The sequence below is a fragment of the Beta vulgaris genome, chromosome 5 (assembly GCF_026745355.1).
Source record: "Beta vulgaris subsp. vulgaris cultivar EL10 chromosome 5, EL10.2, whole genome shotgun sequence".
In the NCBI taxonomy this organism is placed as follows: Eukaryota; Viridiplantae; Streptophyta; class Magnoliopsida; order Caryophyllales; family Amaranthaceae; genus Beta; species Beta vulgaris.
In genome coordinates, this window is record NC_079206.1 from 39160482 (window position 1) to 39304660 (window position 144179).

At 36.2% G+C, this 144179-nt stretch overlaps 3 protein-coding genes and 3 long non-coding RNA genes across 12 annotated transcripts; 2 read left to right on the forward strand and 4 right to left on the reverse strand.

Annotated features, from left to right (window-relative positions):
- The first annotated feature begins 13982 nt into the window (after positions 1-13982).
- Positions 13983-15130, forward strand: LOC130591404 (uncharacterized). The gene is made up of 4 exons (XM_057394716.1): positions 13983-14018; positions 14106-14495; positions 14575-14733; positions 15113-15130. The coding sequence occupies exons 2-4, from the start codon at positions 14322-14324 to the stop codon at positions 15128-15130; spliced, it is 351 nt and encodes a 116-aa protein (XP_057250699.1). The 5' UTR covers positions 13983-14018; positions 14106-14321.
- Positions 15131-15650: 520 nt separating this feature from the next.
- Positions 15651-16082, forward strand: LOC130591636 (uncharacterized). The gene is made up of 3 exons (XR_008969588.1): positions 15651-15723; positions 15810-15876; positions 15963-16082. It is a non-coding gene; the product is annotated as an uncharacterized LOC130591636 (long non-coding RNA).
- Positions 16083-20543: 4461 nt separating this feature from the next.
- LOC125493965 (uncharacterized) lies at positions 20544-23793 on the reverse strand. Its single transcript, XR_007270324.2, has 4 exons — positions 23778-23793; positions 23639-23681; positions 22916-23532; positions 20544-20847 (listed from the first exon to the last, which is right to left on the reverse strand). It is a non-coding gene; the product is annotated as an uncharacterized LOC125493965 (long non-coding RNA).
- Positions 23794-30573: 6780 nt separating this feature from the next.
- Positions 30574-69103, reverse strand: LOC104893661 (ATP-dependent DNA helicase SRS2-like protein At4g25120). 6 transcript variants are annotated; one of them, XM_048637460.2, is made up of 31 exons: positions 68812-69099; positions 67992-68194; positions 67510-67841; positions 66360-66401; positions 66076-66239; positions 65570-65759; positions 63769-63825; positions 63548-63653; positions 63334-63467; positions 63045-63119; positions 62789-62914; positions 62554-62685; positions 62375-62458; positions 61558-61671; positions 61305-61405; positions 61147-61213; positions 60828-60878; positions 57953-58030; positions 57631-57840; positions 57386-57424; positions 54989-55060; positions 54796-54882; positions 54660-54716; positions 50391-50563; positions 50179-50272; positions 42831-42881; positions 34901-34963; positions 34689-34748; positions 31848-31910; positions 31103-31227; positions 30574-30847 (listed from the first exon to the last, which is right to left on the reverse strand). In XM_048637460.2, the coding sequence occupies exons 1-30, from the start codon at positions 68970-68972 to the stop codon at positions 31138-31140; spliced, it is 3276 nt and encodes a 1091-aa protein (XP_048493417.1). In that variant the 5' UTR covers positions 68973-69099; the 3' UTR covers positions 30574-30847; positions 31103-31137. The 6 variants fall into 6 exon arrangements, 4 of the variants coding, with proteins under 4 accessions (XP_048493417.1, XP_010678094.1, XP_048493419.1 ...); XM_010679792.4 differs by having other exon boundaries at positions 67510-68194; positions 68812-69100; XM_048637462.2 differs by lacking the exons at positions 67510-67841; positions 67992-68194; positions 68812-69099 and having other exon boundaries at positions 66076-66250.
- An 11269-nt stretch (positions 69104-80372) lies between these two features.
- LOC104893662 (uncharacterized) lies at positions 80373-82339 on the reverse strand. Of its 2 annotated transcripts, XR_790123.3 has the most exons (3): positions 82078-82291; positions 81019-81250; positions 80373-80896 (listed from the first exon to the last, which is right to left on the reverse strand). It is a non-coding gene; the product is annotated as an uncharacterized LOC104893662 (long non-coding RNA). The 2 variants fall into 2 exon arrangements; XR_002039983.2 differs by having other exon boundaries at positions 81019-82339.
- A 39146-nt stretch (positions 82340-121485) lies between these two features.
- Positions 121486-123680, reverse strand: LOC130591405 (uncharacterized). Its single transcript, XM_057394717.1, has 2 exons — positions 122352-123680; positions 121486-122184 (listed from the first exon to the last, which is right to left on the reverse strand). The coding sequence occupies exons 1-2, from the start codon at positions 123678-123680 to the stop codon at positions 121486-121488; spliced, it is 2028 nt and encodes a 675-aa protein (XP_057250700.1).
- Between the last annotated feature and the right edge of the window lie 20499 nt (positions 123681-144179).

Consider the following 144179-nt stretch of genomic DNA (forward strand, 5'->3'; position numbering starts at 1 on the left):
GGACTAAAAATCACAAATACACTATATCAAAAACCCATACACTATACCATAAATTGATACACTATATAATATATACATACACTATAATAAAAGTGACTAAAATATCTTCATTCTTTTATAACAGGTTCAACTGAACAATCACTAAATAAACATAAAATTGGAGGAGTTTTACTTGGTCAAGTAAGATCAACATTGGATGATATACATGAGCTATATTGTCAGCATGCTGCTATAGTAGGGTGCAGTGCTAGAAAATCCAAAACATAAAAAAAAAAGGGACGTCAGTTGTGCATCAAAAGTACTATGTCTGCTCTGCTCAAGGGAAAAGAAATACCAAAATCAAAGAAAAACAGGGAGAGAATAATACAGATATAATGATACAAGACAGCAATTCAAAGAAACAAAGGACAAGAAAAGTTATGATCACAAGAACAGAATGTCCTGCTCTGATGAGAGCAAGGATGAACCCTGAAGGACACTATGAAATTGTGCAGCGTGTTATAAAACACAATCATCCACTTACAAGAGAACCACTAAATTACCTTCATAGATCTGAGCATCAGATGAGTGATCCAAAGAAACAAACCATACAAGCTATGCAAGGGTGTACGCTGAGACCGATAGATTCATTCAAATATATGAGTACAGAAGCAGGTGGTGAAGATGTATTGCACTAGTGGAAAAATGCTATTTTGGTGCATTACAAATGCTTTGGTTTTCTTAAAAATGGAGCATTTGAAATTATAAAATTGAGAAATAAAAAAAAAAGAACGCCAAATTTAGCATTTTAGTCAAATGCTTCGTTCAAACGGAGCATTTGAGTCATTTAACCGGTTCAAGTTATACTCTCTCCACTTATTATCTCCTTGTTGGTTTAAAAAAAAACCCCTAATTTCTCACCTCCCTTCTCTCCAACGCCTCCCTCACATTCACTATCATCAATTCGACTCTCAATTATACCTCTCTCGCAGCTTCCTTCGCGAACTGAAAAACCTAGAAATCCGATAATCAGCGACGACAAGGGTGATGATAACGACGTTGATGATGAAGAAGATAATATTTGAAGGTCGTGGAAAGAAGTTACTCATATTGTGTATAAGGTTGTCGGGTCGTTTCTGCCTGGTGATCGGATTTTTAAACCATATGAGTCCTCTTATGCAATTGTCAAGGTTTTTCGCTATTTTTCTTTGTTATTTCGCTGATTACTTCACTTTTCTTATTGATTTTGTTGTTCTTGTTGTTGATTTTGTTTGGCTTTTGTTGTTGGTTCAAATATTAAGGGACGAAAATCAAAGGTTGATACTAATTGAACAGAGAATCGTTGGTTTCTTAGACTCATTTGCTTTGCCAAGCCCGATCCGGCGACATTGCTCTCGGATGAAGAAAGGTACAGACAAATCGACACTTTTATTTTCCGCCGCTTCGACGCAAGGGTCGATTCCACTCGAAGAAATCCTAGGGCATTAACCTTTCTGGGAAGCCGGTCCCTCCCCATTGTTGCCGCCCTCGAGTAGCCGTTGCTCCTCCTCGAACACCGGCGACATTCTCATTAAATTTCCAGGTTTTTTCTGCAACCACTTGTACATATTTTTTTGCCCTAATCTTGCTGTAAATATTGTAAACATGAGAAAAATTAGAATATTTAGTGTTTGTGTAACTGATACATGTCTTGCATTTGCACTATTTTCACGTCCTTCTACTTTTAAATTACAAATTTTGATTTCCTCTAGTTTTGAATTTTGTCAGATTACTTGCAAATTGCAACATTTCTAGAATTTTACTTGATTTGCAACTGATTAACGAGGGTATTCGAGTGATGGAAAAAACTGAGAATTCAGAAGAAGCTTGGAACAATTGGGGCTTTGAGTCTCTCAGTTGTTTCTTCTGTTTCTATTGTTATATGCAATAAAGCCCTTATGAGTTCTTTAGGTTTTCATTTCGGTAAGTAAATTCTTCTAAATTTTACATTTGGGTGTTTTTTTTTCTCATTAGTTTCATTGTGTGGTTGATGAGTTCTGATTTTTTTTTTCATAATTTATGATTTTTTTTGGGTTTTTTTATGTTCATGATGGAAAGTTATGTTTTGTTTATGTTATTTTAATGCATAAATGTGGCATGCTTTGAATTGTTGTTGATTTGGTGTCTGCTGAGAAAGTCTATTACTTGGGAATTGATGATCTTATCTAGTGAAATGAAAAGAAGCGGGAGTTGTTTCGGAATGAAAGGGGTTTATGGTTTACTTTAGAAAGGGCTCTGGCATTTATGAGATGTGGGAATCGGGGAAAATGTCAAGTGGGATTATATTTCCATGCTTTATATGGTGATTTCTCCATCAGGATGGCATAACTTGAATCCTTGTTAGTGAGGCTTGTAGACAAGGAGAGCACATACGTGCGGTGAGAGACTACATAGGATGAAGATTTGGTGCTTGTATATATGTATATATGCTTGGTGAGAAGTTATATAGGATGAAGAGTTGGTGCTTATATATATGTTAGCCAACCTTAACTTAGACAGTAACAAGATCACCATGACTGATTCTATCAGACACCCTAATGTGCTGCAGTGGACACGAAGCATTAGATTGGGAAGCAACATTATCATAAAGAAGTAATAGGAGCATAAGTTCCACGAGAATGTAGTGCACCTACACAACTAAATAGAGGATAAAGTCTCAAGGTATAATGTTGATATTGATTAATTTTAATTTTTTCCAGTCTTTGCAGAACTACAATGTTGTTCAATTGATGAAAAGGTACTGTAAAGGAATTTGGTAGTTGTTTTTAGCCTTTTTTTATATGTTTGAGTCGGGCATGGATTTTGGCTCTTTAATTAAGGTCGATGTGTGTTGCATGGGGTGTTTTCTTTTGAATTTGTGCATCATTCTTTGGTGAAGGATGCTTCATGGTATATGAGTTCTTTGCTTGCTGTGAGATCTGTTTGCCATTTTTGCTTGATGGGGCATCTTGTTGAAGTACTTAACAAATTAGTATCCCTATAGTTAGGGTTATTTATGCTTAAATTTTGTGCTTTCTTGTGAAAAGGGTGTTAATTAGAGGTAAATTAGTATCCCCGTTGGCTTCTTCTCAGGTAGTTCGTTCTTCGCTCCTAAAATTTGTACTGGAACTTGTTATTGTAATTCTTTGATGAGTGTTGATCTGTTACTGTCAGCAAGGGTTCTCTCTTCTCATCTCTGCTGACTCTTTGAGGCATTTTATATGTATATTTAATTAAGGCACGAGATACTCGCTCAAATCTAATTAAAAGTGTATAATATATCTATTTTGATGCAGGGATGTAACTCATCTGATATGCAAGCATCTGGATCTTTTTCATATATGTCAAGCAAATATTACAAAGATCTTGACATCACTTTCTTTTGATCAATGTGACATGGTTGTTAAAAACAAATTACATCCACTGGAACATAAGGTACTTATCGGTACCGTAAGTTTCTTGAATCTGGATACTCCTTAGGTTTCAACTATTAACTTTGTGGAATGAGAAATGGCTTCTTGTTGTATCAACTATGTAAAAATATTAACTTTGTGGAGTTGGAAATGGTTGTATTAAGTATATATGTTTCAAGGTTGTGTGTAGTGGGTACTCGTTAGTTTCTTGGCTTGAAGACCTGTTACTTATGCTGCTGGCCAGCAGGGGTAGCAGGTCTGAATTTTTTTTTATAAGAAAAGCTCAAATGCTCCAGTTGTTAAGGAAAAACCGGAGGATTTAAAAACAAATGCTCGTATGACGTTTGCTACGCGTTAAATACGGAGCATTTGGGGCCTAAAAAACTGGAGCATTTGAGGTTTTTTCTACTAGTGTTGGGTCATTCCATGAAGGACCACTTCAACTGCTGTTATAAACTCAAAATAAAACCAATTGAGGGAAAGGATTCACAAAATGTTGTTGATAACCTGTATGAGCAGATGCAAATAGATAGTAACTTCTTCTTTAGAGTAAGATTGAATGATGAAGAAAAGGTTTGATGCTTGTTTTGGAGAGACTCTATGATGCTTGAGGGCTATACAATCTTTGGAGATGTTATGGTTTTTGATACTACATATAGGACAAACAAGTATAATCTTATTTGTGCACCATATGTAGGAATTAATATCCATTGGAAAAACACAATGTTTGCATGTGCATTTCTTACGGATGAGATAATACCATCATTTGAATGGGTTTTTGAAACATTCGAAAAGTCAATGAAAGGTAAATGTCCAATAACTATATTCAGCGACCAAGATGCTGCAATTGCAGGAGCAATAAAAAAGGTACTCATGTTTATGTGACATTTGCACAACTTCTGTTATGTACTATTGAAAGAGCAATATATATTACTTGAAAAACTAACTAAATGAACTCATTAACAGCCTTTCCCAATTCCTCAAGACCCAGGCTATGTTTATGGCATTTGAGTCAAAATACAAATCAACAATTTAGATTGATGAAAGCAGATAAAGAATTCAAGAACATTTTTCACAAGTGTCTGAGTGGTTGCATTACAATAACAGAATTTGAGCAAACTTGGAGCACAATGACAGAAAAATACAAACTAGAAGATGATCGTTGGTTCAAGAAATTGTATAGTTTGAAAGAAAAATGATGTACAGCATTTAGCAAAGACTTCTTCTCTGCCGGAATACTATCTTCACAGAGAAGTGAAATCACAAATCATGCTATTGGGTTTAAGGCAAGCAAAACCACTAGCTTAACCGACTTCTTTTCAATATTCCAACAGGCAGTAATAAGGTGGAGAAGACAGGAAGAAAGGGATGATTTTGACTGTACAAAGGGAATACCAAAATCAGATCTCTGCATGAGTCCACTATTAAAACATGCTGCTTCACCGTACACACATACTCTTTTCATAGATTTCGAGGACGAATTCAAACATGCAATGGCAAGTGCAATTGAATTAGTTGGTACACAAGGGAACATTCTGACATACAGAGTTTTCCTCAATGGCATTGATGGTTCTTCTCAACAAGTCTCCTTCAATTACCCAGAGAAGACAATTGAGTGTGGATGTTGAAATTTTGAAGAATCAGGTTGGTTGTGCTTTCATGCCATAAGAGTTCTACACTTACATTCTATCCAAAAAATTCCAGAGAAATACATATCATCAAGGTGGACAAGATTTGAAAAAAAAGAAGTTTGGGAGAAATTTGATAATGAAAAGAGAGAAAAAGGAGAAATAAACAACTTCACACCATGGAGGCTGCACATGATAATGAGGTATGTAAACACACTATACAGCAGAACAACATTACACTATATCACACACAAATACACTATATGATCTATAAACACACTATATCACATAGAAATACACTATATGTTTGTCTAATACTATATCTACACTATATGATCTATAAACACACTATATCACACACAAATACACTATATGATTTGTAAACACACTATATCAAATAGAAATCCACTCTGTGTTTGTCTAATACTATATCTACACTATATCACACAAAAATACACTATATGATCTATAAACATACTATATCACATACATCTATACTATATGTTTGTCTAATACTATATCTACACTATATCACATAAAAATACAATATATGATCTATAAACACATTATATCACATACAAATACACTATATGATTTGTAAACACGCTATATCACATAGAAATCCACTCTATATATTATCTACACTATATCACACACAAATACACTATATGACTTGTAACACACTATATCACATAGAAATCCACTATATGTTCGTCTATATACTAACACATTAATGCCATAAGGTACTACAACCTCATATTAAAGAGCCACAGAATAGAACCAGTTAGAGCAGTGACAGAGGAAAGTTTCAAGAAAACAAATTCAAAAGTTGAAGAATTAATAAAGATTGAAGAAGCAAAAGCATCAGCAAAAAAATCTAAAGCTCATGAGAAAGCATTACAAGAAGCAGTTGCAGCATTACAAGCTAATGACAGTCAAGAAAACAACGCACAAGAATCAGCACCAATACCAACAGTGTTGGACCCAGATAGAGCAGTCACAAAAGGAAGAGACAACAAGCGAATAAAAGGACACTATGATTTATACAAGAACGTCTCAAAAAAAGGGGAAAAAAGACACAAGGAGTTTAGAAGTATAACTCCAAAAGAACGTCTGTTCTAAATAACTTTACCAAGAGAAGTATGCAATGTTTTTAATCATTTGATATAGTTGTAAACCCATTATATTTACACAAACCTATTTTGTTCCCCATTATATTTACACAAATTACTAATTTGTTATACTCTATATGTCAACAAGTAAAAGTATACTATATCATATAGAATAACACTATATCATTGAAAACTACACTATATCATTGAAAACTACTGTTAGAATACTAACACTGTAAAATCATTCAAGACTACATAAGTACATAAAGAAACATTGTTTGTAAACTTATTATATAAACACCAACCTAGTACTAGATTAGTAACATTATTTGTAAAATGAATGAAATACATCAATATAGTTTTACTTTCCAAATTTGAAAGTTAACTTTTTCTTTCCTGTCTTCTTCTTCTTTCCATCCTCAACTTGTTTCTTCTTCTTCTCCTGCTGCATTTTCTGTCTCAACTCCTCTTCAATCCTCTTACTCTCTTCAGCTTTCTTCCTTTTATTTTCTTCCACTAGGGGAAAAAAGCAGAAGGGCTGCGCAAGTAGGGCTGCGCATTTTAAAAAAGCGCAGCCCTATTTTTGAAGGGCTGCGCTTTTTAAAAAAAGCGCAGCCCTTCAAACAAAAGGGATGCGCTTTTTTTAAAAAGCGCAACCCTTCTTTAGGTAGGGCTGCGCTTTTTTGAAACTACGCAGCCCTACTTGCTGGGTTTTTTTTTTCGATATGTTCTATGCATGCGCGCCTTATTACTTCATTCTTTCCATCTTCACTTCTTTCTACCCCAAGTTGTGCGAAAATATTCCCCCCTTCTCTTCGAGTGTTGCACCACACCACCACTACTTTGCTGCCCTAATTCGAGCACCACCACTACTTTGCTCGGCACACACTTTTCGCACCACATATTTCGCGCACCACTTTTGGCACACCACCACAATTCGCACACCACCTTGCGCAGCACCCCCACATTGTGCCCCACCCCTTGCGCACCACAATTCATCACTTCTTAGTTTCTTCTCTTCTCTTCTCTTCTTTTCTTCTCTTCTCCACATTTGAGTGGTTAATTAGGTATGGAATTAATTTTGTTTTTAAGTTACTTTTTTTTTTGTTAATTGAATTAAATGGTTAATGTGCAATGTGGGTTTTGTCAATTGTAGGAAGAAGAGGCTAAGGAAGGCAAGTAAAGTTCCAAGTATCTTTTTTCTCTTCATTGCTCGTCGTTGGTGTTAAGAGGTAACTATTTTTAACATGTAGACAAAGTTGATAATTTATTGATGTATATATGTATTTTTTTTAATGAATATATATTATTTGTTGATATGAGATTGTATGAAAACGCAATGTGATTTAGCTATATATATGAAAATATATAATGTTGTTTGAATCATCATCATATATGCCTAGATACCCGTTCAAGACTTACTCATTAGGGTAAGTCTTGAATAGTCCCCGGTTTGGGACTGTTCTTGGACGTTTGATCTCACTTAGGTGGTGAATGTGTGTCTTCTTTTCAATTCTGAGGAAAATCTTGGCTTATCGTTTCGCTACATTGTTCTCTGGGTACATATGTAGATAAGCAATTATCTACATTGTGTACTTGGAGAACTGTAGGGAAATGCTGCCGGATTTTCCTTAGAATTGAAAAGTTGGCATATATTCACTAGTGAGATTAGACGTCCAAGGATGGGTTAGGTTGGAGTGATAAGGACCTTTGACTGCATGCATACAATTGAACATGTGACTATCTTAGCTTGTTGTATACGTGTGTGATTTGAATATGTGAGTGTGTGTACTTTAATAATGATTGATGCATTATAATGAATGTTGTGTTTAATTATTAGAGGTGGTCTTCTTGAATGAGATGGATCGTACTTGGATGTATGGTAGTCGTGAATCGATTGAGTTTGTGAATGGGGTCTCGGAATTCTGTAGAAGTGCATTGAATATCAAACATCCTCTGGAGAGTCGACTTTTATTGTCCTTGTTTGGATTGTAGAAATGTGAGCAAGGTTAGTAGTATACATGTGGTTAGGGAGCATGTCTTTCGCCGTGGGTTTAGGCCTCAATACCAGTATGGATTTGGCATGGTGAGCAGGGGAGGTATATGGGAAGCTCTGGATAAAGAATGATGTATGTGAAGAAAAAAGAAGGATGATGATGAGTTAGGGGATGAGAATTTGGATGATGAATTTGGAGATGATGATAGGGATCGGGTAGACGAGATGATACACGAGGTTGAAGATCAGTCGTGTAGACGACCTCGTATTTTTGAGTCTATGTCTTAGGCTGCTGAAAAGCCGTTGTATCCAGGTTGTACAAAGTACACCAAACTTTCCGCGGTGGTAACACTGTTCAACATTAAGTCGAACGCTGGTTGGACGGACTCTAGTTTCACATCGTTGTTGGAAGTTTTAGCTGAGATGCTCCCTGATGGAAATGAACTGCCAAAGTCGTACTATTATGCGAAGAAGTGATGTGTCCTTTGGGTTTAGAGTACGAGCGGATACATGCTTGTCCTAAGATTGTGTGCTTTATCGTAATGAGTATGAGCATTTACATGAGTGTCCACGTTGTGGATTGTCGAGGTACAAGCGTGAAGGAGCTGGAGGTAGTGAAGGACCACCAGCCAAGGTGTTGTGGTATCTACCCATAATACCTAGATTTAAGCGCATGTTCTCAATTAAAGGAGATGCGAAGAATTTGAGGTGGCATGCAGATCGTAGGAAGAAAGACGGTCTGCTCAAGCATCCGGCTGATTCGCCTGAGTGGAAAACTATCGACAGGGTGCATAAGTCATTTGGTAATGAGGATAGGAATCTGAGGCTTGGATTATCGGATGGCATGAACCCTTTTGGCAATCTCAGCTCGCAGCATAGACATGGCCAGTAGTTTTAGTGGTTTATAACTTGCCTCCTTGGTTGTGCATGAAACGCAAGTACATGATGTTGTCGCTTCTTATATCGGGGCCCAAACAACCTGGAAATGACATAGATGTATACCTTCAGCCGCTTGTTGAAGATTTACAGAAGATGTGGAACGAAGGAGTGTTAGTATTTGATGCGTATGCTAATGAGATGTTCACTCTGCGTGCCATGCTTTTTTGTACTATGAACGATTATCCAGCTTATGGGAACTTATCTGGGTATAAGACTAAAGGAAAACAACCTTGCCCGATTTGTTTAGATGACATGAAATCTACACACCTTAAGGGCTGCAAACATGTGTATATGCGCACACGAAGGCTCCTCAGCCGCGACATCCTATCGGTTTAAGAAGAAGGCATTCGATGGGACGGTTGAAGAAGAAGTTGCTCATAGACCATTAACTGGTACTGAAGTTTATAATCAGGTGAAGGGCATTGAAACAGTCTTTGGTAAACCTGCTAGTGAGGTTGATAGACCTACAGGATTATGGAAAAAACAGTCCATTTTTTGGAAACTCCCATATTGGAAAGATATTTAAAGGTCAGACATTGTTTGGATGTCATGCACATAGAGAAGAATGTTTGTGAAGCTATTATCGCGACACTTATGAATATTCCGGGCAAGACAAAAGATGTTAAGGCGTCACGACTTTACTTGGAAAAAGAGGGATTCGACCAGAGTTGTGGGCTCAGAAAAGGGACGGAAGGAAGAAGAAAAGAGGGGAGGAAAGGGTTGATGATGAAACTCAGAAAAGTAAAAAGGTGGAGGATTCGGAGAAGAATTATTTGCCACCAGCTTGCTACACGATGTCGCGTGCAGAGAAAGAGGAGTCATTGTATGGCATTAAGGTCCTACTGGCTACTCATCGAATATGAAGCGCTTTGTTACTTAAATGGTGAGTTGAAGTTATCGAGTATGAAATCGCACGATTGTCATGTCATGATGCAAGTATTCTTACCGATTGCAATTCGTGGGATACTTCCAAAGCATGTGAGGCACACCATTACAGAACTGTGTTCATTTTTTCATTCAATCTGCAGCAAAGTCCTAGACCCGTCGACCCTCGATTCCTTGCAGGCTAGAGTAGTTGAAACTCTATGCAAATTTGAGATGTATTTCCCCCCGCATTCTTTGACATTATGGTCCATCTCATTGTCCATCTAGTTCGAGAAATTAAGCTGTGTGGTCCAGTGTTTTTGAGGTGGTGCTATCCTTTTGAGAGATATATGGGAACTTTGAAGATAAAGTTCGAATCCTGCACAACCAGAAGGTAGTATAATTCAAGGGATTGTGGGTGAAGAGATCAGTAATTTTGTGGCTGAGTATTTTGCTAGTGTTGATCCTGTTGGACTTCCGACATCCCGACAGAGGGCAGACTTGAGGGCAAGGGTACAATTGGTTCAAAATTGATCACACCTTCCGTAGAAAAGCGTAAACAAGCTCACTTATTTGTATTGCATCACGTACCAGATGTCCATCCTTATTTAAGTGAACATATGGAGGAATTACGTGTTAGCAATCCTGGAAAAGGAGTGAGGGATTGACGCAAATGCATAACAAGACTTTCATTGATTGGTTTCATAAACGAGTACTCAATGATTTGGATGAAAGTGTTCCTGAAACAGTCAAGTGGTTAGCATTTGGTCCTCGTGAAGCTGTACGCTCTTATGAGGGTTATGATATTAATGGGTATACTTTTTGGACTGAACGTCAAGATCTCAAGTCAAGATCGCAACAAAATAGTGGTGTTTCACTTGTGGCGTCGTCTACACAATATGCAAGCTCGAAAGATAAGTCGCCTGTACATGCTGAAAGCAACTATTATGGGCGAATACAAGAAATTGGGAGCTGGACTACTGTACTTTTAATATTTGCCTCTTGTGTTGCACGTGGGTTGACAATAATCGACGTTGTGTAAGAAACGATGATCCTTGCGGTTTCACCTTGTTGACCTTAGTCGTCTACGTGAAACTGAGGAGCCATTTGTAATTGCATCACAAGTCAAGCAAGTATTTTTTGTAACTGATCCTGCTGATCATAAGTGGTCAATTGTTGTACCTGGTAAAAGGAGTATCCTCGGTATTGGTGATGTTGATAATGAGGAAGAATATGATGCATTTGAGGACCTCCCCCCTTTACCTATCCTAAATTGTGTGGAAGATGATGTAAATATGTCGGAGAATATATGCGTGTAGATACACGGAAGGGATACATGTACTTGAGGATCCTAAGAAAGGCGGAAGCTCAATAAATCATGAGACATAAATCAGGTGTGTGTAATTTCTCCAATTTGGCCTATTTTGGCCTTTTCGCTCCAAAATGTACTTATGAAGTGATTTAACCCAATTTCTTTGAACATGATTATATGATGTATAATGTAACTAGTATGTAGATTTTAGGCTTTAATTTTTGTTGGTTGCATTTCGGGAACGAAAAGGCCATTTCCGGCCTATTTTGGCCTATTTTGGCCTTTTCGCTCCAAAATGTACTTATGAAGTGATTTAACCCAAATTTCTTTGAACATGATTATATGAGTATAATGTAACTAGTATGTAGATTTTAGGCTTTAATTTTTGTTGGTTGCATTTCGGGAACGAAAAGGCCATTTCCGGCCTATTTTGGCCTATTTTGGCCTTTTCGCTCCCAAAATGTACTTATGAAGTGATTTAACCCCAAATTTTCTTTGAACATGATTATATGATGTATAATGTAACTAGTATGTAGATTTTTTAGGCTTTAATTTCTTGTTGGTTGCATTTCGGGAACGAAAAGGCCAATTTTGGCCTATTTTGGCCTTTTCGCTCCCAAAATGTACTTATGAAGTGATTTAACCCCAATTTTCTTTGAACATGATTATATGATGTATAATGTAACTAGTATGTAGATTTTTAGGCTTTAATTTTTGTTGGTTGCATTTCGGGAACGAAAAGGCCATTTCCGCTATTTTGGCCTATTTTGGCCTTTTGCTCCCAAAATGTACTTATGAATGATTTAACCCAATTTTCTTTGAACATGATTATATGATGTATAATGTAACTAGTATGTAGATTTTAGGCTTTAATTTGTTGTTGGTTGATTTCGGGAACGAAAAGGCCATTTCCGGCCTATTTTGGCCTATTTGGCTTTTCGCCCAAAATGTACTTATGAAGTGATTTAACCCCAAGTTTTCTTTGAACATGATTATATGATGTATAATGTAACTAGTATGTAGATTTTTAGGCTTTAATTTGTTGTTGGTTGCATTTCGGGAACGAAAAGGCCAATTCCGGCCTATTTAGGCCTATTTGGCCTTTTCCGTCACCGTGCACACCCTCCCCCCCCCCCACCCTCTCCTTCTCCCACCGCTCCCCCCCTGCAGCCTTCCCCCCTCCCCTGCTGCCCCTGCACCCCCTGCTGCCTGCACACCCCTCCCCCTGCAGCCCCTTCCCTCCCCTGCAGCCCCTTCCTCCCCTGCCCCCCTGCACCCCTGCTGCCTGCACACCCCCCCTACCCTTCCCCCCCGCCCCCTGCACCCCTGCTGCCTGCACACCCCTGTTGCTGCATACACCCCCCCTGCAGCCCCTTCCCCCCCCCCTGCACCCCCGCTGCCTGCACACCCCCCTGCTGCTGCAACACCTGCAGCCCTTCCCCCCTGCCCTGCTCTGCACACCCCCCTGCGCCTTTCCTTCCCCTGCATCCCTTCCCCCTGCACCCCTGCTGCTGCACACACCCTTGCCCTTCCCCTCCCCCTGCTGCCTTCCCCCTGCACCCCCCCGCTGCACCCCCTTTACAATTTCGAATGTTTTTAATTATAATTTTATTTGCTTTTTTTTAATTAATTCGTATGTTTTTTACCATTTCAGGGACATGGAGGATGTGCATACGGATACGAGTGCGGAACACACTACCGAGGATGAGTGTTTCGATTACAAAAAGGAACAACGGCAAATGGTTATGGCTCGCCGTGAAGAAAAAGGTATACAAACGTCAATTGCAAGTAAGAACTTGCAGACGAAAAAGAGGAAAGGAAGGGGACCTACAAAGTCACTAGGGAAACCCACCCTAATGACTTTGGAGTACGATCATTGGGGCAACCTTGTGGAAAATGGCGTCAAAAGTATGCCATGCAAATTGGGATTTGCATGCATAAGCTCTCCATTCTCCACTCATGGAAAGAGGTCCCCGAGTCTTTGAAGAAGATGATTTGGGAAGATACTATGGTAAGATTCGCGTATAATTATTTAGAATTTTAACACTTTGGTTAAATATACTATGTAATATTGATAATTTGTGAATGCGTTCTTTGTAGAATCAATTCCATATTCCAAACGATGAAGCGAAGAAGAATTTGTTTCTATCCGCAGTTGCCCAAAGGTTCCGAGACTTCAAGGCCAAGCTAGTGTCGGGGTGGATCACGAAGCGGAGAAAAGTCGGGGGAACAAAGAAGAAGAAAATCTACGACGGGGAAGCAACACCTTCTTCTGAGGCTTCACAGGACACATCATTCGAGGATCCCTCCAAGCTTCCATATCAGATATGGAGGCATATCACAGCTGAGCAGTGGCATGCATTTGTTGCACAAAAAAAAACTACCCCAGAAGTTGTTGTAAGAATTTTTTACTAGCTAAGATTTAATACTTCAGATCCAATATTATATAACACCATATCTAACCTTTGTTTATATTTGTGTGTTTCAGGCAATTCGTGAGAAAATAGCGCGAATGCAAAATCTAGGAAGCACTACCACCATCTGGGTTCATCGTATGGTCAGGCGAGAGAATCGTGGATGTATGACCATTACCCCACGATTGCGTCGACCACGACAATCGGGCACTAGCTCTACGACGACAGTTGCACAGCGGCAACCAGATAGAGTGCTCGATTGGTGGTGTTCCATGCATGGGGTTGATGCAAAGGGACAGAGATCATACCTGATCCCGGAACAAAACAGATAGCTAATGCCATTGTAAGTACATATTATAAGTTATTGATAAGGTTTACATAATAATATAACTTCTGCGTCACGAGTATTTCTCTCTTATCATTTATGCAGATTGGCTTGAAGGAAAAGGAGGCAGCTGGTGAGTTCACTCCTAGAGGACAAGTTGATGCCTTACACGAGACTCTAGGACGGGACCAGTATGGACGTGTGAGGGGCGTAGGAGGTGTCCGCCTCGGGGTGAGAAAGGTGTATGGTGATCAATACACCTCTACGTCCAGATCCACTACCTCCAGTGTCAATTCATCACCTTCCATAGATGTGGAGGCTATGAAAGCCGAACTTCGGGAGGAGCTCAGAGCGGAGATGACTCAGAATTTCAACGCCATTTTGGCGCAGATGGGCTTACCGACTTTTGGTGCTTTCACGCAGGGCAATGTTCCTATGCAGCCTGTTCCTACGCAGCCTGTTCCTACGCAGCCTCGTCCACAACCGGAGTTAACGGTAATTGTTTAATATCACAAACTATTGTTCTTAAATATGTTGTTTCATAGACTAACCTTGAATAGAGTTTTTTTTAAAGGAAGAGACACCATGTGAGCTATGTAATCAAGGAGATGGTCATGGTAGATTCATTATCGTGGCTTATGGATCTGTACAGCCCCCTAGGGACCGGCCACTATTGCACAACCAGCCAGTAGCTGATATTCACTATGTGGTCAGCGTTGAAGACATTGTGCCGGTTTCGAAGCATTTCCTCTTCCGCTGCCGAATGCAGAGTTGGTCTACAGTTATTGTCTGATTCCATTGGCAGTTATATTCTATGGCCGCGTGCATTGGTGCGGTTACATATCAGGTACAATCTCTAACATAAGTTATATACATAGTTTTCTTTTATAGTTCCTATATATGATTGTCAGTAATATCTTTTAATTTAACTAATTACTAGGGTTCGGGGAAGGCCGACAGGAAGGGAAAGAAGGTAGCTTCACCTCAGGGAGGCCGACGTGCCCAAGTGGGAACGAATTCTAGGCAAAGTATCCACTCATTACGGATATGGAGGTGGTGCAACGCCTTACTAAACCGTGCTTCTGGCTACATGAGTGCATTATGCGATGCAGCGATGGAGCAATGATTGAGATTAAGTTGTCGCACCACCAATTCCACTACATTGATGAGGAAACATCGACCTTCATTTAAGGATGATATTAAAGAATTCTTACTTGGGGAAGAGTTGAATGTTTCCATGATACAAACATTCATGAGGTAATACTTTATTAATTAAGTAGTATTCAATCCAACTAATAATAACTTCCATAATAAGTAAGTTTTATTTTTATCAATATGAATTCTCAGGCTATTATACAATGATGTGAGGCGATCTAGTCAGCCAATCTTTGGTTGGTTATGTCCAAGCTTTGTACGAGATGACAGTTGCGTACAAAACGAAAAAGAGGTGAAAGTATATCTCAAGGATTCTTTGAACGCATGTTCTCGTCTTGGATATAAGATCGTTCTTCTTCCTTACATTGAATCGTATGCTTCTTAAACTGACTTTTTAATTAATTAAATTGACCTATTAGTTGTTCTACGATAACAATAACATTATTTTTATTGTTGTAGGACCATTGGACACTCATTGCAATATGTGTGTCAAGTAACGAAGTCTACCACTTTGATTCTTTGCGTAAGGAACAATACGGTCCTTACTAGTCAAATCATTGTTAAATAGGTAGCCTAATTGAAACTATATATGCACACTTAGCTTATTAAATATTAAATGTACATCTAATCTTATAATAATGTGTATTGATGTAGTGTGATGAAGAAGATTACTTCATCTGGACTTCGACAAGGAAAAGCTCCTGTTTGGTATTTAGTCGAGGTAACATGTAATATTTTTGCATCCTTTTATACAAACACATAATACACATATAACATGTCATTTATTGCATCTTTGGTGAATTTTAGTGTCCGGTACAAGAAGGTGGACTTGCGTGTGGGTATTACGTCATGAGGTTCATGCTCGATATCGTCAACTATTGCAAAGATGTTGTTGATCTTCGAAAGGTATGTAACTTTTAGGTTTCCAATTGTTGTTTGTTGTATTTCCGGCCTATTTTGCCTTTTCGCTCCCAAAATGTAGTTATGGAGTGATTTAACCTCAAATTCTCTTTGAACATGATTATATGAGGCATATTATAACTAGTATGTAGATTCTTAGGCTTTAATTTGTTGTTGGTTGCATTTCGGGAACGAAAAGGCCAATTCCGGCCTATTTTGGCTATTTTGGCCTTTTCGCTCCCAAAATGTAGTTATGAAGTGATTTAACCTCAAATTCTCTTTGAACATGATTATATGAGGCATATTATAACTAGTATGTAGATTCTTAGGCTTTAATTGTTGTTGGTTGCATTTCGGGAACGAAAAGGCCATTTCCGGCCTATTTTGGCCTTTTCGCTCCCAAAATGTACTTATGAAGTGATTTAACCCAAATTCTCTTTGAACATGATTATGAGGCATAATAACTAGTATGTAGATTCTTAGGCTTAATTTGTTGTTGGTTGCATTTCGGGAACGAAAAGGCCATTTCCGGCCTATTTTGGCTATTTTCGCTCCCAAAATGTACTTATAAGTGATTTAACCTCAAATTCTCTTTGAACATGATTATATGAGGCATATTATAACTAGTATGTAGATTCTTAGGCTTTAATTTTTGTTGGTTGCATTTCGGGAACGAAAAGGCCATTTCCGGCCTATTTTGGCCTATTTTGGCCTTTTCGCTCCCAAAATGTATTTATGAAGTGATTTAACCCCAAATTCTCTTTGAACATGATTATATGAGATATATTAACTAGATGTAGATTCTTAGGCTTTAATTTTGTTGTTGGTTGCATTTCGGGAACGAAAAGGCCATTTCCGGCCTATTTTGGCATTTTTCGCTCCCAAAATGTAGTTATGAAGTGATTTAACCCAAATTTCTTTGAACATGATTATATGAGATATATTATAACTAGTGTGTAGACTTTTAGGCTTGCATTTGATTTTGATTCCATTTCGGGAAGATATGTCATTTTTAGAAGTACTAACTACGGTAAAATGATTGACTTTTTGTATATGTTTATTCCTTGGTTGTTTTGCAAGGTTTATGCATGTTTTGAGGAGCTTCACCAAAGAAGAAATTGACGAAGTTCGGGATAAGTTGGCGTCCCACATTACCGATGATTGCATAGGACGAGATTTGCTCCAACAATGTTACTAGTTTCTATCACCTATGTACACTTTTTACATTATTATTAATATATTTGAAGTTAATTATTACCTTTCTCCACTTGTCATATATTACGTATTGCAATTTGCATTTTTTTTTTTGTCCAAGGGAGGTTTTGGGTGGGGGTGGGGCTGGTGTGTGGGTGCAGGCTGTGCTGTTGTGTATGTGCAGGCTGTGTGCACGCAAAAAAAAAATATAGTGAAGAGCTGCGCTTGTTTAAACTAGCGCAGCCCTTCTAATAAGAAGGGTTGCGCTAGTTTAAACTAGCGCATCCCTTCTAAGAAGAAGGGTTGCGCTAGTTCTTCACTAGCGCAGCCCTTCTTCTTAGAAGGGCTGCCCTTCTAAACATAGAAGGGGTGCGCTTGTGAAGAAGGCGCAGCCCTTCTAGCTTAGAAGGGCTGCGCTTTTCTAGCGCAGCCCTACTTGAATACTGAAGGGCTGCGATGGAAAGGGCTGCCCTCAAAAAGCGCAGCCCTACATGCCATTTTCAGCGCAGCCCTACTGCTTTTTTCCACTAGTGTTCAATAAAAACAACAGTCTCTGATCTCTTTGATCTGAATGATATCACCTTCTTCACAAACTCACTTCTATTCTTATTCAGATCAGAAAAAATCATGCAACCACACAGGGAGACTTTTGCTGCTTTCCTAATCTTCTCCTGAAAATAAATTAAATAAGTAAGAATATATATATATATATATATATATATAATATATAATATTATATATATATATAAAGATAACTCAGATAAAAATAATTATATTAAACTTACATCATTCAAATATGGGCATTCAAACTCTTCCGAGCCTTCAAAAAGTAGCATATATGGACAAGTATGTACACACCACAGTCCAAATTATATGCACCTTTTTTCCAGCTTCCTTTGACTTCTTTCATTCTCCATAAACCCATATCATCACCTTGAGTTGTGGGATTTTATAATGTTGGAAAAGACTTGAAACTCCATCAGCAATGATTGAACTGAGAGTCTCCATCATTTTCTTATATTCCTCATTATCATCCCAAATCTTATTATCAATACAGAAAACAGTCTTTTTCTTTGTGTCCATCACAAACAGGACAAAATGATTACCTCCTTTCAGTAAAATAGGAAAAAAAAACCTACAAAATGAAAAGAAGAATAAACTACACTATATCATATACAAATCCAAAAACACTATATCATTTTAACATATACTATATCATTTCAACATACAGTATATCATTTTAACATATACTATATCATTTTAACATACACTATATCATTTTAACATACACTATATCATTTCAACATACAGTATATCATTTTAACATATACTATATCATTTTAACATACACTATATCATTTTAACATACACTATATCATATCAATATACACTATCCCGAAAAAAATTATATCATTTTAACATATACTATATCATTTTAACATACACTATATCATTTTAACGCACACTATATCATTTTAACATACACTATATCATTTTAACATACAACTATATCATTTTAACGCGCACTATATCACTTTAACACACACTATATCATTTTAACACACACTATATCATAAACAAATTCACTATATGATATCTAAAAGCACTATATCATATACAAACACACTATATATTTGTCAATTTATACCAAGAAATGCCTTCATCATAATTTCAAAAACAGAATTTGTCTCACCAATTCAACACCAGCATCCAATTTTGAAATGTTATTCAAGTCTTCAATTTGAAACTTCCAACATGCGATCAAATCATCAATGTGTTTAGCATCAGTTTCATCTTCAAGCCCATGGAATAATGCAGCCTGCTACATAAGAACTCATATTATGATGAATAATGCATGCAAAGACAAAGAATTCAACAACATAAAAATATATTACAAAAAAGTTCTTACACCCTGAGAAGAAGTAAAGTAAAACTTTTTTCGAGGAGAAGAGAGATTGAGTTCGTTGATATTCAACATTCTTGCCCAATTATCTAAAATTGATTCAAACATCTCAGTCTCAGTAGCAATCGTCCAAATCTCACTCCGAGGTATAGAGAAGAAGACTTCATCCAGCTGAAAGATCTCTTCACTGCAATAAGCAACACAAATTGTAATAATATTTTCAATAAAAAAATTACATTAAACAAATTTCAATTAAAAATTTACCTCCCATCTAAAGGATGTTGATTTTCAGAACAATAATCAACAGCCTCCCTTAAAAATATTGGAAGATCTTGCATCACATCTTTAAAATCTTTGATCATCTTAGAAAGATGAGTGAAAGGACCCTCGATTGCATATTCATCCAGCCTTAGAGTTGACTTGACCAGACCCCTAGAAAAAACATTTTGGAAAACAGTCCATGTATTTTCCTCCATAGACATGTTGTCACTTGCATCATAAAAAATGCAATTGAAAACTTTGTTGATCATATCATTGGACTTCTGACTCATTTGAGACACTATAAAGCTAGGGAATGCAGTAGCAGAAGGATTAGACATAGGGATGGCAGTAGGAGACCCGCCCCATCCCCGCCCAATTGGAGCGAGGATGGGTCTAGGTTTGGCGGGGATGGGGGGGATGGGGATTAAAATTGTACCCGCAATGGGTGGTGGAGCGGGTGTGGATTTTATGTTATACCCGCCCCATCCCGCCCGCCCGCCCCACCCCGTCCCGCATATTTATTACTAAAATTCTATTTATATACATATATTACTAACGTATTTGAAGACACTTTTGAAATGTAATAAAACATTTGCCTTTGTTAATGTATTTTAACTTTTCTTTTACTATATTATATTGTGATTTTGTGAAGTAGACAACTATCACTACTACAAAAAGAGTGTTGTCGCGATGCTTTTTAACCCATTTAGCGAAGCCAAAAAGCGTCGCTAAATTTGCTTGCGACGCTGTCAAAAAGCGTCGCGCCAATTGAGTAGGTAATTCACGACACCTAAAAGCGTCGTCATTCTCGACGCCTAACATAGTCCCCAATTGTCTCGTCACGTAAAAGCGCATCCGTTCGCAATCACTTGCAGCACCTTGCCACGTCTAAATCTGGACGCTTTTTGGCGTTGTAATATTTGTTTGGCAAAATTTCATGACTATAAAATGTATTATTTCGATTTTTGTAGTCCCTTTTGCTATTTTTTCGAATTAACAAATATATATATATATATATATATATTATATATTATATATATATATATATATATATATATATATATATATATATATATATATATATATATATGAACACACACACATATGTACATTTACTCTACAATAAAACAAACATTGAAACTTGAAGATATATATATATAAGGTAAAAAAATACTTTGATCAATATATTGTAAATGTATACTAAGATAATTAAAATCCCTACAAGTATTGCGTATTCACCGAAATCCTAACCAATATTTTTCTATAAACATAATTGCAAATTGTATGTTTAATGAAAATATCCAAAGTGAAGTAACCTTGAAAATAAGCTAACTAATAAGATCTAGCGCGCTAGCAAAATAGATGACGATACGATGGTACCTACTTTGAAGCCATTCGTTCTTGATCTGTTGCACCTTCATTATTTTCGAGTACCTTCAAAAGGAGATAAAAAAAGAAAAAAAAAATATAATCAGTAATGATAATATATAAGTTTAGAGTTTGTCAAATCGAGAACTATATATATAATGCAGCTCATATTCTAAACTTAATGTTTCCATATCTGCAAAACCTCAAAAGGCAAGTTCACAAGCTCACTGATAGAAGCAGAACATGATACTCCTACTTATATGCAAACCTCACTTATGGATAATACTCAAAGGAACAATACTGCTCTTTTGTATGACACAAGTACGGATTAGAATTCAGATATCTCTGTTGTTAACATCATTCCATTTAACATTCACAGGTCAGTCATTTTTTGAAACCAGGAGATTTTCGGAAAGAGTACCCAATCTAACAGATCAAAGGACAAAGATATGAGAAGTGATAGCCAATCACGATAGAAAGTCAGAAACAATTGAAATTGTAGTACATAACAGAAAGTTAATCTGAAATGCATATACAGCGAGAAAAGAAAAACACCAAATGAAACAGTGGTACAGACAGACAGATGCACAAAAAGAATCGGCCTCATAAATGTAAATACTGCATGAAGATCATTTTAGGCATATACCTTTTGGATGACGCGACAACCATACATCTGTAGGCTCAATGGCAAGATCTCACCTACAAGTGCCTTAGCTAGGTCCCGCCTCTGATCAGGGGTTCCATACTCAAAGAACTGCAATATATTGAAGGTAAAGTATTATATTGACGCATACAAACAAGCAAATTATCTTAGTGCAATGAAAAAAGGTAGCAACTCCTACCTTTTGAGTAACATAATTTCCAAAAACATCTGTCATCAGTTTGGAAGCATGAGGGAGAACTTCTTGAAACACAGATGCCTTGTCCTCAATGCTACAGTTTTCTAGTTTTTGTTGAATAAATCGACTCCCGTGTTGATCAACATTGAAAAAGGAGTACAAAATCACTTTTATCCTAAAAAAGGTGTTAAAATAATATTGAATCGAAAGATTGCATACTGCAATGAACTTACCTAAATTCAACCACATGACCTACAATATCAAATAACTCAAACCTTCTACCTTTACCAGATTTTAGCTCTTCAAGGAAGGAGTAAGGCTTTTGATAATTTAAGTTATCAAAATCTCTTTGACCTTGCCAACCAGTATAAAAACTCCCACTTCTACCAGAATTCGGAGAACTCACATCACTTCTTCCTCCAGGAAGACTAGTACCGGCAATTGGAGATCCAGGCAAAACGAGGCTTGCAAGAGATATATTTTAGAAGTATCAGTAAAATTTATGGAATGTTGATATATTGTAGAAAACACACGGTCCAAGTTTTATTCATTCAACCACTGAACTGTAAATTGATAATACTCAGAGGAACAAATTAGTACTTGTATGAAACTTGACCTCCAACATGATTGTGAAATCAGTGTGAAACTTTGAAACTCAATTGAGTACCTCTTCTATAAGACAAAAATTGAGATAATAAAATTATAAGAGATAGAGGTCAAAGAAGGTTGTGCTCATAAAATGGTCTTGAGACAGTTCAAAAAAGAATTACAACCAGTTCTATATGATACTTCTTCTTTCTTTTTTGTTACAAAAATGTAGGAAACAAGTTAGCCTGAAAAATCTAAGAATGCGTTGCACACATCTTTGAGATTTTGGACCATGTTATCTGAATGTCAACTCCCAGCAACTCATCTTCATTTTAGGAAAAAAAAAACCTAGTCCGAATTTATATCTCAGCACGTCAATCAACACTTAAATACGTACCCAAACATGACATACTCCTAGACATTCAACCCAAATATTCTAGAACTATAATACTTTTATATCATCAAGAGTTCAACCACAAAAATACATCTAGTAAGCAGAAAATGAAAACAATTTATTGGCAATTCCAACTCTATACACCCAGAACCATAGTTATCATACTTGATAAAACTAGTATTGAGAAAAAGATGAATAAACAATGATCAGTGATCTACAATTTCAGCGCAAGCCCGACATCCCTGACCGGCCAACCGTCTCCGAAAAAAGAAGAACAAAGGTAAAGGATTAGCAATACTGAATGCAAACTTACAGGCAAAACAACTAGCTTGGCACCCTTTTGAGCAGCATCCTCAATAGCCTTTCTAGCATGATCAATGTTCCTTGCTTTATCTGCTGTCACAGAAAGCTGGCAAAGCCCTATTTTAAACTGCCCACCAAAAAGTACACCTACTTCTAACGTACCAAAAATCGGGCTAGTCCCTTGACTAGCTAACTAGTATACAAAAACCCCTATAACATTGAAAGTTTCTATCTATGCTATGCACATCTAAATTTAACAATTTTAACCTTTTACAGCTATAACAACAACATTAAAAAATAGGTTTCTCCAAATTAACAAAAAGGTGAAATTTTAACATTGAAATTTTATAACTATGCTATGCACCTCCAGATTTAACACTTTTAACCTTGTACAGCTATAACAACATTAAAAATATGTTTCTCCAAATTAAAAAAAAAAAGGTGAAAATTTCACCTTAGTCTCTTCATCAGAAGAATCATCTGAATCTTCTTCAGAGCTACTGCTTTCAACCTTCTTAGGCTTCTTCTTCTCTGCCTTTTGCTGCGCTACAACAACCTCATCTCTCTGAACATTCTGCTTTTTCGTATTCACCGCCTTCTCAATTTCATCTTCTGCTGCTCTCTTAGCTAAAATCACAACAATAAAATCAACAAATTTAACCTAAATAATCGTTAAAAAAAAAAGATGAAATTAGAATCGAAAAATTTAATTCATTCAAGTTGAAGTTTATACCTTTCTTTCCAGATTGAACGACTACAACTGGAGCAGCATCGACCTAAACAATAACAATAATACGTTAAATTTTTACTTTTACACGAATTGAAGTGAAAAAATACAAGAAAGATAAGAGAATTAAGAGAAAGAAACGAACTTTGGAGGCGGATTGCAGAATCAACAGTTTCCAAAAACTGGCCCTATTGTAAATCATAATGCAATGACTAGCTAGAAAATAATCATCAACACCATTCTTCGTAATTCGTCGAAACAATCTCATCAACAATACTGAAAACTGATATGCAAAATGGACGGAAATTAACTGAATAAAAAAAGAGAATTGCAACAGAAAGTGACCGCGAGAATAATAGGAGGAAAAGAAGCAACGATTTCTTAAAATTTCTGGAAAGATTTCTCCATATTCAACCCATTTTGTTCACTGCGACCAGTTGAAATGCTAGAATCGGTACTACAAGCAGTCAACAGCAGTTTTCCACGATAATTTCTTGGACGATTAAACTTCAAATTACCAAAATCGGTTCCGAATTCGGTTATGAGCTCAATTCTGACGCCATTTGTGGAAATTAGATGCTGATTGAAGCCATATAACAACGAAAAACGTTCGATTTTATGCTAGATTTGAGACTGAGATTAAATTGTGAAGAATTAGGGTTCGTGTGTGCGTGGAGTAATGAAGTGGGAAGTTAGAGTAGGCGGTTTTGCTTCTTGTATAGCATTCCTAAGGTGATGCGCTATTTAATATAACACGTGCACTGCACGTGTCCTGAACGACGCTTAAAAGCAACGAAGCATCTTGACGACGCTTTTAAGCATCGAAGATAGGCGGGAATTTGCAAACCACCCAACGCCTATATCCACGCGTCGAGGACAAAGCGTCTCGAACGTATGGCTTTTGTAGTAGTGTATAATGGGCTTATGGCATATTTTTTGGTAGATTTTTTGCGGGGATGAAGTGGGTATGACGTAGGTGCGGGGGTGGGTCTAGAATTTCCCCCCACAATGGGTGGTGGGGCGGGGATGGGGATGAGAATTTAATGCGGGTGTGGGGGTACTATCCTCCGCACCCGCCCCGCCCAATTGCCATCCCTAATTAGACACTTCTTCCCAACCAGCTGGCAAATTCTTCTGATAACTTGAACTTGACAAAATTTTGTCAAGATCATCTTGGGAAGGATTATCAGAAGGAAGATTGTCAGCCACATAAGAGTCCTTCCAATTCTTTAACGATTCTATGTGGCAATGAGAGACAGCTTCCAAATCCCTCTTCCATAACAACCACATAGCATGAAGTTCCTACAAAAATCATAGCCAAAAACACTATATCAAAACGGACATTATTCAATTTTTACAACTATCATGCCAAAAACACTAACACAACACTAACATAATATCATTTTAAAATACACTATATAATTTTAACATACACTATATCATATCAATATACACTATCCAAAAACACACTATATCATTTTAACATACACTATATCATATCAATATACACTATCCAAAAACACACTATATCATTTTAACATACACTATATCATTTTAACATACACTATATCATTTTAACGCACACTATATCATTTTAACGCACACTATGTCATTTTAACATACACTATATCATTCAAAACTACACTATATCAAAACGGACATTATTCAAATTTTACAACTATCAAATATTAAAACCACACACTAAACCACATACATACACTATATCATATAGACCAACACTATATCAGTCTAAAATACACTATATCAAATACAACACCATTATATCAAATAAAAACATAATATCACATCCCAGCATCACATAATCACACAATCACCTAAAACCACACTATATCACATATAACCAAATTATATCACTCAAAACTCTACTATATCAAAAAATTGAACTTACATCTCTAGCTTGAGCAGTAATTTCTTCATCAGTGAGACTTCCTGGTGGAAGCTCAAACTGAATATGAAGCTTGCCCTTCACCTTCCTCTTGGGCCCAGTCTTCTTTGTTACATCACTACCACTACTTCCACCACTACTTCCACCACTTCCTGTATCATCACTCAATACATGACGTGATACATACTGAACTTCAATTTTTTTTGAACCGGCTTCATCTGACTAAAATCAACTTGCCCATCATCAGTGAAGTAAAACTTGGCACTTATTGGATAAGTTTCATCAAGCAAACCACTGCCAAACTTATCACATAATACTTCACGACGAACTCTCTTGGAAATTGACTCATTATCCCAATGAGCCAACAGAGGCAGTCGAGTTGGAGGCACCCCATAACCAATCTGTAGGTGATAGAAGTAAATCAACTGCAACAAAATTATACAACCAGTATAATGCCCCCAAACACCTTTAGACCACATTGAATTCTTGAACAAAACATTTGCATACAGCAACCTACCTAAAATATATTTACACCAATTGAAACGAGGAATTCTCCGAACCTCATTTACAGCAAGAACAAGCCTCAAATCAAGTGTGTTATTTGCAACTGGAGCTAAAAAAGAAGAAAAAGGCAAATGACACATAAAGCTTTTTAAAAACCTCCCCACCATCAACTAACTTTTTTAACTCAGAATATAGAACGCTCAAAGGAATCTGACCTTTCTCCCGATCAACTCTAAAGTACTCCCTCCAACTTGCTTTTACCTCAAAATGCGGATTCTCCACATTAGGTCCCCTAGACACATCCACCACATCCTCTCCTTCAACTATAGGGAACTAAAACACATCATACACATCAAATTGGTTCACCCTGAACTCTTTTTCATAACCAACCTTAAACATCCCAGAACCACCATCAAACCTCTCCACCAACCATCCACTCAAAGCATTATTAGTCCTGGAAATCTTTAAATCCAACAAAGATCCAAAACCAATTTCAGTAACAGCTTTTTTCTGCTCAAAACTAAAAGCTTCATTCAACTCACAAAGCCTTTTACCACATCAATTAGTTTTGAACGGGTTTACCGTCTTTTCTTGAGCATCAGTGGATATTTTCCTCTTCTTCAGAGATTGCAAGGTATCATTCAGACCTACACCTTTTACCCTCTTCTTGCCTTTTGCTAGTTCTTTTGTTAAAACCTGTTTACCAGCATCAGTTCCTTCATTACCAGGAACTTTACCAAAATGAATTCCTTCACTAACACCAGGATTAGAAGCATCACTTCTTCCATCCTACTGTCCAACGTGCTCTACAAGAAACAATTGTAGAGAACATACACTATATCAACCTATAACACACTATATAATGTCAAAACATACTTTATCATAGCCAAAAACACTAACACGACACTAACATAATATCATTTTAACATACATTATATCATATCAATATACACTATTCAAAAGCACATTATATCATTTTAACATACACTATATCATTTTAACATACACTCTATCATTTTAACGCATACTATATCATTTTAGCATACACTATATCATTTTAACATACATTATATCATTTTAACGCACACTATATCATTTTAACATACACTATATCATATCCAAAACACACTATCTGATGTCAATATACACTATCATCCAAAACATTGTCAAAGAACTATCACAACAACACTATAATTTTAAAATACACTATATCATCACAAAATACACTATATCATTTTAACATACACTATATCATATGAAAATACACTATAATGTCAAAACAAACTATATCATATCAATATACACTATCCAAAAACACACTATTTAACATACACTATAGTGTATGTTAAAATATACTATATCATCACAGGAATGACACAATTACAAAATATGAATTCAAAAATAAATCTAAAAAAAAAAAAGCAGAACTCCAAAAATCGACCAAAAATGAACATAAATTTATCATGCAAACAATAAAAATCGCACAAAGAATGAACGAAGAGTAATTCAAACTAAAAAACATCAAAACTCCAAAAATTATAAGCAATTATAGTAAAAACAAAAATCAACAACATAATAATCATAAGTATGAGAAGTTCCAGTAACCTCCGGATCCTTTGCACGATCACCAAGAGATGAACGCAAACCTCTACGTTTTGGAAAATTTCGATTACCGATCGTGTTCTTTCCCGTTGCTAAATTCAACCGAGAAGATTAACCAGAACTCAAAATGAAGAAGTTAGGATAGAGAAGATTACACAAAACTGAACTTAAAGAGAGAGAAAATGGAGAACTTAGGGCAAAGAAGTTTTAATTGAGAGCAAAAATGCAGAAGTTACCACACAACGATGTAGTGGAAAGAAGTTATGAGGAGAGAGAAAATCAAACGAGAGGATATCTGAACAAATCTGAGGAGAGAGAAAATTTGAGGAGAGATAAAAACTGAAGGCGCCAAAAACTGAAAAACCGTAACAATAACTATCCTAAACTCATGTGATATTGATTGGGTACACACTAATTAGTGTGCATCGGGTTCATATATATATAAGTTCATATGAGAACCACCCTTATGGTGAGAACCACTCATTTTTCCTCATTTTACAAAGATTTTGATCATTTCATAATATTTTTGCTCATTTTTTTATCTCACTTATTTTATGGTTTTGCTCATTTAACAATTTTATGCTCATTTATCAACGTTTTTGCTCAATTTACTTTTTTTTCTCATTGAACTTTTTTATGCTCATTTTATGTTTTTCTTCTTTTACATTTTTTTCATTTTACGTTTTTGATAACTTAATGTTTTCTACTCATTTGTTACTTTTTTTTTTGCTCATTTTAGGAAGTTTTTGCTCATTTTAAGTGGTTCTTACGGTTCTCACTATAAGAGGGTTCTCATTAGAACCCAACCCTATATATATATATATATATATATATATATATATATATATATATATATATATATATATATATATATATATATATATTTAGAGCTAGGGTTATGGTCCCCAATTTATATTGTTTTCTCATTATCTCTAACTACCCATCATCGATAAAATCTAGAAAGAAACCACAAAGAGTTGGGAAATCCAAAATCCACCACATCTCTCTAATAGATCAAGGTACGCTTTAATAGCTAAAATGGGCTGGAGAATACTTCATGATCAGCAATCTTTTTGGCCTACCCTTATGCGTAAAAAATATCTTCGAAATTCGTCTTTCTTTGAATACAAAGCAAAGCCGAATGACTCTCAGATTTGGAAGGCAATCCTTCAATCACGAGAACTCCTAAGAAAAGGAATTCGTTGGAAAGTTGGCAATGATACAAATATCTTCTTCTGGATAGAAAACTGGTGTGCCAACTAGAGTCTCATTCAACTATTAGATCTCAGTATAGCTTCTATTGCTAATTTAGAACTCACAGTAAATCAGGTCATACTGCCTACAAATCAATGGAATATTTCGCTCCTAAATGACTTAGTGCCACCGCATATTGTCCACATGATATTAGGTATTCCTATCCCTAACTCCCCTACCCCTGATCAACCCTGCTGGGGATTGACTAGTTCTGGAAATTTTTCCGTTAAAACGGCTACCTCGCTAGCTCATGGCATCACTCCAGATACTATTCCATGGCAATTCAACTGGATATGGAAAATCGATATAGCACCAAAAATCCAGATATTCCTATGGCAATGTTTACAAAATGGACTTCCACTAAAATCTACATTACAAACAACGACAAATCACTAATGAAAACCTCTGTCCTGTCTGTAAGCACACTACTGAAACTATTGACCATCTATTCTTCTCCTGTCCATCCATTTCTCAATATTGGAATTCACAAAGGATAAAACAAAAGATACATAACATAGTTCCACGGGAGCTCACTCAAAGCCTTGCTGATATCCAATCTTATCCAAAAGCATTACAATTTTTTTGTTATAATATCTAGAGTATTTGGAAGGAACGTAATTTAATAGTATTTGAAAACAGTACTATTAATTTCAATCGAATTTATTACAGAGCGTGGCATATGCATTCAGAATGGAACGCACGAAATATGGACTTTTCTTTTACTATTTCTCATTTTCCTCCTTGCAGGTTCCAAAGTTCAATTGCAGTCTACTGGAGACCACCTCCCGTCAGGTATCATAAATTAAATTTTGATGGATCAGTTAATGGCCCTTAAGCTGCTGCTGGTGTAGTTATTAGAGACTCTACTGGACAGATTGTGGGAGCACAAGTATATCGATTTGGACAAACCTCGACCCTGGTTGCAGAAGCATGGGGTTTAAGGAATGGACTCCTTCTCGCCCTCCAAAGGGATATAAAAGAATTATACATTGAAGGAGATAACCAAGTGGTTATAAGAATATTGCAAGGACAATATGCCTGCCCCTGGATCATACAAACTCTCATTGAAGATATACGCCAACTGCTAAGTCAATTCAAATTCTATACCATCAATCATATTTTTAGGGAAGCAAATCGAGTAGCAAATATTCTTTCAAAAAAAGGCCATACCAGTTCTGCTGCCACAATGGACTTCGACCCCTCCACCGATCCCCATCTTCAAAAAATTGTTCTTCTGGATTCGTTAGGTTTCTCCCTTGAGAGAAGGGTGCCCTAACTTCACTCTTGTACCCCAAAAAAAAAAAAAAAAAAAGTACACTTTCATAATTTAATTATACCGATCAATTTAGTCTGAAGTCTCTAATTTGGATTAAATCTTATGTATATACTATATTTCCTCCACAATGAGAACTTAGACCTATTAGGAAGTGATGGGTTCACGACTAATTCATAACAGTTATCATTTAGACTAGTTATTTATATATAACTGTATATTAGTCACAAATTTTGTTTATTAATATTGAATTTTCATTTTATACAACTAGTGATGTTTATACCCTAATTTTCATACAGAAAAACCTATAATTTTATATACAACACTTATAACTCTATCTACAACAGGTGTTTCAAATCCACAACTATAAAACATCATAAACAAAAAAAATGTACACAATGATTATAAATAAGGAATTTCTTTGTATATATATATAGGCATAAGTCTCACTGAAGTGCCAAAATTGATAAGTTACAAAAGTGAACTTCTAAAAAATGCGGAAAAGAATAACTCCAAACAAATTCAAAATCCATACGATTACGCTGGACTCTGAAGTAATCAAAAATTACAATCCCATATTATCATTGATGACGAAATCAGAAACATCAGAAGAATGAGTAAGTTCAGAACTAAATCATAAGTATCCCTTGAGTGAGCAGGATGCTAGACACAGAAACTGAAAAGAAAAATATACTAATAAGAATGAGTTCAACATTTCAACAAGAGGCTAAAAACTCTCTTTGCGAAATCAAACCTATTACAGTTAATTCTTCATTCTCCAAGTGAAGAAATAACAGATTTACTTAATTATTTCGAGTTCGAATACAAGGGTGTTGTCTAAAGTTTCAACTCTTTGACTTGTAAATAGATATGAACACCAAAAATCTTGCTCACTTTCATGTATTTCAATTGCAAAGAATTGTTTCTTTACCTTAAGCAGTAGCAGAGAGCATATTTTCATACTCCCTACAGAGTTCTGTACTGTTCAATCAACCGTGAAGCATGCAGTTTTGATTCAGGGACGATAGTGCAGCCCAATTTATGCAAATAACCAATCTGGCACATGATTAAAGTAAAAGATTAATGTTCAACACACAAGGAAAAAGCAAATATAGAAATCAGATTGAAGAGACGAGAAATATGGAGATATAGACTTCCAGAATTTGGGATCAACTAAAGATTCAACTTCTAATATGAGAGAGTAGCAATCATTTTGTGCGAATCTCAAATCAGCATTTTGTTTGGTATCAGGTATTTTCAACCAATACCAATGATAAGCGCCCTACATTCCTCGTTGAATTATATAATGTCCTATGAAATCTATCAAGCCCTAAAAGGAATGTTACAAAGCTTATAATATGCTCCTTGCCAAAAGTCAAAGCAACAATTTAGGCACATAATCAAGAATATTGGTAGGTGTATGACAGAATTTCAAAAATAAAAGTGTTCAACATAGCCCATCTTCTCACATGGCATGTTAAATCACTACTTGTATCCAGCTATGGTAAAGAAATGTTATTCAACTTACACTGCACACCCCCAGTCAAATATGGGAGGTGAAAATCTAAATAAAATGAATTTCAGGAAAGATACAAGCAGCGAGAGGCGCATATCGGCTAAGAATTTATTTGTCATGATTGAAGCTAACTTATCAACATATAGGTAAATTCGTTTACCTGTTTCGAGGTTGGGGATGATGAACCCATTGCAGTTTCCATCCGCAGTTTTTGGAAATGTTCCTGTACAAATAATGCAGGAAATCAAGAAAGACTGAGGGAAGAAAAGAAAGATGGAGAACAAAACCACTACTGTCTTAACAAGAACTTGAGCAAGTCAGATCATTCATAGAGACACTGCAGTCAGAAGCAAGCAGATAAATAAAATAGAGCTAAAGAAGCAAGGGCAACACATACTCTTGTCACTTTCTATAACCCCCACTCTCAAAAGGAATAAAATACTACCTCTGTTTTTATTTAGTTGCAACAATTTCTATTTTTAGGTGTTTTTTATTAGTTGCAACATTTCCCTTTTTAGGAAAGCTTTTGGGATAATTTGACTATATTATTCTTACTTCACCTACTCTTTTGAATCTGATCAGTACTAGTAGCAGGGGCAAGTGGGTCAATTATACTCTCTTTTCTCATTTCTTAAAGTTTGTGCAAAAAGGTGAATGTTGCAACTAAATAAAAACAAAGGTAATATAAAAGAAAAAGAAAATAGTACAGTAAAAATTGAAAATTTTCCAAATATTGATTGTACAGAAAAAGATTTCCCGCAAAAGACCAACTTTCCACAATCATGGTGCAGTGACGAATTTGTCAAACTAATTTATGTGATGTATTTCGTACTTTTACACCTTTGACAACATATATATCAGACACTTCTTTTCCTCGTGGCATAGGCTTAATACTGTATACTCAATTGTTGAGTACAACAAAGATTCTTGCATTACTCATAGTTGGCAAGTGTTACTTTAAGTTTTTCATACATCATTATTGATAATTGAGATCTCTCTTTTTCGTTAAGACAAGTTTTCATTAAAAGATATGAAAACCATGAAAGATTATTGCCTAAAATTAGCACGCCAAAAGCCACACTTTCTATCATCAACAGACAAACCAGAAGAAAGACCCTAACAGAGAACATGCATAGAATAGCTCCAGAGAGAAGCTAGGAAAATTACCAGAGAGTAGCTCCCTAGTGAAGCTAGGAAGACAACTAAATCCCACATATAGTCAATTCATATCTATCCTACAAATTCCATTATTCCCTCCATAACTACAAAAAGTACAGAATAGCTAGGCATGCCGATCCATAAAGAAGCTTAATCTTGTCCTTGAGCCTGAAATCACGCATCAGCAATACACCAATACCAGAATAGAGGGCAAAAAATGAATTCATACAATCTGTCACAAAGATGCATAGCCTGAAGATTATTGTAAGAAAAGATGGTAGACCGTCTCACAATTTCATAGATACGGAGCCTGAAGATTATTGTAAGAGTTGCCTAGGCAACCTCTAGGAACTTAACTTTACAAATAAAGGAGCTTACATTACAAGAGAAGTACAAGATATTCCAATGATTCTTCTATATCAATGAATCTCCACAATGATTCTCTTGTAATGTAAGCTCTTTTATTTGTAAAGTTAAGTTCCTGGAGGTTGCCTAGGCAACTCTTACAATAATCTTCAGGCTCCCACACTGACACCCTCCTTTCCAGAGATTCCAAAAGAGTACAATTTCAATGTGTAACAGGCTAGCCAATTCACCTAATTATTATTCTAAATTATTTACTTCAGTAAAAACACCAAATTGAGTACAGCCTCTTCGACTTAAAACTCCATCAACCAGGCATCATGTAAACTAGAAAGCGACAAGGATAAAATGCACAATCATGTGCCAGATGTTCCTCCGAATTTCACCTAACCCTATAACTAGATATGGGAATAGATGTAAACAATACCTATGATTAATTAGGATAATCATGTGACTACAAGCACGCATTTTTTCCTATTAGTGTGCAGGGATGGCAGTCGGTTCTAAGGAGAGTCCTGTTACCATTGGGAGTCTTCATATCCTAGTTTTAGTAGAGTTCTCGTTATATTTTGCTTGCATGGTTTTACTATTCCACTTGGAATAGGTTTTACCTGGTTTAAGCTTAGTAGGTCTCTTGTCATGTTTTGTTTTGATTTAGTTTTAGTTGTTGGATTATCATTTAGCTATTTGTCGAGTCTGTAGTACAGGCATATGTTACGAAACTATCTAGGACACTGAGCATGGCACTGTGTTGTTGAGTGCTAGACCTTGTTGCTTGCACGCCAAGGCTAATACCCGATTTTAGTTAAGCATCCTTATTCTAGTAGTTTACTTGGACCATGGATGACAATCCTCGGGATATAAGAAATTAATTAGGGTTGTTTCTATGCCTATATATAGGGCTTGCACTCACTAATAAAAATAGTTTTGACAGATAATGAAATTAGAGCACTCTTAGAGAGTCCTTAGTGTGTTAGCTAACCACAAACTCAAACCGAGAGTCCGGGACTTTGAGAAGAAATTGTGCCTAGACCATAACTGTTCACCTTGATTAGAGACTTCAAGTATCAATCTATCCTTTAAATTTTATGCCTTCATAATCATAAAAGACAAGAATATTTCCAGTTTGTTCATTAGTTCTAGCAAGATCAGGTGGCATTGAATTTAGGGTTCAAGAACTCCAACAAGATCCGATCTTTTTCTGAAGATTTTCGTGGGTTTTAAAGCTTCAGTAAGGGGATTTTGAGATCCATATCAGATACAAATGTTTATCATGACATTTGTGAGCCTGGTTGTTAGATTCTTCAATTCGCTATTATTCCCTTTCATTCCGGATTAATAAGCTCTGATGCAGAGATAAGATAGGTGGATCAAAACAGAATCCTGCTTACTGTGATCAGATTTTAACCACCCAGGTTTTCAATCACAAAACACTAAAAGATCATATTAATTTTTTGTTCAGAAGACAACAAATCTCTACCTGTCTTTCCCTCGTCAGGTACACACGTTTGTCAGATGGTATTTTTGCCCACTTTATAACCTAGTATCATGCATCACAAGAAAAAGAAAAGATCAAAAGAAAATGACTACTGAAGAACAGCCCTTAGAAAGAAAAGAGACATAAACACAACAGCTTCGCTCGTCTTATCACCGTCCCCCTAATCCCACCGAGCTGCAAACATAGTAACTTACATACTCCGCAAATTGAAATGCTTCATCACACTTTAATAATGACTTTAGTGCAACAAAAGTATCCTGCAAATGAGACAAAGTTATAGTCAAAACCAAGGTCCATTATCTTAAACATGTAATGAATCTTATCAAACAAAGCTCTGACGGTAATTGAGGCCACTATCAAGAGGGTTAAGAATCAAGTGCAGAAGTTCTTTGGAAACAGAAAGGTGCCAGGGATATTTAAAAGTATTAAAAAAATCAGAGCAGCAATTGAGGCCATAATTATGACCAAGCAGATTGAAGAAGAAACCAAACATGACATCAAGATAAGCTATATTGAGATTTTATCGTCGTCACAATTAGTGCAATATCAATCATTGCATACATGAAATATGTTTATAATTGTAGATTGATGGTGCCATAACTATTGACCGATGAGTATAATATGTGAGTCACAGCAGAAATGTCACTCAAAGACAAATAAGAGCTATCTTTGGTATTCGATTTTTTCTGGCGGGGGAGAGGGGAGGGGTTATGTTTCCTCCAAACAGAAGTTTTTCCTTATTTCTTACTTAAATACTTCCTCCGTTCTTTTTCTATTGCAAGAATTGGGTTTTTACACTACTCACCCACCACCCTTTAACTATCCATTGTAATTTTTACGCAAGGAAAGATATATATCATGTGTTGTGTTGTTAGATTCGTCTCGATATAAACATTAGCAATAGCAAATTTTATAATTTTTCGTAATTGAAGATATAATAGTTAAAGTTGTGCATTGGTATGCGTGAAAACTCAATTAAAAAGTACGAAGGAAGTATTCTCCTGACAGCCGTTGTGCATTGGTATGCGTGAAAACTCAATTAAAAAGTACGAAGGAAGTATTCTCTTGACAGCCTTTACTATCAGAAAAAGTCCCCCAGTGACCGAACCCTCAAAAGAAAATTTAAAGCTGGGACTGCTTGCTGTCAAACCTAGCAATAACCAATGAAGCATATTCCTTCACTAGAGCGCTTAAAGCCTTCAACATCTAACAAACATATTACAACCTACTATGAGCAGCTGCAAGTATTTTTTTATTCAATAAAGAGATATCTCACCAAAATGTACTCAATGTCTTTAAATTTAGTTGCCCAACCACGTGTGTCTCGTTCTAGAGTAATTATGTGCAGTGCCAGTGTGATGAATTCAGATGGGTTTCACCACTTCACGTATTTACTCAAGCACAACAAGCAACTTCAAACAATGGTAACCAGAAAACAGAATAAGAAATAAGATTAGAGAGAAAAGAAATAGACAGAGGAAGGTTCTTGTATATAACCAGGAAGGAAAATATTCACAAGATAATGGTGAGCTTTCGAGAGGCTCCCAACTCTCCCAAGGGCCAAGTTCCTTACAAAAATCTCAATACCTTCTTCTCTTCTCCCTTCCCCTTTTTATTGTTACTCTACTGCCTTTTTGCTAACAACCTCTGACATCATAATTACAAAATATTCCTTTCAACAGAATTTGTAAACTATTCCTGATTTACCCCCTTTTTCTTACGCCTCTGATAGGTGAGTAGTGGAGTGGTAGTTTGGTGCATCACATTACCAACCCCCCAAAGTTTCACCTTGTCCTCAAGGTGGAAGGATGGAAAACGGTGATGGAAAGCAGCCACATCTTCCCAGGTAGCTTCGAATGATGGTAATCCCTGCCACTGAATGAGAGCTTCCAAGTAAGTGTGCTGGCCTCTAGAAACACTACGAACATCGAGGAGTTCATCAGGTTCCACCTCTAACTCCAAGTCAGAAGACAATTGCTCTGGAATAGTGGCTGAAACGGGAATGGAACCAACGGCCTGTTTCAGTTGGGAGACATGAAACACCGGATGCACCTTGCTAGAAACAGGAAGTTGTAACTTGTATGCAGCTTGCCCAATCTTCTGTAAAATAGTAAATGGTCCGTAGAAACGGGCGGCTAACTTCTCATAAGGGCGTTTAGCCAAAGATTTCTGACGGTAAGGCTGTAATTTTAAGTACACTCGATCTCCCACCTTAAAATGTACCTCTCTTCTTGTAGCATCAGCACTACTCTTCATTTTCTGTTGAGCTTTAATCAGATTAATCTGCAAGGCATCTAATACTGTGTCTCGCTCTTGGAGCATGTTTTCCAAGCTTTCCACAGGTGAGGCTCCCCGATTAACCCGTATCACAGTAGGAGGGTCTCTACCATAAAGGACCTTGAACGGGGTTATTTTGGTAGAGAGATGAGGAGAAGTATTATATGAAAATTCGGCCCAAGGCAGCAACTGAGCCCAAGAGCGCGGGTATTCCCCCACAAAGCAATGCAAATAAGTCTCCAGAGCTCGATTGACGATTTCGGACTGACCATCCGTTTGAGGATGATACGCGGTACTTCGTTTGAGTGTGGTGTCATGTAAACGAAATACTTACCGCCAAAACACAATCATAAAAATTCGATCCCGATCTGAAACAATGGAGGAAGGAAACCCATGCAAACGAACCACCTCTTTGACAAACACATTTGCCACCGACAGAGCAGTAAATGGATGACGTAGTGGGAGGAAGTGGGCGTACTTAGACAAACGATCGACCACCACGAGGATGGTGTTTACCCCCTTGGAAGATGGCAAGCCTTCCACGAAGTCCATTGACAAGTCATCCCAAACCAAGGAAGGTATGGGGAGTGGTTGTAGTAGCCCCCCTGGGCTCAGTTGAGACACTTTTTGTTGTTGACACACGCTACAATGCTGCACATACCGCGCCACATCCTTGCGCATGCCCCTCCAATACCAGTCGGCAGCCATCCTGAGATATGTTTTGAGGTCCCCCGAATGCCCTCCAATGGGAGAATCGTGATATTCTCGTAGCAAGGTAGGAATAAAAACCGAAGAGTTGGGAAACACGTATCGACCCTTGAACAACAGCTTGTTGTCCACCAAAGAAAAGTGCACAGGAGTAATAGCAGCACCCCCTGGAAGTCTTGTTTAATTTTGCACAACAGAGGATCGCCTTCAATTTCACGCTCCAAGTCGGTCCAGTCCACCCCATGAGTTGATATCAGCGCACCAATTCAACCTCTCCCACTGTCTTGCGGGATAATGCATCAGCTACCCGGTTGGCACACCCCGGCTTAAACTGTATTTCAAAATCGAACCCCATAAGTTTACTCATCCAATGTTGGAAGGCAGTACCTACTTCTCGCTGCTGAGTGAGATGACGTAAACTCTGTTGGTCTGTGCGAATGAGGAAATGCCGACCCAGCAGATAATATCTCCATTTCTGAACTGCCATGCAGATGGCCATCAACTCCTTTTCGTAGATCGACTTTAATTGAGCCCGGGCACCTCCTAACAACTTACTGTAGAAGGCAATGGGTCGGTTGTTTTGCATTAACACTGCCCCCATACCCGGATGCGTCGGTCTCAACCACAAACAACTGTTGGAAGTCCGGCATTGCCAAAACAGGGGCTGTGATCATCGCCTTCTTGAGCTTTTCAAAGGCTTGAGTTGCTGCCTCAGACCACCCAAACGCATCTCTCTTGAGTTGATCAGTTAAAGGCTTGGCTATATGAGCATAGTGAAGTACGAATTTGCGGCGTACCCTGTAAGGCCCAAAAATCCCCGTAATTTCCTTTTAGGAAGGGGCCATTCCACCATCGCTTGAACCTTCTCCATAACCACAGCCACCCCTTGACCAGAGATGATATGCCCCAAATATGCTACTTCCGACCTGCCAAAATCACATTTCTTCTGATTCACAAACAATTTATGAGTTGCTAGGGTGTGCAACACCAAGGTCAAATGCTCCTCATGTTCCCTGGCAGAACAACTGTAGACCAATATATCGTCGAAAAATACCAAGACAAACTTGCGCAAGAATGGTCTGAAGACCTCGTTCATAAGGGATTGAAATGTTGCCGGCGCGTTTGTCAACCCAAATGGCATTACTAAAAACTCGTAATGCCCCTCATGAGTGCGAAAAGCTGTTTTGTGAGTGTCTTCGGCCTTAATCCGGATCTGGTGATACCCGGCCCTTAAGTCGAGTTTTGAAAAAAGTGTTGCCCCATGAAGCTCATCCAACAATTCATCGATCACGGGAATGGGATACTTATCGGGGACCGTTTCTTTATTGAGGGCCCGATAGTCTACACAAAACCGCCACGACCCATCTTTCTTCTTCACTAATATCACCGGGCTCGAGAAAGGGATCGTGGAAGGCTTGATGATTCCGGAAGCCAACATTTCTTTGATGAGGCGCTCTATCTCATCTTTTTGGAACTGTGGATAACGGTACGGTCTTACCCCTACCGGATTACACCCTTCTCTGAGAACTATTGCATGTTCATGTTCTCTTATCGGTGGTAAGCCTTCTGGTGTAGCAAACACAGACTGAAATTGGGTAAGGACTCTGTAAGAAAACTGGAATTTCAGGTAAGGCTGATGAATGCGGTGTTTTCTCCTGATCATGCTCAATCTGGTTCAACTCAAGCCACAAACCTCCACCCTCTTTACATAAGGTACGTATCATGGCTTTGAGTGAGATTCGAGACCTCGCCAGTGATGGGTCACCCTTCAAAGTGAACTTGACACCCTCAATTTCAAACCCCATTGTTTGTGTTTTCCAATTGCTCTCCACTGTCCCCAACGTCTCCAGCCACTGTACACCCAAAATCACGTCCGAATTACCAAGACCCAGAGGCAGAAAATCTGTTTCCACTTCAACTCCACCATTTAAACTCAATAACACCCTTTTACAAATTCCACTACCCCTCACCGCCTGTCCATCCCCTAGAGAAACCCCAAATCCTTCCGATTCCGACACAGGAATAGCTAATTTCTCAACAGTAGCTAGTGATAAAAAATTATGGGTTGCCCCAGGGTCATTCATCACCACAACTTCACATCCAGCAATTTTTCCCAGCAATTTCATAGTTTTTGGGTTAGTCAATCCAATTACAAAATTTAAAGATACCTCAGGTTGTATTTCAGTGACCGGCGAAGAGGGTGATTCACTGCCGCCATAATCCCCGTCAACCTCGTCGCCATCAATGTCCTCCATCAGAAGAACACTAAGTTCCTTTTTCCGGCACCGGTGTCCAGGCCCCCACTTCTCGTCGCATTTAAAGCACAGACCCTTTGCTCTTTTCTCCTGGAGTTCTTTGTCTGTTAACCTTCGCATCTCCCCAAAAGATTTTTGTGAGTTAAACGCAGTTTTTGGAGAAGAAATAGATCCTTGTGACGCACTCATATTGGAGGCCCAGTTTCGTGATCCACTTGGGCTGGACTGCGTTCCATAATATCCTCTAGGGTTTTGAACAGGAGGATTATTATAAATTGAGTAGCTGCCTTGTTTAGAAAATGTTGGGCCTGCCCGTTTCACTCCTGCGGCCCTATTACGCTCATCAATCCTTAAAGCTAGGTCCATAGTCTGCTCCAGTGTATAAGGATTTAAAACCCGAATTTCATGTTGGATATCTTCTTTTAGCCCCTGTATAAACTTCCCCATCAGAATGCTCTCCGGCACTTGTTCCAATGGCACTGCCTTCTCAATGAACTGTCGCCGGTATTCGAGCACGGTGGTGGTTTGGCCAGTCGCCAACCACTGCTCATACAGGGACCCTACGTTCATGGGCCTGAACTGTTTCAGCATAAACTCCTTCATTTCCCCCCATGATGAGATTGGATGCCTTCTATTTTCCCATTGAAACCACTTCAGTGCATCACCTTCCATGGATACCACCGCAGCTTCGATTTTATCATTCTCTGACAGCCGATAAAACCTAAAATACCTCTCCGCTCGGAGAATCCAACCGTCCGGATCTCCTCCGTCGAACACCGGCATATCGAGCTTTCGATATCGCCAGTTACCACCGCCACCACCTTGGCCACCTGGGTGACCCCACGACCCTCCCGGTCCTCCACCAGATCCACCCCTTCATACACCATATTTTCCCAAGATCATTCCCGAATTCGCCCCGATTTTGCCCCCTTCGGCCTACCATCCCCCTTTCTTCAAACCCAACATTCTCTTCCAGATTTATATTTACCTCTGGTGGTGCCGATGTTAGGGGTTGACTGGCCTGTAAAGACGCTACGGTGGTGCGCATCTCACTTTGAAATTTGGCATGATCGTTTCGGATCACCGTGATCAACCCATCGAGATTCTCCTTAGTACGAGTGATTCTCCCTTCCAACTGAAATCTAGTGACCTCCTGCTCCTCTTTACTTTTCCTCAATGCCTCATCCATGCTCGCCGAGATTTGCTCAGCAATAGTGGCCTTCGCAGCTTCCATGGCGATTCCTACAGAGGTAGTAATTTGCTCGGCAATAGAGGTATGAAATTCCGTCATCTGAGCCTCTAAAATTTCCAGTCGCTGGGTGGTTGTAGGTGGTGCCATGGTCTCCAGAACAGTGGCTCTGATACCACTTGTGATGAATTCAGATGGGTTTCACCACTTCACGTATTTACTCAAGCACAACAAGCAACTTCAAACAATGGTAACCAGAAAACAGAATAAGAAATAAGATTAGAGAGAAAAGAAATAGACAGAGGAAGGTTCTTGTATATAACCAGGAAGGAAAATATTCACAAGATAATGGTGAGCTTTCGAGAGGCTCCCAACTCTCCCAAGGGCCAAGTTCCTTACAAAAATCTCAATACCTTCTTCTCTCCTCCCTTCCCCTTTTTATTGTTACTCTACTGCCTTTTTGCTAACAACCTCTGACATCATAATTACAAAATATTCCTTTCAACAGAATTTGTAAACTATTCCTGATTTACCCCCTTTTTCTTACGCCTCTGATAGGTGAGTAGTGGTGATATGGATGCAAAGCCATTGGTTAACCATGAGCCTATTGACTTGACCATGGAGACTTTAGGGTTCCAAAACAAGAACAAAAATCAAGTCTTAGCTTGTGTGCTAACATGGATGCTAGATGAAGAGGAATCCTAATCTAATTAGGATTAGCATAGGCGTGTGGAAAGGAGGTAAAGAAGAATCCTAATCTAATTAGGATTAGCATTGGCGTGTGGAAGGGAAGTAAAGAGGAGTCCTAGTCCTGTTAGGATTACTTCTTGCTTGCTACATAGAATCCTAGTAGAAATAGGATTGCTATGTTTATCTTTATTGTTTTATGTTTAAGTAGTTAAAAAGATATAGTTGTTAAAAAGATAAACATGTGACTTGTACATGTATCTTTAGGAGTCTAATTAGGAGTCTTAATCAGAGTAGGAGTAGGATAACTTCTTTATGTTTTCCTAGTTGAAGTAGGATAGCTTGTACCCTATATAAGGGGAGGCGTTTTCTTTCAATAAACTTAGAAGATTTTTGTGTTTAAAACTTATTCTTGATTGTGTGCTTGTATGCTTACAATTGAAAACCATTAATAACTTTTCAGGAGTGATTAGTTCTTAGTGTTAAACAGCTTAATTTCAGGAGTGATTTTAAGGGTGTTTAGAGTCTTTAATCAAGGTTCAGGAGTGTTCTTGATTAAATTCATATCCTGGTTCGAGTGTTACTTATTGGTTCGAAAAATCTTGGAAGTAAAACTTAGATTATTAGACTTCATAGTTTAATAATCATATCAAGTGGAGTGGTAGTTTGGTGCATCACAGCCAGTCGTAACTAGAGATGAACATGAAAGCCTCTCCATAGTACTAAGGGCCTAGTCTCTGCACCTTATTTTTGCTTATTTTCAGAAAAAGTTCAGAAAAAACAAGAAAGTTTAGAAAAAAGTTCAGAAAAAATAACGGAAGTTCAGAAAAACTAAGAGTTCAAAAAAAAAAAAAAAAAAAGTTCAGCAACACAAGAAAAGTTAAGTTCAAAAAAAAAATTAAGAAAAGTTAAGGTGAATGGAGCACAGGCCTAAGAAACGACGGAATTGTGAATGAGTTAATTTTAAGAAGGTTACAAAACATATATGGATTGTGTGATCAACGGAACCTTGTTGTTCCCCTTCTTGATTCTTATGCGTTCATCGACTACAAAGTGAACCTACAAGAAAATATAAAAACCTCGAGTCAGTATATCAGATTTCCATACAACCTTCAGAGTACAATAATTCAAAAGGTAATATAACATTCAACAAAAGGGCTTTTTAATTGAACTGATTGTGTACATGAAAGACAATGACTATGGAATACAAGAAAACACTGAGAGAGAAGAGAAGACGAAGAATGCAAAGAACCAAAAGCTTAAACTAATTAAAGTACGCAATTTGAATAGTTGGATTCTATATCTTATGGTGGATGAAACTGAGCCAATAGTATCAACCCACTTTTGCCAACCGACAAAAATGAATAATCCATGAGTCCAGAAGTTATCATCCAAATTGACAAGGTGGACATTTGACCATCTTTCTTACATTATGTATCATTAAAATGTACATATAACCTGCAAAATAAATTGGTGGCTCAAGTTTGCAAATGTTATATCCAAAAAGTTATAATGGAAGATTGTTTGCACAAAGGACAATCATCCCATTTTCATGAAACTAAGACCACATAAATTGGCACATCATGCAAGTCTACCTAGCTGATATAATGTATTTTGGAAATTGATTTACAGTGCACCAGTATGACATTCTCTTATGCCACTTACAGCTTTCCCGATCAATTCTTGCTCATTAAATTAGACATCATATTATTATCATAACCACCTCCTATGTTCCCTCCATTTATCTTAAACTAATGTTAGATTCGAGCCCACTACTTCTAATCTACGACATGGACCCTAAATCATATCAGTAACCTGTAAGGATTGTTCTTCTTAATGAGATTTAGAGAGTCCAAGTCAAGTCTAATCACTTCTGTTTTGATCTTCTAAGGTCTACTCCCTCCGTCCCATAATATAGTGCTTACTTCTCATTTTTCACGGGAATTAAGGAAAATGGAATGAGTGGTAGGATTTCCAAAAAAATATATTTAATAAAGTGCTTTTTTGATACTTTTGTATTGAAACTAGTTATTTATTTTCTTTTTCCTTTAAATAAAATCAAAAGGCAATAAATGTTCCTTGGAATGGTGTAAAACAATAAATGTGGTCACATGTTTTGAGAGAAAAGTAGGGGTATCTTGGAAAGTTTGTGTAGAAATTAAGGATAATTTAGTCCAAATAAATTGACAAAAAAGAAAATAGGCACAACATTTTGGGACACCAAAAAAGGAATGTACGCACTATATTATGGGACGGAGGGAGTACCTTTACTCTGTTGCAACTTGACTTCACAAATATTTACCCTTAGAAAATTGAACAAAAAATTATGACCCAAACCCAAAAATGATAGAAACCAACAATTAACATGGTGCCATTTACATAAAGTAAGTTTTTGCATCCAATTGTAGATTACTTTGACCAGATCGCTTACATAAAAAAAGGATTTTTTTTTTTACTTTCACTACCTTATGCTACGAATTGATTTAAGTCTGAGAAATAATGCCGGAAAACAGATTTAGGGAAAGCAGGAAGATAGATTGTATTGAGATTCCGAGTAAATCCCCTTACAATTCTCACATTCGAGAGGTGAGATCTCTCCAAATGTTACTTCTTTTCTAATTTCTGGATACATTTCTTCTGACCTACTTTCTCTATTTATTACAGGACTCAGCCACTCTCTAGCCTCCAGCTGTCCTAGAATGGAGATACAGAGAATCTAGCTCACACCACTGCACGGATTACTAGGCTGAAATTAGAAAAGACCCTGTTGCCCTTACATGATCTGATTATGCGCTTTTTTACCCTTTGTTTCTTCTCTTGTATGTTATCAGAATCGGTGCCTTGGGTTGATTACTTGCATTACCCCCTTCCCAAACATGCACCTTGTCCACAAGGTGGAAAGAGGGGAACCTCTGTTGGATGGTGTGGTAGTCTTCCCACGTAGCCTCATCTCTTGGTAAGCAGCAAAACTTCTTTGAGTGGTGTTGGTTGTGTCTGACATTCAACACTTTTCAGGGGTGACCTCCATGGTGAGATCAGAAGTTAGTTGGGGAGGAATTGTAGGGTGGGTTGTGTGCTAGTTGAGAGATGTGGAAAACTAGGTGTATTATAGCTTGGGGGGGGGGGGGAGTCCAACTGATAAGCCACCTTGCCAATCTTCTTGGAGACAGGAAATGGCCCATAGTAGCAGGCAAAGACTTTCTCAAAGGGCCTTTTTGCCAGAGATTGTTGCCTATATGGCCTAAGCTTTAAGTACACCATATCACCCACTTCATAGGACACATCTCTTCTCTTGCCATCTTGTCATATGATATGTGAGCTCATCTAGAGTTGCATCCCTCTCTATGAGCTGCTCTTCCAAAGAGGACACAGCAGTGGTTCCTTTTTCGAAACTTAACAATTGGGGAGGGTCCTTACCATACAGGGCTTGAAGGGAGAGCAGCGAGTGGAAACATGGGTGGTTGTGTTGTAGTTGTACTCTTCCCAAGGTAACTAGTGAGCCCAGGTTTTTGGTTTCGGTTTCCCATTGTTTAAACACCTTAGGTAACCTTTTAGCCATTTGTTAACTATGTCTGATGCGTCTAGCCATCTGGGGGTGGTAGGTTGTGCTTCTGTGGAGATGAATGCACTGTAATTTGAACAACTACTTCCAGAATATACTCAAAAAGATTTTGTCCCTATCTGAGATAATAGTGGATGGAAACCCATGCAATCTGACCACTTCCTTGATGAAATCCCGGGCAACTGTGGTGGCTGTGAAGGGGTGTTTGAGGGGTATAAAATGGGAGTATTTGGTTAAAATGTCTACCACCACTAGCATTGTACTTGCTCCTTGCTCCATTGGACCTTGCCAGCCCTTTTACAAAATCCATTAACAGGTCTTGCCATACTTTGGGAAGGAATTGGTAGTGGTTGTAATAGTCCTGCTGGTTTAAGGGAAGAGATTTTGTTTTGTTGGCACACTAGAGAGGTGAGGACATATGTGGTGATGTATTTGCGTATGTCTGGCCAAAACCACTCCTCAGCTATCCTTTGATAAGTTTTAAAATCTCCTCGGTGACCCCAGTATCATGGTACTCCTTGAACCTGAGAATGCCTTGGTCCACCATAAACCCTTTGGGAAGGTCTCCACCTTGCTCCCATTTCTGTTTGAGTTGAGTAATGAACTCATCATTGGCTATCTGTTGTTGTAAATTTTCCTAAGGGAGGGTGTGGGCTGAGATCCGGGTACTACACTCCACTTGGTTGGCGTACTGCCGTGAGAGAGCGTCAGCCACCTTGTAGGATGGCCTCATCCACCTTTGGTACTCTATGCCAACCTTCTTTTGCTCCATGAGATACCTTAAGCTTTGTTGGTTTGAGTGGATAACAAAGTGCCTACCTAGGAGGTAGTGTTTCCATTTCTGAACTGTCAAGACCACAACCATCAATTCCTTCTCATATATTGATTTGGCTCAGGCTCTTGGTCCTAACAACTTGTTGTAAATATGATATAGGGCGTCCTTGCTGCAGGAGGACAACCCTAATGCCAAACCCCGAAGCATCTGATTCCAAGGTGAATGGCTCAGAAAATCGGGCATTGCCAAGACAAGAGCAATGGCCAAGGCCTGCTTAAGGTTGTTGAAGGCCGCAGTAGCAGTTGGGTTCCACCCAAACTTGTCTTTTTTAGTTGTTTGGTGAGGGGCTGAGCTATGGTAGCATACCCTTGGACGAACTTTCAGTAGTACCCAGTTAGTCCTAGGAACCCTCTGAGTTCTCTCAAGTTACTAGGAGTAGGCCAAGCCATCGTAGCCTGAACCTTGGATTGGTCAACAGCCACACCCTTGCCCCAATGACATGGCCCAGATAAGCTACCTCCCTCTTCCAAATTCACATTTCTTATGGTTGACATACAACTCATGTGCTGACAACAACTCCAACTACTAAGTGAAGTATATGTAACTCAGGAGTAGTGCTGTAAATTAGTATATCATCGAAAAACACAAGCAAAAATTTTCTCTAAGCGCGGCCTAAAACCTCGTTCATGAGAGATTGAAGCGTGGCTGGGGCATTAGTTAGCCCAAAGGGCATAATTAGAAACTCATAATGACCCTCATGTGTGTGAAATGTCGTTTTGGGTATGTCATCTTTAGTCATTCGAATCTGGTGGACCCATGCAGTTCATCTAACAATTCCTCAAACACATGTATAGGGAATTTATGAGACACAGTGGCCTTGTTTAGGGCTTTGTAATCAATGCAAAACCGCCATGACCCATCTTTTTTTTCACTAATAACACGGGACTCGAATATGCACTGGTGGAGGGTTGGATAATACCTGCTAGCAGCATCTCCTTTATAAGCCTTCAATTTCATCCCTCGGGGGTACCTGTAAGGCCTCACGTTGATGGGATTTGTGCCCTGCTTGAGAGTGATCGAATGCTCATGCTGGGGGCATGTTGAAGACCCTCTCATAAGTGCAGAGGAGCTCCTGCATTTCAAGTGGCTAGGTGACTTCCTCCTCCTTATGTTCCATGTCCGTGTTCTCCTCTATCTTTTTCGGCTCCACCAATATGCCCCCCTTCGCCTTTCTCAAGGTGTGAACCATGGCCTTGGAGGGATATTCCTGAGCTTCAAAGGGAGGGGTCCCCTTAGCCCCTGCAAGGTGATCACCTCCGAACCCACTTGGAATCTCAGAGAGTCCGAGTCTTCCAATTTGTCGACATTGTTCCATGTTTTTCGAGCCATTGTATCCCGAGGTCCGAATTCCCCAAAGGAAGAGGAAAGAAGTCCTCCAACACATCATACCTTGGAGATGAAGCCACAACTTCTTACACTCTCCTTCGCCTTGTAATGTTTCCCCCGTACCCAAGGATACCTCGAAAGCCTTAGTGGGTGTGATTGGGAGGTTCAGTCTTGCTATGAGCTCAGTGGACACAAAATTGTGAGTGGCACGGGGTCCACCATAACCACCACTGATACGCCTTCAACGCTTCCCTTTATCTTCAATGTTTTTGGGATGGTGATGCCCATCACACAATACAACAACACCTCTGTGTGGACCGTTGTGTCCTGAACCGTATCATCAGCGCCTGGGTTTTCGAAGGAATCTGGGTCCGAGTCGTCCTCCTCTTGTGTCAATATGACACTCAACTCCTTCTGTCTGCAACGGTGGCCTAGGGCCCATTTCTCGTCACACTTGAAACAGAGACCTTTCTCTCTCCTGAGTTGGTGCTCTTTCTCACTCAGCCTTATTACCTCTCCTGTTGGTCTATTGGAAGTTGCTAGAGTGTTGGATTAGTGGATTGAAAGGAGCTCGTGTGGGAGATTGAGTATTGTCTTTGTGGGTTGTGGGCTTATATGTGTTTTGGGTGAATCTGGTGGGCTGGGAATTTAGTGAAGCTGGGTGTTGTGTTTGGTTACGACTTGGGGTGGGGTTTGAATATTGGGATGATCCAAAAATGGAAAAGGTATTAGGCTCTAGTCTTCGATGGTTGGTGGGCCCAGGCTTGTGTTCGATTTTCAAAGCTAGAGCCATGCCTTGGTACAAATTCCTTAGGCCCAAGACCCTCAGTTCCGCCTTAATACCTTTGGTTAGCGCATTTATGAATTACCCTTTGGCAACTTCTTCAGGTATATTCTCCACTGGGGCTAAGAGCTCTATGAATCTCCGGCGATACTCCGCTACTCCGATTCCCTTCGCCTCCCGGAATTCCAGCCACTGCTCATGCAATGACCCTCTGAATGTTGTTCGGAATGATATGAGGAGTAACCCTTTGAGTTCCTCCCACCTCCTAATCGGATGCCGACGGTTCTCCTACTAAAACCACAACAGGGCATCGCCATCTAGGGCCACCACCGTTTCTTCGATCTTATCTTCCTCGCTCAACAGATTGAATTGGAAGAACCTTTCCGCCCTCATTATCCATCCATCGGGGTTCTATTCATAGCAGATGGGCAAGTCCAACCTCTTAAACCTCCAACTCTGTACTCCATTTTCGAAGGTAAATCCACCTCCATCGCTAAACGCTCCACGTACTGACCCTCCTTGTAGTAAGGGGTTCTCTTCCTCTCTCTGCCCCTGCGGATTATTCGAGTTCGCCCAGTGTGTCCTCCGACTCAAATTTTGCCAAGTGTCTCGAATAGTGGCGATCATCGCCTCCTGGGTCTCTCGAGATCGCTCAATCCTTCCCTCCAGCGGAATTGAGTTTTGTCCCAACTCCTCCGTGAAGCGTTGAATCATGTCTTCCACTCTCCTTGAGAGGGATTCCAAGGTTTGCTGCAAAGGTTCCGTCACCCTTTGAGGAAGGTTGCGAATTGTTGCTCCAATTGCTCGATCCTGATGGTGTTTTGTGAAGCCCCCACCATGATGCGAGAGGTTCAGATTCCGGTAAGTAGTCGACGAAAAACCTTGCTCTGATACCAGATTTGCTACGAATTGATTTAAGTATGAGAAATAATGCTGGAAAACAGATTTAGGGAAAGTAGGAAGATAGATTGTATTGAGATTGAGGGTAAATCCCCTTACAATTCTCACATTCGAGAGGTGAGATCTCTCCAAATGTTACTTCTCTTCTGATTTCTGGATACATTTCTCCTGACCTCCTTTCTCTATTTATTACAGGACTCAGCCACTCTAGCCTCTAGCTGTCCTAGAATGGAAATATAGAAAATCTAGCTCACGCGACTATAGCAGAAAATAACCAACTGACACAGATTATTAGGCTGAAATTAGAAAAGACCCTGTTGCCCTTACATGATCTGATTATTCCCTTTTTTACCCTTTGCTTCTTCTCTTGTATGTTATCAGAATGGGTGCCTTGGGTTGATTCCTTGGACCTTATTAAGTCGATTTCTTTCAAATAAACCACCTTATGAACTAAGCCACCTTTTACGATTGTTTTTGTTTTAGGTTGCCACCACTTGACAGATTCCGACCAACCGTCAAAGAAATCGTCAATTTTCACACAGAATATTCCATTTTTTTCATGACATCTGTCATTAATGGTAATCTGGGACAAAAAGAGTCATACAATATCATTATCTAAAAAATGGTGTTTATATGGTGGTTGTTTGGAGAAAGTCGGCAAGGTGGTTAAGCCAAATAATTATGCACCTCCTAAGCAAGATAATATCATAATAAGAGTATTATGAATTATGCCAGTACTATCGATTACTATTCAGAAAATTATTTAGAATTCCAACCGTCCCCAAATTTCCTTAACTATTCATCCAAGAATGATAAATAACGCTTTCTTTCCCAAACTCAAAGTTGTTTATACCACATTAATTTTTTCATTTGTTTCATAAGTGCTATAGTTTCATTTTTCCCCCAAAATATAATGCTACTAAAATCATTTCTTGTTCCGAAACATCACCTTGGCAAGTAGCCTCCTCGGGGCTTGAAAAGCCTTTTTCTTGGCCCATTGATGAAATAAACGTGAAACCAATCCTCGGTCATCCACATTGAACCTGTAACAAATTTATATTAGAATAGCTTACAAAGGGAAAATGTTACACATCAGCTCTTCCACTATAAAGAAAACAATTATCACTGCTACACGAAGATAAAAGAGCCATGAGATATTACTTTTTCAAGAAACTATTTCCACCAGGAAATGCTTCTATATTTCTCAACTCTTCTGATGCTTCATCTCCTCCACAGCTAGGAGAATTATTTTCCAATACAGCTTCTCCAAGCTCCATAGATTCAGATTGGACTTTGACAGGTAATACTTTGTTCACATTCAGATTCAAGTCAGCCTGCAAAACACAAACATAGCAGCAGCTTCAGAAAAAATTTGCAACTACTTCAATAAAAAAAATTGCTCCATACACCAGCAGTGAAATAAAATTCTAAAGGCTAAATCTTCAAACGTGACATGGACATCTTCCTATATTTCACACTTATTTCACACTTTGACAAAGAAGAGGAAAATATATAAACAATGTGTTACTAACTAAGCCTAATAAACCACAACCAGGCTTCCCTAGAAGTTCAGAAATTGAAGACATACATCTCTCATTTTGAGGTTGACCTAATTAATCTTTGTACTCCGCAAAATAATATCAAAGTTTCTGTGTTGCTCTCCTCTACCTTTGGGCCTTCCTCTCCTGACACAAAAAAGCTGACAAGAGAATTTCCTTGTTCGGCCTTATCACAACTGTATGTGGAGGTAAAGGTTTGAAGAATCAGAAGTCTCACAGCAGCTAGAACTCTGTGATGACTGTGAAGAGAACTTCCTTCATTCAACATGCTGCATTGGACTCCCAGTTCTCTAGTTATATTGTTTTCTCACTAATGGTCCCTTTCTTATCAACTATCCATTGAAAAGGTAGTATTTATGATCATTTTATCGTTGTAGCATACTGTAACTGATTAACTAGGTTTGTAAGGTAAATTGGACGACATACTTTCTCTATAAAACGCCACTAGCACATATTTAAGCCAATCAGGCATTCCCAAGTAATATAGCAGCAGACTCCACTTTCATTATCATATATATATGGTTTCCTTAGGTTCTTTTTTCCCTAAACTAGTTGTATTTGAGTGCAAATTGACATATCTAGCCTATTTTTCGTACCCAGATCCATATTAGAAAATATCAAATGCAGTTTATCCTCCTAAATGTTATCTTCCATTAATATGCTTAGAGAGAACATTAAGTATTGATGATATGTAAAAAACGTTTGAGATTTGCCGCTCTTGGGTTCTTTATGGATTAATTCTCTCTTTAATTTCTAATAAGAGCATGTTTGATTCAAGACATGGAATGGAAAGAAATGGAATCAAATAGAGGAGTGGAATGTTAACAAAACTTGTTACCTTTATTCGGTGTTTGGTCCAAACCTTGGAATGGAAAGGGAACGGCAACCATTACCACCAACAAATGGATTTTGTTACTTGAGAGAGAAAAAGAAGGTAACAAATAAGGGAGTCCATTATCGCCAACTAATGGTAATGGATTGAGAAGGGGTTGACCGTTGAACCAAACAAGTTGAAAGGGAGTAGGAATTTGAATTCGTTTCATAGAGCCCAAAAATGTTGAATCAAACTTGTTCTAATTGTGTTTTACTGGGAGTATTTTGCTCGTGATCAAATATTTATTCAACTTCAAAATATTTTGCTTTTTTTGTACTTCACACAAACCATTAAATCTCAGAAGCAGTGACTTGCTTTGCTCAATAAGTTCTACAGAATATTGAAAGTTTCTCTATAGATCACCTTTTCTCGATAAAGCATAACATACAACTGTGATGCCACATGCAAGCTAAAACAAAAGTAAAGATACTTTATGTGGTTTAGCAAATTTCAAAAAAAAGTGTGATACAAGTTTATGACTGCTTTAAGGTGTCATGGGACAATGCAGATTCTAACGTGCATCAATTCATAACAAAGACTATTTTAGACAACACACTTTCAGCTTGTAGATTCTTCAACTCATATCACAAAAGAAGACAAACTTTCTAGCTCATGGATCTATAAGAAACCAATGGTCTCTTAAGTCTTGACCAAAATATACTACTTTTATCTGAAGCTTTCACTTAAACAGTGTCTCTAGAAGTTATATAATAACATTGGAAGAGTTACCGTGTGACCTATTCATACAATTTAATCATAATATTTTATCCATTTGGCGTTAGCAAATTCATTAGAGAAAAGGGTTGCGGAAATAATCCTCATATTACAAGAAATTTCTCTTATATGTATTGTGGCCTTCACCTTGACTACAAAAGGTTGTTTTAAGGATACAAACCCCACATTTGTTTCATAGGTATCCTCATGGATGAATATTGTTGCAGCTATTGGTGATTGTAATTTGTCCCTATAAATTAGTGTCTCTCACGATGTTGAGCCGATTAATGATTTAGTTTTATTAATTTATTCTAGTATAAATATAATCTTTTTTTTTAAGATGATACATGGTAATCTCTTATCCTTAAAATGTAATCCTTTTGAAATTTGGCCCACAAGGAGAAAAATAGTTACAATTTAGGACACATGGATAGCATATTGGTCAAAAAGGACTACTACAAAGTGTTCTTACATTCTCAAATAAGGATTATTCTCACGGGAACACACACACATACATGATAATCTTTTTTCCTGAAAGTATATATATATATATATAGAGAGAGAGAGAGAAGTGAGTTCATATGAGAATGCATACTTATATGAGAAATGAGAATGAATTTTACACGTTGTAACTCTTATGAATAAATGATGTAACTCTAATGAAAAAGTGATGTAACTCCAAAAACAATATATTTGAAAAAAAAAAATTCAAAAAAAATAAATTTATTTTTGAATTCAAAATTTTTTAGAGGGATATAACTCTAATGAATAAGTGTTGTAACTCTCAACCAATCATGTGGTTGAGATTCATTCTCATTTCTCATGTAAGGAGCATTCTCATGTGATCTTGCCTCTATATATATACATATATATATGTGTGTGTGTGTGTGTGTGTGTGTGTAAAGTAATATTTTGGCTACTAACTTGATGTTCTCCTACCCTTATGCAAAGTGTGACGGTAACAAGCCTTCATGTACTATCCAAAGACGGATATTGTTGTGAGTCAAACCTTACTAATCTAGGATAAGAAAAGTCAAACAATTACATTGGTGTTATTGTTCCTTTCCAGAAAATTAATATTGTACAAGACTTCTTCCTACGTAATATTTCTTGCCTCTTTAATTTCATGCCCAAAAGCTATGTTACTCCGACACGGATACGGGTGTCATATCCAAGTAGGGATCGGAGGATCCGACACCCTACTCCAAAATTTTGGCTGATACGGCGACAAGGTCAATAAAGTGTCTTGACCAACATTCTAGATACGTCTATCATTGAAAGTGTCGGAAATAATTTTCCGATACTTTATTTTGATGAAAAAATAATTTTAAAATTATCTCTTTTTCAAAATTAATATAAATTTAATTTTATTAAACATTCACAGTACGTATATATAGTATACATAAAGTGAAAAAAAAAAGAGTGAATTTTTAAAAAGGAGAAGAAAGAATGAGGAAGAGAAGTCGCGTGGGAGATGCAGTAGTTCGGAAAGATTTTTTTTTTAAAGAAAAAGAACTCATAAATCATCAGCATTTACTAATTTAAAATATATAGAAGTAAAGTTGACTGTTTAGTTCACTGCTTTACAGCTCATGTACCTTCATTTATTTATTTTTTGTTGCACACAAGTCCCAAGTACTAAAGCACTACACTAGTACACTATTCATCTTCCCCATCACGCGCATATCTTCTCTCTCTTTTCTCCCTCTCTGGTTCTTCTTTTAATCAGTAATGGCAGAAATTTTCCGGCGAGTTTTTACGGCAAATTTCAACTCAACTCGACCGTTGTGACCGACACTTTTCTGATACGCGTATCGACACCCATTTCCAGGCGGGCCACGCACCGTATCGAGTCAACACGCGACACGCGAGGTAGAACAGGGTGTCGGAGTAACGTAGCCCAAAAGTACTCCACTTTATTCGAATTATAGGGTTTAGCTTGGATCATGTGTCATGATTTGAATTTTAAGAAAAAATAAGAATTCTATAGGAAGCAGTAAAGCATATGGGTAAAAACTTTAAAGTTCGTTTGTAAGTGGACAGTTTTATTGTAACATCAAAAACAAAATGCTAGTTGCAACAAATGAAAATTTAAAACACAGCAAAGTGTCAGAAAACGGAACTTTCAGATTCTTTCAGCCCTCATAGTAAAGGAATATATATACCTTGTCTGTCCTCAACACATATAAGGCACCAGAGATGCTAGATATTTAAGTAGTTAACAGTACAATAGTAAAATTGCACTCTTATGTGCTCCAAGCAAGGAAATAATTATCATCTCACCTGAACTTCCAGTAGATGTGCTGGAATTTCTTGAAGAAAACGAGAAGGATGAAGTACCTGAAGTCAAAAATTAGTGTCATCAAACTCTAAACTGAATGTACTCCAAAGCAAGAATGTACTTTATTTCAAAAATAACCTGCCAGTTTGAGTCCATGGTCACATACAAAATGAAAAGCTTTTTTCGAGCCCGAGTCATTGCAACATACAATAGACGTCTTTCTTCCTGTATCCATATTGAAACAGAACCTTAGAATATAGAGTTCTATAGTTAACAGAATTTCATGGTAAAAAACGTGCCAAAAAGCTTCGCAGTTTGGAAAAGTGCCTACCTCAAGAGAGTTTCCATGTTCCTTAGTAATACCATTATGCTCATGTAACAATGGAATCTCAGAATCATTTGCCTGGAATGCAGAAAAATATAGCCAACATCAGGGGCTTCTCAAAATAAAAGCACACCGAGGAAAGGACAAAAGAAAAATTACATTTTACAAGAAAAAGAATATAAGAGTCGTTACAACATTAAGTGAATATGTGAGCCAAATCATCAATTGAAAGCAAGGCCAAAGACCAAATTGCAACGCCAAGTATGTTAAGAACTTCTCAGTTTACAGAGTAAAATAACATTAGCTAATTATCACTGCATAAATATACGTGGTAAAGCTTCTTTGCCTCTGGACTTTATCTCAATTCAGTTCAGTCCTTTACGAGATAGATGATATCATTTTAACAAAAGATTTATCTTTTAGTGAATTAGAATGCTCATTCATATCCTTTGCTGTCGTCTAGTAGACCGTAAAGTTCTTCAAGTAATATTTGGTCATGGGAGTATAAGCAACTGCGTCATTGAACAGAGAAAGATTAGATTTGTGGGACTGGAAAACAAAACCCTCCACCAAATGACCACCCGTAATTTGCAAACTTAATTTTGAAGTCTTCAACAAAAAAATAAATGATGTATACTTCTAACAAGTATTACCAAGAATTTCAAAAAGGTTTCTTTTGAAGATTAAAAAAACTTTATTAATAGAATGTGTGAAATCATGCTAGAATGTGTAATCTGAAACATAAAGTTAGGCCAATGGTACTTACTGGATGCCAAAGACCACAATGAAACTAAAAACTCTGCAAAATCCAATGATGCCTCCAGGCTATTAGCCATCTAATTAGAGATTCAGTCGTTACGCTACGACAAAACTACCCTAATCACATAAGCACACTCCTCTACAGTACCTTCAGTCATATGCTCCACCATAAACAATCCATTTTCAAGCTGAAAAACCTACTCCATAACACACAATACAAACTTTATGGGACAACGCTGTGCCACTGCACCCACAAGTTACCAAAATAATTTTCTTATCCAGAACTACTGTTAACACTAAAGCTTTTACCCTCATGGGACCTTTCAGCTTCCAAAATGAATTCACTGTGAGATTGTGTATTCTGCAAGTGTCTCTAGAAGGATTTATATTCTACTTTAAAAAATTCACTTTCCTAAAGCCACAATTTCTGTTCATAACTAAATAGCAGAGAGTCTAAAAATAAAGAACAAGGCACCAAAGCTGCGGGGAATGCTTCTAGACTAAATGTACCCAATAGACCGCATAGGGATACAAACATCCTCCATCCCACCCTCATGAACTCTAAACTTATCTGGTATCTTTGATGAAGGACGGACCCTCATAATTGAATTAAACATCTAAGCTACACCTTACAACTTCTGACAGAGATACACACGATGAAGATTTGTATGCAAAGAAGAACTAAATAGATTTGGTTGGACAAAAACATTAAGAAAAAAACTTCCGTCAACCAGTCCTCTTACAGACCTTTTCAATAATAAATATCAGTGAATGACTTGGAGCAATTACCACCTAAGACATCAACTAGGATTCAACCACCTACTACAGAAGCAAATCAAGTAAAAATAAATGTAAGCAAGGAGCAAAGATAACCCATGTAGTCCCAATTAAGCCATTTAAAGTTTTAGAACAAGAACCTTCTCGAAGTATAAGATGATTGAAATGATAAATTATAGATTCATAATTACTTAACTAAGTGTAGACATTGATTTAATAATTATTTGAAATTTAAAGATTAGAAGAATAAGAGGAAATACAAAACAAAAGAGCAAAAAGGAAACTGTAAAGTAGGGTTGTGCATATCTTGACAAGAGAGAGGCAATAAGGCCGAGAATTAGAGACCAAAGAATGATAATACAATTCAAAACTAATCAGTGGGCAACAAAGTAATTACTAATCATATAATTACTTTACTAAGTGTAGACATTGATTTAATAATTATTTGAAATTTAAAGATTAGAAGAATAAGAGGAAATACAAAAGAACAAAAAGGAAACTGTAAAGTAGGGTTGTGCATATCTTGACAAGAGAGAGGCAATAAGGCCGAGAATTAGAGACCAAATAATGATAATACAATTCAAAACAATCAGTGGGCAACAAAGTAATTACTAATCATATCCAAATTATGAGAGTACAGCTGGCAAGTAGTTCATTTGTGCTACTTCAGTGACCAATTTGAATTACAAATAGACTTCAACTCAGCCACAAGTGAATCAACAAAAACATTGATAACTTCTTTAACAGTAATTTTAAACTGCAAGGGGTAACTAAATTCATAATTTACTAATCTACATTCTTTTTAATGGAGACATATGCCACCACTCTCTTTAAAGGAACCGCACGAAACTGTACATTATAACTTACCTTAACTATGAAAACAATGTCCCATTCCAAGCCTTTTGACTGCAAGTCAGACAAAAGAAAGGCAATTTTTAAGTTTCAAATTCCAAAAGCAGAAAACCAACATGGAATTAAACAAAAAATATAATTGGTGAAATGCACAAAATGGAAACTACTGATTCATAATTATACATCCCTAATCACCAGGAGCACCTGTGAAAGATAAAGAGACATCGTGCTTTTCACATCTATTAAAACATAGGAGGGACCTGATGAATCGTAGTCAGTGTAACAGAATCTTGATTATTTTGTCTCCTTGAGCGAAAATTTTCCTTCTCTCTTTCAGAAATATAGTCCACAAAAGCCTGAAGTCCGTGGATGCACCCTTTGTTTTCTGCGATTCCATCAATTACAGCTTGCCTAGGAACGAACTTTGAAGACAAAAACTCAGTTACATCATCTAGTAAGTATTCAAGCACCTGAAAAATAACAAACAATCACCATTGGATAATTAAGAATCTAATTGAATTATCAAAGAGATCTTCTCTTTAAAACACAAAAACAATTGATTCTTATCAAGAACAAACTTACAGATCTGAGATCACTGTCTTCATTGAGTAATTTCCCTCCATCAACATTGATTATTGCGTGTTTTTCAAGAAGATATTTCTGTTACAGCAAAATGACCAAAGCAATGATCAGCTGCTGAAAGTATTTTTCTCATATATTCTATATATAAAAAGGAAAAAGGAAAAGAATTATTAGGTATGCAAGCCCACAAAGTCAAACATGGTTGGTTTCGGTTTTTGGTCTAGGTGAGGCTTGTAGGCATAGCAAGAAAAGACGAGCAAATCAGAGTGTCCCACATGTATAAGCGGATGCACAAGACTGGTTAAGGGAGGCAAATAGCCTAGAGCATCCATGACGCATAAATATGCATCTAGCTGCTCTAACCTAACCAATCCAAAGTATTTAATAACTTTATTTAATTATTGGGTATGATTATGATTGAGACTTAAGATGGCGATTAGAGGGGTAATTAAATCTACTTATACAAAGAAGTACATTGGAGACCCTAAAACAAGCTGATTTCTGAAAACAGTTTTTGCATGGTTTTAGGAATGATTAGTGGGTAAGCACTTTTTGATCAAATTTTGGCCTCCTTGCTTTACCAAGTAGCTTATTCGTTTTTTTCAGGGCTCTCTCTTTTAGTTTTGGGCAGCAGCTTTTTCTTGGCCAAATGGAGCATATGAGCATTCATTGGAAAGAGTATCAGGTGCAGAATCGTCCCAATTGGTTTCATAGCCAAAAGGTTCACCAATAAGAAGAAAAGGCTGAAAAATTGGAGAAGGTGTTCAAAAACGGGTAGCAGCTGCTATTCAGTTTTTTTCAATTGTTTTCTTTGTATTTTTTGGTTTCCTATAGGTAGGACAGCTTCACTATGCATGCTTATAAATAGTGGAAGCTAGTAGGCGTAGGTAATCAGATTTTGGGAATGAATTGGAGTGAAAACACTTTTAAGAAAACCTATGCAGCTGAACCTATGAGTTCTTCTATCTTAAAATCTTTGCTTATTTGCACGTATTTCATTGCTATAAATGCTTAGCTACAACGTGGTTGATTGACAAGTTGTTTCACAATACCTAAGTTTGGTGGTACTTTGGATTGTGAAAGTTGGCGGATGTTCTTAAGTTGAACCGGGTAGATCCGATTGTTCCTTGTTTCTTGGACTGAATCACCCAGATTCAGTCCCTAGTATTTGCCAGCTCACCAGTTCAGCTCATCGAAGCTCAATATAGTTGTTATTGTTTGTTATATCTACTCCAACACATCAGCTTATCTAACTACCTCTACCTCCTCTTTTCATTCTGTTATTCTCTCCTCTATGGTAGTTATAGCTAAGATGTATAAATACTCATGTACAGATCATTTGGATGCTTATACAATACTTTTTCTTTCCTCTCTAAATGGAGATTGTTTCTCTCTTATTCTCTCATACTTTGTATAACTGATTAGCTGGATAAAATCATCTATATTAATGATTTCATCATTGTTTCTTTTACTCTCAAGTGCCTATAACTATATGTATCAATCCGCTCCTTGCTCCCTCCAGTGCAGTTTTGACAGTTTGGGGTTTATTGTTTCTTTATCGTGGATTTCGTTATTTTAGTCTTCTTAGGATGCTAGTATATAATTTCCAGTTTAATTGCTATTAGTTTAGAAGAAATATCATCAGTTTCCTTATTGTTGCAAAATTTTAGATCTTGTTAGATGCTAGAGTTGTCGCCTAGTTCAAGTAGGACTGCCATTCCAAACTCTTTATAAAGGGGGTTTGAGATCATAGTGTAGTACGAACAACAACAAAGGTGACAGATTACGAACATTCTTAGGAGACTTGTTGGTGTTCTTGAGAGTGAGAGTTCACAAGGGTGTTGGTACAGTTACCAATATCCGTTGACTGATTAGTAACATTGATGTTTTTTTCCCGTACTTGTTAGTGAGGGGTGTTTACAAACGTATAATGTTTGCCACTGTCTCTAATGTCAAATTTTAGTTTTGTTCATATCTTGTTTATGCTTCTGCTCCTAGCCCTATAACAAGAACTTCCAGAAAGCTTAAATTTTTCCCTGTTAGATCACCATAAGCATTATTTTACAGAATAACATTCATTGCAATTCCCAGTATTGGTAAGTATTCGATTTTACATTCATCTAACATGCTTATGGAGGGCTTTTCAAGCCAATGCTATCCATATACTTCCTCCACTCCAAAATTATTGCAATACTTGACTTTGGCATTGAGATTTAGAAAGGAGTTGGAAGTGGGGGTATTGTGTTAATATTTATGTCAAATTAAGGAGAGAGAATTAGTGTAAGTGGTCCCATGTATAGGTGTATCTTTATTTCCATGTATAGAAGTGTTGCATTAATTAAAGAAATACTAAAAAAGGCAAGTGTTGCAATATTTTTAAAGCGGAGGAAGTACATTTCAAATTTTCCCCAGTGATTGCCAAGAAAAATCACTTTTTTAAGAATGTAACTTCGACTTCATTACATACAAATAAGTTATAAGAGTACTAAAGTATAATAAATCCAAAAGAAAAGTAACATATTTTCTTTTGATGGCCAAAACTAGTAACTTTGACATTCTTATTCTAACAAATAAGGAATTCCAATACTAAAAGAGATATTCGAGTTCTGCTGTTTCAGTTCCCTTTTGTTCCTTCCCTGATAGTTATATGAAACATAATACGAGTTCCAGTTACAAAGGTTAAGAACATAAGCCAAAATTTCACGTGGGTGTATACTCATACTAGCATGAGGACTGCTGCTAAACATAAGACAACTATATTCAGCTCCATCCAATTTCTACATTATCATCATCAAACGATATTTATCACAAAGTGATGCTACTTTAAAGTACGCAGCTACATTTATGAAAAAGTAGCATATGCTATAAAAAGAACCTGAGGGAGGAGATTTGCAACAGACGTCATAACAGATGATATTGATTGTTCCTGCAAATAATGGTCAAACAATCAAGAATGGAGGTTAACTTCTTTCGCTTTCATCATATGTGAAGCTTAGCTACTATAATGCCTGTAAGACAGGTTAATTCTTGTCATGCTAAAAGTTCTTTCTAGAGCTTAGTAGGAATCAGAGTATATATAGAATCAAGACTGAATCAAATAAGAAGTTATTTTGAACAGAATCCAAATTTTCACTTTGCACTGGACACTAGATGGAAAGAACAACTTTCACTCTATATGCTGAAATATATTTTACCCGGTATACAAGTTTTGATATCATATCCAGTGTCGAAAGCACTTTTCGTCCTTGGCTGAGTTGACTTCTGTAAACAGTTACAATTTTCTGTGTCAAATACCATAAAGTGCTATAAAAGACTTGCATACTACAAAATAAAGAGATTGTGAGAATATAACCTCTTGAAGGTACCGGATACTTTTGCAGTGAATATGTCTGATGCAGCTGAAACAAAACTGCACTTCCTTATAGTTGATACTTTATCAATGTGTTCAATTACCTAGGCAAAATTATCAGCACCGATCAAAAACAGGAACCACATGTGTCAATAAGAGAGACAAGATAACCATTAACCGATATTAGAACCAATAATTAAGTGACTGAATCTCTTGAAAATGATATTACCATAAAACAAAGGAACTTGAACATTACCTTCATCTTTTCTTCTTTCTCATATGGCAACAAAGTTTTGAATGCTTGACGAAACGCACCATCATCACACCCAGGCAAAGTGGTCTTAACCATAGCCAAGATTGCTTTTATTACCTGAACAGAAACATATAGTCAACTGAAAGTCTCTGAAATCAATCCCTAGTCACATTATAATACCGCTCATAGCATAGCCAGCATTCAGATATAAGCGACAATTCTCCAGATAAAGATAATTCCTATCATTGATAGGCCAAAGTCTTTTAATAATGCATATTAATGATCCTACATTCCCTAGGCACTGTGACCGAATCCGCAATATGCGAATGGGTACAAAGACGCAATTCAATTACCTAGTTTAAATTAGCACAAAAGTATGTCACTCGCATTTACCAGTTCGCATTTTCGGATCCCAATTCACGTGGGGATTGGCAAAGTCGTAACACTATCCCTAGGTCTCTAGAAAATGGACATAATCAACATATGGAGGTGCTAGATAGAAAATCGATAACCCGTGTCCATACTGGCCTACCCAAGTTGTCTCATGCTGACATGAGTAGCCAAGGGAAATATGATGAGCCCGAGCATCATAGTGCCAGAGTTTCTTCTATATTTCTTTCCATAGTATGGTTTTTATTGTTGCTTGGCGTTACTATTCACGTCAACCTATCTTTTAGGTCTTTGTGGACAAAAGTCTTAACATCCACTTAGGTATCTATCAAACCTGGTTGCTCTGATTCTGGTCTCAAATGTTAGCAATAGAAGAAAATATAACATTACTTTCTAAAAGAACTTCAGTTTGAGATAGAAAATATGGAACCTTTTTTCTGTAGAAGGCAACACCATGAATATTAAAAGGAATTTTTCTATCGCGAAAGTTTGCTTGGAAAATTCTGCCTGAGACCTGTTATAAGATTATAGGCAAAGGCTTTTAACTTCTCAGTAGACAAGGAAGGGGAAGATAAAATAAGTAAAATCTATGGATAGCATAAACTTAACCTGCCTCCTGTAAAGAACTGCAATATTGCCAAAAGAACATTTAGGTTCTGAGGAATTCAGCACAGTTTCCAATATTTTATCAACAACATATGCACACTGTGCACTCTCGGTGCAACACTCTTTCAATGTTATCTGAAACGAAGACAAACCTCAGAAGCCTAACATATACACGAGATGAAAGGCCCTTATGAATAATTGGCCTCATCATATGCATGTCAAAGTAAAGATAAATTACCTTAGAACCAGAAGAATTATCTGTAAGTACTTGTTTCATTTTGCACCGTTTTGCATTATGCTGAATAAGAGAAGCAGCAGCCTCAACAATACAGCGAGTAGACCGGTAGTTTTTCTTTAGCCGTACCTAGATTAGAAGCAATGCACTTGTGTAAGGTCCATCCCATGATGAGTAACACTAATAAATGTATAGTTATTCATACTAATGTTTCGTTGTGAATTCTACATCATACGAATTCCCAGTTGCAAGAACAAACCTCTTTGTAGCTGGGGAAATCTCTACGAAATGAGTCAAATCCAGATATGTCAGCCCCATTAAAACCAAAAATGGCCTGCAGTAAATGACTAAACGAGTCAGTTAAGGTATAATCTGAACAAATAAAGATGTGAAGAAGCATTGGCCCCCGATATTTGCAGCATCATCCTCCTCCGAATCAATTTACACAAAGAACAGACACAGTGTTCTCACAGAAAGAGAAATTCTATTTTTAGTAAGAAAAATCAGCAAGGAGAAATTGAGATAAACTATACAGAAAGTGAGTCAACCTGATCATCGTCACCAACAATAGTTATTTGTCCATGGGATATCAGATGCCTTAAAAGGCTGTACTGCATAGAACTTGTGTCCTGAAACTCATCTACGATGATAGCTTTCCAAATTGCTTGACATTCCTCGAGGACTAAGAAAGGTCAAAAGGAGATATGTTTACAAGGAAATATCTTGTCATGTTCTCTCAGATTTTGTAGAGATGAGACAAACCTTCAGGATATTCAGTAAGCAGCTTAACTGAGCAGCTGATCAAGTCATGATAATCTAGAGCATTACAAGATCTTAATATATCATTGTAATGGCTCAGGACTGAGGCCTGATGCAAAATCAGAACATATTATAAGGAACTTTTACGGGACAGGCATGAGAAAAAGTAAACGGAAAATGATTATGTGAATTGGATTCAGGACACTTTTAAAAGGTAAACCTACTCCAAACTGATCACCCTTCTGACAGCAGTCTTCAGGTGTCTTACCAGACGCTTTAGCCTGCATGAAAAGTCGAAAAAAGGTATAAATGCAGCCAACTGATTACACACAGATCGAAAGAGGAGGACAAAAGGTTATAACTATAAGACACCAATAATTGCTACTCGTAGCATCTCAAAGTAAACTCTTTTTCACTAAAGTCACTTCTCATTTGATACAATTTTCTCCAACTATATGCTAGTGAAGATCTCATAAAGTTGCAGTAAAAGTTACTCAAGGTAGAGCAAATGGTATGCTATTAGGATGAAGATTGGAAAGCCACAAAACTTAAGTGTCTCTTTGCTACCGAAACAGCACAGGTGAAACTTCTCTCTATAAAAATACAGATATAGGTAGCATAAAAGCTGGACAACAATCAAAACAAGTACAATGTACCACAACTTTTAGAAGAAAAAAAACCTCGGATGCAAGGCAATGTTGTTTCAAAATAGTAATATATGTAGATTGTAGAATAGTTAAATAGTTATTCATTTTTTTCCTGATAAAGAAATCGTTTGATCATTCTTAAAAGAATTAAGTATGTGAAAAACCGAATTGTAATATAAAAACATGGTTACTCTTTCATCAATCATATCTTAAGTCCCTTCTTTAAAGATTATTTTTTTGCACATAATACGAAAAGGGGCTTTATTCTTTCTCTTTGTCACACTAAAAAATCGCCTCACGACTCATGTTATAAGAACACTAGTCTTAACTAAGTCTAATTCTCACATCTCTCATCTTCTTTTTCTATAAGGGATACATTCACCTTATATTTATCAAGTCTCTCTTAAAGCTAGTATTTACATTTTACTAACACTCTACTTAGTACAACAAGCTAGTCAAAAAGACATTTAGTAGAATTTACTCTTAAGCAAGGGTGTGATCTTGTGGCACAAAACACAAAAGATGTTCATTTATTCAGCCACCTAACATTAACATGATACCTAACATCTCCAATTTCTCCTTAAAATTATATATGTACTTCTGTCTTACATAGTCTTTATTTCTCTCATGATGAGTAACTCAAATGAATGATCCATGACGTATTAAGCATGATCTGCAAGAAACCTATTATCAGTATCAGTTCAGCCGCATTCTAGGTGAACTATCTTACTTCTTCACGATTTATATACCTTTGAATATAAGGCCTTCTCCAAACTTCTAGCTTTGTGCATAGACTTCTACAATGCGGAGGCTCAGTCATAACTTCCCAATTATTTACACACAGATACAATAAGGGTTCCAATACAATAAATACTTGTATACTAATTAATTAGTCATATATGTCATTATCACTATTCACTTTTAGACTGTTGCAAAATAACATTGAACACTTTGTCTAAGAGGTTCTTATAACTTCTAGAATTTATGCTAACTTTACGAAAACCTTCTATAAATTCATGGAGTTTATGTTTCAAAATGACTAAATACATGTTTACATATGTTCTACCAAATGATGTTTAACAAAGCCAAAATTTATTTATATTATACATAATTGAACTTTTTATCTTCTTATATCTTAGCACTCCAAACATCCAAATTAGAACTAAATGCAGGACAAAGAGAGTAAATTAATGCACGTACACAAAGGGAAAACCTTTCAACTTTAAGGGAAAATCAGAGATATTGTCTAAAATCAATAAATTATAGAAAAATATTTATCTACAGTATTGTTGCATGCATACTATTACAAGCTTTATTGCTTTCAATCTTCACGATCACTAAACATCCGAAGGGGGGAGGAAGTTGACACATTACACACCTTAGTCACAAATTTCTGCCATTTTTGAGACCTCTCCTTGAAATTATTTACATCATCAGAAGACATGGTTGTCTCAGAATTATCACGATTTTGTCTCTCTCTTTTGCTTTCAGTTAAACGAACTGCCTCAATTACAGCTCTTCTTTGTTGACCATGCCCATAAATTAGAAATTCTGATGTGCGGTTCAGCCTACAATGGTTGTTATACGAAAACAAAGGCAACAGAGTTTAAGGAGCCAAGCTAAAGTGAAATGACATACACATAAGACTTGGACAGTTTTGTTCAGTGTAACATATAATCATCAATTCATCACTATGTAAAAATGAGGATCATGAAGATGTTTGCAACAACGATTTTTCACCAGAAAAAATGATTTCTTGTCCTCAGACCTCAAACAATTTGAATCTCTCCAATAAACCACTTAACAAGTCAGCATTACTAAGAATCCAATATACAGTAAAATCCACATAACGAATAGATGTGAACAAACAGATTTTGAACCTACTTATCAGCATGAGCACGACAGAGTTGCAGTGAAAACGAATGGAAGGTGCTGATGGTTAATGCTTTGGCTAATTCCTTTCCAGCTACTGCTCCAACCCGATCTCTCATTTCAGAAGCTGCTGCTGTTGTGAAAGTCATTGCGAGAATGTGGGATGGACCAATGCCCTAAACAAGTTCTCCAAAAACTAAGCAAGCCAAATACTCTTTTTAAACAACCAAATAGTTCTATAAGACTTAGTTTTTTTATAAGTTACAACCATTTAATTATGAAATACAGAGCAATACCTTATTTAGCAGCACCAGAATACGTCCAACCATTGTCGACGTCTGATACATAAGAAGGGGGCTTAGATTAGGAATAGTTTTGGAAGACAAAGCATGCAGCTAACATGGTTGCAAAATAGTGTTCCCCATGTTCCAGAATCACATCACATGTTTGGAGTTTGGACGTTTTAGAAAACTGTTTTTAAAGAAAGAATTCAAAGGAAAATATATAAGGGTATTTTAGATTAATAGGGAAGGGGAAAATAAATTTGACATTATCAGATAGGTGAATACATAAAAACAAGAGAGTCAGATTCTTCCAGCATGGAGAAGAGAAGAGAGATCAAACAAAATTATAATAGATCCTTTAACAAATATGACTTTGACCATTCCCAGAGTGCCAGAAATAATTGTGGATCTATGGATAGCTAATAGCTAGTCATCTAATTCAAAGAGATCATTTTGAAATGATTTCAGCTATTGCATATAGATACGACGGTACATTCATCCCCTGTAAGAGCCAAGTTATAGTTTTACTTATTATGAAAATAAATCCACATTGGACATGTCCAACTGTCACACTTAATTTAGTCCAATGGACCATTAATTAGAATTTGACAGTTTTTTAAAAAAAAAAAAAAACAATGTTTTGATAAATAAAGATTCAAAATTAGCTGACTCTTCTATGATCACTTAATTGTTGTATATAATAACGCAAACATTTCTTTCGTGCAAATTTATATCATCAGAAGTTCCCACACTTCTTTCTTGTAATTATTTCAGATATATAGTAGCCAGTGATAAAAGAATATATAATATACAATGCCTTCTCCATTAACTTTAATTTGCAACACGTTTGCACTATTCATATGTTAACTTTGCCCTTATAATTTTACTAATATATAGAAGCAAGTATGTGAGATAATGTTGATTTATCTCAATATATATTTTTTATTATAAATTTTTGTAATTTGTACTGATAGATAATTCGAGATACCAATGGTCAAATTTGTATGCCGGAAAATCAAAGTATTGTAACTAAAAATGAACAAAGAAAGTATATATATAAAGGGAATATTCAGGTGCAAGGAAGAAACAGTGTTTTAACAATAAAATAACTCCTGAGAATTTAATGTTTTGAAGAATAGAAAGAAACAAGATAGAGAATAACCTTTCCACTTCCTGGACCAGCTACAACCATCAATGGTGTTGAAGCATCAGTAGAAGCAGCTGCCCATTGATCCTCATTTAGTGACTCCAAATACTTCAAATAAGATTCTTTACCTGAGAACACTTTGGCTTGTGTAAGGTCTATTTTCCCCAATAAATATCGTGAAACATCACCTTGAACACCCTGTGGATCTTCAAGCCTGGTCTGAGAAGAGGGCCTTGTATTTCTGTCATTCCCATTATTAGTTTCAATTTTTTGCACAGGGTCCTGACTGCTATCAACTTCCCTCTCGAGTTGACTAACTGTATCTACTTCCCTTTTGAGTTGTTTCACTGAACTCCCATCACACAACAAATCAATTTCTTCTAAAATTGATGAGTCAAAATCTTCATCAAGAACACTAGAAATTGATGAGCATTCACTCGAGTTAAAGCATTCTAATGGATGCACTTGTTTGTTAGTTGGAGTATATAGGTTCTCACCTTTAGAGTTTCCAATTATCTTACTTGTACTTTCACCATCAACAAATCCATCTGTAAACTTACACATTAATGAATATGCTCCAACATATTTATTGTCACTTGGTTCGGATACCCTAGATGCAGATAGAGACCCTGAATTTATCTGCAGATCCTTCAGTGGCACTCTCTCTCCCGAGCAGTTATTACCGAGTTCATTCAGAGTCCTGCAGTAATTCAAAGTTCACACAAATAATACTATCTACTATCAGAGACATAGAGCCACAATTCTCTTTACATTTTTCATTGAAATGCAATACGAAAACACAGCAGTTTGGAGATGCAACGCTACACGGAGTGAAGAAAACCAATTAAAAGAACTATAATACAGTGAGGCCATTTCTCTTGCTTTAGTATAACTACTACTACATGAATAACATGATAATATAGTGTTGTATAACAATTAACAAATAACAGATGTTATATAGAAAACTATTAATGTTGCATAACAAAATGATAAATGTTGTATAAAAAAAAAAACTACTAATCTCGTAATAAAAAGATGGTTTGTTTTTGGCGAACAAATTTATATTCCAGCCAGGGAGGAATTGGGCAAAGCTGAAAACAAAATTTGGCTATTAAACAAATGTCCTATGAGACTATGAATATGTAAAATTCGTCAGTTACTAAAACTTAATCCAATTAAAAGCAACAGCATTTACATGGTGAAAATTGAAAAGCGGCTAGAAAACCTAAAACCGAAATTGTGTATAAAACTGAATTGAAGCAATTGGCGGCAAAAGCGAAAAGCGTAAACGAGGAAATGAGGAGAGATAAAGCTTACGTGATTGGGGGAAGTGGAGGGGTGGAAAAGCGACGCTTTTTGCGAGCAAGAAGGGCCTTTGCAGCTTTGAATCTGAGGGAAATTCGAGCTTTTTGTTCGGGTGTTAGTAAATCCTGTCTTAATGGAGTATGAGGAGAAGCTAATTCGTTTTCTTTGTTCATGCTGATGAAGTTTAGAGTAGAGGAAAGAGTGAGATAGAGAAGGCATCGACGATCGAGGAAAGTGAGCGTTGATTTCTGAATTTTAAACGAAACATAGCGCGGTTAAGAGGAGCGCTGATAAGCGCATACCCGGTATTTGTAAATACCGGGGCAAAGTTATAAATAAATACAACTTTTTCTTTTTCTTTTTTTTGTTTTTTTTTATTGTTTTTTATAATTTTTTTTTTTGGTTTTCACTTACATACATTCATGATCTGATTCACATTATAGTTGATCTGATTCACATTGTAGTTGATCTGATTCATATAATAGTTGATCTGATTTCTCTCCTACATGATCAGAGTTGTCTAAATTGCCATTAAGTCAATTTTTTTTGTCTTTTTCTGGCAAAATTACTAACATTCTGCGGTATGGCACTGTTGGCCCATACCGGTTATGCGCCAATAGTTTCTCCGATTAAGAGAACATGCTTCGGTCCGATGATGCGATATGACTGGGATCAGGTTCATGTTAATATTAGTATACATCAGGTCAAGCATGTATCATTATTGAACAATCTTATGTGGGAATTCACTATATTATGACTCACTATATCTCTCATACACAAATTATATTATACATAAACTCACTATATTTCGGACACACATTATATCATGCAGAAACTTACTAGATCATGCAGGAATTCATTATATCATTCAAACATCGCCTGTATCATTCAGACATTCATTATATCATGCGGAAACTAAATCATTTTATATGTTAGAACACGTTTCATGATATATATATATATATATATATATATATATAATATATATATATATATATATATATATATATATATATATATATATATATATATATATATATTACGCAACTTAGATCTTTTTGTATGTTAAAATATTTTAATTAATTCCTCTATTATATTGCATATAATTCCAGTATATGTTTTCCGTTAATAAAATCTACTATATTGTATATAAGTTCACTATATCTCTGTACAACTCACTATGAAATTAATATCACTTACCAACCCGATGCACACTAAGTTAATGTGCACCAAGTCCACTTAAGTTTTTTTTCCGACGTTGATGCATACCCATTTCGATTGTTGAATTTAAGAGAACATATATCTTTTTTTTGGGCCCCCTTTCGGGAACCTATGGTAAGATGAATTTCCTCTGGACAGTCCTCGCACATGGTCACTCACCCAGAGGCCCAACAAGCCCCAACTCCCCCCCCCCAAGATTTCTTACAACCTCATTTTTAAAGACTTTCAGAATATTTACTTTTGGATAAAAATCGAAGTAATCATTCCAAAAAGGTATTCTAAGTCTGAGTCCAAATCAAAACAAAGAAGTTATGAATATTTTACTAAAAGCAGTTTCAAATCGGGCCACTTTCATTGTTTGGGCCAAATCTATTGCGTTATATATTAGAATGGGGTAATTCCAATTCTATCGGAAAGTATATTTTTGGAGCTTCCCAGCCATTGTTGTTAAAATTTCGATCCAGATCTTATCCTACGATTCTACAATTCTACGATCCCAATCCTACGTATGATCTTAATTGTAGGATCTTTCGATCCTGCCCAACCACAAAAAAATGGTAGATCTTAATACTACTCTACGATCCTACGACTCTACGATCTGATCCTATCGTAAAAAAAAATCATAAACTAATTTCACATATTATATTTCTCCTGTTAGATTTTGGTTGCATGTTACTTCAATCTTATAGTATTGAAAAACTATCACCATTTGTTATTAAAATAAGTCATTTTTTATTTTTTTAAACTTTTAACACGAGTTTCTCACCATATTCTAGCATAATTATCTCTATTTTACGGCATTGTAAGATCTTACGATCCGATCCCACCGATTCGATCCTATCAACCCCTACGATACAAAGTAGGATCCCGATCCTGATAACATTGTTCCCAACAACATATTATAAGCCCTATTTTTAATTAAGATCGGGATCAAAAGGAATGAGACTTGAAAAACCCGCATACATGCATTATTTGCGCCTCCTGCATGAGGAAAGTCTTGGCTTATCGTTTCTTTACATTGTTCTCTGGGTACATATGTAGATAAACAAATATCTATATTGTGTATTGGATAACTGTAGGCAAATGCTGCCGGATTTTCCTTAGAATTAAAAAGTTGGCATATATTCACTAGCGAGATAAGACGTCCAAGGATGGGTTAGGTTGGAGTGATAAGGACCCTCGGTTGCATGCATACATTTGAATATGTCACTATATTAACTTGCATGTGTCTCTGTGTGATTTGAATATCTGACTCTCTTGCATATGTATGTAAATAAATAATGATTGATACACTATAATTATTGGTTGTGTTTAATTATTAGAGGTCTTCTTGAATGATCAGATGGATCGTACTTGGATGTATGGTAGTCGTGAATCGATTGAGTTTGTGATGTGGTCTCGGAATTCTGTAAATCTGCATTACAATATCAAGCATCCTCTGGAGCACTTGATTTTTATTGCCTTGTGTCGATTGTGGAAATGTCAGCAAGGTTAGTAGTATAAATTTTCTTAGGGAGCATGTCTTTCGACGTGGGTTTAGGCCTCAATATCACGTATGGGTTTGGCATGGTGATGAGGGGAAGTATATAAGAAGCTTTAGAATAATGAGCGATGTATGTGAAGAAAACAAGGATTTAGAGCTTGTTGATGATGTCAGGGATGAGAATTGGGATGATGAGTATGGGAATAAAGACGGGGATCGGGTAGACGACCTCGTATTTTTGAGTCTATGTTTGAGGCTGCTAAAAAGCCTTTGTTTCCAAGTTGTACAAAGTACACCAAACTTTCCGTCGTGATTACACTCTTCAACATTAAGTCGAAAGCTAGTTGGACGGACTCTAGTTTCACATCGTTGTTGGAAGTTCTTTAGTTGATATGCTCCCTGCTGGAAATGAAGTGCCAAAGTCATACTATTATGCTAAGAAACTCATGTGTCCTTTCGGTTAGAGTACGAGCGGATACATGCTTTACCTAACGATTGTGTGCTTTATAGTAATGAGTACAAGCATTTACAAGAGTGTCCACGTTGTAGATTGTCGAGGTACAAACGTGAATGAGTTGGGGGTAGTGAAGGACCACCAGCTAAGGTATTGTGGTATCTACCCATAATACCTAAATTGAAGCGCATGTTCTCAATTAAAGGAGATGCAAAGAATTTAAGGCGGCATGCAGATCGTAGGAAGAAAGACGGTCTGCTGAAGCATCTGACTGATTCGCCTGAGTGGAAAAATATTAAAAGGGGGCATAAGGCATTTGATAATGATGATAGGAATCTGAGGCTTAGATTATAGACAAATGACATGAACCCTTTTGGCAATCTTCACTAGTGGAAAAAAACCCATCTGATGCGGTCAAAATCGGGCTTACTGATGCGGTTTTGGTCCGCATCAGATGGGCCCGCATCAGCTCACCCAAAAAAACTGATGCGGTTAAAAACCGCATCAGAATAGTGAGAATCTGATGCGGTTTTCACAATAACCGCATCAGAATGTGGGCAGTGAAAAATAAAAAAAATGGCGCCCAGGTTTTCACACACAACAAGCATGAAGGAGCGCCCAAACAAAATCAAACATCTTACTACTAACAACAGACAACAATTTCACAATAATTTTTCATATAAAATATAATCAATCATTTTACAGATATATACAAAATACAGAAAAAAAATTATACATCAAATAAATGAAATTGTGTACAAAAAATATAAAAATCTGACAAACTTGTAAAAAAAAATAAAAACTTGCAAAAATATATATAACATATAAACATAATCTAAAAGAGAAAGAAAAGAAATTGAAAACTAAAATACAAAACTAAAACCCTAGATCTATAAAACGAACGACGATGATGAAGACAATGGTGATCTCGTGTGCGGCGACGAAACTTAAGAGACGGAGAGTTTTCAACGAACAACGAACCAAATCGGCGAGCTTTTGATGAACAACGAACACGAACAAAGTCCGGTGAATTTTCCGAGAGAGAAATAGGCGAGCTTTCGATGAACAACGAACACGGACAATAATGCCCGGCGAATTTTCCGAGAGAGAAATCGGCGAGCTTTGGGTGATATTTTAAGAGAGAGAGAGAGGTGTTTTAGGGTTAGAGAGTGGTATTAGGGTTAGAGAGTGGAGAGGCTGAGCACGGGGGAGAGAGAGATAGAGAGGGAGGGGTGTTAGGGTTAGAGAGTGGAGAGGCTAAGAGGGAGTGGGGAGGTTGAGAGGCGCATGAGAGAGATGGAAGAAGGGGTGAGGTTTTAGGTTTGGGATTATAAGGGAAACGAGGGATTGGGCTTGGGTATAAGGAAAAGGAGCTGGGCCGGCTTTCTGAAATAAAAAAAATCTGATGCGATCCTAGAAACGGCATCAGATTTTCAAAAACCGCATCAGATTTTGTTTTTTAAGGACCGCATCAGGTTTTGTTTCCCAAATTTCCCTCTCATTTTTTTTGTTGATTTTCGGATGCAGTTTTGCAAAAACCGCACCAGATACTAAGTGACATAAGGTTTTTTCCACTAGTGCGTAGTTCTTAACATAGTGCATGGCTAGTAGTTTTAGTGGTTTATAACTTGCCTCCTTGGTTGTGCATGAAACGCAAGTACATCATGTTATCGCTTCTTATATCAGGGCCGAAACAACCTGGAAATGACATAGATGTATACCTCCAACCGCTTGTTAAATATTTACAGAAGATGTGGAACGAAGGAGTGTTAGTATTTGATGCGTATGCTAATGAGATGTTCACTCTGCGTACCATGTTTTTGTGTACTATGAACGATTATCCAGCCTATTGGAGCTTATTTGGGTATAAGACAAAAGGAAAATAATTGTGCCCAATTTGTATATGAAGTCTACACACCTTAAGGGTTGCAAGCATGTCTATATGCGCACACGAAGGCTCATCAAACGCGACCACCGTATCGGTTTAAGAAGAACGCATTCGATGGGACATTTGAAGATGAAGTTGCTCGTAGACCATTACCTGGTACTGAAGTTCATAATCAGGTTAAGGGCATTGAAAAAAATCTTTGGTAAACATGCGAGTGAGGTTGGTGGACCTACATGATTATGAAAAAAGGAGTCGATTTTTTGGAAACTCCCATGTTGTTAAGATCTACAGGTCAGACATTGTTTGGATACTATTCTTGCGACACTTATGAATATTCCGAGCAAGAAAAAATATGTTTTACTTGGAAGAACAGGGGCTTCGACCAGAGTTGTGGGATCAGAAAAGGGACGGAAGGAAGAAAACAGTAGTGGATGAAAGGGTTGATCAGGAACCTCAGAAAAGAAAACTAAAGGTAGAGGATTCGGAGAAGAATTATTTGCCACCAGCTTTCTACACGATGTCGAAAGAAGAAAAAAGGATTTTTTGCGAGTTGTTGTATGGAATTAATGTTCCAACTCGCTACTCATCAAATATGAAGCGATTTGTTACCTTAAATGGTGAGTTGAAGTTATCGAGTATGAAATCTTATGATTTTCATGTCATGATGCAAGTATTCTTACCGACTGCAATTCGTGGAATACTTCCAAAGCATGTGAGGCACACAATTACATAACTTTGTTCATTTTACCATACAATATGCAACAAAGTCCTAGATCCGTTGACCCTCGATTCCTTGCCAGCCAGAGTAGTTGAAACTCTATGCAAATTTGAGATGCTTTTCCCCTCTGCATTCTTTGACATTATAGTCCATCTCATTTTCCATTTAGTTCGATAAATTAAGTTGTGTAGCCCAGTGTTTTTGCGGTGGTGCTATCCTTTTGAGCGATATATAGGTACTTTGAAGGATAAAGTTCAAAATGTTGCACAACCAGAAGGTAGTGTAATTCAAGTGATTGTGGGTGAAGAAGTCAGTAATTTTGTGTCTGAGTAATTTGCTAGTGTTGATCATGTTGGACTTCCGACATCTCGACACGAGGGCATAATTGAGGGCAAGGGTGCGATTCACTAGTGGAAAAATAAGGAAGGGATGCGGTTAAAAAGGCCCTTAGGGCTGCGTATTTTGACAACATCCCTTTCCATAGCAGCCCTTCACAAGGAAGGGCTGCAGTTTTAATAACAAAGGCAACCCTTCATGTTTAAAAGGGCTGCGTTTTTGAACTAAAAACGCAGAAGGGCTGCGTTTTTAGTTCAAAAACGCAGCCCTTTTGAAATATGAATGGCTGCGTTATAAAAAACGTAGCCCTTCTCAAGGTGAAGGGCTGCGTTTTTAGTAAAAAATGCAGCCCTTTTAGTTAAGAGGCTGCAACCCTTTAGAATAGAAGGTTGCGTTTAAGAAACCGCAACCCTTCTTACTGTGAAGGGCTGCGGTTTTTATTCTAAAACGCAACCCTTTAAGGTTAGAAGGGATGCGTTTTAGGATAAAAACCGCAGCCCTTCGTGTTTTAATTTTTTTTTTTTAAAGATAAATCTGGTCACCCTGCACTCCCCAGCCAGCAGCCCCTGCCCACCCCTGCCCACCCCACCCCACCCCCTGCCCACCACACCCAGCCCTTCCTACCCCCATACCCTGCCCACCCCTGCACACCCCCATGCCAGCTTGCCCACACCCAGACCCAGCCCAGCCCACCCCCTGTCCACACCTAGGCCCACCCCACACCCAGCCCTTCCCACCCTCATACCCTGCCCACCCCCCGCCACCCTGCCCACACCCACACCCAGATCCAGCCCTTCCCACCCCTGCACACCCCCTGCCAGCAGCCACACCCCTGCCACACCCCAGCTACACCCTTGCCACACCCCTGCCACCAGCCCTGCACCCCCATCCCCAGCCCACTCTCTGCCAACCCCTCCACCCCCGACCCAAAACCTCCCTTCGACACCAAAAAAACCTGATGAAAATGCAATAATATATGACAAGTTTTTGAACGTAATAATTAACTTCAAATATATATTTAATAATGTAAAAAGTGTACATAAAATTGATACAAACTAGTAGAATCGGGTTAAAATGTATCATAAGCAATCATCGGTAAGGTGGGACGCCAACTTATCCCGAACTTCATCTATTTCTTCTTTGGTGAAGGCCCTAAAACTTGGTGTGTTATTCTTATAAACCTTGCAAACCAACCAAGGAATAAACACATAATATAAGAATTCAATCATTTACCGTAGTTAGTAGTTCTAAAAATGACATATACCTTCCCAAAATTCAATCAAAAACAAATGCAAGCCTAAAACTCTACACACTAGTTATATTATATCTCATTTTATCATATTCAAAAATAAAATGGAGTTAAATGACTCGAGAAATAGGAATTGGACGCAAAAAGCATAAATAGGCCTAAAATCACATTTATGTTCCCGATATACAACCAACAACAATTGCAAGCCTAAGAATCTAAAAAATAGTTACATTATACCCCATATAATCATGTTCAAAGAAAATTTGGGGTTAAATGACTCGATAACTACGATTTGGGAGCGAAAAGGCGAAAATAGGCCTAAATTGACCTTTTCGTTCCCGATATGCAACAAACAACAAATGCAAGCCTATAACTCTACACAATAGTTACATCATACCTCATATAAACATGTTCAAAGAGAATTTGGGGTTAAATGACTCGATAAGTACGATTTGGGAGCAAAAGGCAAAAATAGGCCTAAATTGACCTTTTCGTTCCCGAAATGCAACAAACAACAATTGCAAACCTAAAAATCTACACAATAGTTACATTATACCTCATATAATCATGTTCAAAATGAATTTGGGGTTAAATGAATCAATAAATACGATTTGGAAGCGTAAAAGGCAAAAATAGGCAGAAATTAACATATACTAATAAGTTACGTACCTTTTGAAGATCATCAACTTTAGTGCAACGGTTGACGATATCGAACATGTACCTCATGACATAATACCCACATGCAAGTCCATCTTGTTGTTGCGGACACTAAATGTTCACAAAAGGATGCAATAAATGACATTCATGTGTAGATGTGTATTATGTGTTTCTATATGAGGACAAAAAAATTAGTCATGTTACCTCGATTGATTTCCAAACATGAGATTTTGATGCTCGAAGTCCTGTTGCACTAGCATCCTTCATCACACTACATCAATACATTATTATAAGATTAGATGTACATTAATATTACTAAGTGCACATATATTGAGTCTCGATTAGGCTACCTATTTAATAATGATTTGATTAGTAAGGATCGTGGTGGTTGTTTACGCAAAGAATCAAAGTGGTAGACTTCGTTACGTGACAAACATATCGCAAGCAGTGTCCAATGAGCCCTACAACAATAAAATATAGTTATTATTAATCGTAGAACAACTAATAGGTCAATTTAATTATCGAATAATAAAAGTAAAGTGAGTTTAAGAAGCATACGTTTCACTATAAGGAACAAAAATGATCGTATATCTAAGACGAGAAGATGCTTTCAAACATGAACCGAGATACTCTTTCAATTCGGTTTTGTTTTGTAAGTAACTGGCATCTCGTACTATGCTTGGACATAACCAACCAAATATTGGCTCACTAGATGCAATCAATTCATTGTATAATAACCTGAGAAATCATATTGATTAAAAGAAAACTTACTTATTATGGAAGTTGAATTGAAAACTACTTAAGGCATATGTTTATGAATATTTAATTTATATACTAAAGTATTACCTCATGAATGTTTGTATCATGGAAACATTCAACTCTATCCCACATAAGAATTCGTTAATATCAAGCTTAGAAATGAAGCTCAATGAATCCTCAAAGTAGTGGAATTGTTGGTGCGACAAATGAATTTCAATGATTGCATCATCGCCTACATCGCTAGCGCACTCATGTAACCAAAAGCATGGAGAACTAAGGCCTTGCACCACCTCTATCTCCGTAATGAGTGGATACTTTGCCATAGAAACCTTTTCTTTCTCCACATTTCATTCACCTTCATCACGTCGCCTTTCCTCATGTGAACATGCCTTCTTTTCCTTCCTGTCGGCCTTCCCCGAAACCTAGTATATATATATATATAGCAAGATCATGTGAGAAAGGAAATTAGGTGAGAAATGAGAAAGAATCACTACCCTTAGATTAGATCCTGTCAACGACCAAGATTTGAAAACTAATATTCACTTAAACTACCTTTTTTTTCATTATTTCCATACAAAACCTAATTTTCTCTCTCCTCTCTTCTCCTTCTTCCAAAAACGTCATACTACTCCAAAAAAAAAAAAAAAAAAAATCCTGTCATCTCCTTTTATCAAGAAATTTCATGGAATCCATTACCCCATTTGTATGCTTCTCTCTTTTTGATATTTGCTTATAGTTATCAGGAGAAAAAATCTGAAATTTTGAAGTTGCGAAAATTTAATCAAATTTGTATCGAAAATTTGAGGCAACAAAATATAGACCTGAATCTTGTCGCCAGCAAAGTTTCAATAGTAGCATGTGGTGACTCCAAAAACTCAACTTCACAGAAAGATACGCATTTCATATTGACTCTTTGTAACAACAATATAATTGAAGATATGCATCTTTAAGACTCGAAAATCTGTAAGTAAGGAGGAAACAACATATATATTATAAAATTCTAGTAAGGAAATAGTACTATCTGTCTGGATAATGTTTCCATATTACTAGATGTAATTACATAATGAAGGTGAAAACTAAATATGGAGGGAGGCCAACAAGCAGTAAGATACATGTTCCTCCATCTCTCGTCTACAACGATTCTTATTGACCTCGCATGATGGAATATGTTTGTTTTCAAGACAAAGATGAATTCATATGAGAATCATGTCACTATATTCATATGTTAACCATATAATAATTAATTGTGAATTCTACAAGCCTAATGGTTATAATTATAATTATGACATTACTTGTTAAGAGTTCTAATTAGAGTTGTAGGAGTATTTGATTAGAGTTATAGGAATTACTAATTAGAGTTATAGGAATATTTGATTAGAGTTATAGGAGTATTTGATTAGAGTTATATGAGTCACTAATTAGAGTTATAGGAGTATTTGATTAGAGTTATAGGAATTATTAATTAGAGTTATAGGAGTATTTGACTAATCATAAAAGTTCTAACTAAAGTTATGACATTACTTGTTATGCATGTTCTAATTAAAGTTATAAGAGTATTTGATCAGAGTTATATGAATTACTAATTAGAGTTACAGGAGTATTTGACTAGTCATAAGAGTTCCAATTATAGTTATGGCATCACTTGTTATGTACTTTTAATTAGAATTATCGTAATACTAACTTATTTTCCTTTGATACTAATTACAATTATGGCAACACTTCTTTATAGTTATACGAATGAGTAGTTAGAGTTGTATGAAATAATAGTATGTAGTGCTCCAAACGAGGTAACTATAAAAGTACCTAAGAAAGCCAACAACAAGGGTAAGAAAAAGGCTATTAAGAAGAACAAAAACCACTAAGAGTTACTTGTTATTTACTAATTAGAGTTATAGGAGTATTTGATTGGAGTTATATGAATTACTAATTAGAGTTACAAGAGTATTTAATTAAAGTTATATGAATTATTGATTAGAGTTATAAGAGTATTTGACTAGTCATAAGTGTTCTAATTATAGTTATGGCATTACTTCTTATGTACGTTCTAATTAGAGTTATATGAATATTTGATTAAAGCTATGTGAATTACTAATAAGAGTCACATGGGTATTTGACTAGTAATAAGAGTTCTAATTATAGTTATGACATTCTAATTAGAGTTATAAGAGTATTTGATTAGAGTTATATGAATTACTAATTAGAGTTACATGAGTATTTAATTAGAGTTATATGAATTACTAGTATTTGTACTTTTTATTAGAGTTATAAGAGTTTTTGATTTGAGTTAGTATTTGATGAGAGTTATATGAATTATTAATTAGAGTTACTTGTTGTTTACTAATTAGAGTTATAAGAGTATTTGATTAGAGCTATATGAATTACTAATTAGAGTTACTTGTTATTTACTAATTAGATTTATAAGAGTAGTTGATTAGAGTTATATGAATTACTAATAAGAGTTACAGGAGTATTTGATTACAGTTATATATATGAATATCTGAATAGAGTTATAGGAGTATTTGACTAGTCATAAGATTTCTAATTATAGTTATGACATTATTACTTGTTATGTACTTCTAATTAGAGTTATAGGAGTATTTGATTAGAGTTATATGAATTACAAATTAGAGCTACAGGAGTATTGGATTACAGATATATGGATTTAACATTTTCGAAATTATGTACCATTGCTTGTTTGGAGCGAGTTATGCCAATTCGTATTTAGAGTTATGACATACACTGTAATTTTTTTTTAAAAAAATCAATTACTAATATCAGCACATATATAAAAAATAATGCTAGTAAAAGTTGAAATAAGTAAATACTAATATCACCACATAGTAGTTTTGATTCTAACAAATCCTCCCTAACAATATCCCTTTACAAAAAGGGAAAAATATACTTGTAAATATGTGAGAATTATTTAGCTGCAACTTCATGAATTATAAGTTTATTCTACGTCTTCAAACAAGACACTTCTTTCTGTACATTATCTTGTTCCTTGTAATTCATCCACAATTTGTCTCAAATAGTAGCCTTTATCTCATTGAACTCGTGAATCTTTGGGATAATCTCCTCCTTGATATCACACAAAACAAGGACTGCACAGATTTCAGCTCTCATTGTGCACCTTATCTGGGCGTTGCCAAGCTAAGCTAAAACTCAAATATTTCTCCATCATAGTTCAACATGTGAACCATTGCAAAAACACCACAGTCCATGGTTGGCTTACTAGTTTGCCATGAAAAATTGACATTAATGATATCATATGAAACTAATTCAGGAGCCAATGGATGTTCTAATCTATCCAAATAATCACTCATATGCATGCGCTGCAAAAAAAATAAAGATAATAAATTGTATAGTCAGAATTCTTTTGATGAAAATAAATAACCAACCAATAAAAGCTTAAAGGTACTAAAAACAAAAGACCTTTAAAGATAATAAATCTTACTATACTAATGGCAAGCTCCTTGAAATGAGAATCATTCCAATTTCCATAGACTCTATGATCCAGATAATTCACTCTTTTGTGTTTGAAGTTGATCACAACAATAAAGTAGTGTTTCATGTACAAGAATGGAACAAATACATGAGATCCAAATATTCCATGAAGAAAACAGCTCACTCAATAATGCAACATCTTCATTTTCGTCATGTTTTTCCGTAACATTTATCAAAGGATCCTAAAATATAACATAAAACTTGTAATAAAAATAATATATAGTTTTAAAAATAACATAAATCAATAACAACAAGGCTCACTCAATAATATAACATAAATCAATAACAACAAGGTTCACTGTAAGCGAACTTTCTCCAATTTTTTAAAAAAGACATGTTAATCACTTTTATGTACATTAAAAATTTTGTTAGCTCTAGTTAAATTTGCTACCGAAATCCGAAATCTAACGCAATAGAAACATGAAGAGTCCTTAGTACTTAAGGTTACAATGAAAATACAATCCGGTGATCATCTCTTCAAGGTCAAAACCTGATTAAAAACAAATCCAATAACAAGAGAAAGGACATGATCATGTATTCATGTACCCAAAACCAAAACCAAAACAAAAACAAAAACAAAACTAATTTTTTTTTTCCCTCAAAAAAAAAAAAAAAGCAACAACAACAACAACGCATGCAACAATAGTTGTCACTCAAACAGAATCAAAGCATTCATGAAACCCAGGTGTTAGATCATTGATCGAAAAGTCAACTATAATTCAAGATCAACTCAAAGCACTTATCTTTACTAGCCATAACTTCAAATGGTCACTATAGGGGACTTATACACGAAACTAGATTAAACAAAATCAAGTTAAATCATACAATCAGTTCGTCTCACAGCAATAACAAAAATTAATGTCAGAATTGAAGTCCCCAATCAGTTGGTTTCAAAGCAATAATCAAATTTCGTTTAACAGCAACAACACACAATATTCCGAATATAGTAACGATTTCAAAATTCTGAAAAAACCTAAAGACGTAAACTATAACCAAAAAAAAAAATAACCTTCCTCTCCCATATTGTCTGCAACTATTTAAGTAATCTTGATATTGAGTGTTGAATTGCAGACGAAATTCTCTGAATTAGTATTGCAAAAAAAAAAAAAATAGTTTGTGAAACTAACAAGAACCGCAGAAAGATATAGGAGAGAGGAGGGAGGAAGAGGAGAGAGGAGAGAGGCAGTAGATTATGATTTTAAAATTTGGGATTTTAATTTTTTAAAGTTTTTAATCTTGGCCCTTTAATGAGTCATGATCTAAGGATTAGATTTTCTTCTCACTTCTCATATAAAAGTCCATTCTCACATGAACTCAATTCTATATATATATATATGTATGTATATATATATATATATATATATATGTATGTATGTATATATATATGTATGTATGTATATATATATGTATGTATGTATATATATATGTATGTATGTATATATATATGTATATATGTATATATATATATATGTATGTATACAATATATATATATATACATATATATATATATATATGTATATATTATATTGTATATATATATATATATATATATATATATATATATATATATATATATGGATATATATGTTATGTTAATCATTGTACCTCATCTGAAAACCGCACCAATGCACGCGGCCATAGAACATAACTGCCAAGGGCATCAGTCACTGAATGTAGACCAACTTCTGGATTCGGCAGCGGAAGAGGTAATTCGTCGAAACGAGCCACAATCCCATTGACCCTGACCACATAGTGAATATCATCCACTGACTGGTTGTGCAATCGTACTCGGTCACCAGGGGGTTGTGCATGGCCATAAGCAACGACGAGAATGAAACTAGCATGACCATCTCCTCGAGCTAATAGCTCACATGGTGTCTCTTCCTTTTAAAAAACTCTATATATAGTAAGAATTTCATGCATTTAAGAACAATAGTTGTTTAACAAAACAAAGGGATTAAGTGATTACCGTCAACTCCGGTACTACAACTGGATCAGGCTGCGTAGGTGTAATAACACTGCCCTTCTTGAAAGCACCAAAAGTCGGTAAACCTGTTTGCGCCAAAATGGCGTTGAAATTCTGTGTCATCTCCTCTCTGAGCTCCTCCCGAATTGCAGCTTTCATAGCCTCCACATCTACTGAAGCTGTCGAATTCACACTACTTACACTCGATTTTGTCGTTGTAGTGTATTGATCACCATATACCTTTCTCAACCCGAGGCGGACACCTCCTACGCCCCTCGTGCGTCCATAGTGGTCCCGTCCTAAAGTCTCGTGCAATGCATCAATGTGTCCTTTAGGAGTGAACTCACCAGTTGCCTCCTTTTCCTTCAAGCCAATCTACATAAGGATAAGAGAGAAATGCTCGTGAGCGCACAAGTTATATTATATATACCTTATATAATCATATAATCTGTACTTACAATGGTGTTAGCTATTTGTTGTGTTCCGGGATCTGGCAAGACTCTTTGTCCTTTTGCATCAACCCCATGCATCGAACACCACCAATCAAGGACTCTGTCTGGTTGCCGAGGCTGTGCAACTGTCGTCGTTGAGCTAGTCCCCGTTGCCGTTGTCGACCCTATCGCGGGGTAATGGCTGAACATCCACTTATCTCTCGCCTGACCGTACGAGTGAGCACCCAGATGATGATAATACTTCTTAGCTTTTACACTCGCGCTAGTTTTCTCACGAGTTGCCTGAAACACACAATTATAAACAAAGGTTAGGTATGATGTTATACAATAATACTGGATCTAAGTGTATTAAATCTTAGTAAAATATTCTTATAATAGCTTTTGGGGATTTTTTTTGGCAACAAATGCTTCCCACTCTTCAGGTTTGATATTCCTCCATATCTGATATGGTAACTTGGAGGGTGCAGATGATGTGTCCGGTGAAGCCTCAGAACCGGTTTGTGTTTCTCCGCCGTAGATGTTCTTCTTTTTTGTACCCACTACTTTTCTCCACTTAGTGATCCACCCAGACACTAACTTAGCCTTGAAATCTCTGAATCTCTGGGCAACCGTGGATAGAAACACATTCTTCTTGGCTTCAACATCTTCGATATTGAATTGATTCTACAAAAAACACAGTTCACAAATTAGTAAATATTACACATATATTTAACTAAATAAATAAGAATTTAAATGTTATTGTACGCGAAGCTTACCATAGTATCTTCCTAAATACACTTCTTCAAAGTCTCGGGCACCTCTTTCCATGAGTGGAGAATGGAGAGCTTATGCATGCAAATCCCAACTTGCATGACATACTTTTAACGCCATTTTCCACAAGGTTACCCCAAATGATCGCACTCCAAAGTCATTAGGGTGTGTTTCCCTAGTGACTTTGTAGGTCCCCTTCCTTTTCTCTTTTTCGTCGCTAATGACTTCCTAGAGTTTTGTGCATCTTTTTCTTCACGGCGAGCTCGAACCAATTTACCCCGTTCCTTTCTCATATTGAAAGATCATCCTCGATAGTGTGTTCCGCACTCTTATCTGTATGCACCTCCGCCATGTTCTTGAAATTGTACAAATATATGCATTAATAAAAAAATTAAAATTCACATTTAGGGGAGGGGGCTATGCAGCAGGGCAGTGGGGGAGGGGAGGGTGTGCAGCAGGGAAATGGGGGGAAGGGGCTGTGTGCAGGGGCAGGGAGGGGAGGGAGGAGGGGAGGGGAGGTGTCTGCAGGGCAGGGAGGGAGGGGAGTGCAGCAGGAGGGGGGCAATGGAGGGGTTAGTGGAGGGGGAAGCAAGGCGGTGGGGGAGGGTAGGGGTGGGTGCAGTGGGGAGGGGAGGGGTGCAGGCAGTGGGTGGGGGGGGGAGGGGAGGGTGCAGGCAGTGGGTGGAGGGGTGCAGTGGGGAGGGGGAAGCAAGGCAGTGGGGAGTGGAGGGGTGCAGCAGGCCAGTGGGGGAGGGAGGGCAACAAGCCAGCAGGGGAGGGGAGGGGTGCAGCAGGCTAGTGGGGGAGGGGAGGGCAGCAAGCCAGCAGGGGGGCAGCAGGGGGTGCAGTGCAGAAAGGGGTGGGGCATGTGGGAAGGGGTGTGCAGGGGAGGGGGCAGTGGGGAGGGGAGGGGCAGCAAGGTAGTGGGGAGGGGAGGGTGCATCAGGCCAGTGGGGGAGGGAAGGGGAGGGTGCAGCAGGGAGGGGAGGGGGCAACAATGGAGGGGAGGGGTGCAGCAGAGGGTGGGGCAGTGGGGGGAGGGGTGTGTAGGGGAGGGGGGCAGTGGGAGGAGGGGGGCCAAAATAGGCCCGAAATGCAACCAACAACAAATGCATGACTATAACTCTACACAATAGTTATATTATACCTCATATAAGCATGTTCAAAGAGAATTTGGGGTTAAATGACTCGATAAGTACGATTTGGGAGCGAAAAGGCGAAAATAGGCCCGAAATGCCCTTTTCGTTCCCGCAATGCAACCAACAACAAATGCATGACTATAACTCTACACAATACTTATATTATACCTCATATAAGCATGTTCAAAGAGAATTTGCGGTTAAATGACCCGATAAGTATGATTTGGGAGCGAAAAGACAAAAATAGTCCTGAAATGCCCTTTTCGTTCCCGAAATGCAACCAACAACAAATGAATGACTATAGCTCAACACACTAGTTACATTATACCTCATATAAGCATGTTCGAAGAGAATTTGGGGTTAAATGACTCGATAAGTACGATTTGGGAGCGAAAAGATAAAAATAGGCCTTAAAATCTACACAATAGTTACAAATTGGAGAAATTACACAGATCTGAGTTTATGTCTCATGATTTATTGACCTTCCGCCGTTTCTTAGGATCCTCAAGTACATGTATCCCTTCCGTGTGATCTACACGCATATAGCTCTCCGACATTGTAACAGCCCGTTTTCCCGAGCTGCTAGGTAAACACACTTAAGATCCACTAATCATAATCAAAGCTTAATAAGCCTCAACTTAAACACTTAACTCGCAGCGGAAATATAACCTAGAAATCGATCCTGGACCTGTGGGTTATTGGCCCACAAAATAAAATCCTTAAAATAACACAATTATCTCAACTAGATTCCCAAATATTATATACAATGAAATATATCCGAGACTATCCCATAATTGACTATCTAAAATACAAACTCAATTCATAAGCTACGACGACATCTTTATCTTGCTTCACTTCAGAATCCTGAGCATACAACACCAAACCTGCAACAATGTTTGACTCTGCCACCCACCAAGTGACAGGCCACAGAAATGACAACACCATCAGCAAAGCTGAGTACACACTGTGTAATAGAAAATACAAGTTTAGGTGTATTTTGAAAACTAACACATAGTTATAGTACAGATAATCACACTCAACTTAGTTGATATATTTTCACAAAATCAGATCGTTTGGCATGAACGCGAGTGGAGAGGGGTACCACGCAGTACCAGCTGTCTCCAAACTATTGAGGGTCGTCACCCAGCCTTTTATTGTTATGCTTGCAAGACTTACCCGGACATGTCCTATAACGCCAGGAATTCGCCCTCCTGGAAGGCAACAGTAGGGACTCTACCCGCCCTAACTCGGGGTGCCTATTCATGCCTCACTTTCATATTTATAAAATAAGATATTTAATGATTCATACTTGAATCCTCAATACTCATAACATAACACCATATTCGACCTTATCTGGTCTTAACTCATATCTGAATCATTTCCTCATTATCATACCAAATCATATTTGAGACATATAGTATTTTCGAACGATTTCGATAATTGAACAAAATGATACTTTTATAACAATCCAATAGCAATTCAAACTAACTCAAGAGATGTATCTATAATCATGGCCATTACCACAAACGATATATGATATCCAAAATTCAATATAACGCCCACGGGAGCATTTAAATATATTTTGCTGAACCCAAAGGTTACCTCAACTCTATAACAATTATACGAAACCTCCAAGCATCATAACTTGATTTCCCATATCATCTTGAATTATATACGTCTACATAGCCATTCTCCAACAACCATCTCACGATAACATCAATAATCAATAACCAAACTTAAACTAATTCCCAATTCACAAATTATCAACCTTTAACATTCTAATTTCCTTAATCCTTAATTAATATCTATAACTTCGATGATATTAGCTACATCGACTTGCATCCCAATTCATAATCATAATTCCAAATTATATAACTAAACAAACTAAACATAACTCACAACTGTACCTAAATCAAGCACCTAATTGTGCTACCAACAATTATATTGAGAATATAAAGCTAGCTCGACTCGTAAATAAACCTCAATAAACTGATTTCTATGTTGCACTCAAATCCTTAACCAATATATCAATTCCAACATTATAATCTCCTTCATAATTCCGAATGATACTCCATTCCAAAATCATCCTCCAATAATCACCTCATAACAATAACAATAATCAACAACCAATCTTAACTATTCTAATTATCTTCTTCTAACGCAACCATTATGCTAATAAAACTGAATCCCGCAAATAGAAATTAATGAAGTCATTCCCATAACTCATAACTCGACTTCATACATATCAACTCCAACTACAATAATTATAACAGTTTCCCAATTCTAAGATTAGGACTTCCCTCGCATCATCAACAACGACTATCCAATAAGAACGATACAACAACAACAACAATAGGCAACAGCTTCACGGCAACTCCACCACAACCACAATGACAGAACAACAATAACCCAACAATACTACTACAACAGAGCAACAACAACAATAGCAACTCCACAACAACTTACCACAACCACCACAACAACTCCACAACAACAATAACATAACAATCCACCTTAATCATCATACTTACTCCACAAGTCCATGTACTAAACACATTCCATTAAGAATCATAATCGTAATACTTAGTGTATAAGTGTTGTTTAGGTCAAATGAAACATCTCTACTGGACCTTAGCATGTTATATCATGTAATATACTCAATATACACATAATAAAACACATCATAAGTAAATTCATTTCATAACATGCTTTACACTAGAAAGAAACAATCACCTAACTATAGGTATGGAAATCTCTAGGGTAAAACCAAACTAAGTGTGTACCTTAACTAAGGATGCTTAAAGCCACGAAATTCCTTAATCCCCTTGGTTAACTACACCTACAGCTTCCCCTGAATGTATAAAATGCTAAAGATTAGTTTCAACAAGCTTATAGATATGAAAAACTAAGCTTAAATACAAGAGGTGTAAACTGTTGAACTTACAGCAACTTATGTGATCTTTCAGCAAGGTTTTCTATATGAGTTTAAGGTCTAAAGGTTGGAACCAAAGCTTGAACTACTTTGTATGGATGTTTATAAGAGTTCTATGTAGAGAAAAGTGGGTGTCCAAGAGGAAGAAATAAGAGAAAAGAGACGAAAATCCAGAACAGGCTTTTATAGTCTGTTCTGGCGGTACCCTAGGAGGAGGGAAACCTCTTCTGGGCAAGGTCGGTTTCTTGGAGTTTTTGGATGATTCTTGCTTGAGGTGTTAGCCTAAGGTGTTGGCTTTCATATAAAGGTCTTTGAGAGATCGACACTTAAGTAGCTGCTAAGCAGCTTTCTTTGAGGATAGGTCTGAGCTGTAATTTCAGCTGGCCAGGTTTTACTATGTAAGCAATTTACCCTATTGAGCCACGTAATTCTTGGGGATAAATGACCATTTTAACCTTAAGACATCCCAAGCATGACATATATCAAGTTTGGTTAGGTTCTGAGCTCGAATTCAACCCCGAAAGGCTCTTTAACTAGAAGTTCATCGCTACCCGATAAAACAATCTCCAAACGATTTTCATAATCTTAATGTTTAAGGCTCTCAAGGACTTTCTAACTTATCTATTGGTTTCCAAAGCCTTCTTAGCCAATAAGAATGATGGTTCTTATCCTCTTTGACCTTTCTTAACCACTAAGAAAGTTAGTGCTTATCCACAACCTTTCTTAACCACTAAGAATGATAGTACTTATCCACAAGCTTTCTTAACCATTAAGAATGGTAATGCTTATCCACAAGCTTTCTTAACCATTAAGAATGGTAATGCTTATCCACAAGCTTTCTTAACCATTAAGAATGGTAATGCTTATCCACAAGCTTTCTTAACCATTAAGAATGATGATGCTTATCCAAAAGCTTTCTTAACCATTAAGAATGATGATACTTATCCACAAGCTTTTAAATAAAGGTTCTTAAAAACAGGGCTATTACAGACATATTCACATCATCTTCCACACTATTTTCAGGATAGTTAAAAGGGGGGAGGTCCTCAAATGCATCATATTCTTCCTCATTATCAACATCACCAATACTGAGGATACTCCTTTTACCAGGTACAACAATTGACCACTTATGATCAGCAGGATCAGTTACAAAAAATACTTGCTTGACTTGTGATGCAATTACAAATGGCTCCTCAGTTTCACGTAGACGACTAAGGTCAACAAGAGTGAATCCGCAAGGATCATCTTTTCTTACACAACGTCGATTATCGTCAACCCACTTGCAACACAAGATGCAAATATTAAAAGTACAGTAGTCCAGCTCATTATTAAAGTACATACACTCATATATTCAAATCACACACGTATAGAGCAAGCTAAGATAGTGACATGTTCAATTGTATGCATGCAGCCGAAGGTCCTTATCACTCCAACCTAACCCATCCTTGGACGTCTAATCTCACTAGTGAATATATGCCAACTTTGCAATTCTAAGGAAAATCCGGCAGCATTTCCCTACAGTTCTCCAAGTACACAAAATAGATAATTGCTTATCTACATATGTACCCAGAGAACAATGTAGAGAAACGATAAGCCAAGAATTTCCTCAGAATTGAAAAGAAGACACACATTCACCACCTAAGTGAGATCTAACGTCCAAGAACAGTCCCAAACCGGGGACTATTTAAGACTTACTCCTAATGAGTAAGTCTTGAACGGGTATCTAGGCATATGATGATGATCCAAACAACTTGTAGATTTCATAGCTAAATTACATTGCGTTTTCATACAATCTCATATCAAGAAATATACATATACATTATAAAAAATACATATATACATCAATAAATTATCATAACTTAATCAATTTGAAGCACATGACAACTTTGTCTCATTAACAAATTAAATCAAACAAAAAAGACAACGAAATTAAACTAGTTACCTCTTAACACCAACGTCGAGCAATGAAGAGAGAAGAGATAGTTAGAACTTTATTTTCCTTCCTTAGCCTCTTCTTCCTACAATTTACAAAACCCACATTGCACATTAATCAATTAAGAAAAACAAAAGTAACTTAAAAATAAAATTAATTCATACTTAATCTTGCTGCCGCTTGTGGGTGGTGGCGTTGCGTAGGGGTGGAGGAGATCCACACCCTAAACCACTCCAATGGTGGATAAGAGAAGAGAAGAGAAGGGTAGTGGTGATGGTGGAGGTCGACTGCACGTGGTGGGTGGTGCGCAAGGTGGTGGTGGAGTAGTGGTGGGCAGTAGTGGTGGGCAGCAGTGGTGGGCAGCAGTGGTGCGCAAACCTCCCGAATTGCAACAGTGGTGGGTAGTAGTGGTGGGCAACAGTGGTGCGCAAACCCACTCGAATTAAGGTGGTGGGCAGCAGTGGTGGGCAGTAGTGGTGGTGGAGCAATGTGGTGGTGGAGCAAGTGGTGGTGCACTCGAATTAGGGATTTTCTCGCAATGTGGTGCATAAAATTTTTCTAAGGGAGGGAAAGGATGAATTGTGCTTGAATTGGTACTGTACATGCGCGCATTATTCAATAAAAAAAAGATAACGAAGGGCTGCACTTGTCAAAAAAAGCGCATCCCTTCATAACAGAAGGGCTGCATTTTTTTGACAAGCGCAACCCTTCACTTAAAACGGCTGCGCTTGTAAAAAAAACGCAGCCCTTCTTACTGTAAGAAGGGCTTCGTTTTTTAATCAAGCGCAACCCTTTTTCAAAAGGGCTGCGCTTTTCTTCAAAAACGCAACCCTACATGTAAGAAAGCTGCGTTTTTTTAAAATCGCAGCCCTACAAGAAAGAAGGGTTGCCTTTTGAAGAATATGCAGCCCTTCCTTTTTTTCCCTTAGTGATTGGTTATAAATTGATCTCACCTTCTATAGAAAGGCGTACACAGGCTCACTTATTTGTGTTGCATCACGTATCCGTTATCCATCCTTATATAGATGAACATATGAAGGAATTACGTGTTAGCAACTCTAGAAAAGGAATAAGGACATTGACGCAAATACATAACAAGACATTAATTGATTGGTTTCATAAATGAGTCGTGAATGATTTGGATGAAAGTGTTTCTGAAACAGTCAAGTGGTTATCATTTGGTCCTCGTGAAGCTGTATGCTCTTATGAGGGTTATGATATTAATGGGTATACGTTTTGGAATTAACGTCAAGATCTGAAGTCGACATCGCAACAAAATAGTGGTGTTTCACTTGTGGCATCATCTACACAATACGCAAGCTCGAAGGATAAGTCGCGTGTACTTGCTAACATCAATTATTATGGGCGAATTGAGGAAATATGGGAGCTGGAATACTGTACTTTTCATATTTGCCTCTTGTGTTGGAAGTGGGTTGACGATAATCGATGGTGCGTAAAAAAGGATGATCCTTGCGGATTCACTCTTGTGGACCTTGGTCGTCTGTGTAACAACCCCGTCGACCCGAATCCTCCTTCATTTAGTAAAAGCTCGAGATTGGGGGAAAATCCATGAGGGTTCCACTCGACGGGAGGCGCTACCGCCGTACTTATCTCCTTGAAAATAAATGCAAGGCTAGGTTAAAGCATACTAAACTCAAATTCATTAATTCTTAGAACCAAGCTAGTAAATTGTTCAGGATATATATATTACTAATTAATTAAGTGTTTCAGAGTTCCAGCGGAAGCTAAATCATAAGCTAAGTGGATGACAATTCTAATTGATCTCCCTTTTGTTCCCTCGTCGATCACCCACCTGCACAAATACATTGAAAAGAAACAAGAGAGACAAGCTCCCAAAAACCAGAAAAAACTGAGTAATTCCAACTCCATCCCGTAAAATACTTAAGTTGAAAATACTTTTAAAATAGTAGGTTAATAGGTTTGGAAGTCATAGCACATATACACATATATATACACTATAATTATTTCAATTAATCTAGTTATTCAAGGAAAAGAAAGAGAACGCCAGTAAGCCAGGGTCAATCTCCTGTAACCACTTACTTCAACATTGTAGGCTGGGGTCAATCCCATGTAACCACCTACGGATAACATAATGGCCATAATAACATAGTCCCTAGTGTGCACACCCCTTCTACTCGGATCACAACAAGAGAGAAGGAAGACAAGTAACAAAAAATTAGCTTAGTAACAAGATAAACCTATAGGGGGCCGCTGAACCTCCCATACAGGGCAACCTGTTCATCATTTCCCTCCGATATTTCACTTTAAGTGATTAATAGCTTTTAATTCAAGTCATCACATAAAACATGTACGTATTTACGTCATCATGTTCAATCAAGTGTGAACATATTTAATCCATCATAATCTCAATCCATTCATAACGCCTTCAATATCTCATTTCATAGACACAACTATCACTTGAGTTCATTTAGTACTCAAATTCATTATTATTTCTTTATCACAAGTTCTTACTAATTTCCAACTTTCAATAATAATAATAATGATAATAATAATCCTAATAATCAAAATAATAATAGTATCAATAATAATAATAATAATAATAATAATAATAATAATAATAATAATAATAATAATAATAATAGGAGTAAAAGATTAGTGATTAAGTTGATATTAATAATGGCATTAATAATGTTATAAAAAACATCTTTGTCATATCGTACATCGTCGAAAGTCATGATTCATAATCGAAATCCATAGTCGTTGTCCATTTTGTTCTTCGTATTCATAATCCGCATTAAGTTGATAATCCATAATCATAGTTCATACTTATAAATTTGATAAGCACATAATCACGTAGTCAAATTATTTTACACTAACGGGATCTACATTTAGATAGACATCGAAGATTACCTTGTGGCGCGTGCCCTAAAGTTAACTTCACAAATGGATTAACATTCTTGATATTCCTCGTCTACGCAATCGAGGTATACAATAGATATTAACGAGTTCTAAGTTAGTTACCTGAATAACCCCTTTTTGTTTACATAAAATAAACGATTTAAATAATCCAAATAACTTAAAGAATTTCTTAATGATTTTAAGAAAGTTTATAAATTAAAGTTCATAGTTTTCAAATAATTTTTGAAATCATTTTAAGTACTCAAAGATTACTTCAACTTCATTTTTATTAACTTAAACAATTATTTTAAATATGGAAAACTAACTTTATTTTACTCCTTATTTCATTTTAGAAAATTAAGAAACATTTTCAAGTTATAAAATACTAAGTTAACTAAAACATACCAACTTAATTAAAGTAGGCTAATTTAGGAAGTTATGGGTTTTGCTTTAAAAATAAAGGTAAATTAATAACATTAATCAAACTCAAATAAACTAAAAACAAAAGGGAAAAATGAGTTTTAAGAAGAAATTAGTTACTCAACTGAGAAACAAGATAAAGGAGGAACGAAAGAAGGGAGGGAGAGGAGGGGAGGCGACAGAGGAGTTCGAAGCAGAGGCTGTGGTGCTGGCGGTTTTGAACGAAGCCCGTGGCGAAGTTAGACGACGGTGATCGAACTGTGGGTGCGAGTGAGGGAGGCTGGTGGTTTGCATGGTGGCTGGGCGCGAGGTAGCAGGGGACAGCAAAGGTTGTGAATTGGGTTTTTGGGCGGACATTCGTCGTGGGTTGCAAGGATTGGTGGTTCGAATGGTGGCTCAGGTGGTTTACGACGGTGGTGTGGTGGTTAAGAGAGACATAGGAAGTTGTTTAATGGTGAGTTGAATTTCATTTTTATTTTTCAAAATCAAAATCAGAAATTAAGGAAGAAGAGAAAGGATTGAAGCAAAACTTTTGAGATTGTTTGCTTGAGCAAATTGGTGAAAGAAATTCCAGTATTTATAGAGAATTTGGTCAGAATTTTTGAGCCTTGGTCAAGCTCCATTAATGGTGGAGATGAGGGCTATGATGTGTAGCGGCAGCTTTTAAAATGATTTACTCCTACAATATGAAATTTATAGACTGAAATTCAATTTGCAATGACAAAGGCTGTTGATGGTGTTAAAAAAATGGTTCCTTTGAGCTGTAAATTAGACATGAGAAGGGGAAGAAGATGGTGATGCTGAATCACGTTTTCCTCCTCTTTTTCCCTTTTTTATTTTTATTTTAATTCTTCTTTTTGGCTAAAAAGACACATGGGCTATGGACTTGGCATTTGGGCTTTGCTAATATGGATGGACAACTCTTGTACAAGGATATCCATAACCAAATAAAGAGTTTAATTATTTAGAAATAATGAAATGAATAATAAAACAAGTAAATAATTTAATTGAAACTTGTTAAATAAATAAAAACTAAATGAAATTATTATTTTAATAAACATAATTATCAAATAGAATTACATTATCATAAAAATAAATTTAAGTGAAAATAATATTAAACCTTAGTAAATAATAAAATAACTTCTGAAAATTCAAGGTACTACAATCTACGTGAAACTTAGGAGCCATTTGTACTTGCCTCATAAGTTAAACAAGTATTTTATGTAACTGATCCTACTGATAATAAGTGGTCAATTGTTGTACCTAGCAAAAGGAGTATCCTCGATCGGCATTGGTGATGTTGATGATGAGAAGATTATGATGCATTTGTGGACATCCCAACTTTTACCTATCCTGAAAATAGAGTAGAAGATGATGTGAATATATCGGAGAACTATATGCATGTAGATCACACGGAAGGGATGCATGTTGTTGAAGATCCTAAGAAACGGCGGATGGTCAAGAAATCATGAGACATATAATAAGGTATGTCTAATTTGTCCACTTCGTAACTAATATGATGATTTTTTTTGGCTTATTCTTGTTGTTGGTTGAATTTCGGGAACGAAAAGGTCATTTTAGGCCTACATGGCAAGCGGAGAGTGCAGTGGGGTGACAGTAGTTGTGGAAGTGATACAAATGTATAGAGTGAAGTCACATGGCATTTGAATGCCATTTAGTGTTCCCCACATTTGTAACACTTTCATGACCACCACCTCTACCACCTAATGGGCATTCCCTTGCCATGTGACCTGACTCTCGACATTGGCCTCAGTTCCCACCACCCCCGCCGCTACTACCAGATGGGCATTCCTATGCCATGTAACCTTACTCTCCGCATTTATAACTAGTGTGTAGATTTTGTTTAGGTTTGCATTAGTTGTTGGTCGAATTTTGAGAACGTTAAATGTGCTTTTAGGCCTACATGGCAAGGGGGGGAGTGCAGTGGGGTGGTGGTAGTTGTGAGTTTACATGGCATTGGAATGCCCATCTGGTGCTCCCGATACATTTGTAATACTTCCATGACCACCGCTGCTAACACCTAATAGACATTCCCTTGCCATGTGATCTGACTCTCCACATTGGCCTCAGTTCCCACCACCTCCACCGCTACTACCAGATGAGAATTCCCTTGTCATGTGACCTCACTCTCCGCATTTGTAACTAGTGTGTAGATTTTTAGGTTTGCCTTAGTTGTTGGTCGAATTTCGGGACACTAGTAGACTAAACCTTATCTATCACTTAGTAATAGATTCGATTTTTGTAAAACTGCAAAAATCAACATAAAAAATGGGAGGGAAAATTGGGAAGACAATCTAATGTGGTCCTTTGTGGACTGCATCAGATTTTAGAAACTGATGCGTTTTTTTATTTGATCCGGTTCACAAGATCGGATCAGATTTGTTATTATTTAAAAAAAATAAGTCGCGTGGCCCGGTTTAGTATGGCCCATTTTCTTTGTTAACCCTAATATTTCCCACCATATGCTCTCCTACCCTCTTCCCTCTCTCCTCTCTTCCTCCCAGCCTCACACCCACGAAACCCTAAGACCCCAATTCTCTTTCCTCTCTCCTCTCTTCTTCCCATCCACCAACTTCCTCTCTCCTCTCTTCGTCCCAGCCACTCTCTCTTCCTCGAAATATCAAACCCTAACTCCCTCCTCTCTACTCCTCCCACACACCCCGCAAATCCCTAAGCCCAAATACTCACTTACCCCTCTCTCTCATCTCTACTCCTCCCTCACAAAACGAAGAACGAAGAACAAACATGAAGAGCGAAAAAGAAGATCGAAAAAGACGATTGAAAATGAAGAACAAAATGAAGAGCGAAAATTGAAGATCGAAAATGAAGAACAAAATGAAGAGCAAAACGAAGAACGAAGAATCAAAAATATGTACACAAGAAATTGGTTCGTTTGAGTTTTTATGGGATTTAGTTTTTGGATCTGGTTTTAGGTGTTCTTTTTTCATTTATTTTGGGATATAGTTTTTAGATCTGGTTTTGGGTGTAGGTTTTTATTTCGTTTCATTTTTTTTAGTCTTCCATTTTCGTTTGATTTTTTGTTCGAACTCTTAATTTTCATTTTATCTAGGTAGTGTTTTTTAGTTCCTTCATTTTCTAATTTTCGTTTTTTTCGTATATATTGCAATTTTCGTATACTTAGTGACTGGATGCTTATATTTCGTATATGTTCCATTTCTGTTTCATTTCGTTTTTTTAGGTTTGCAACATAAATGTTGTATGTTGCTAGTCAGACATTGTTGCATGATTACAAGATATGGTTGTTTGGTGTAATTTTTGTTTAGTTTTTTTAGTGTTTCTAGGACTATGCATAATATAATTAGGAAGATCCCTTTGTTTATAACTGATAGGAATGATCCAAATAAATTGGTGTTTTTTTACCAAGGGTCTGGGATGCAATTGGATGCTAAGGGTATTGCTGTTGGTGATTTGTATACTCTTGGTGGTTTGTATACTCTTGTATAGTCTCAATTTTTGTCTGCTTTAGTCTCAATTTTTAGGTTTACAATTTTCGCATATGTTGCGTTAGTCTCATTTTGTAGGTTTGTAATATTCTGTATATATATGTTAAATTCTTATTTTTGTGTATTTGTGTAATTTTCTTTATTTATATTAAAATGTTTTTTCTATGTTTTTATGTTTGGTTTCATATACTTCCTCCGTTTTTTATTAGATGTTACACTTTTGAAAATTTGGGTTCCCTAAGCAAAAATCGAAGGAGTGATTAGGAGAGAATAAGGGTAGGGGATTAAGGATGTGGGGACCATTGCACATGGGGGGGGGGTTTAAGGGAAGGTAGGAGAGAGAAAAGAGGGACCACAACTTGGTTCCCTCTTTTTTTTTTAGACGGCCAAGGAGAGAGAAAATAGGGGGCAACCATATTTTTTGGCACCAATTGATTTTCCCTCCAAAAATTTCATAAAGTTGAAATTTTGCAAAAAATTTAAATTACCCATTTCAAACATAGTTTAAGCCTACATTTTCCATACTCTCTCCTCTAAATAAATCCCCAACATTGAATGAGGGATTATTTCACAAAATGAGGAGAGAGAAAATTTTGTCAAGCACCATGGTTTAGTTTAATTACAAAAATCATATAGTATTCACTGCACACACTGCACATGAATGTTCAAAATAATTATCCAAAAAATTAAGAACAAAAGTTTCCCACAAAAAACTTCAAACTTCGGTCCTTAAAAATCTTCTCTAGCACTGAAGATGGGGTCAGCAGATGAGGGAGGGGCAGGGATGTTTGACCTTCAAGAGTACCTGGAAATTGAAGGCATGGAGGATGACTTGCTAATGCATGAGATGTGGACGCATTATAACAGTGATGATGACCATTACATAGAGGATGATGAAGGAGGCACAACAACAGATGAGAATGAAGCAGAGCAACAACATCAACAAGGTCAGGCACACCAACCAAACACAGAAATACAAAACACTGTAAGTTCATCAACCCAAAAACCACATTTAACTCTAACAAAAAGGAGAATGTTGGTTGATGACCTTCTTACCTCTGAAATAAATGGTAAATTTCCATGGGGTTTAAAAAGATAAATAGCAAGAAAGCATGGCATAAGAAGGATGACATTAGATAGAATATGGAAAGATGCAAAAAAATAGAGAGAAAGTGGGCATGCCATAGTTGTGAGAAACAAAAAAGCACGCAGATGTGGTGGGAAGCTTAAAGTTTATGATGAAAAATGGCTTCAGTCAGTCCCACTTCAACTAAGGACAAGTGTAAGGGCATTTACTGGTTATCTTAAAGTCCCCCATCCACTGTCTATAGACTACTCAAACAGGGCAATCAGAGAAGTCACACAAGCAGCACCCACCCAAAACTCACAGAAGATCACAAGCTTCAAAGAATTAAGTGGGTGTTACAGCACATATTACCAACAATAAGGACATCATCACCAAAATTTGTTGACATGCAAAATGTTGTTCACATAGATGAGAAGTGGTTTTATTTGAGTTCAGACATGAGGAGGTTTTACTTGCTCCCTGCTGAAGATGACCCTTATAGTTGTTGTCAATCCAAGAGATTTAAGATCAAAGCTACGTTCATGTGTGCCACATCTAGACCTATTAAGGATTGTGAAGGGAGGATGATACATGATGGGATATTTGGTATCTACCCTTTTGTTGAGTATTTGAGAGCTAAATATTCAACTAAAAATAGAAGGGCAGGAACTTTGGTGACAAAAGCAATTGAAAGTTTTAACCTAGCAGTTATGAGGGACATGATAATCAACACTATCATCCCTGCCATCATGAGGAATTGGCCTGAAGGGGTGTCTAAAGATATCTACATACTACAAGGCAATGCTAGACCTCACATTCATGCATCTGACCCAGAATTTATGGCAGCAGCAACTCAGAATGGGTTTAATATTCACTCATCAATCAGCCACCTCAGTCCCCTGACTTAAATGTGCTAGACTTGGGATTTTTTAGAGCAATTCAAGCACTACAATATCAATCATTTCCTAAGAATCTAGATGAATTGATTTTAAGAGTGCAGGATTGTTATGATTTCTTTGACCCAGAAGTATTGAAGTACACTTGGTTGCAATTACAATATGTTATGGTAGAAATACTAAAGTGCAAAGGGGGGAACAATTATAAGAACCCACACCATTCAAAAAGAAAGCTAGAGAGACAAGGATTACTTATAAAAAATGTTGAAGTTGAGCAAGCACTGATAGATGAGGCAGTTGCTTATTTGAACGAGAGGTTTGTGAATGTAGGTGAAGCACTTGACTACTTAGATGCACATGAAGCCTAGAATGGGCAGAAGATGTGGCTACTTTTTCGCAGATAATGATGTTATGTATGAAGGAGCAGAATGGGGAGCATCTTTTTGGTATATAACAAGTATATAAGAAGAGAAATACACAGGTATAGAAGTTACAACACTTTTGTTTAAGCTTATGGGCAAGATGAAGCAACACTTCTAAGCAAACCAGGATTTAGGGGGGGGGGTTGTTTATTTATTTAACTGTTATGTACATGTTGAAGGACTGGTTTGTATAAGCAGTGATGCAACAATTATTGAAGTAAAACATGTATGGTTATGTTTTTTTTTTGCATGTCAACAACTTTAAAGTGAGTTGTGCGTTTTATTAAATCCATCATGGATAATTGCATGGCTCATTGAGGAAGCAATGGATGATTTCAAACCTCAACTTATTGGTTTAACACCAATAAGGAGCAAATCATCTAATGATCCTCAAACCCAAAGCATGAATCCCTTCATCATCTGGATTATATATTTTTTTAAAAAAATAGGGACTCAGGTTACTACCAACAGGGACTCAATTGACATAGCAGTGGGGAACTGACATAACTTAGCAAACCAGGCATGTGTAATTACATCATTAGCCAATTTCTCACCCTCCAACCTCCAATCCAAATCCAATCCCATACCCAATTCAAACATCTTATCCAAGTCTATCCTTATTAAAACAACCTCCAATCCAAATCATTACTCTCAATAGGCAACCCAAAACTGTTGGCAACATAACAAAATTAGGCAGCCAACCAACACCAACAGGCAACCAAGCATAATTGACAAAACAATTGTTGTATGCAAGCATAAATTGTATCCAACCAACTCAATAGGCAACCCAAAACAGTAGGCAACATGAAGCTATATCCAACAATTTCCCATACTCCAACCAAACAAAAAATAGGCATCATAACAATATTAGGCAGCCAACAAACACCAACAGGCAACCAACCATAATAAACAACCCAACAGTTTTAGGCAAGTAGAAATTGTATCCAACCAACTCAATAGGCAACCCAAAACAGTAGGTAACATGAAGTTATATCCAACAATTTCCCACACACGAACCAAACAATAAATAGGCATCATAACAATATTAGGGAGCTAACAAACACCAACAGTCAACCAAGCATAATAAACAACCCAACAGTTTTAGGCAAGCATAAATTGTATCCAACCAACTCAATAGACAACCCAAAACAATAGGCAACATGAAGCTATATCCAACAATTTCCCACATACCAACCAAAAAAAATAAGGCAGCATAAGAATATTAGGCAGCCAACTAACACCAACAGCCAACCAAGCATAATAGAGAACCCAACAATTTAAGGCAACAATTAAATGTATCAAACCCATAACAACCAAATAATGAACATGACTCAATTCACTAACTATACATGCATCAAAAAAAAATTGCAATTACATAGAGTTAGGATGATAGTTACTCAGGGACTCAAATCACTAGCTTTACGCCTGATTAGGAAGCAATGGAAATCAGGATCAAGTTCCGAGCTTGTGCAGGGGCTCAATGGTATTTCAAGCTGATCCTCATCAGCCTCCTCAGAGTCCAACAAGTCTTCAACCACATCGAAGACCTTGAACCTCCCATCAGTCCCCACATAGATCGCATACGTTGTGCCTTCATCGTCGTAGACGTTGAAGGCCATAACACTGCAACCCAAACACTCACATTTCCCCTTCCCAGGGACCTTAGCCTCACCCAACTTCAACTTCCTCTTAGACCCCATAAGTTCCTTCTCCTTCCCCTTCACCTCTTGAACCTTACCTCTCTTTGAAACACAGTAAAAAGCTGGAGCCCTTAGGGCGCAAATGATCTCATGTGTAGATCGCAGCATAACCTTACATTTTTCCCCGTCCCCAGGTTCCTCAACCCTCGATATAGGCATCAACCTTTGTGAAATTGGTCTGAGGTCCAGGTTCTGCTTATTTTGAGGACTCGAAATTTGAGGATTGGAAGAAGAGGGACAGAATTCCCTAGGTAACCCAGCAACCAGGTAAAATTCATCAACCACCACACCCAAAGCCTTGAAGGCGTAAGGGCGAAGCAAATGCTTTGCGTCTCCATTGTCAAAAAGCCTTCTTGGCCAAGGAGACCCCAACTCAAATGCATGCATCAACTCGCGGATGCTATTAGATTCATCAGCATCAATAGTTTGGAACAACGCATCAACAAGGGGTTGGATATTAGGCACATACATCGTCGCCATTTTTGTTTTAGGGTTTTTTTTGAAAACACAAAACAAGATCTAGGGTTTTTGAGCAGTTGAAGATCAATTATAGGGATGAGAGTGACAATTTCAAGAGATGAAAGGAGAATTCGAAAGTTTAAGAGGGGATTTGAGGAGGAAGTGAAGAATTTAGGAGAGAGAAATTAAAGTTTAGTAGAGAGAGAAAGCATAGATCAGAAGAGGGGAAATGAAAGTGTGTGGAGAGAAGATGAAGTATTGAGAGGGGGGGGGGAGTTCGTAGAATTAGGGTTGGGGAATTGGGGAAGAACAGTAATGGGGGGGACGAATCAGTGTATTGAAGTTGGGGGGTTGGATGTCATAAATGATGATGGGGAAGATGGAAAGGTAGTTGGGGGATTATATTTTGGTGGTAATTGTAAAAATCTTATTAGATTAGTTAATGTTTTAATAGATTAAGGGGGTTTTTATTTTTAAATTTATAGCTAGTAAGGGTAAGTTGGACATTTCTCTAGGTAAAACTTACTAAAATAGGAAAAAAAGTGTAACATCTATTTTGAAACATGCAATTTAAGGAAAGTATAACATCTTATAAAAAAACGGAGGAAGTATATGTATTTTGTATAATTTTTGATTCTGTATAATGTATTATTGTCATATTGTAACAGCCCAAACCTCCACTAATCTTAATCAACATCGTTTAATCACAACGGAAGCGTTATCACACTAAGATTTGGACTATTACCATGACATTCTCAAATTATAAGGAAGAGAATATCGAATTACCTCAAAAACATACTTTATACATTACTTAATGCATACAAAGCTGTCCTCATAAGAGCTCTTAGGTTACATACACCAAAAACTGACTAAAGTTCAGTAGTCTATCACTTGCTTAACTATGTAAACATATGTATATAGATGTCATTACTTAATTTACATTATTGAAAGTCTATTACAAAAGTAAACACCTTCATCACATATCCTCGTACCAACCTGCATCAAAACTCTGCCACCCACCGAGTGACAGGCCACAGAAATGACAAAACAATCAGCAAAGCTGAGTACACACTGTATAATAGAAAATACAAGTTTAGGTGTATTTTGAAAACTAACACATAGTTATAATAACAGATAATCACCCTTAACTTAGTTACTATGGTTTCACAAAATCAATCGTTTGGCATGAACGCGAGTGGAGAGGGGTACCACGCAGTACCAGCTGTCTCCAAACTAGTGAGGGTCGTCACCCAGCCTTTTATTGTTATGCTTGCAAGACTTACCCGGACATGTCCTATAACGCCAGGAATTAGCCCTCCTGGAAGGCAACAGCTAGGGACTCTACCCGCCCTAACTCGGGGTGCCTATTCATGCCTCACTTTCATATTTATAAAATAAGATATTTAATGGTTTATACTTTAAACCTCAATACTCAAAATCCTTATCAACTCATCCTTAATATCAGAACTCTTATCAACTCCTTTCAATTACCCTTACTTTGATAGTTGAGAAGATTTAGGGTTTTCATACTTAAAACTAGTTTTTAACATAATAACTTTGATAGAACTTAACCAATTATGTCTTAGGGATTAAATAATACTCCAAATCTATTTCATCAAGAGATTACCAATTATCAATTATTATATAAGTTCATGTACTAAGCACATCCCATTTAGAAGCATAATCGTAATAACTTAGTGTATAAGTGTTGTTTAAGTCAATTGAAACATCTCTAAAGAACCTTAGCATGTTATACTTATGTAATATACTCAATATACACATAATAATACACATATCATACATAAATTCATTTCATAAACATGCTTTACACAAGAAAGAAACAATCACTTAACTATAAGAGTGGAAAATCTCTAGGTTAAACCAAACTAAGTGTGTACCTTAGCTAAGGATGCTTAAAGCTCACGAAATTCCTTAATTCACTTGGTTAACTACTCCTACAGCTTCCCCTGAATGTATAAAATGCTAAAGATTAGTTTCAACAAGCTTATAGATATGAAAAACTAAGCTTAAATACAAGAGATGTAAACTGTTGAACTTACAGCAACTTATGTGATCTTTGAACAAGGTTTTCTATATGATTTTATGGTCTAAAGGTTGGAACCAAAGATTGTACAACTCTGTATGGATGTTTAGAAGAGTTCTATGTAGAGAAAAGTGGGTGTCAAAGAGGAGAAAATATGAGAAAGGAGACGAAAACCCAGAACAGCCTTTTATAGCCTGTTCTGGCGGTACCCAAGGAGGAGGGAAAGTGATCTGGGCAACGTCGGTTTCTTGGAGTTTCTGGGTGATTCTTGCTTGAGGTGTTAGCCTTTGGTGTTGGCTATCATGCATCAAAGGGCTTTGAGAGATCGACACTTGAGTAGCTGCTAAGCAGCTTTCTTTGAGGATAGGTCTGAGCTGTAATTCCAGCTGGCCAGGTTTTACTATGTAAGCAATTTACCTTATTAAGCCACGTAATTCTTGGGCTTAAATGACCATTTTAACCTTAAGACATCTAAGCATGTCATATATCAAGTTTGGTTAGGTTCTGAGCTCGGATTCAATCCCGAAAGGCTCTTTAACTGGAAGGTCATCGTTACCCGATAAAACAATCTCTATACGATTTTCACAATCTTAATGTTTAAGGCTCTCAAGGACTTTTCAACTTATCTATTGGTTTCCAAAGTCTTCTTACCAATAAGAATGGTAGATCTTACCTACTTTTGCCCTCGTATGGTGTTGGAGAGTATTCTAATCTACTTTAAGCACTACAACCAAATGAAACTTAGCATAACTGATAGTTTCAAGTAACTATCTTCCACCTAGAACCTTAAAATCCTATAACTCTATATGAAGTAGTCAATTAACTTACGTAAAACATATAAGTTAACTAATTAAACATAATATCATAGGAAATACACAGTTAGACTGCTCTGTAGTTACTTTAATACGATCTCATGCTTTAGCACATAATCAGGGTTTTGAGTTAGGGCTTCTTAGGGCTATTACATTCTACCCCTCTTAAAAGAAGTTTCGTCCTCGAAACTTGAAATATTTACCTTATTGGAATAATTGTGGATATCGATCCCGCATATCAGATTCTTTTTCCCAAGTAGCCTCTTCTTCTCCTGATTAGACCACAACACCTTTACAAGCGGAATTGTTTTCTGTCTTAATACTTTTTCTCGATGGTCTAATATTTGTAACGGTTTTTCTTCATATGTTAATGTCTCATCTATCTTCAGTGGTTCATAGGATAGCACGTGGGATGGGTCATGAATATATTTCCTCAATTGAGACACATGAAACACGTTATGTACTTTGGACAGTTCCACGGGTAGAGCAAGTTCGTATGCTACCTCTCCACTCTACTCAGAATCTCATATGGACCGACATACTTTGGACTTAGTTTCCCCTTTGCTCCAAATCTTTTCACTCCCCGTGTAGGTGAAATCTTGAGAAATACTTTATCTCCAACTTCAAATTCTAACTTTCTCCTTCTTAAGTCAGCATACTTCTTCTGACGATCTTGTCCGCTTTCATCTTTTCCTGAATCATTTTAATATGCTCCATTGTCTCTTGAATTAATTCAGGTCCAGTTGATACTTGATAATTTAAGTCATCCCAACATATCGGCATACGACACCTTCGACCGTACAGTGCTTCATAAGGAGCCATTCCAATGCTTGAATGATGGCTATTATTATATGAAAATTCAATTAGTGATAAATGATCCTCCCATGATCCTTGGAGTTCCATTACACAAGCTCGTAGCATGTCTTCTAGTGTTTGAATTGTTCTTTCTGTCTGTCCATCAGTAGACGGATGAAATGCTGTACTCATATTTAGTCGTGTTCCAAATGCTTCTTGTAACTTCTCCCAAAAATGGGATAGAAAACGAGTATCTCTATCGGAGATGATAGTCCGTGGGGTACCATGCAATCGTATGATCTCTTGAATATATGCATCTGCCATCTGCTTCATTGTCCAAGTAGTCTTCATGGCAATAAATCTACCCGTCTTTGTCAGTCTGTCCACAATCACCCATATAGAATCTTTTGACTTTCTTGAGCGAGGCAATCCTATGATAAAATCCATAGATACAGAGTCCCACTTCCAATCAGGTATTGGTAAAGGTTGTAGCATCCCTGGCATCTTCCCTCGATCGAATTTAATCTTTTGACATGTCAAACACTTTGCCACAAATCTCGAAGCATCTCGTTTAAGTCCCTTCCACCAAAATGTTTTCTTGAGGTCCTTCACAAGTTTATCTCTTCCTGGGTGAATGGAATAAGGGCTATTATGGGATTCCCTTAAAATTTTATCCTTCAATTCACGGTCATCTGGAATACACCATCGATTATGAATCATAATACCTCCATTCTCATGAAGGTGAAAATCAGTAGATTCCCCATTTTCTATCTTACATCTTATGTCTTCAGGAATGGGTCATGTTGTTGTTTCTGAATAATTTCATCGAATAAAGTTGGTTGAATAGTCATTGCATTAAGGATACCTTGAGCTTCTCCTTTTTGTACAATGACTAGGTCTAATCTCCTCATCTCCTCATAAATTTCTTGTGGTACAGAAATGAGTCCATTCACCATTCTTCTAGGTATTCGACTTAGAGCATCAGCCACTCGATTGGCTTTTCCTGGATGATATTGGATGTCTATCTCATAGTCCTTGATCAATTCCAACCACCTTCGCTGTCGCATATTCAATTCCTTCTGTGTGAAGATATACTTTAAACTTTTATGATCAGTAAAGATTTTACATGGAACACCATATAGATAGTGTCTCCACAACTTCAAAGCAAATACAACAGCAGCTAACTCCAAGTCGTGCACAGGATAATTTCCCTCATGAGGTCTCAATTGTCTAGAGGCATAAGCTATAACTTTCCCTTTCTGCATCAATACACATCCCAACCCTTCTTTTGATGCATCACTGTATATCTCATATTCCTCCTTATCAGTCGGCAGGGTTAACACGGGTGCGCTAGTTAGCTTTCGCTTCAATTCTTGAAAAGCCTTCTCACATTTTTCCGACCATTGGAATTTCACATTCTTTCCGTATCAGTGATGTAATAGGTAGGGAAATCCTTGAAAAGTTATCCACAAACTTCCTATAATACCCTGCTAAACCCATAAAACTCCGTACTAATATTTGTTGGTACTGGCCATTCCACAATCGCCTTTATCTTCTCAGGATCAACCATCACTCCCTCTTTTGAAATTACATGCCCTAAGAATGATACTTCAGATAACCAAAAATTACACTTACTTAACTTAGCATATAACTTCTTTTCTCTCAGTACATTTAATACTATCCGTAAATGATCCTCGTGGTCTCTTTTATTCTTCGAATACACTAGTATATCATCAATAAAGACCACTACGAATTGATCTAAATAAGCCTTAAAATATCTCTGCATTAAATCCATAAATGCAGCTGGAGCATTCGTCAACCCAAAAGGCATTACCACAAACTCATAATGACCATATCTTGTTCTAAACGCTGTTTTAGAAATATCTTCATCAGCAATCCTCATTTGATGGTATCCTGATCTCAAATCTATCTTGGAGAAAACCTCAACACCTTTTAACTGGTCAAATAAATCATCTATTCTAGGAAGAGGATATCTATTCTTGACTGTAATTTTATTAATCTCCCTGTAATCTATACACAGTCTCATTGTTCCATCTTTCTTCTTAACGAATAAACAGGGGCTCCCCATGGAGATACACTTGGTCTAATGTATCCCTTCTGCAACAACTCCTCTAATTGTTTCTTTAATTCAACCATCTCTGCAGGGGCCATACGGTATGGACTTCTGGAAATAGGCGTAGCTCCTGGCACTAAATCGATGTGAAAGTTCACTACACATATAGGGGTGAATCCAGGTAATTCTTCCGGAAATACATCTGGGAATTCCTTCACTATCGGAATTTCTTCTACTTTTAAGGGACTTGTGGTTGTGTCAATTACATGGCACAAATAAGCATTTCTCCCTCTTCTTACCTCCTTAGCAATCTTCATCATGGAAACAATTTTCACTCTCGATTTCTTCATAACTCCTTGATATACGATTTTACCACCTTGTGGAGTTTTTAACTGGATCGTCTGTGCTTCACATTCAATTACAGCTTCATATTTACTAAGCCAGTCCATTCCCAAAATTACATCATAATACCCTAATTCAAATTGTACCAAATCGGCCATCAACTCAGTACCCGCTATACTTATACAACATTCTTTACATAAATTCTCACACTTAACTCGTAAACCATCAGGAAGGTCTATTGCTAAGTCAATTTTTGACTGTTTTGGGGTTGGATTCAATCTTTTAAGCAACGAATGGGATATAAAGGAGTTGGATGCTCCAGAATCAAAAAGAACATATGCAGGTACATAATTCACAAGGAAAGTTCCGGAGATTACATTACCTCCATCTTTAACAAGTTCAGCCTCCCCGCTTCCATTGGCATCCAGATTATCATTTTCGACAAACTCGGGTTGTGCCTCTTCTCAGTGCCCATGGCATACATTCTTCCAGCTACCTTCCCTGGATTGGCATACGATCCTCTTTGATTATTGCGATTAAAAGTCGATGCACCTTGGTTCCCTTTTGCATTACTCATTCCGAATCTGCTAGGTCCAGTTTGTGTTCTTACATATCCAGCTTCCTTCACATTCTTCTTAGTCGTTTCGGGGCAGTCTTTAGCAATGTGCCCAGGTTTCTTGCACTCAAAACATATAGACTTTCCTTCACAATTCCTTCCAAAATGCATCCTTCCACATCGAAAACATCCTCGATTTTTGGGTTGAGTAGGTTGTTGAAAGTTTGGCGTACGTACAATCGGTTGAACAACTCGAGGCTTCTTACTTTTCTCTTCTTCCTCGCTACCAAAATTCCTTCTTTTGTTTATTTCGTTCTCTTTTTCACTAATCCTTTCTTGCGCCAATGCTCTATCATATAATTCTTGAAAATTGATACAATGTCCAACTCTCTTCTGATAAGTGAAATTCAATCCTTCGAAATACCGTGTCACCTTGAACTTTTCCGACTTCACTAAGTCAGGTGCGAATCGGGATACTCGACAAACTTCGCCGTATATTCTACTATCGACATCTTACCCTGGCGTAAGGTAAGGAATTCACACTCCTTCTTAGTCTGAAGTGCTGGAGGATAAAACCTTTCCCGTAATTTCTCAAGGAACTTATCCCAAGTAAAATCAGGTCGTTGAGCAATATTTTTCACAGTCTTCCACCACATATCTGCTTGTCCATCTAAATAGAATGATGCTAACTTCACTCTTAGATTGGTTGGACAATTCACCATATCCAGGAGTTTTTCCATATAAGCGATCCAATCCTCGAACTTTACTGGATCAGGTTCCCCATCATAAGTCCTAGGATTGTGTGATGCTAACCTTTTATAAAACTTTCCCTCATCATCTGTATCCTTATTTGCCTGGTTATTCTCCAACAGATTCAACAATCGGGTATTCATATTTTCTAACTGGTTAATTCTAGCCTCCATTTGGTGAGTTGAGTCACCAGATCCTGATGATGAAGCACCAGCTCTAGTTCCTACCATCCTAATTAAAGAAAATGAAATACTATTACCTTCCCCTTATTAAATTAAGCACATAACATAAAAGTAAAGTAAAGAACAATCACATATGCACACCAAAATTTGCTCTTATATAGAAGCATATAGTTTCAACTTATACAACCATATCCGAGTAATCAATAATACTAGCTACATATGTATATACTATTTACATTAGTTAATACTACTATATTCTAATACATATACACGGCTCATAGGCCCAAAAGTTAGTATACTTATATATTCCTAACATCATATACCCAAAAAAAGATCATTTTCACTTTAAGTTCCTTCCAACAATCTAATCTAGTCGAAAAGTATCTCGTACGTAACCGCTGTCACTACTACTCCCTGAATCTATCTGTCCTGGTTTGAAATCCGAATCGTAACTTGAGCTACCCTCATAAGAGTAACTGATTTCATCTTCGATATCTTCATCTCCTTCTATGTTCTGATCTTCTATTCCGTCATCTTCTATCTCAACCTCTTCTATTTCCATTTCCGGATCCTCCTCTTCAGTTCTTCACTATCAGAACTAATATTTATATACTCAATTTCCTTATGGTCTTTCTCGGCTGATTAACTTCTTCAACCCTGCTTTTAGTTATCCTACTAGGACCTGCTTCATCCTCAAACTTCCTCTTTTTAGGAGGCACTTCCATATTCTTGTTACCACCACCCATTCTAGCATTCTCCCAATCTATTTGAGCCTCTACTTCCTTCATTTTCCTGTCTTATACTCTTCATATGATATGATAGTACCCTCTTTTCTCCCCTTACGATCCACTTCTTGGATCCTCCTATAAACTTCCTCAACCGTGACATTCCATTGTATCAACTTCTTGTCTATCGTAACATAGTCGATTTCTGACCCCCTTAATTCTCTGTCAGGAATATAATAGTCTAATATCTTCCAGTATTCTTCCATAAGATCTCTCCATGGATCATTCAAAGGCAAAGTCTTTACTAATGCTAAGCTTGAACTTCCGGACGAGCATATGGGTTTTCTTCTCCCCGGCCCATTACTTGATTATATTCCACAATTGCCTTCATTACTTGTCTTGCACAAGCAGGTGCATCAGTATAACATAAGCTAGCAGAGAATAGAGTGTCTGGTTCACGAACCCCTGGAATATCTTCACCTATGCTTTCAAAAGGGTCTGTCCATGTATCCTCAGAATCAGAAGTTTCAATCACTATTGGCTCCCTCTACTTCCTGGATTCATCTACATCATCAAAACATAACATCAATTAACAACTAGTCCAACTCAAACTTCATAGTAATCACCTTATAATAACATAGAATAGTCATACTTATACATTCTAATGTCTTAATTTAGCTCGGATACCACTTGTAACAGCCCAAACCTCCACTAATCTTAATCAACATCGTTTAATCACAACGGAAGCGTTATCAAACTAAGATTTGGACTATTACCATGACATTCTCAAATTATAAGGAAGAGAATATCGAATTACCTCAAAAACATACTTTATACATTACTTAATGCATACAAAGCTGTCCTCATAAGAGCTCTTAGGTTACATACACCAAAAACTAACTAAAGTTCAGTAGTCTATCACTTGCTTAACTATGTAAACATATGTATATAGATGTCATTACTTAATTTACATTATTGAAAGTCTATTACAAAAGTAAACACCTTCATCACATATCCTCGTACCAACCTGCATCAAAACTCTGCCACCCACCGAGTGACAGGCCACAGAAATGACAAAACAATCAGCAAAGCTGAGTACACACTGTATAATAGAAAATACAAGTTTAGGTGTATTTTGAAAACTAACACATAGTTATAATAACAGATAATCACCCTTAACTTAGTTACTATGGTTTCACAAAATCAATCGTTTGGCATGAACGCGAGTGGAGAGGGGTACCACGCAGTACCAGCTGTCTCCAAATAGTGAGGGTCGTCACCCAGCCTTTTATTGTTATGCTTGCAAGACTTACCCGGACATGTCCTATAACGCCAGGAATTAGCCCCTCCTGGAAGGCAACACTAGGGACTCTACCCGCCCTAACTCGGGGTGCCTATTCATGCCTCACTTTCATATTTATAAAATAAGATATTTAATGGTTTATACTTTAAACCTCAATACTCAAAATCCTTATCAACTCATCCTTAATACTCAGAATCTTATCAACTCCTTTCAATTACCCTTACTTTGATAGTTGAGAAGATTTAGGGTTTTCATACTTAAAACTAGTTTTTAACATAATAACTTTGATAGAACTTAACCAATTATGTCTTAGGGACTTAAATAATACTCAACATCTATTTCATCAAGAGATTACCAATTATCAATTACTATATAAGTTCATGTACTAAGCACATCCCATTTAGAAGCATAATCGTATTAACTTAGTGTATAAGTGTTGTTTAAGTCAATTGAAACATCTCTAAAGAACCTTAGCATGTTATACTTATGTAATTACTCAATATACACATAATAATACACATATCATACATAAATTCATTTCATAAACATGCTTTACACAAGAAAGAAACAATCACTTAACTATAAGAGTGGAAAATCTCTAGGTTAAACCAAACTAAGTGTGTACCTTAGCTAAGGATGCTTAAAGCTCACGAAATTCCTTAATTCACTTGGTTATACTCCTACAGCTTCCCCTGAATGTATAAAATGCTAAAGATTAGTTTCAACAAGCTTATAGATATGAAAAACTAAGCTTAAATACAAGAGATGTAAACTGTTGAACTTACAGCAACTTATGTGATCTTTGAACAAGGTTTTCTATATGATTTTATGGTCTAAAGGTTGGAACCAAAGTTGTACAACTCTGTATGGATGTTTAGAAGAGTTCTATGTAGAGAAAAGTGGGTGTCAAAGAGGAGAAAATATGAGAAAGGAGACGAAAACCCAGAACAGCCTTTTATAGCCTGTTCTGGCGGTACCCAAGGAGGAGGGAAAGTGATCTGGGCAACGTCGGTTTCTTGGAGTTTCTGGGTGATTCTTGCTTGAGGTGTTAGCCTTTGGTGTTGGCTATCATGCATTCAAAGGGCTTTGAGAGATCGACACTTGAGTAGCTGCTAAGCAGCTTTCTTTGAGGATAGGTCTGAGCTGTAATTCCAGCTGGCCAGGTTTTACTATGTAAGCAATTTACCTTACTAAGCCACGTAATTCTTGGGCTTAAATGACCATTTTAACCTTAAGACATCCTAAGCATGTCATATATCAAGTTTGGTTAGGTTCTGAGCTCGGATTCAATCCCGAAAGGCTCTTTAACTGGAAGGTCATCGTTACCCGATAAAACAATCTCTATACGATTTTCACAATCTTAATGTTTAAGGCTCTCAAGGACTTTTCAACTTATCTATTGGTTTCCAAAGTCTTCTTATCCAATAAGAATGGTAGATCTTACCTACTTTTGCCCTCGTATGGTGTTGGAGAGTATTCTAATCTACTTTAAGCACTACAACAATGAAACTTAGCATAACTGATAGTTTCAAGTAACTATCTTCCACCTAGAACCTTAAAATCCTATAACTCTATATGAAGTAGTCAATTAACTTACGTAAAACATATAAGTTAACTAATTAAACATAATATCATAGGAAATACACAGTTAGACTGCTCTGTAGTTACTTTAATACGATCTCATGCTTTAGCACATAATCATGGTTTTGAGTTAGGGCTTCTTAGGGCTATTACACATATATATATGTTTTGTATATTTTTTGACTTTGTCGATTCCAAATACACAGTGAGAGGGGAGATGTTAAATGTGCAGACCTGCAGATCTACACCTTTTCTTGATATTAAATTTGATAATCTACTGCGGTTTTGAGGTTAAAACCGGATCAGTTAATGTGATTAACTGATCCATTTTTACCTTAGAACCGCATCAATAAATATATTGAATCTGCTACGAGCCTATCCGATGCGGACCAAAACCGAATCAGTAAGCCCGATTTTGACCGCATAGGATAGGATTTTTTTCCACTAGTGGGAACATAAATATAATTTTAGGCCTATTTCGGCCTTTTCCCGTCCAATTTGTACTTTTCGAGTCATTTAACCCCAAATTATTTTTGAACATGATAATAGGAGGTATTATATAACTAGATTGGTCGAATTTCGGGAACGTAAATGTGATTTTACGCCTATTTCGACCTTTTCACGTCTAATTTGTGCAGGGAGGTGGACAGGGGTTGGGGAGCTGTGTGTAGGGGAGGGCATGGGTGGGGGAGGGTCTGTGCAGAATATGGGAGGGGTGTGGTGGGGAGGGGAGGTGGGAAGGGGTGTGGTAGGGAGGGGTCTGTGCAGGATGTGGTGGGGAGGGGTCTGTGTAGGGTGTGGTCGGGAGGGGAACTGGGAAGGGGTGTGGGAGGTGGTATGTGCAGGGGTGGGTGTGGGAAGGTGCAGGGTGGCCAGAGGTGCATAGATCAAACCACCTCTGCCCACCCTGTACACACCCACACCCATACACACACCCACACCCACCCCTGACCCACCCCACACCTGCCCACCCACACCCTCTGCACACCCCACACTTGCCCACCCCTGCCCACCCCTGCCCACCTCCCTACACAGACCACCACCCACACCCCATTACCACACCCACCTCCCCTCCCACACCCCTGCCCCACACTCACATCCTCATCCCTCCCTCAACCCCCTGCTCACCCCTCTCCCACCCCTGCACACCCCTCCCCAACCCCCTGCACACTCTTCCCCCACCTCCCCCAACCCCCTGCACACTCTTCCCCCACCTCCCCCAACCTCTGCCCACATCCCCACCCCTACACAACTCTTCCCACCTCCCCACCCCTGCACACCTCTTCCCACCTCCTCACCCCTACACACCTCTGCCCACCTACCCCAACCCCCTGCCCACCCCTCCTCTACCCCTACGCACTTGTCTATTTTGGCCTTTTTGCGTTTAGTTATTAGATTTCTAGTCATTTAACCCCAAATTATTTTTGATCATGATAATATAAGGTATAATATAACTAGTATGTAAGTTTTTTGGGTTGCATTTGTTGTTGGTCGAATTTCGAGAACGTAAATGTGATTTTAGGCCAATTTTGGCGGATTTGCGTCCAATTTGTACTTCTCGAGTCATTTAACTTCAAAGTCTTTTTGAACATGATAATATGAGGTACAATACAACTAGTGTGTAGATTTTTAGGCTTGCATTTGTTGTTGGTCGAATTTCGGGAACATAAATGTGATTTTAGGCCTATTATGGCTGATTCGCGTCCAATTTGTACTCCTCGAGTCATTTCACCCCAAATTCTTTTTGAACATGATAATATTAGGTATAGTATAACTAGTAAGTAGATTTTTAGGCTTGCATTTGTTGTTGGTCGAATTTCAGGAACGTAAATGTGATTTTAGGGTAATTTTGGCCGATTCGCGTCCAATTTGTACTTCTCGAGTCATTTAACCCCAAATTATTTTTGAACATGATAATATGAGGTATAATATAACTAGTGTGTATATTATTAGGCTTGCATTTTGTTATTTCACTAGGAACAATACAAGAGGGGGTGAATTGTATGGGTGAGAAATAAACGCAACTTTTTGTGGAATTATAAAACAATGAAAGGAACAAGAGAAAGACACAAGAGATTTTACAAGGAAAAACTTATTGGGCCCAACAAGAAGAAACAACCTTGACCACTAGGGATTTAAAACTCAACTCTGTCACTATAATAGGCCAAAACACCTTTGTTACAAACCTACTATCTCTCGAGCCACTCCTTGAGTTCCTCTACAAACTCAAGCCCAACAACGGTTCCCTCTAACTGTTGTTCTTCTCGAACTTCACTCGAAGTTCCTTTCATTTTCGTTGCTTCACTCAAAGCCTCACACTTTATAGGATTCACCCAAACCCTTTCCCCAAACTCAAATAATAAGAGTTCTTCTTAACTCTTTTCTCAACTCGAAATACAAAATAGTAGAATGATAGAAAGTACTAATGAAACAATGAACTCATATGGCTACAAAACTTGGAACTTGGAACTTTGAACTTTGGTGGTACTGACTCAATAAAAGTGATTCTTAAATTAATACCTTTGTAGATTAATTATTACTTTGTCAGACACACATTGAAACTCAGTTAAGTGCGTGTCTTAAATAACAGTAAGTTTAATGAACGTGGTTTAGATCATGTGTTAGTGGGTAAAAACATTTTCCCATGATGTTTCTTAACCAGAGGAACACGTTCCTTTTGACACCCATGATCTCCATGATCTACTTTAAACGTGTGTTATGGAAATTCTACTGCTTCCTTAATTATAGCAACCATTTATGCAGTAAACCAAAAATCCGATTTAATTAAAAAGTATTTTAATTAATAAAACCAAAATTAAATCCTTTTATCAAAATAATATCTTTTAAAATATTTTATCTAAAAACCGAAAAAGATTTTATTTTCAATAAAGATAAAATCTTTTCTTTAAAATATTTTCTTTAAAATTAGATTTTTAACAAACACAAAACAGTTTCCTAAATTTTAGCCTTTAACAATTCAACTGACACATTATAACTGTTGCACCATATAATACTTGTCTAGTTTCTTTAATTTCGTTAGTTCCTTAATAGTGCTAGTTCATCAGTTCCTTACAAAGGAATTGATAAACACTATCTTATAATTTTAGTCACTTCATCGTTTTAGACACATGTTTGCTATACTAGTTCCACTAACATAGTTCCATAGGAACAATTCCTTTATTCACAGGAACAACTCCGTAGTTCCAATTCATTACCTTATGAAGATCTTTGTTTCTTACATAAGAAACCTAATTACACCCTTATGTAAAAAAGCTCTTCTTCTCTTGGAGTTCCAACACAAGAACTTCATTCTTCTCTTGGAGTTCCAACTCACGAACTTCACTTATAATCTTTATAAAGCACCATTGTTAATTCATGAACCTTGCACACATAAAACTTGTAAACCTTGTTAGTTATTACTTTAGTTTGTCATCATCAAAACCATATTGGCTCAACACATTTATTATTGGTCGAATTTCGGTTATTTTTTTTTGGAAGGAAGGTGTTCGGCGGAGGGAGGGGGCTGCCACGGTGGGTGCTGGGCAGAGGATGGGGATGTGAGTGTGCAGAGATCGTGGGAGGTGGGCAGAGGGGTGTGGGAGGTGGTCTGTGGGTAGGCAGGGGTGGGGTTGTGGGTGTGGGGTGGGATGAGATGGCAGTAGGGGGTGCTGTACTGGTAGCAGGTTTGGCCTTGGCTGGGGGTGCCAAGAAGTTTGGTATTGTTTTGGGCATAAACCGCGTCCCTTCTATATTTGAAGGGTTGCGGTTTATGAATAAACGCATCCCTTTTGATGATGAAGGGCTGCGGTTTTTTGCTAAACCGCAGCCCTTCATAATCAAAAGGGCTGCGGGTTTTTTTTCCTACATCGCAACATTTCAAGTACTGAAGGGTTGTGGTTTGTTTAAAAACAGCAACCCTTCCTTTTTGCTGAAGGGCTGCTACAGCAAGGGCTGCTACAGCAAGGGCTGCTAGCAAAAAACACAGCCCTTAGGGTTATTTTGACCGCAACCCTTGCGTATTTTTCCACTAGTGATTAGACTTGGAAAGGGTTTGACATAGACTTAGGTTCACATAAAAATGCAAATGGGCCTAGATTTTGACATGAGTAAGACTTATATGATGGACTCTAATGCTAGTGGGCCTAAGATGAATGCATGGATTCAAATTTAGATAGGCCTAATATGAATGCAAAGTGGACTATAATTCTCATGGGCCTAAAATGAATGCAAGTGGATTGAATTTGGTTGATTGGATTGGATTGAAGGTGTTTGGATTAGGCTTAGAATTTTCGAAATTCGTTTTTGAAAGGAACTCCTTGTTTTTATCTTTTGTTAGGAAGATAATTTTGACAAATATACACTAATGAAAAAAAGCCCATCAAATGCGGTTGAAATCGGGCTTACTGATACGGTTTTGGTCCGCATCAAGTGGGCTTGTAGCAGATCCCATTTTTTTAATGATCCGGTCAAAAATCGCATTAGTAAGGTTTAAATTCATGTCAAAAAAAGTGCATACCTGCAGGTTGCAGGTCTGCACTAAATTCATGTTTTTGGCTTCTTCATTTGTGGAATACTTGAAAAGTGGACAATAAAATAAATTCTAACATATATATATATATATATATATATTATATATATATATATATATTATATATATATATATATATATATTATATATATATATATATATATATAATACATTCTACATAGAAACAATCCAAAATTATACAAAATACATAGAAAATTAGCTACATATATAGAGAAAATTATATGAAAACTAAACATAAATACATAGAAACAACATTTCAACATAAATACAGAAAATTAAACAAATATACAAAAATAACAAATTAACATATATACAACATTAACATACATAGAGAATTAATATATGTACAGAAAATTACAATACATATCCAAAACCAACAACTACAAAGAACCATAATAAAGCAAAAATTAAGAGCCCGAAAACGAAAAAGCGAAAATTAAGAACCCGAAAATTATAAGAAAATGGAAGCCAATAAAATCGAAACGAAAATGGAAGCCCAAAAAACCAAAATAAAAACCTACATCCAAAACCAGATCCAAAAACTAAATCTCAAATAAAATGAAAAAATCTGGTAAAAAAAACAAAAAACGGAAAAAAAATTCAACAAATCCAAAAACAAGAACTTAGGAATGCATGATAGTAAATCCCATCAAAAATCAAACGAACGAATTTCTTGTGTACATATTTTCGATTCTTTGTCTTTTTATTTCTTCGTTTCGCTCTTCATTTCTTTCTTCGTTTCTTCGTTCCCCATTTTCGCTCTTCGTTTCTTCATTTTCTGATTTTTCTTCATTCATCGTTATTCGTTTCTTTGTTTTGTGAAGAAGTAGAGAGGAGAGAGAGAGGTAAGGTGTTGTGTGATACCATGGAAGAACAAAAACTTAGGGATGCATGGTAGTACAGAGGAAAGAGGAGAGAGGAGAGATCTAGCGGCGTGGTGTGAGGGAGGAGTAGAGAGAGGAGAGAGGAGAGATCTAATGACGGCGTGGGGTGAGGGAGGAGTAGAGAGGAGAGAGAGACAGAGAGGGGAGAGGAGGGAGATTAGGGTTTGATAGTTATGAGGGACGAGAGAGAGTTTGGTTCTGGAGGAGAGGAGAGTGTTAGGGTTAGGAGTAAGGAGGGGAGTTAGTGTTAGGAGGCTGAGCCATAATTCAACGTGCGTACTGGGCCATAATTCAGCGTGCTGGCCCAACGGTTGGAAACGCGGGTTTTGAGCAAAATAAAAATAAAAATCTGATACGATCCACCAAATCGCATTAGATTTTTAAAAACCGCATCGATTCATTTAATTTGATGCGCTCTACAAGAGGACCGCATCAGATTATACTACCAACTTTCCCTCCCATTTTTAAGGTTGATTTTCGGACGCGATGTTACAAAAATCGCATCTGTTACTAGGTGACATATAAGGTTTTTTCCACTTGATATGATTACTAAACCAAGAAGTCTAATAATCAAGAATGAATAAGAATCTTGAAGATATGAACTCCAAGAACTTCGAACAACCAAGCAATAAAGTCGAACAAGGGATATGGATTTATTCAAGATCACTCTTGAAACTTGAATAAAAACTCTAAACACTCTTAAACCACTCCTGGAATTAAGATGTTTAACACTAAGAACTTATCACTCCTGAAAAGTTATTAATGGTTTCAATTGTAAGCTTTTAAAACAAACAATCAAGAAGATGTATAAACACAAAATAAACTCTAAGTATTATTGAAAGAAACGTCCCTTTATATAGGGTACAACTTAGGCTAATCCAACTATGAAAACTTATCCTAATTCTACTAGGAAAACATATACTTATCCTACTCCTAGTTTATTAAATCACATGCCTAAAAGATAACATGTACAAGTCACATGTTTATCTTTGTAAAACATAAAACATAAACATAGCAATCCTTATTCTACTAGGATTCTATGTAGCAAACAAGGAGTAATCCTAATTGAACTAGGATTCCTCTTTACCCCTTTCCACGCCACCATCCATGCCATCATCCAAGTCCCATGTTAGCACACAAGCTAAGACTTGGTTCTTGTTCTTGATTTGGAACCCTAAAGTGTCCATGGTCAAGTCAATAGGCTCATGGTTAACAAGTGCCTATGCATCCATATCATTCTCCCCCTCCACAAAAGAATTTGCCCTCAAATTCTCATCATCATAGTAAGGAGATAGATCACCTACATTGAAAGTAGCACTTACATTCCATACTCATCTGGTAAATCTATTTTGTAAGCACTATCTCCAATGAATCCAATAACCTCAAATGGTCCATCAGCTCGAGGCATAAGCTTGTTCTTCCTTTTGCTAGGAAACCTCTCCTTCCTCAAATGTATCCATACAAGATCACCAACCTTGAACCTATGTTGTTTGCGCCCCTTGTTAGCTCTTGTCTTGTATTGAATATTCATCTTTTCAATCCTTACCTTCACTTGTTCACAAGTTTTGTTGAATGCTTCTAATCTCTTCTTTGCATCCATGTGTATTTCATGCTTAGGCATTGCAACAAAATCAATAGGAAGTAAAGGATTAATACCATACACTACCTCAAATGGTGAATGAGATGTAGTAGATGAATGTGCTCTATTATAAGCAAATTCTGCATGAGCAAGCTTGATATCCCAATCCTTTTGTGTCTTACTCACCAATCCCCTTAGCAAAGTTCCCAATGCACGATTTGTCACCTCAGTTTGACCATCTGTTTGAGGATGATGACTAGTACTAAAGAGTAACTTAGTCCCTAGCATGCGCCACAAGCATCTCCAAAAGTGACTTAGGAATTTAGAATCCCTATCAGATACAATGCTCCTTGGTATGCCATGTAGTTTAATGATCTCTCTAAAGTATAAATCAGCTACATGTGATGCATCATCAGTTTTGTGCATAGGAACAAAGTGAGCCATCTTAGAGAAACGATCCACTACCACCATTATGGCATCTTTCCCTCTTTGAGTTCGAGGCAACCCTACTATAAAATCCATGCTCACACTATCCCATGGTTAATGAGGAACTGGTAAAGGTGTATAGAGACCTTTATGGAAAGTACTCTTAGACTTTTGACAAGTAGCACAATGTGTAACCACCAAGTGCACATCTTTTACCATGTGTGGCCAATAGCAGTTTTCTTGTAATGCATCAAGAGTCTTTTGAACTCCAAAATGTCCAGCACTCCTCCACTATGAACCTCCCTTACTAGAAGCCTTCTCACCACACTTAGGCACACATAACTTGTTTCCTTAAAAAGAAACACTTCATGTAACACATAGGACCTTCTTGTCGAGCCATTTTCTCCTTGAAATCCACATCTTCTTTGTATAACTCCTTATAGTGTTCGAACCCTAGGACTTGTGCATCCACAATAGTTAACAAATAGGAACGCCTAGACAATGCATCTGCCACTATGTTGTCTTACCTTCTTTATACTTTGAAGAAAATGTGAATGATTGAAGAAACTCCACCCACTTAGCATGTCTATGATTGAGCTTTTGTTGGCCATGAATGTACTTTAATGCTTCATGATCAGAATGAAGAATGAAAGGTTTTGGTCTAAGATAATGTGACCAATGATCTAATGCACGAACAATGGCATAAAATTCTCTATCATAGTTAGAATAATTGAGTTTAGCTCCACTCAATTTCTCACTAAAGTATGAAATTGGCCTCTTTTCTTGCAATAGAACAGCTCCAATCCTACTCCACTTGCATCACATTCCACCTCAAATAGTTTATGGAAATTAGGTAATGCTAAAACAGGTGCACAACATAGTTTACCTTTTATATCTTCAAATGCTTGTTGTGCTAAGGAAGTCCAAGTAAACTCTCCTTTCTTCATTAACTCTGTGATAGGTGCCATGATAGAAGAAAAGTTTCTAATGAATCTCCTATAAAAAGATGCCAAACCATGGAAGCTTCGACATTCAGACACATTCTTGGGTGCTATCCAAGATGAAATTGCTTTTACTTTATCAGGATCAACATAACTCCTTCTTGTGACACAATATACCCCAAAAATGCCACCTTGTTTACAAGAAACTCACACTTCTCTAGCTTTCCATAGAGTTTTTGTTCTCTTAATTTTATGAAGAGATGGCGCAAGTAAACCAAGTGTTCTTCCACACTCTTGCTATAGATTAGTATATCATCCAAATAAACAACCACAAATTTATTAAGGAAAGGACGAAGTACCTCATTCATTAGCCTCATAAAGGAACTAGGCGCATTGCATAAGCCAAAGGGCATGACCATCCATCATACAACCCTTGCTTTGTCTTGAAGGCTGTTTTCCATTCATCTCCTTCCCTAATCCTCATTTGACGATATCCACTTCGAAGATCAATCTTAGAAAAGATTGAAGCACCATGTAATTCATCCAACATATCCTCTAATCTAGGCATAGGAAACCTATATTTAACTGTGATGTTGTTTACTGCTCTACTATCTATGCACATCCTCCATGTTCCATCTTTCTTAGGAACTAGTAAAGCTGGCACAGCACATGGATTCATACTTTCCCTTACATAACCCCTCTCAATTAGCTCTTCAATTTGGCGTTGCAATTCCTTAGAAGCCACTGGATCACATCTATAAGCAGGTTTGTTAGGTAATGGTGCACCAAGAACAAGATCAATAGCATGTTCTATCCCTCTTAAAGGTGGAAGACCTTGTGGTAACTCCTCTGGAAAAACATCTTTGAACTCATGCATCAAAGTTTCAAGTTGATCATTGTTAGGTACCTTGATACTTGTAGTCACTTGCCTCACAACCAAAGCATAAGCATAACCTTTTTCCTCTACTTCATGCTCGAATTCTTTTGCATTTAGGAAGTAACTTGGTGTCTTAGGTTGTTGTTTAGGTGCCACTTGAGTAGGGTTTAGAGGATGTAATCTAACCCTTTTGAACTAACCAATACAGAATAGACATTGGAGTCCCCTTCATGAATAACGTTCCTATCAAATTGCCATGGTCTTCCAAGTAGAAGATGGCATGCACTCATAGGTAATATATCACACCATAGCTCATCTTTATAGCTTCCAATAGAGAATGAAATAAGTGCTTGTTTCTTTACCCTCATGCCAGTGCTATCATCCAACCAACTCAACTTGTAGGGTTTATGGTGTGCCCTTGTGATGAGATTGAGTTTAGACACCACTTCAGCTGCAATAACATTAGTGCAAGAACCACTATCTATTATGACATTACATGTATATTCACCTACCTTGCATCTAGTATGGAAAAGATTCTCCCTTTGTGCCATGTTAGGTGTATGATCCATATGTAAGGTGCGCCTAACCACTTCAATTAGCCTTGTATCATCTTCTGCAAAAGCATCCTCTTCTTCATCATCTTCCTCCATGTTTGGTTCTTCTTTAGGGATGAACTCATACATGCTTTCTTCTTCATTCAAGGCTAAGTATTGCCTCATGGTGAGAGCCTTCTTGGTAGGGCAATTACTAGCTATGTGTCCTCTTCCTTGACACTTGAAGCACTTCCTCAACTCCTCAAACTTGTCTTTAGGCACGACCACTTTAGTTTTCTCCATAGTAGTGTCCTCCTTAGGTGTATTGTTAGGTTTAGGATTTTCGTTCCACCTTGTGTAGGAAGTAGTAGCCTTTCCCTTTGCATTAGGGTCATACCTAGGTGTGTATGTTCCCTTAGGTTTCTCTTCCTTGTCATGTTCTTCAAATTTCTGAGCTAACTTAGTCACATCCGTAAAGGAGTGATAAGTAGAAACTTCAACTCTCTTGGCTATGCTCCTATGCAAGCCTTTAATGTACCTTGCTGTTTTGTGCATCTCTTTCTCTTCTATATCACACATAAGGCCTAGTTTCTCAAACTCCATAGTGTATTCATGCACACTTAGATTATTTTGGCTAATTGATGTAAGTCTCATGAATTGTTTGTGCTCGTAATCATCAGGTAGGAATTTATCTTTAAGCTTCCCTTTCAATTTCTCCCAACTACATAACTTGGCCTTGTTTTTCTTGGCTCTTTGCGCGTGCAACCCCTCAAGCCAAATTCCAGCATATTTCGTGAGTCTAATGGCAGCCACCTTGAATTTCTTTCGATCATCGAAACCCCTATACTCATTCACCTTTTCTAGTTGGCGAATCCACTCCAACAAGTCCTCAGGTTTGCCTTCACCAGTGTAGTCATCAAGCTTCAACCCTCTATCATCTTGATAGGCGTTCTTGGATGATCTTGCTTCACCTTCATCCCCTTCATCCTCCGAATGTAGGCCTATATATGACACACTATTGGGATTGAGTCTCTTGGTGATTATGTCGGCAATAGCATCTAGACGTGCCTCTATCCTCTTTGTGTGATTGCTTGCCTCAGTTTGAGTACGAGCTAACTCACTCATAGCCATAGCTAGTTTGTCCATCTCGGATGCCATGGTTAAGGTGTCTCCAAGTACCTCCTACACCTTTCTTGATCCTAAAGATTGGATCTTGATGCAATCTTGGATGTACAAAGTGGACTCTTGAATGGTTTACCCCTTCTTGAACCTTGTCGTGACAATCTTGAAGTGTCAAGATTGGTTCTTGGTAACCAAAAATCAAATCTTGCAATGTTCGAACCTTTCTTTCTTTCTTTGCCCTCGGATCTTTCTTGATATGAGAATCCTTTCTATCCTCTCCTCCCTGGAAAACTGATACCACTTGATATGATTACTAAACCAAGAAGTCTAATAATCAAGAATGAATAAGAATCTTGAAGATTGACTCCAAGAACTTCGAACAACAAGCATAAAGTCGAACAAGGGATATGGATTTATTCAAGATCATCCTGAAACTTGAATAAAAACTCTAAACACTCTTAAAACCACTCCTGGAATTAAGATGTTTAACACTAAGAATTATCACTCATGAAAAGTTATTAATGGTTTCAATTGTAAGCTTTTAAAACAAACAATCAAGAAGATGTATAAACACAAAATAAACTCTTAAGTATTATTAAAAGAAACGTCCCTTTATATAGGGTACAACTTAGGCTAATCCAACTATGAAAACTTATCCTAATTCTACTAGGAAAACATAAACTTATCCTACTCCTATTTTATTAAATCACACGCCTAAAAGATAACATGTACAAGTCACATGTTTATCTTTGTAAAACATAAAACATAAACATAGCAATCCTTATTCTACTAGGATTCTATGTAGCAAGCAAGGAGTAATCCTAATTGAACTAGGATTCCTCTTTACCCCTTTCCACGCCACCATCCATGCCATCATCCAAGTCCCATGTTAGCACACAAGCTAAGACTTGGTTCTTGTTCTTGATTTGGAACCCTAAAGTGTCCATGGTCAAGTCAATAGGCTCATGGTTAACAAGTGCCTTTGCATCCATATCACCACTAGTGATAATTTTTTCAATATGTGGTAAGTGATTAATAAATGTTTTCAAAAAAGGTAGAATAAAAGAGGTTGTGGGATTGATTTTGGAAAATGTCAGTTTTTGAAATTGATGGAATATGATAAGGTAGGATTGATAGAGAAGATTAGTTATACAGTACAAGAAGGTAGACATGTATGACAATGACCACTTTTCTAGATGCACTTTTTTTAGGACATACTCGACCATGCATGAAAAGACTGATTTTCTTTTTGAAATATGTGACACCTTACAATGACCATGCTTTACGCGAATACAAATAGATTGGATAAAAAATCGACCACCACAACGACTAGCTCGACCACAAGCATGCGATGCACAGACTGCGCGCGGCACACGATCATGCATCTGGTGCAGGAGTGATGGGCCAGGCGCAACTTAATGCGATTGGCGCACTACTCCCCTGATACTTTTTCTGGGATTTAGGCGAGGTTTTGGCCAATGTAAGATCTTTTATTTGTTATTTAGATGTTATTTTAGGTACAACGCATAATAATGACAATATGACAAGTTAATAACATGCAATATTGCAATCACAAGCAAATGTCATGTAACATGGATGCAAAAGTTTCAACCTAAAGTCAAGTTCTATGTTTGAAACTATGGTCATGTTTGGGTTAAGGCTGAAAGGGTCCATGACTAAGAGATTGATCCCACGCTTCGTACCTCTGCTTTAAAAGGTGGCCACGTGTAAGACGCACTCCAGTTCCCAAGTCAGGAACAAGAGAACAATGCCATGGTTGGGTTGGTTTTCTTGTGACTAAGATCCAACACTATCGCTCAAGACTTTTTGGAAGGATAAAGCGCAAACCCGGTGGGGCGGCCTCACACGTAGAACATTCACTAATGAGGCAAGGTAGATTGTCCTTATGGTGGCTCCAACAATAGTCATGCATATGCAAAACAGTAATGTCATTCTAATGTATAAAAAGAGTATGAATCGTATTTTTCGAGTTTCACCCACTCCACTAAAAAAATATTGTTTTTAAAAAATCCTCCCCAGTGGAGTCGCCAAATTGTAGGCGTATTTTTATTTTGTCTATGTTGGATGAGCACGTATATGACTACCTTATTGTAAAGGTTTTATAGAAAATTATTTTGAAGTCGCCAACTAGTCTTAAAGGAAGACTCATAAACCTAGTTGGGCTATTTCTTTGGAAAGCTCCTACTAAGATGAGAAACTCCCCGATAAAGCTGCTAGTACCAGGTTAACTCATATTGGCCAACCAAAAAGAGATTCTTTCACCAAATTCGGTTCCGATGTAGGATACCTATCCAGAAGTTTTTGCAAAATCGTAGGGACAACTTAGGGACCTATCCAATGTAAATTTCTTCGTCCTAACTCCATAGATGATCAATGAACCATAGATTGAGTTCGGGGGTGAGGGTACAAACACGGTAAAGAACCATATCGCCCATTGCTAGCCTCTACTTAAATATTGATTCATGTCAATTTTTATGCAATAAAATAACCAAATAATATTTTCATTCACTCTAAAAATATTTAGTCTGGGTTGGTTCAGTAACCACATAAAAGACAACATTTTAGTGACATGTTATTAGGAAATCAAATTATAGGGAATCTAGCAGGTTGTTCAAATTAATCTGATTAATATTAGAACAGTTGTTTAGGTCTTTGATTAGAAGAAATAACATGTGAGGTGATGAAGATTCGGCATAGAGCAATCAGGAAAACATATAATAATATATGAAAATAAATAAAAAGGAAAGAAGGATTAGAATGTATAATGGAACGATTTATATTAAAGATCTACATCAGGAAAGAAACAGTTAGTAACCAATATAAAAATAGAGAATTAATTCAAGGACCCTCATGATTATACCACGGCTTGGGTCTGCGAGATTGACAACTATCGGAACGAGCAATCGTGAAGCCTAAAAGTATGAATGTATGAAAGTATGTATATTTGAATGTATTTGTGTTTATAGATTTGCAAGGTATGATTTTTGTAGAGAGGTTTGTATGGGGCTTCGTAAAGTATTGAAATTCATATTGTAAAAGTCGAGTATTGAAGTTATTCCAAAAAACGTACGAAATTCAGGAGTATTTATATGAAAAACGAATGTGCGCTTCACGTGCCATTTGCGCTAGGCGCATGATGACGTGTGATGCGCAACTCCACGTATTAGGGGCACATTGGTGTGCCTGACGCGACACATCCAATAGAAAATGTACACGTGGTACACGCTTTCAAAAAGATAAGAAAGAGAACCGTGAGTTGCGCAGAGGAGTGCGCTAAGCGCACAGCTCTGTGTGACACACAATGCCACGTGCCAAGTACAGGTTGATGCACCTGACACAGTTGGACAATGGTGTGTATGATGCACTAACGGACACTTTGTGCACGACCATGCGCCAGACGCACGGTGGTGCGCTAGGTGCACCAAGGTGCGTCAAGCGCACCACCTTGCTTTTTCAACACGCCTTGACAACTCTTTATGAAACGCGTTTTAAAGACATTCTTTTATCTTTTGACTCTCGGAATCTAATTTTAATTATAAAAAAATAATTCATTATCGTGAATAATCATTTATTGGCCTTTTTCAAAGGATTAGGCTCAAAACGCAATTAACTATCAAGAATAATTGATTGGGCTTTAAAATGGGAGTTTAACACTTTTCGAAATAGTTTTGGGATGATTTTTTAAACCGCTCTGCCCTTGGGTCGGACCATTTAAAACTGCGGTATGTTTCATCATTGAATCCTTAAATAAAGAGACACAATTATGTGTCTATATTTAGTAATTAATTTGGACATAGAAGTCATTTTGAATGTGTCATCTAGGACCGTTTAAGTATTAGATAGTGATAATGAAATTCCATTAATTTCACAAACTCTCTAGTAATTCATACTAAAGTACTTCTTATAATGGACACATGATGGAAATGGATCGTAGAACTTGAAATATTGAATAAAATATTAATAACTCATTCTTTATGAATTCTTGAATAGATTAGAAAGGAAAAAGGGATATTACAAGCCTCCTCCGGCTATCAAGTATAATAATCGCGACTCGAGGTAACATGTACTGCTAACATCCGCACTCCCCTTCCAATTATATTTTATGATGCTTTTGTATAATGTTTGATAATATGTTCTTATGGGTTGCGGGATATGAAATGACGTTTGTATTGATGTTTATGATCAGCTATGATGATGCTTATAAGATGTTTTGTGAAATATAATTAAAATTCATGAAGCGTGACAAATGAAAGTAAAAGACTGTTCTTGGAAGTAATTCTATTATGATGGTCGAACACGTTACATTCTGCAGTCACATTCTGTTGGAGGACAATCGTCTCCCGTGACACGCGCATTATGTTATGCCACCTCATGTTGGGGGTTAATAATATCATGTGGCATCCGTATTCTGCTACGCTGGAGGACTTTCTCCGTGGCTTACCTTATGTTTTACTCACCAAATAACCAAAAGAATATGATAATTAATATGATATAATATTGAATGACAATATTAATCTTTCTTTTAAATTTCTGATATGAATTATATGTTTATGAAATGGTTTGACTATATTCTCTCATCTCTGTTTGCAGATAAAAATGAGTTAAAATGAATTTACGTTCTTAGAGTAGTATAGTACTTGGCATCAGCTCATGATGTTTTGTTTTTCTCTTTAGGTAATGAAAGGGATGACTGAATGGCTTTGTAATGTGGAATTGTTATTAAAATGACTCAAACATCTATAGTTTTGTAACTCAAGTAATTAGTTAGTCTAATTAACATCAACGGTTTTACTTTAATTTTTATATAATCTAGTATATTGAAGTTTTCACATTATTATATGAAGGATTATGAAAGTATGTTGCCTTGTATTTTCCTAACGTAAAGTATGAAAGTGCACGACCAAAAATCTAGGTATTCCGCTGTTAATAATCAAAGATTAATTAACCTAACAAAGATGTTTAGAGGCCGGGGGCTTTACAACAAACATGGAATTTACAATACCCCATTGATGGTAATCCGAAAACTTGGCATCGGGAACAACAATCGTGCCTTCAATGAACCCTAATTTGTTCTTGACACGTAAATTATTACGCAGAGAACGAGACGATTCTTCATAGTTGTCTCCCTTCAACATAATAGAACTAATAACAATACCGATACCTTCACTAGGATGAAGATAATAAGCAGAGAAAGGTTCATAACGTGAGGTTGAATAAGGGGCTTTCTCGGCATCTTCCATGGCAGCTGGAGAGAAGCAACAACAAAGGGAAGAAGATAGAGGATCAAAAACATGTTAATGAAAGAATCATTAGGAGTAAAACGACTTTCCCTTCTCATAAAAATATCACAAATATTTATACTACATAAGCCTAGCATAGACTTTCCAAAGTACACAAGATATTGGAATCCTATTTATAATAGACTCGCTCCCTAATAAGAATTTACAAAGATTAAAATAAGAGTGGATCATATCCAATTTAGAAGTGGAAAATTAATTTGGCGGACGTAATCGTAAAGGAAAGTGTAAAGAATATCTTGGGACAAAGCGAGTATTTGTTGTTATATTAGGGTTTATCTATTAGCTTTGGAGTTGAACTTCACTTTGTTTGAGTTGACTTAGATATTGTTTTGAGTATAGTTTGAACTTTAATCAATCCGAGCTAGCTTTGACCAAAGTTTGACCAATTCGTTCTTCAATTATTCTTAAGTTGGATCGACTAATTTACACCCCTTTTGTTAGTCATTCTTCTATTCTTACAGAAAAAATAATGACATCCGATCCTCACAATTTATAACTATAAACTAGTATTAAGATCCGTTCATAATGCACGGGAGTATTTATTGTTTTATTACATGTTTAAAGGAAGTCACATCATAATATTGACTTAACTTCCCATATTACACAAAATCATAAAACATAAAGTATGAGTGATGATGAACAAAAATTACAAATGAAATTTCCAAATGAATTTGTGTGTTTGCGAACACTTTCTTGCAAACTACATTTAGCGTATTTGCACGCAAACAATATTCTTTATCAAACAGAAGGATATTGAGACCTTTTTTGCTCGTAACTCTGGAAACGACAAGATAAAATTGTCCATGGCTGAAAACAGGTACCGAAAGATACATGCCTACATGAGACTGAGTTTGTCCTTGACTGAACATCGTGCATGTTATCTAAAATAAAAGATATTCGTGATTTTCAATTATTGTTGAACTAACACATATAGCTTTTGCAATCTTTGAGACATTTACTTGCTACATATTTCAATTATATTAGTCTCTTTTTACTTGATACATTTCTTTATTAAGTAATCATGACCCACCAAAAATTACCAATACTACCTCTTAATTTTTTCATATATCTTCTTACCTATAACTCCCAAATATCTATTATTTTTCCAAATATATATTTTTATTTTCTACTCTCATAAATACTTGTACCCACAACAAAGTAGTATATAATTAAAGATGAATCAAATAGTTTTTAGACCCATGCATAATGCAAAATCATTTTTTAAAATATAAAATATGAAATTATATTTTTTATAGGAAAAATTAATTTAACAAGTCCCGACTATGAGCGCCCTGATAAAAACATTCCCAACTTCAATTTATTATTGTTCAGTCCCAACTTTTGGGGGTATTTTACAATAAGGGTCCAGGTTAACCAGTAATCGGTTTAAGAGGTCAATATTTTTTTAACAATTTTTTTTTTACTGTTTTAATACCTCATCTTTTTCTCTCCTTCCTCCCCTTCCCCCCCTTCCCCCTCCCCTGCCACCTCCTCTCCCCTGCTCTGCCACATATCTTCCCACCCCACATCCCCACACAACTAGCACAACAGAAACACGGTGGCAGCAACGACGGCAACACGCGCGGAGCAGCAGCAACGAGTAGGGACGCAAAACACCATAAAACGAGGTGAGGGAAGGACGAGGTAAGGGATTTAGAACACCGAAGAGCCACGACTAGCAAAGACGAAACGGGAACGGTGGCAGCAGCACCACTCACGACACCAACAACAAATCGAACAAGAGGGAGAGAAAATTGGGGAAGCAACGTCAAACACCGAGAGCGGTGGCGGCATCAACGCACATCACCAGTGACCGAACGAACAAGGGCGGAGCAAGTGGTCCAAGGCTACATCAACGGTAGGAGGAAACAGAGCTGCAAGGGAAAAAAAGAGAGTGACGGGGTTTGGGGTTCTTTGGGGGATTTGGGGTTTTGATTTTAATTGAGTGAGGAATTATACCTCAATTTGTATACCTTGGTGATCAATGGAGCCCAAGAAAATTTGTGGCTAAAGGAGATGAAGTCACGAAGAAGATGAAGCAAGAGGTGGGTGATGAAGATGAACGCATGGGAAGAGAGGGAGAGAAAGGGGTTTTGGATATGGTAGAGAGGGTGGTGGAGAGCAGTGATAGTTAGGGGAGGTGGGTAAGGGGGGTAGTGGGGTGGAAGGGGAGGGGGTTGGGTGGCAGGGGAGAGGAGGAGGAGGGAGCAGTGAAGAGGGGAGGGAGGAAAGAGGAGGAAGAAGATAGAAAAAAAAAGGAATTTTTTTTGGCAAGTTTACCTGCTACAGCAGGTTAAAAACCTGCTGGGACTATTGTAAAATATCCTCCAAAGTTGGGACTGAACAATAAAAAACAATAGTTGGGACTGTTTTTGTCAGGACGCTCATAGTTGGGACTGATTAAATCAATTTTTCCTTTTTTATAAATATACTACTTTGGTAAAATATCTCAAAAAATCCCTTTTATATATTGACATTTTTTCCATAATAATATGATATATAGATACTTCATATCATGTATCCTAATACCATTTTATTTTTTAAATTTTGAATCATCTATAATATTGATCATATACTTCCTCCATTCCGAAATAAGTGAGATACTCCTATAAAAAAAGCTCTCATATGAAAGATATTAGTGTTTCACTTATTTCAGAACGAAGAAGTATATATCTTTTTTGATATGGTATAATATCGTCATGTTAAGACTCTGTTTTTTTAGCTTTACTTTGCTTAACTTAACTTATTTTTATGGAATTTAACTTATTTTTGTTGAACTTGTTTTTTGTTGAATTTATTTTTACTACATTTGACTTTTTTGGTAAATTAATTTTTACTGAACTCAACTTATTTTTGTTGAACTTATTATTATTGCTAAACTTGATTTATTTTTGCTGAACTTAACTTATTTTTACTAAAATTTATTTTAATAAGTCGATGAGAACATAGCCTAATTAGCTAAATATTTACAATTTAATTTATTTACCTTTTATTTAAAAAGGTTATTATAGTTCGTTTTTTTGTTTGATAGGTAGTAGTTAACTACTCCCTCCGTTTCCTTTTAATCTACACACTTTTCTTTTTAGTCCGTTTCTTTTTAATCTACACACTGTTGCTTTTTCTATTTTTGGTAACATATCACATCTACTTTCTCCTCCTTTTCCATCCATGTCATTCACTTTTTAATATTTTAACCCACTCTTTTGTTTCTCTCTCACACTTTTCAGTTTTTCTCTCATATTTTTGTACTTCCTCATTGGTTCTCCCCTAAAGTAAAGTGAGTAAATTAAAATGAAACGGAGGGAGTATAAAAAAGAAGTAGGTTATTAAGATAAACATTAAGAAAAAGACCTTACCTATAAAACTAACCAAAAGAAACAGAGTAAAATTTCCTGTAAAATATTGGCAATTCTTTTACCCAATATTTCCCTCTTTCTTTAATCAACCTTACTTCATAATTTCTAAACCATGAAAAATATCAAAATCCCATTGTAGAAGCAAACCTAAACTTTCATTTTATATTTTGAAAAAATTTCTCCGTACTACAACACTCAACACCATTTCTCATTATATCCTTTGCATAATCATGTAGCAGCAAACCCATTCAATTTTTTTAGGCTAGTCGATCTTCTAAGAAACATCCAATTCTTGGTGGTGGAAGGATTCATACACTCCAACAAATAAAAACCCATAATTCAAAGAAATAAAGAACATGCATGTATATGAAGGCTAATATCTCGACCGTATCAAGTGAATCAAGGGTTGATTTTGGGCAAAAAATTTGTATATACATGTATACGAAATTGCTTTTTCATCACCTATATAATTAGGTAAGTCTTTATTCTATATCTTTCACTGTTAAATATGGCTTTGTGAAAAACTCTATTTCTTTTTTTTTTTCAATCTAAAATTTACCCATCATTATATAATAAAGAACAATTAGCATTGCAACCGGATTAAGCAAATACATATTATGAAGTGATCTTTATTTTTAACTTTGACTATCATCATTCTATTATACTTAAAAAGAACAATAATCCTAGATTTTTTTTCAATTAGTATAATATGATTTAAAATGTGGGTGTCGCTTTTTTTCTTGTAGCACATTAGTTGGCTAGAATTCAATTGAAAAGAAAAACAAACAAAAAGCAATTTTATATGCTTGGATAGTTGTAATTTGACTATCATTTGTGTGCTTGAAAACAAAAACAAACAAAAACAAAAATGTTTATATAATTTTAATATATATAAAATTACCAATTTACAATACTAATAGAACTACTACTTTTTTCCCATAAGATAATCATGAACTATATAATTCTTGTAAAAAAAATGATAAACTATATCATTAGAAATGTTTGGGTAATTTTCTGTAAATTATAAATTGTAGAATGATATCTTACATTTACATTGACATAGTATATAGTAGTATAATACAACCTATTGCTATCTAGGATAGAATATATTACAACCTACTACTACCTAGAATAGTTACAAATGATAGAGATAATTACAAAAGATAAAGTAGGAATCCATAATTATATCTAGGATATAGAATATAGTAGAAGACTAAGTAAAGATAGTTACATAAGAGTAGCAGTAGGCTATGTTCAAGGAAGCGTATGCAATTAGTTTGGGTTTGACCATGATAATTTCTCTATCTAGCCAATGCAACTTGCAAAGGAAAACCTTCAGCCTAATGGGGAAGATTGCAAGGTGATGGAACGAATTTATGGAGGAAGAAAATGATGAATTTAGTGGAGGATAACACCACACAAAACGTGTATTTATACTTAATATTCACCGGTCCTTTTGATTTTGAAATAAAAAACTTACTTGAATTACTTCTCTAATTTATGCAAAGTTTGATATTTATATGATATCAATCACGTAATTATTATCCTAGATTGATTATGTAATTGTAAAGAAATATCATTAATAATTAATCATTTTCATATTAAAGCTTGATTGAATCAATCTCTAAAATCATGTAATTCAATTTAGGAATATGAATTTCATTTAGGTGATCAACTTGCACATAGTTTAAGTGAATGTTAAGAATTTCGGTTACTATCAATTTAAATTAGGTGATTTGGCAATTACCATTAACATTTGCAATAATTAAGATCTATACTATTATCTAAAGCAGAAGACAAAAGCTGACGTGTCAAGCTCACATTAACCGAGCAATTCTAGAGCTCCTCACAATTAAACTCTCAATAAGAGTGTCCACGTGGCAATGCATAATATTTTGGCCGAAAATTAAATGAAAAATGCAAAGGAATTCGGAAATTAATTGTTTGATTTTTTAAATTAGGCAATTAATATCATGATCTCATATGAGATTTCCGGAAATCAAGGATATTCCATTCATATATTAATGTGATTGACGTTAATTATGGGTACAATTATGTAATTCAAAATTAAAATTAATATTGGTTGGCCGAAATTTTTAATTGCCATATTGGGTTTTTACGAATATTTTACTAACCAACTAAATACGGGAAGTAATTTAAATTATCAATCAATCTTATAAAACCACGAATATAAATTTGGCCGAAAATTAGCAAGAAATTAACAATTATGTTTAAATTTGGCCGAAAATTTTGGAGATTCACTCCATATGGAAACAAGCAATTACAATCTTCAATCATGTGCAAGTTGATCACCTAAATCAAAATCATTCCTAATTTGAATGACGTGATTTTAGGGATTGATTCAATCAAGCTTTAATATGGAAATTCGTAATTTAATGATATTTTATTTTTATTTTTTTAAAAAAAATCGTGTTTAGGAAGACACCCTTTATTTTGCACTATAAATACCCTAATCATATTTGCATTGCACTACACAACATCAAAATTCATAAACCCCAAACACGTTTTCATACATCATCTGAGGGAAAAAAATTATGTCAAGCATCATTCACGATTTGCAACAACATCCAATTTTCTGTAGAAGGTGAATTCGTCGCAACATTATATGGGAATATCAATTCGTTATTCATGGCTTGCGTGAATGAAATAGTGTATCATATCTCACGTGGTTGCTTAATATTTTTGCATGGGATTGCATTAGAGTTTTTTGTAACAATGTTTAACATTATTTGTCATCTTATTTTTGTCGTGATTGTAACACAATTTGTCATTAATTTCATTAGTTTCCTCTATATCATTCTTTATATATATATATATATAATATATTATGGTCATAGTTAATTTGTATGAAATAGTGTAAACGGCATACTAAGAAGCTAAGGAATTTACATTTTTTTATTACTATTACATGCCCATAATTGTTATAAAAAAGAAGAGGTGATCTCGAATTTTGATTGATTTCTTTCCCAATCTTTTCCTTTACTTTTTAAGTTAGCAACAAAATCAACATAAAAATTTGTTTAGTTTACAAACTAATGCAGAATCACATAATTTCGAGTACTAATTGTGTTTTAAATATTCACTATATACTATTTTTGCACGTGATTACATTAGATTTTTTTGTCGCAATGTTTAATATTATTTTTCAACTAATCGCTATTTGCCGAGATAAATGAAGCACTAATTAAAATAAATAAAGAAGACGTATATAATTTTAATTTTTTTTAAGGGGAGGGGAAGAAGACTTATATATAATACAAAATTAACCACACCTTTTTTTTTTTTGCTTTAGAGAGAACTATTTATAATGCACTTTCATATATTTTAATGAAGTAAATCGAGGACAATAATTAACGTAAGATGTCCACCATTCTTGCGCCACAATACTTCGATCAAGTGACTACAATAATACCATTACCACTCCTCCTTAGATAAACAAATAATCCAATTAGAAAATTAATATAATTAAGTTAAGAAATAGGGATTTGAGAGAATTTAGCGTAACGAACCATAAATATAAGTCTAAGAAGAGGGAATTAAGGGTGTTACTATGTTATATACCATGGCAATTAACTCAGTTCTATACTATAATAATACCATGATTGTAATACAAATATTTAACATATCTACAGAAGGTGGAAAGAGTTCAAATTGTGCAATACCATAATGGTGGATTGTAATACAATTATGGTAATACAATTTATTTACCACCCTAATCCTTGGTAATCTATTAGATAGGAACTGTATATATGACAATGGGAGGCACTATCAAACGTGATTATTGGGATAGAATCAATTATCAAACGTATGCATGATTGTGTAATTTTTATTTGATATTTACCTACCTTTCATAATTATCAAATACTCTCTCCTTTTTTTATTGTTACTATAACACCCCGATAATTTTCTATTTTTCAAAATACCTTTTAAATATAAAACTTAGAGAATTATCAAAGTATTTTGCAGTGGAAAATATAGCAATGCACGGGTTCATGCTCCTAAAACACATATATAACATTTTTTATAATTCAATTCTTAAATAATGATATATACTCATATATTTAGTAGATTTAATTATATAGGTGTAATTTACTTTATTTAGTTATGAATTGCTATATGATACATTGCGATTATATCTAATTCAGTAATAATTATATTTGAAGATTTGAATACATTACAATATGCATAAATAGATAAGAGTTCGAAAAAATGAAAAAAATTGAACTTTAATGCTATAGACTTTAAAGTGCAACCACAAATTAACACGTAAAATCTAAAGGTGAATGGGCGTTTGATGCACAAAATAGTTAAAACACTTGGCATAAATAATATAATAGATTCAAGTGCACTTATAAATCTTAGCTAATCAAATATTATAGAACTACTTTCCCAACTTTATTGAATATCTATCTATATATGTAAAACTAATTTTATATGATATAGGATCTCCCAATGATCATACCTCAATATAAAACTAATTTTATATAAAAGCTATAAGTGTTAACTTTCCCAACTTTATTGGGTATCTATCTATATATGAAAAACTAATTTTATATGATATAGGATCTCCCAATGATCATACCTCAATATAAAACTAATTTTATATAAAAGCTATAAGTGTTAGTTCAACAACAATTAATCGTCATGAATATTTTTTATTTTAGATAACATGCGCGATGTTCAGTCAATGAAGTGTAGACCAACATAAGATGGGTTAATTGATAATTTATCACAAAAGATAGGGGTTGAGCAATACTATGAAATTCGAAAGCGGTAATGGTTTCATGGAACGAGTGTCAGTAGACAGTAATAGTGCAAATTGTCATTTTATATAAAGAAATGGGTTAAGCGAATATTTTTTCATTAGATAGGTTGAACTATACTATTAGAGAATCTAATAAATTAAATGGTTCTACAAATTTATATAAAAGAACAACTAACCAAAGTGATATACTATACGGCATAGTACCATTCTGTTTACTATTCTATTCCTTATTTAAAAAAAAGTTCAATAAATTCAGTCAAATTCATATAAGCTCAGATAAAATCTAATAAAATTAATAAGCTCGGATAAGTTTAGAAAAAGTCAGTTCAACAAAAATAAGAAGAAAAAAAGTTCGACGTACTCATAAAATAAGGTATAATGAATTCGGAAAATTTTGTTCACATAAATTCGATTATGGTCTACTAATGACTAATAAGTTCAAAAGGGTAGGATTATTTCCAAATATAGGAAAATTGTTTATTATATTATTGAGACATTTAAGCAATCCTATTAATCATATTATATAAGTTAAAATATTCATAAATTCAAACTTGACGTGTTGAATTTCCTTATTTACAAAATTATAAGTGTTAACAACAGTTAATTGTCAAGAATATCTTTTACTTTAGATAACACGCGTAGTGTTCAGTGAATGAAGAGTTACACCAATATTAGATAGACTATTTGATACTATATCACAAAATAGAGGGATTGAGCGAGACTACGGAATTCAAAAGTGGTTATAGTTGCATGAAGGAGTGCCCGTAATAGTACAAATGATCATTCTATCTGAATCTTTGGATAAAGAAATGGACTAAGGGTCTGTTCTCTTCGGCATAAAACAGCTGAACTGAACTGAACTGAACTGATTGGAGCTGAACTGAACTGAACTAAACTGATTGGAGCTGAACTGAAATGAACTGATCTTAACTGAACTGAATTGAATTGAATTGAATTGAATAAATATATAAATAATAATTATAATGATAAGTAATAATAATAAATAATAATAATAATAGTATTTTGGATATTTTTAGATGATAGTTACAAATAAATAATATTAATTATTATTAATTAATAATAATAATAATTAATAATAATTATTTTATATTATTTGTATTAATATATTAATACTTGATATTGAGAATAAAATAACAATAATATAAAAATAATGATTGGATTGGACCGCCAAAATTGCAACATAAACCGTTTTGACGTGATTTGATTGGTTTATGGCCTAAAAAACGTGGGTTATTTGCGCTTTGAGTGTTCCTCCTAATAATAATACTAATAATAATGAGTAAAGGTATAATAAACAAAATAATATATAGAAATAATAATAATAATAATAATAATAATAATAATAATAATAATAATAATAATAATACTTAATAGTAATGATATAAAAATGAATAATAATACTTAATAGTAATGATATAAAAATGAATAATAATAATAATAAGAGTAATTAGTAAAATAAATTATACCAATATAATAATAATATTTAACAAAATGGTTATAGAACTGAACTGAACTGAACTAATTTGATCTGATCTGAACTGAACTGAACTGATTGGAGCTGAACTGAACTGAACTGAAAATAAGCTGGGGAGAACAGGCCCTAAGTGAATACTTTTTCATTATATAGGTTGAATTATAGTGTTAGAGAATCTGATAAATGGTTCTACAAACTAAAATAAAAGAAAAATCAAAGTTGTATACTATACGATCGACATGGTACCATTCTGTTTATTTTTTATTCTTTACTGAAATTAAAAAAAGTTCAAAAAGTTCAGTAAAATTCATATAAGTTCGCATAAAATCTAATAAAAATTAATAAGCCCGGGTATGTCTAGACAAAGTCAGTTCAGCAAAGAGAATAAGAAAATGAAGTTCGATGTACTCATAAAATAAGGTAATAATAAATTCAGATTTGTTCGAATAAATTCGATTAAGGTCTAATAATAATAATAAACTTAAAAAGTTATGTTTATTTCCAAATTTAAGAAAATCGATTGATTATGTTATTGAAACATTTTTTCAATATTATTAAACATATTATATAAGTTTAAATAGTCATAAATCCAAACTAGATGTGTTGAATTTCCTTAAATATAATATTTAGATTTACAAAGTTATAATACAACAAGGATTGCAAAAAGTAAAAGGGTTAGTTCAACAACAATTAATTGTCGCACATATCTTTTACTTTAGATAACACGCGTGATGTTCAGTCAATGAAGTGTACACCAACATCAGATAGGTTAATTGATACTATATCACAAAAGAGAAGGGTTGAGCGAGCCTATGGAATTCGGGAGCGAAAATGATTACATGAAGGAGTGTCAGTATTAGTATAAATTGTTATTTTATCTGAACCTTTTAATGAAGCAATGGGTTAAGTGAATACGTTTTGATTAGATATATCGGTTGAACTATAGTGTTAGAGAATCTTATAAATGTTTCTACAATCTTAAATAAAATAACAACCAAAGTGATACATTACTATACGATACAATACTAATTTGTTTTTTGTTTAGTCCTTATTAAAAAAAAAAATTCAATAAATTCAGTCAAATTCATATAAGTTCACATAAAATCTAATAAAAATTAATATGCTCGGGTAAGTACAGATATAGTTAGTTCAGCAAAAATAAGAAGAAAATAAAGTTTGATTTACTCATAAAATAAGGTCTAACAAATTTAGATTTGTTCAAATACATTAGGTTGAGGTCTAATTTAATAATGATTAATAAGTCAAAAAGGTAGGTCTATTTCGAAATGTAAAAAAAACGATTGATTATATTATTTAGACATTCACGTAATCCTATTAATCATGCTATATAAGTTTAAACAATCATAAATCCAAACTTGATGTGTTGAATTTCCTTAAATATAATGTTTAGATTATAATAACAATAGTTCTAATACTCCCTTACTTTTTTTTTATTCTACACACTTTACTTTTTGATATCTTTCTTTTTAATATAACATTTTTGCATTTTTAATTCTTGAGAACATGTTTCATCAAACTTTCTCCTCTTGTGGGAGTTATAGGTAAGAAGATATATGAAAAAAAAATAAGAGGTAGTATTTGTAATTTTTGGTGTGTCATGATTACTTATAATAAAGAAATGTATCAAGTAAAGGAGACTAACATTATTGAAATTTGTAACAAATAAATGTCTCAAGGAATCCAAAAGCTATAAGTATTAGTTCAACAACAATTAATTGTCACAAATATCTTTTATTTTGGATAACATGCACGATTTTTCAGTCAACGATGTGTACACCAACATCAAATGGATTAATTGATACTATATTGCAAAAGAGAGGGGTTAAGCACGACGAAGGAATTCGAGAGTGGTAATGCACGATGTTCAGTCAACGATGTGTACACCAACATCAAATGGATTAATTGATACTATATCGCAAAAGAGAGGGGTTAACCATGACGAAGGAATCGAGAGCGGTAATGATTGCATTAACGGGTGCCAGTAATAGTGCAAATTGTCATGTTATCTTAACCTCTTAATGAAATAATGGGTTAAGCGAATATTTTTTCATTAGATAGGTTGAACTAGAGTGTTAGAGAATCTAATAAATGTTTCGACAAACTTAAATAAAAGAACAACCAAAGTGGTACACAGTACGATACAGTACCATTCTGTTTTTTTTTTCCGTATTAAAAACAAAAAAATGAATAAATTCAGTCAAATTCATATAAGTTCACATAAAATCTAATAAAAATTATTAAGTCTGGGTAAGTTCAGAAAAGTTAGTTTAGCACAAATAAGTAAAAATTATAGTTCGACGTACTCATAAATTAAAATAAGGTTTTATCAATTCGGATAATTTTGTTCAAATAAATTCGATTAAGGTTTAATAATGATTAATAAGTTCACAAAGTTAGGTTTATTTCAAATGTAATAAAATCGATGATTATATTATTGAGACATTTAAGTAATTCTATTAATCATACTATATAAGTTAAAACATTCATAAATCCAAACGTGATTTGTAGAATTTTCTTAGATATAATATTTTGATTTACAAAGTTATAATACAACAAGGATTGCAAAAACTATAAGTGTTAGTTCAACAACAATTAATTGTCACGAATATTTTTTATTTTAGATATCATGCGCGATGTTCAGTCAATGAAGTGTACATGGACATCATATGGGTTATTGATATTATGTCACAAAAGAAAGGGTTGAGAAAGACTACGAAATTCGAGAGCGGTAATGGTTGCATTAACGAGTCCAAGTAATAGTGCAGGTCGTCATTTTATCTGAACCAGAACTCTTAATGAAGCAATGGTTTAGCCAATATTTTTCATTAGATAGGTTGAACTATAGTGTTAGAGAATCTAATAAATGGTTCGACATATTATCCAATATAAACTTTTCTCTTCTTGCAACATTATGTGGAATACTAAATGAGCTATTTTAAAATAAATATCTTAACGTCATACTAGGAAAAAAGGAACTTATATTGACAAAATAACGTGAAAGGTTTTCAAATTCCTTTGATAGCTAGCAAGGAAGGAACAATTTACCACATATATGTCAGTTTTCCTACATATATTCTATATGTTTCGTATAATTATAGAGATTGGCAGAAACTGTAGATAAAGTAGGAGAGACATAAGGAGATCATTTGGGTAAATTATTTGTATTACATATGAACTCAAAATAATTATTTTGAAGTCATGGTAGAATAATGCAAAACAATCGAGTATAATTTAATCGGTACATTCTATATGATATCTTTATTATATTTTTTCATAAATAAATATGATAAAATTTTAAAATTAGGAGAAAATTGTAAAAATTGGTCTTTATATGTATGAGGCATTAGGAAAGCATATAGCTTCCTACTTATGTGATATTAAACTAATAAAAATATAATTTTAATTATATTATCATACACGTGATCTTGCCTTTTTATACAAAGATTTTATATTATCCAAAATTATGTTATAATTATATGATGATTGGGACGTAGCATATTAGTTAATAATAAATTACTATAATGTTCGAAAATCAAAATGTATACTTAATGGGAGAATTCATTCTGGAAGGATGTGTATACGAAGTTCAATCGATAAGATATAATGAGCAAATCCAGGAAGGATGTATCATCATATAGATTGAACTTCGTTTATTGAGCAAAGCCAATTCCAAATTATGCAAAAAAAAAAAAATCATAACTTGCTTATTAGCTTCCTCAATCAAGGAAATAATTTGCATATATGATATAATTGACGTATTGCTTATGACTAAAAAGGAAACAATAGTAAGATAATATAATTTGTGATGTGTTTTAGGGAGTTGGGTTTACATATCAATATTATTTTGAAAATATAACTTTTTTTTCTGAATAATTATTTACCGAAATTAAAAAATTATAAGGATCTATCATATGTTAATGCGTGATCACGGACCATTTTGCAAAAAAAAAAAATGACATTTTTCATGCAGCTTGATTTATGTGCCACATATATGCCATGTCAGTTAAACAATATTACTAGGGAACTCTTTGAGTCTCAACAAGAGAAAAAATAGGCAACTATTAAGTTAAATAAAGCTAGGAGTTAATTAGGTGACAGTCAAATAATGAAGTATATATTAAGAAAATAATATGAGAGAGTATTATACTTATTATTCGAAATAAGTCATAAGTCAAAATCGTATAAACATTTAGTGGCGGATCCAGGATTTTACAATGATGAGTCACCATCGTCTACAACAAAATGTCAATCAATTATCAATGCATGAATTTAAAACTTCATAAAAAGTTTAATTTCACTCTAGAAGTAATACTCCGATCCAATTTTTCGAGATTTAAACCATATTCAAAAAAATGTATTTTCATAAAAAACATAATAAAATTAAAGACGAACTAATACAAGATCTCAAAACATGAGTTTTCAAAATATAAAACTAAAGATTATCTTATTTCAAGCCAATGGGTACATTAGTACCACAACTTGAAGTTATTTACCGCACCCATCTAAATTCTAATTTTATCAATTAAAACTCATTAGATATACCTCCTTGCAAATTAACAAAAACCATCAACAAATTACAAATTAACAAAAAAATTTATGCAAAGTGAATGGCAAAAAAAAGGTACATATAAATTATCGAAACAATGGTGTTCACTGGGTGGCCTAATGCAATGGTAGTGCAAGGCAGCAAGATAGGTAGGTGAGAGGGATTGTAGTTAGCGGGAACAAGAGGTCTCAATGACTGAGTACGAGATGTGGTCAAAATGTATGATCTAATCTAATCCTTTAAATTAAATGAAGTAGCAGGCAAAGCGAAAAAATCAATTTTTTAAAAAAGATTAATAATGGGTCACGTGATCCACAATGATATTAACTACATCAACTGCTAAACACAAGGGTCATAAGCAATTCTCTAAGTAAATAAATACATGATTATAAAACTTTAAATCAGAAGATACTACTTATACAATAATTTAAGAAAAACAACATAAAATCTTAAATTTATGGAACAAATTTTCCATGCAATTTGCACGGATCTAATAGCAAATCAAAATTTACATTTATGTATATACTTCTTTTTTTATTCCTAACTTTTATATCATCTATTTGATAGATGAACATGTTTAATAGTTTCACCCCTGATTTTAGGGGAAATAACATAAAATCTTAAATTTATAAAAGAAAAATCCCCATGCAGTTGTACCAGTGTAAAATGAAAATCATGACTAAGTAGGCAGCTACCACTAGGTGGCCAAATATGATGCATCGATGGTGCAAGAAGGTAGAATATGACTTCCATAAGTGGTTGTTGAAACCGGCGTATGGTGATGTTATTGGTGGTGCGAATTGTGATTTTATCTAAACTCTATGGGAAGCAATACATAGAGCAAATACTATTTATCAACTTTTTTAAAAAATATAGGTGGGTCATGTGATCCACCATGGCATTAACTACATCAGCTACTGAACATACGAGTTATAAGTCATTTCTAAAATAATCTCAATATATGATTATGAAATCTTAAATCACAAGTTAATATTCATACCAATTTTTAG

What these genes read in the sequence shown, in the direction of transcription:
- LOC130591404 (XM_057394716.1), top strand. Translation starts at nt 14,322, where the DNA reads ATGAAAGCCGAACTTCGGGAGGAGCTCAGAGCGGAGATGACTCAGAAT. An exon ending in GTCCACAACCGGAGTTAACG is followed by an intron (nt 14,496 to 14,574) that starts GTAATTGTTTAA and finishes TTTTTTTTAAAG; the next exon opens with GAAGAGACACCATGTGAGCT.
- LOC104893661 (XM_010679792.4), bottom strand. Translation starts at nt 68,972, where the DNA reads ATGAACAAAGAAAACGAATTAGCTTCTCCTCATACTCCATTAAGACAG. An exon ending in AGAAGGGTGATCAGTTTGGA is followed by an intron (nt 63,654 to 63,768) that starts GTAGGTTTACCT and finishes ATTTTGCATCAG; the next exon opens with GCCTCAGTCCTGAGCCATTA. An exon ending in GCTTACTGAATATCCTGAAG is followed by an intron (nt 63,468 to 63,547) that starts GTTTGTCTCATC and finishes GACCTTTCTTAG; the next exon opens with TCCTCGAGGAATGTCAAGCA.
- LOC130591405 (XM_057394717.1), bottom strand. Translation starts at nt 123,680, where the DNA reads ATGGCATCCGAGATGGACAAACTAGCTATGGCTATGAGTGAGTTAGCT. An exon ending in ATGATAGCACTGGCATGAGG is followed by an intron (nt 122,185 to 122,351) that starts GTAAAGAAACAA and finishes TGTATTGGTTAG; the next exon opens with TTCAAAAGGGTTAGATTACA.